Genomic DNA, 144,179 nt, shown 5'->3' with positions numbered 1-144,179 from the left:
GGACAGCAACTGAGTCAACCGACACAATCATAAGTGTTTCGCTATAAGTTGCCATGAAAAATCGCTCTCGTTTACAAAATGAATGTACAAAAGTTTTGTGTAGTGAAACATTCTGATCTTACAGCAGTTGAACATAGAGAATAAGTGTTGACTCAGTATATGCATACCACTGAAACTTTCCAACACCGACACTACCCAATGGAAACATAATTAATAGAAAATAGCTGTTTTTATTTAAACAATAGTTGTTACAAAGGACAAAAACAGTAAGGAGTGCATATATTATTCTCAATAGCTCATGGAAGGGAGTACAAGGCAAATCCAGTTATAACCAGATGAGAAACATGTAAAGGACATCTTCATTATGGAATAAAACAAACGCAACTTCATCAAGTCTTTAATAGTAATATCAAAATTTATTTCTGTACACTTCAAAAGCCAAATTTGCTTTCACCTGCAAATACTTCCCCCCCAAAGAACCCCATTCTTGACCGTTGGTTTTCTTCTTGGTCCCCATATCTGTAACAATAATTTGTCCAGCAATCAATTCTAGGGCAATTCATTCATAAACTTTTTATATTGGCGTTCTCTCTTTCTCTCTCTCTGTTGTTAAAGATAAACTTGAGTTCTGGTAATGCGATTGCATTGTGAAAGAAAAGGTGTGGAATGGATCAGAAAAGTTGATCATATAGCATGTAAGTAATGGTGTGTAATGCAAGGTTCTGGAGTCATCAAAATTATCATAAATTTGGCAGAGTCTTGGTAAAGTAACAATCACTTACACAGAAAGATGTATATGGGACAACACACATGGTGTTGGGGCTAGTACTACCCTGATTTCCTCATCTTTCTATGCTCATTACTCAGCCAGTATACATTTTCTTCCAAAATTATTTGGCACATGACATTTATTTGTAATCTTGAACATTCAGTGTAAGTTTCGTTAGATTCTGTGAGAATTCATTTTCTTTTTTTACCAGAACTCAAGTTTATCTTTAAGTTGTGTGCATCATGCAGATTATATCATGTTTTGTGTGGTTTTGAATAAATGAACTTGAACTTGAACTTGACCTTGTTATTAAAATTTGTACTTTTTTTTTGTTCCACACGAGTACAATGTATCTTCATTAAGCTTTCAAGTTCTTCCAGTCCCATTTCCTTTATATACACATAAAACGCAGACCATCAAAAGCTTGTTCAGATATGACACAGGAAACCACCGCCAAAAATTATAAAAACGCTGTTTTTTTGTTTGTTCATGAATTAATGAATGACAACTGCGCGCAACAAAGGTTTCCCAAGTTTTTTTCTGAGCCCTGTGTTACACGATACAGAAATGTGAAGCGATTTACACTTTATTTCATCATTTTTTTAAACGCTGCGGTTTTGCTGCATCATATTCGAACTAGGCTTTATGGAGAGGAAATGACTCAAATTTCAATGATTGCACTCTAACACAAAACATGATGCAACTGTATCGTCATCTTCTTACAGATACCAAAATCGGAAGACACACAAAGAATTGAAGTTCACTGTAAAGAGAGATGACGAAAACTAGAATAGACAAGCGAAACTTGGCAGGATGTACACTGTGTATAAGTTCAGAAACCTGATTGACTGCAATAATCATGATTGCAGTGACATGTACTGTGCTTGTTACTATAAAAGCCATTGATATCCCTTGCTCTATTAAAATAGGCTCTGCAACAATTCCAAATAAGAATGCCATGAAGTTTCAATTATCATACACTGAGGGGCTGAATGTAATTGGCAACATCTGCTAGTGTACATGTACATACTCTACCTGTGTTATATGTAGCAACCACCTGTCTACAAAGACTGCATTCATCGCTTTTCCAATTTCTCAATGAAAAAGGGGTCTATATAGAAAACCAACCTGAATATATAAATAACATTTTTTGGGGGTTCCCTTTAGCAGTTGTAATATAAAATTTGATGGTTTGATATAACATCATAATACCAGGAGGGTACATGTGTAAATGACCAGATGACTAAATGGTTTGATACAATTATAACAAATGTGATATCAAAGTTTTTTACATAAGTAAAGTACAGACAATAGAGAACACCCGTTTAAAAAGACCACCTGCCTGTAAAGACCACATTCTTTTGTTTCCCTTTTAAAACAGTTTCTCAATAAAAAATGTACCAGTACTAATGGAACCTGAACATTGAGACCACCCACCTACGAAGACCATGCTTTATCATCTCCATTGAGCAAACTTCATATACAGGCTCCACTGTTTATATACTCGATCGTCGAACGCCACTTGACATTGAAGATAAATGTACGGCATCTGAAATTCTGGTACATGATACATAGAGGTCCAACTAACAGAAGTCCATCAGATTAAAGCCACACTGTACTACTTGTAGCTACATGCGCCCTCTATATAGCAAAAAATGCCTAAGCGGTGCCTGTTGGTCCCCCATGATCCTCTTTTTCTCGTTAATTGAGAGCTGAGTTAATGAAATAGCCACCTGTCAGTGACCTTGCAGGGAGGTCTAATCTCTCCTGGCCAAACTAGTTCAGATGGGCTTTAAGTTCATATTTTGTTTTACAAGTGTCCATGATATATATAGGTAAGTCATCTCTTCTCAAAGCACATAATCTAGTTCATAGCGAAGGTACTGGTTCTTCTCATCATTGGGTACTCTGGGGAAGCCAGCGACCAGTGAGTCTTGCGCACCGATGTAGAGTGTGTTGTATATCCTCCAGTACGTGTCTCGTACCTTACGCGCTGGATGGAACAGGCCCTGAAAGAAAGAAAGAAGAGATGGGATGTTGTAACATCATGCAATGTTTCTTTATTACCTTGCATTTTCAAAATGTACAAAATACACCCCCCAAACAAAATTGTGACCAAAGGTGCACTTGAATTTGGTTAGAATAAAACAATTTCAATTACATCTGTTGAAAAGAAACATACATACTCCCCCGTTACATAGAAGCAGAATGCTACAGTGAAAACACTCTTGTCCCTCGGATAGGACATTAAATGGAGACTTTCGTGTAGAGAAGAATCACAACCATTGCATGTTAAGAACCCACTGCACTACTTGTACAATAAAACAATTTTTTCATCAACCTTCAACAATGTTACCAAGTCACTTTAAAGCCCGTCTGCACTAGTTTGGACAGGGGGATTATACCTCCCTGCAAGGTCACTGATTGATATATAGAGCGTGCAAGTAGCTATAATTAGTGCAGTGGGGCCTTAATAATAAGATTGCAGTTAAATCCTGTCTCACCTGTAATGCATACTGCAGCATCTTGATGGACCCGACCCCAACCCTGAGGCCTTCGATGGCCTCCATGACGGCCTGGATGACGTGAGGCGACGTCTCAAAGATGTTCGGCCAGACGAAGTTAAGGAGATGTATGAGGGCATCCTCACACCCGAAGCCAAAGACTCCGAGTGACATGTGCTTGATGGCTGCACAGGCCGTCTGTCGATGGACAAGATCCCTGTAATAAAAGACAATTGAAAATTGAATAATGTCCTGGGGGCGAGAACATATGACATTTTGCAAATCATTAGAGAACTTTTTTTAATTTTATTTTTTTAGAGAATATTGCATAGTTGAGAAGCCAAATGATTTAAGACATCACCAATAGACCGGTTTACTAACAAATTCACAATGTTTAAAAGAAAGTTGCCCAAGGCTTGCCTGACATAGCAATATGTAATGTATGCAGACTGGATTCCAAGTGGTGTTGTTTATTCTTTTAATAACAGGTTCATGGAATACCTCGTCACTAGGTCCCTAGGAAAGAAACATCAATACATTTGAATATGATAGTAAACTGGTCAATTAGCTGAAAGAGAGAAAACTGCCAAGTCAAAGTCAAAGTCATACCAATATCAAATCATCCACCTAAAGTAAATCAAAGAAGTTAAGAATCCCTCAAAGAATGCTGGATAGTCATAACATATTGCACTAAAGTCAACAGATGACAGGATTTACATAATTTCTCAAAAGAGATTCTAGAATGTGATAAATTTACAGTGACTTTAATATATACTAATATAGATCAAAACACCTTTGAGACTTTGGTAACTTGAATTTGGTCTTTCTAATGGAAAGGGATTTGCTTAATAGATGTGCATATCTGTAAAAACCCTTGCTAACTTACCTATCCATGAGTGCATCTTCAAGCAGCGGCGTGACAGCATAGATATAATCCTTGCCCATCTCACCGATATACTCAAAGAGGAAAGACAGTGACTTGAGTACACCATTCTGTACATTGAGCTCCGGCACCCTGTACTCGTTCATGAGTGCTGGGAGGACAGTGAACGGTGAGCAGGTCTCGGCTACGATGGCGATAGCTACGGTGGTACAGACACGGTTCTGACGCTCCTGGACCTTGAGGTTGTTGAGCAGGGTGGCCAACACATCATGAGGTCTGGAAAGGATGAGAATAAGATATGGTGATGATATTTAAAGCTGATCTTGATAATTGATTGGTGTAATAATAGGAATTACTCATTACGATGAGCTAAAAGTATTTGAGGGATTGCTAATACACTTACCGTGAATTCTTCATTTAGAGACTACACCAAGATTCCAAGCCTCCCATTTTTTCCTCTCTTTTTTTTTGGGGGGGGGGGGGGTGAGGAGGTATTCAAGAGCACCACTGCAGACCTGCCAACCTCTGGAGTTAAAAAACTGTATTCTTTAGTCCCAAAAGTTGTATTTTACAGACAAAAGTTGTACGAAAATCGTACTGTCGTATTTGCTTCTAAAAATCGTACTAAATACAACTAAATCGTACTGGTTGGCAGGTCTGCCACTGTTCTGACAAAGAGCTTAAAAGCTAGGTCTGAACATTTTATATAAATACAGTTATTTGCAAGAAATCTGAAGATATCCATGGACTGTAGTACTAATTTCATTCAAACACATTCACACAAAAAAGTTTGTAATACTGCTGATGATCACTGAACTTGCCTTGCGTTTTAAATGATCAAAATGTTACAGAGGCATCTTTTTCATATCTCTTTTTAAACACATTTCAGCAATAGAACTTTGAACAAAATTACATGTGCCACTTACCACATCCAAAAGGATGTTCCCTCTACACAAATTGTAAGTTTTCTCTCTCTCATCAGAATGAATTTGTCCTTGTTGCCAAAAATCATTACAAAGAAAAACACTTGACCTACCCAATGGCCTTGGCGATGTATCCAAAGGTATTGACTGTAGCTCTCCGGATGGACTTCTTATGAGCTTTGAGAAGATCTAGCAGCTCAAAACATATCCTCATCCACTCTCTGGCCGACACATACTCAGCTCCACGGTCTGCGATACGTCCTACAAGGTCTATGCAGTTCTCTTGTACCTTCTCATGCCTGGAAATAAGGGAAGACAGAAAGGAAGAAAGGGGGAGAAGCTATATTAGGTCATGGAGATTCGGCAACAGCATTGCAGGAGATATCAATATTTCTTGAAAGTGGTAAAATCAGCAAATTTAGAGCCAAAGACTTTAAGATGGCAATGTCCACTTGTAAAAGATAGTAATGAGGTACATGTACAATTAGTCAACATGAGGCCAATTGAATGACTGAGACTGAGATCCCCTCTGGAGACTTTGAATGACTGAGACTGAGATCCCCTCTAGAGACTTACAGCATGTATACGAGTGTCAAAAGAAGCTTGACAACTTGCAACTTCCATTTTTTTATATTTTTGTTGTTATTAAATATGAAACATCTTCCATAAATCTTCCTACTTAAAACAGTTTCCACATTCAGGATACTATAATAAAAGCATCTCTGATAGGTACTCTTTATGTCTCGTTTCCCTCTCTCTTCTCTGTTTACTTCTATCAAACGTAAAACTCCCACCAAAAGAACTGTTCATTTGTGTAATTGCCAATTTCTGTAAAGACTAGTCACGACTACAAGTAATTTAATAAAGGAGAAGCCACTCAAGGCACTTACCTATTCTTGAGGATTGGTGTAAGACGAGGCAGAAGATCTTTGATGGGAGGGGTCATCTTGTGCATACCGATGACATTGACAATGCCCTTCAGAGCTCCCAGGATGCTACCCAGAACCTCAGGGTATTCTTCTCCCAGGTATTCATACAGTACCACACCCAAATGACCCATCAGCTTCTCCTGTTAACCAAAAAATAGAAATCAAAGAATTTTGAAGGTGTGACATTGATAATGGCTTTGAGAATGTGACATTGACGATTCCCTTGAGAACTTCTAAGATGCTTCCTAATAATAATAATAATAATAATACATTACATTTATAATGCGCTTCATACAATGTTTCCAGGTTCTTATACAGCACTACACCCAAATGACCCATCAGTTTCTCCCGAAAAACAAAATGAACAACATCAGAGGAATTTGTAAGTGTGGCAGTCCCCTTGAGAGTATGACATTGACAATGCCCTTGAAATCTCTGAAGAGGCTACCCTATGGCAACCTACTGTCACTGAGAATATAAAACATAGGCACAATAAGCCTACTCTACGAAATTGCGTTACAAAGAAATCTTTGTAGCGACTATGAATGCATAATCAGCCAGGAAGGGGGGGGGAGGAATGTTTGTTGTCGGTGGGGTCTTATCTCTCAGAAAATATTATCATAAAGGTGAGTAATCTAACTCAAGGGAACTCAAAGAGAGTGAAGTCTTCTAGAATCACATAAAAAATTGAAGAAAACCTATTGGCACGTTCTCAAAACTATTACAGAGTGAATGGTTGCTGACCAACATCTCTAACATGTCAACCCCAAATATATATACTAAGGCCTGATAAAATGAGAGAACAGCTCTTTCCTCTTGACATGTTCTCAAAACTATAGCAATGTAAATGGTTGATATACAAATTTATCACTTTATTGATTGTTTGTTTATTTTAGCTGACAGTAAGTAAGCATTCAGAGGACCAACAGCTTTAAGTCCTCTACAAGGGACTTGGTAATGAGGACCAATGCCTTACTAGCGAATCGACTAGCGTTCGAACTCTGGACCGCCTGGTTATGAGACCACTGCTCTACCACTGAGCTATCGCGTCTCCTGCTCTTCAACCAAATAAAGATCTACTCAGACCTGATCGAAAAATAAGAAAGAAAGCTTACCTCTTGACAAGTTCTCATGACGATAGCGATCCTTGAGATGAGGTCAGCAGCCTGCTGTCTGACCTTGGCTGCCTTGTTATTGAGACGCCACAGGATAGTACCACAGATCTGAGGCAGGTAGGCCTTCACTCGCTTGCCAAGGGCATTTACGATGGTACCAAAGCCATTCAGCATTACAGAATCCTGATAATGGGAGGAAATACATTACTAGTTAGTGCATGAACCTGATATGTCAGAGGTATATAATAATGCTTTGTTATTGAGATGCCATAGGATAGTACCGCAGGTATGAGGCAGGTAAATCTAAATCTAAAATCATTTATTTTTTTAACTCTATTTGCTACAAAGCATAACATTATGAGCTAAACTAAACATTGAAACAGTGCTAGATAGGTATGCATATTTGATCAATCCTTTCAAATTACTTGCCCTAATCTGGGGGGGGGGGGTTCACAAAGTTTGAACTTATCTCTAAGATGGACTTAACAATTATGGAAAGTCGTAAAACGTTGATTCAAATCATTCATATTTTCTATTATCAAGGAGATGTGGAATTTATGAAAAGTCTAAAATACTTGAATTTTTGCTTTTGAATATATTTTATTTTAAGGCTAAAAATGGCTCTCCACAATTTTTAGGTCCAACTAAGAGATAAGTTTGACTTGGATCTTTGTGAAACACCCCCCCCCCCCCCCCCCCCCCCCTGGTCCTAAACCCTATTCACCTCTGTGGTTTGTTCTTGGAAGGCATACAGGATACCGTCAATGAGCTGCTCCTCCAGCCTGGAATCGATGTCCGATGCACCCAGGTTATCCATCACCTTCTCAATGGTCTCCATCACCATCTTCCTGTACTGTTCCGCTTCATCCTTGAGGTCGTCGACCACCCTGACGATGATCTCGGATGCTCCGACCTTGTTGGCGATCTCGACTGTGGTGTCCACAAGCTATGAGAAGATAAACATAGATGTAAACTTCATCAAGATAACAAATACTATAAAAAAAATCCTCCAGCAACACCTTCAGTGGCAGTGGAATAACTATAACAATGCTGTGAGTCCTACATTATAAAGACGGCTAAATGTAGACAGGAAGAGTTGTGTATCTGAGCAGGTGGTAAATCAAAGATGTCGTAAAACTTAGAGAACTAGTGTCATCCTATACACAGACCAATTAAACTTAAGTCACTTAGTCCTAGGTAATGCAGTCATAAACAGGATGAAAATACATCATTTAGTCATTTAGTTCACTTTAACCAAAAAACATGGAAAAGGCAGCAATTTGTAAAATAGCCTATAAAACAAACTGCTATTCCATCATATATAATTTAATATCAGAGCCTTACAATACAGCTTCCATCATGTGATTATGTGGAAAACAAGAAAATCAAAGTTGAAAAGAATTAACAATTTAAAGAATAAGTAAGGACTTACCTGTCTGTAGTTGCGCCTATCGAGGGCCATTCTGTGCTGCCAGAAATGCTTGAAGAAAGACGGCAGGACTTCATCTCTGATGTAATCCTCCTCTACACCATCAGTTGCACAACACTGCTTCACAACCTACACAGGAATAGCAATATGTTACAACGATAATTAAGTCTCATAGAATTGGGCAATATCAATAACACTGGCAAAAGTCCATGAGAGTATCAACCTCGTGCAAGTCCAGTTTGACAGAAATCATCAACATCGATGCACCATAAAATTTAAAATATTTGCCCTTTTTATCTCTTTGAAACAAATCTTTGCATAAGTAATATCCCCATTTAAAATTCATCTAAGTCAAAGAGAGTTTCCAGTTGAAATGTTGTATGTGTGTTAAATGATCACTTATTCACTGTAAAATAACTTTGTTGAATATTAAGTTATCACATTCATCCCAATGAGGTACATGTTTACAAATATCTCTTTATGGTTGTACAGCACATTGCTTCATGATCAGCTTCTTATACTAACCATATTCCAAATTTCCACTCTGCACCCATCACTATACCTAACCCTAACCCTGAATCCTCAACTCCCAACCTAACCTGAAACCCATTCAAAAACGTCATGCGGACACTGTGTCTTAGACAAGATAAAAACCAGGGCGAATATACGATCTGCCCAAGACAATTATAAATCATTATTATTGCATGAAACTGAAGAATGTACACTAGAACAACTGAACTGAAACTTGGTTTACCTTCAAGACAATCTTCTTCATTTCTTCATCAGGAGACTGGAACTCACGGATGAGGATCAACATCACTTCCTTGGTGTAGTAGTTAGCATACTCAGGGTCCATCAACGGGATCAAGTAGCCAATGGCTTTTAGGAAAGCGGCAAGACCCTGGAGAAGAGGTTGGCATTTGAAATGAGTTAATAATTCAAGTGATAACTTAAACAAGGCTGAAGATTACACGTCTTTTGAAAATACATTTCATCAAATTCAAATTCAGTGCAAATCAACATCACTTCCTTGGTATAGTACACACAGTTAGCATACTCAGGGTCCATCAGCAAGACCCTGGAGAAGAGGTTGGGATTAAAATCAATTAATGATGCAAAGAACGTACTAGATAAATATACATATATTTCACAATAACTCTTCATTGCATTCTATGCCACGAGAGAGTCACAACATATTTAGTCCACCCCTTTCTGGCTGACAGACCTTTCAAAATGACCCAGCCTTTGGGGTTAAAGTCTTGCCAAATTTTGGTTGGTACTCCTTCATTGGGTCTCTAGACTTTGATAGTTGTCAAGGAAGGATAACATTTAAACGTAATGCCTTTCACACCATGTTAGCAGAGGTATATAATTCTTGTTCCCATTCAGCCTCCCAAACAATCCCACTAGAGGTTTGTTCTCATATGTCACAGTTGAGGTCGTTTACCACCTAATGTGTGAACAAGAATAAAGTTTTGAAAATAATATCGCTAGTAATATTTGTTTGTCTCGCAATGTATGGTCAACAAGGGATCTAAAAGATCATGATGTTTCGTGAGCCGCTGCAACATGCACAAGATGTCGTGATCTTTTAGATCCCTTGTTGACCATACATTGCGAGACAAACGAATATTACTAGCGATATTATTTTCGATACTATATCCGCAATGAGTAATACATTTAGCATTACGACTAAAGTTGCTGTTGCTCACCTTTCCTCTGTGTTGCCTGATACCCTTCCAGAGAGGCTTGAGGACACTGTCAAAGGACTCGATACCGTAGGGTGTAGCTGCCTCAGCCAAGGCTGCCAGGGCCAGGGCAGTGATAGTACGCACCTTCTGCTGCTCATCAACCAAACCTAGATAAGAATGGAAGAGAGTAAGATGAATTAAAACCCCACTGTCCTACTTGTAGCTACTTGCTCCCTCTATAGAGAAAAATTCCCCAATCGGTGCCTGTTGGTCCCCCATGATCCTCTTTTTCTTATGTTAATTGAGAGCTGAGTTGATGAGATAGCCACCCATCATTGACCACGCTTTGTGGTCTAATCCCTCCCGGCCAAACTAGTAAATAACATTTGCTTTACATACTGCTATCTACACCATTAAAGAAGGTGCAGCTTTCAAACTGATCTTCTTTTTAATCCATGAGTGTAGAGGAATGTGAATTCCTAAATTAAACCTCTACATTTCGAATAAAATCCATCATAGTTCTGTTCATAATTTGGTAATTAAGATGATATATACATGGAAAGTTTAACATACATGTAAGACTGAAAACTCACCATGCTCGATGATTTCCACCAAGTTCCTCAGATGAGGCAAGATAGCACATCCCATCAGGATAGCGATCTGCTGGACGATCTTAATACCGGTATGACGAGCCTGCCAGGACTTCTTGCTGCGGCACACAGCCTTGAGGAAAGGCAGCAGGGAGGGAATACCCAGAGCAGATGCGACGACGGCGAAGGCACGGGCCGTGGTGTTACGGACGTACTCGTCCAGGTTGTCAATGTCGGGACGCATGGTAGAGATCATGGTGGCCAGACCAGCGGCCTTGGCCAGGTTGGAGATGATCTCACGACCTTCAACGCGGGCGTAGTAGTCCTCGTCGATCAGCAGGGGCTCAATCACAACAAGGATCTGCAAGGTATAAGAATATTCTCTTAATTAACTGCCCTGCATCGTAATAATAATAATGTAATGCACTTATATTGCGCCATCTATCTCGTAAAACTATTCAGAGGTGGATTAAGAAAGTTAGAAAGAAGTACAACAAAATTTATAATTACATTCACATATTGTAACCTTTCGAAAACAGCACTGTCTTCAGGTTAGGCTTCAAAGAATCTTAACTTTTTAAGGAACGTATATATGAAGGATGATAATGTACCAGGGCTTAAATTAATGCAAGGCCACCAAGGCCATGGCCTTAGATGCCCCTTTGATTGGCCTCAATGCCCCTTTGATTGGCCTCAATGCCCCTCTCATTGGCCTTGGAGATTTTTTGTGCCCTTTCTAATTCTTCCTATTTGTGCTGTAATATAGGAATGTGCCCTACAGAAAAGTGGTCATGCCCTAAAAATATTGAAATTTAAGGCCTGATGTACATTATGTCGAATACTCTGATGAAAACCTTTCTTTGCACTTGGGGTTTCAGCCCTGCCTGCTCCTTCCGGTGGGAGATTACAATCTAGTTCAAGCTTCTGTTTTATGTTGTAAGGACTGAATGTAGCTTTGTATAAACTAAAAGGACACTAGTATCAAATTTGAAAACATCGTGCACCATGACAATTCTTTAAATTGGCAAGAAAACCAACAAATCATATTAGAATATAAGTCTCTTGATATCTTTCTCTAAAAAGAATGCCACTATATTGCATTCTTAATCATCTTGCATTACATCATAATTAAAGAACCTTACCTTGTGAACATAGGGCCTGACGAGGTCATCCAGCTTGTAGAGGATACGATCAATGACCTTCACCAACAGATGGCGCTCTTGGTCCTCCAGGGTCGGTGACATGAGGAGAGGTAGGATCTGGTTGAAGAGAGGTCCGGCGCCAAAGTCCCTGGCCTTGTCTGTGATCTGTCTAAGGGCAGCCTTCCTCATGGGTGGGGTGCCGTTCTTGATCTTAAGGAGGAGCTTCATGATGCGTCTTTCCTTGGCTTCTTCAGGGCTAAGGGTGCTCTCATCAACATCATTCTGTGAAAGACAGACAGATTGAAATTACAATACACCATTCATCAGAAGTATGGAACTACAAAGCTCAAGAGAGGAACCAATTGATCATAATGGCACATAGAAAGGAACTACAGATATCTTCACATCATTACGTATATTTTTTTTAAACCTTATATTAGAAAGGAGTATGTAAAAAGAATTAGAAATAGATGCAAGTGCTTTTCACAAAAGTTTTCAACTTTCCAACTGTCTCTTTTCTTGCATAGGGTGTAGCTCCCCTACAAACAGGAACTTCATGTAAGGTCCTGATGTTGCTCTACTACTGTTTTCTAACATTCATCTAAGAACAAGGACATTTTACATTCTACATACAGCAATGACTTCTGCCAATCCTTCTGATTAGGCAGGAATGAAACCAAAATCTATTACCTCAAAGTACAAGTAGATGCTAAATCAACAGAACATGTTCACAAGTTCAGTCAATACTCACCAGTAGCTTGCCAAAGTACTGCGTATCATCTGGTTTGAGGACGGGTAGGTTACCGGGTGGTTGGGCCAACCCTGCATCCACAAGACCTCCGTCCTGCTGCATGCTGAACCCGCTCAGGCCACCCATGGGGGTGGGCGTCGCCGTCAGCTTACGGGCGGGAGTGCGGATGGGTACGTAACCAGCGGGCGGGGTCAATACCTGTGCAGAGAGGGGTGAGAAGAAGGACACTGTTTTGAAAAGCAAGGGGTTCAATGAGATGCTCTTCACTTGTTTTGAATTTGTGTCTGAATCAATTAACCAACCATTACACATAACAATGTGTAATATGAGATATTCATAAGGCGTAATCTTTTAATAATTACAGCACTGACTGTAATTACATGGACCAGTGTATGTTTAGAATGATGACATGTTTTACAAGGATAAAATATTTGGTAACAGCAGATTCTGGCACACGTTTGAATGTGTGTGCTTTCCTTTTCTAAACATATTAGAACAATCTAATACAATACAATTAACCGGGCATGGTGGCTGAGTCGTTAGAGCGCCCGCCTCATGAACGGGAGGTCGTGGGTTCGAACCCCGGCCAAGTCATACCAAAGACTTGTAATAATTGGACCTTCTGCCTTCTAGCTAGGCGCTCAGCATATTAGATTGGAGAAGGGTAGTAATAACATATTATGTTATGCAGGGCCCGCTGGAAGAACAGTTTCATAACTGAAGTGGCTACCCTGGGTAAATAAAAGTTATTATTATTATTATTATTACACAACATTTTCTCTAGTACATTTCACTTGGTCACTATGGCAGATTCTGGTGCATGTTTGAATGTAAGAACTGTCCTTTCCTTAACAATAAATATCTTCAATACACAATATTTTCGCTAGTACATTTCACTATGTCATTCAATGTATAATCATGATTAGAAGGGACAGAAACACTTTAGCTCCAATGTTCCATAGAACATCAGTCAAAGGGACTAGTGGCCTTCATTACAACATTATACCACTGGCAGAAGAGGAAATATCACTGAAAATGCTTCTGCAAATTTCAACTTACTTTGTATCCTTCAGGGAAGAGCGTATCAAGTTCATCGTCAGAGAGAGGTCGGTTCCTCTCGTCAATCTCCTTCTCCCAACGCCAAGCTTGCAACTGCTCGGGAGTCATGATGCGGAGAGCTACACAACAAACATAAAGAGACATATGACTATTACTAAAAATGACTGATTACAACGATAATGGCCTTCAGTTTTAAAGGGATCCGGTAACTTTGTCTCAGATTCTGAAATAAAATTCTGGATTTAGCTCATGATGCAATGATAATTATAAACCTTTAGGTCAGTCAGGAACCCCATGACTTTCACAAGCCGATCGCCTCTCTGATTATCAAGATATTTATGATTGGAATTACACATTTTGAAAACCGTTCGCCTGACGGTTTTCATAACAATACAGTCTATTGGGGAAAACGAGTATGGTAAAACCGGTCACTCAAAGATTTTTTACTTTTTTGAGGCACTTCTTGATCATTTTGAAGCGCAATTTTTTTAGGGCTTCAATATTACACCATATCACAGACACTGATAACACGTATGGCCGTGTATCTCATATTTAACATTGTTAAACGATCCCTTTAAGCAGAAGGAAATACAAGTTTAACTGAAATGACATTATGTAACAATGAAAATAGAAATATGCATTTAAGTTAAGAGACTTAAATATGTATTACCACACATTGATCATGTTTATCATGAATATCATTATATTTTAGTTAAGACAATGGCACCGTCTTATAAAAAGTTGCGAACGCCAATCAATCGCAAGTTTACAGTCTCCTATCTCCTTTGTACATAGTTGCGATTGACATTGATCACCAATAAATCGCAACTGTTTATAAAACGGGCCAAAGTACTGTCAAACCTGCTTTAGTGACCACCTGTCTACAAAGGCCACATTTGTTGTTTCCATGGAAACTGGTTTATCATTGAAACATGTACTAAAGGCACCCGTCTACAAAGGCCACTTTTTGTGTTTCCCTTGGTGGTCGCTATGGACAGGTTTGACTATATTAGGTTGTTAAATTTTGGAGAGAGATTTGTGTATTTTGTTATGTATAGTGCATTGAGTAAGTTATTAGATAAGTGCATTTTATAAGTATTTATTATTATTATTTTATTATTACTATTTTTATTAACTGACCTGACGGTGTTGGTGTGTTCATGATGGCTGCCTTGGAGCCTACAGGGGTGATCCCATTCTGCATCATAGGGGTAGCCGACGGTGTCCCGCTACCGGCCGGGGTCTCGTCCCATCGTGAGCGGCGCTTGCTGGCTGGGGTGGGTGTCTCAGACGGGGCACCCTCACCTCCACGGTCTGTACGTGGTGTCTCGGCCCAGCCACTACCATGGCCAGGGGTTTCTACAGAGCAAAATGGAAAGCATCGAGTGAATTTCTACAACTAAATATGAATGTGAACGTTTTGCGTTTTTGATGTAAATATGTTCATGTATAATGAAGGCCCCATGGAAGACCACTATTATTATTGGTGAATGGGCTACCCTGACAAAAGATTAGAAATAAATAAATAAATAAATAAAATATCTATCACTTAAATCCCTTTTGATACGACATGTAACTCTTGAAAAAGTGAATCTTGATGTGTTCTGCATTACATTATAAATGTATCCTAGTAAAGCATTATTTAGCAGTGTTCAGGGTCTAAAAAAATATTCTGCTCTAATTTGCCGCTTTCAGTCCTTTAAAAATACTGATTTACTTCACCTGACCTATGTTGATGGGCTTTCGATAAATAGTTATGATCATTTATTTCTGTTTTCCATCAAAGTTAAACATAGTCGGTTATCAATCATATCTACAAGAAAAATGTATGAAGAACTCGAACAATATCAATCCCTTTAAAACAAAATTCATCACTCTTCACGAGTCCCTCCCTAAAAAAACAAAACTAAGGAACTCACCTCTTTCTGTCCTTGGAGTTTCATCCCATCTGTTTCTCCTTGCACTGGGTGTGGCCCTACCGGGGGTTGCATGACCGGGCGTGACATGGCCCGGTGTAGCATGCCCCGGAGTGACGTGACCGGGAGTGACATGGCCGGGTGTGGCCTCCCAAATACGGGTGCTGGCAGAGGGCGTGGCACCAGGTGTGGCGGCTCCAGGTGTAGCGGCTCCTGGAGTTTCCCCTCCCTTGTGTCTACCGGGGGTCTCGTCCCAACGACTGATGGATGGAGTCATAGACTGTAGATAGAGTAATACATGGAGCAATTTAATTGAACATATTCAGTAGAGAAATCTACATACAATCAAACCTGCTCTAGTGACCAACTGTACCTAAAGACAGAGATGCCAACCTTCTTCAACAAAAAAAAGTATTCTTACGAGCAAAAAACAGTATTTTGGGACAAAAAACAGTATTTTTGAAAACATCTCTCACCGTAACATATCGCCCAACCCAGCAGCTTAAAAAAACCGGCAGTACCACGTATACGTACCTGGATCGGAGCGCGACGTGCATACATTACACATGGATTATTCGCAATGTGCGCAGTTTGGGGCCCGTATCACCATCCTGATTGCATCGTTTGAAGACGTAGGTGTATATAACACTTACGACACAAAGCCCATGATCAGAAATTAAGAAAAACGTCACCAAAAAAAAAAAAAAAAAACTTAACAAAACATACAAAAAACGTACTGCCGTATTCATAGCGAAAAAATGGAACAAATACAGCAAAAACGAAACAGTTGGCATCTCTGTAAAGACTACCTTTCTTGTCTCCCTTGGGTGGTCTTAAGAGACAGGTTTCACTGTATAACTCAATCACAAAGAGGATACTGTCCATTTATGATAGTTCTAGAAATTCCAATTATTACCAGTTACATCGAACAAGGGTATGGTTCAACTTGGTATAACGTTCCACTGTTCCTTCTTATTATAACAATTAGATTGAACAAGGTAATGGTTCACCTTCATTTATCTTTCGTGTGGTCTTTCCATGAATACTTTTTGTTATACTTATTTCACAGAACTTTCAGGATAACGGTATTCAACTAACTCATACGATAGTTGGTAGAGCAGTGATCTCGTAATACGGTGACCCCAGGTTCGAAACCTTGATGCCCTAGTACTCTTTGGTAAGGCATTAATCCTCATTACCAGGTCCCTCGTAGAGGACCTAAATCCGTCAGTCCTCTGGTTGCTTACTAACAAGCATTTATGCTTTCTTAGCAGTCAGTAAAAATAACCACCACTAAAACATTCAGTCATAGAAGTTATATCCAATTCCCTCATCATTTTCACAGCTCTTATGATTAAAGGAACCCTACATTAAGGACTTACCTCAGCTTGGTCCCATGTACTAGCTTTCTTCCTTGGTGCAATGCCTGGTGTGGTGCTAGGAGTCTCTGCACCCTCACCACCTCCCCTTGCCATGTCCCATCTGCTTCTCTTAGCTATAAACAGCAAATCAAACAAAACCACATTGTTAGTAAAGATCACGGTTCTATTGAGATCTCGATACACACAAGCTCTTTGTTTGTTGTCTTTGTATGCAAGACAATAAAGTACGGTCATCATCACAACAACAACAACAACAAAAATATAACATTACCAGTTCACGTCATATGCTAAGTAACATTTTTACTCATTTTTCTAGTCTTGCATACCGTATACATGTATGCCAACAGATTTAAGATACATTTCTAGCTCTAACAGCAAAGCATATGCAGGTACATTGCTGGAGAAACATTACATTACCACGTAAGGTACATTTCCCTCAGTAATAAAATAACCACAAAAATGTCAATCCACACGTCAAATGAAAGAGACAACTGACTTTAATTCATCTACAAAAGCCTGTTGAACTATAATATCATGCCATTCATGTTTGGTTTTCATAACGTAATAAGAAAAAACAGAACTATTGATGTTTGTTTTTGTATGTTTTTGTATCTTTTTGGAAAGTGCATTCACATTCCATGGTACATGTTTGTTTTCAGAGGAATTTTATATAATTATGATGGAATTTAGAATATCCTTGAATTCTGTATTGAAATGTAAACTGTATATATTGTCTCTGGCTAAATGTAATCATTAGCCATTACCGGTACATGTTACAGTCAAACATGCTTTAGTGGCCACCTGTATAGAAAGACCACCTGTCTACAAAGACCACATTTTATGTTTCCCTTGAATATAGTTTCTTATTGAAACATGTACTAAAGAAACCTGTACATAAAGACCACCTGCCTATACAGACATCTTTTCTTGTCTCCCTTGGGTGGTTTTTATAGACAGGTTTCACTGAACTACATCGATAAGTGTTAAAACAAACAATTGTAAGGAGGGTTTTGATCTGACCTGGTTTAGGTTTCTCGACTTCTTTGTGGATGAAGAGTTCACCTGCCTTGCTTTTCTCCTGTATCTGATGTTTGTAAGCAGCCTGTGGTCAAAGAGAAGGAAAATAACAGGTAGTACACCCACACGAAGTACATGTCATCATAGGTCACCGAAGGCAATTAACCATTAACCCTTACTGTACTGGGGGGGGGGGGGGCGCCTGGGAGGCCCCCCCCCTCGACATTTTCGGAGATCGCGCCGCAACCGCTCTAAATTTCGAATTGTCGTTTCATGACTTTTTTCCCTCAAGTCTTACGCACATTTTGATACCATTTTCGTCGAAATCGGATATACCTGTAAGGTGTTACATAACAATTAGTATGCGCATGTCATCAAAAAAGTGCTATAATTGCATATATTCATGTACAAGCAGAAATGTGAAGATATGAATTAATATCAATTTGCTTTCTCAAAGTAACTAGATGTATTTCAGAACAAAATAATACATTAGAAATAAAACAATAGATATAATAAGAAAAAAAAACAATGAAATACATAAGAAAATAAATAGTTGAAAATCGCATCAAATTTGCATAAATTATCATTATTAATTACATCAAATAACTATTTTGTGTTAGAAAAGAAGTTTCATATGAATAATGAGTTTCAACATTACAAAAGTGGAGTCTGACAATTTTTGTAATGATTCTAGTTCCCTGTATATTTCCAGATTTTAAATTAATGAATGCGTAATTTGCATATTCATAATTTATGCAAATTAACCTATGCATTTTCAAATATCATAAAAATAATGAAACCTCATGAATTTGAGATGAAGGAAACATTTATTCAATACATTTTCAAGATTCTTCACAAGTCTACGGACAATATGTAGAGTTTTCTGTAAAATGCATAAAATTAGCATTTTGCATAATTAATTAGGCTATAATGACAAAAATTTGCATATTAGGAAAAAACTAATTATACCATCTTGTTCCTTACGTAAATATCTACAAACATGCAAATTTTCGCGTTCATCGGACATTCGACGGCCGAGATCATAGGGGGGGCCCCCCCCCCCCCCCCCCCCAGTCAGAGAGTGCTCGAAATAGCCCAGTACAGTAAGGGTTAAAGGATTACATTAAAGGAAATCAGACCAAAGCTATAAAGAACAGACATCCCTGGTAGGGACATTATATCATGCGATATGCGCTATGCAAGAACTGAATATTATTATTTATCCCTATGTTCAGTAGGGCATTCCCAATTGCCAATCTATATATCTCCCACCCCCCCCCCCCCAAAAAAAGCAGAATAATGTCATCAAAAGGACTCACCTAAAGCTAGGATAGTGGACCATTTTAAAAAAAATATATATGTTTACGGCAGTGTTGTTTGGATTTGGTATGGCATTGGTGAAATTTTTTCATAGCAATGTCAATTTTTTTTCATATTTTTTTTACCAACACTACTCCCATATTTTTTTTTTCTTTTCAATGTTTTATTTATTCCATATTCCATAGCCTCTAGAAGAGTATGATTTATCTTGGCCATTGTTCTGAAGTGATCTCTTTTTTGCGATCTTTCATGAAGTCTTCATACAACTCACCTCTTCTTTGCTCATCATCTGCTGTTTTCTGATCTCGGCGTAGGTGGCGAGGCTCGGGTCTGGTGTCTTGCCGCCTGTAGTGAGTACATGGAAATGGTCATCATGGAAACAAGGAAATGGATAGAGAGGGGTCAGAGAGGAGGAGGAGGAGGAGGAGGAGAAAAGATGTAAAACAAGCCAAGCGAGAAGGGAAACAAAGAGAAGAAACAGAAAACATCTTGTTAGGAAAAGGGGACTACTAATAGGTCAGGCAACTTGTATGTATACATGTAATTGATGGGACGAAATGATGAGTCAGCAAAGATTTTTTGACGTTGGGAATTCTCACTTCTGCAACTTCATGGCCAAAGCAGAGTCACATAGCTTAGAGAATGTGAAAGTTATGGCTCAAAGTTGCAATGATTACTTCACCCATGCATCAAATACAAAATCTTTGCTAACTCTGCATATCTATCACAACATAAAGATGCTGTATTTTCTAAGAGTTCAACCACAGCTCAAGTGCATCTAAGATCCACAATGGAACATTTCTCTAACATCACTCTCTGTTTGATTCGAGAATAAATGAATAATGTGAATTGAAAATTGATGATTCACGCCATATCATGGATTTTGCCAAGAAGGCTATTGATTTTGTTAGAAGAACACATTCAGGGTGTGTCCTTTATCACATGCTGGATTGTGCATCCTTTCTCGTCTTCGAAATAATTATAGTTTTCAATTAATACAAATTTCCAGTGGGTTCCATCAAAACCTATCTCTGGCTACCAGTACTTATTCAAAGGGTAAAGACACCCAATAAAATCTAATAAGCAATTTCTCTTCTTCCAGCGTGTGGATAATAGAGGGTTTCAACAGCTCCTAAAATACCACGTATAGAGCGAGCACAGCGGTGATGTGGGAGAGGGCAGCAGGCAATTCTTGGAGTAACAACCCACTAATCCCTTTGATTTCATAGTTCCTTTACATCACCCTGCATAACTCACACTATACACAGACAGGGAGAACCTGTCCTTTGAAACCACTTCTATATCTAGGAAAATGTCCTTTTCCTCAGAAATTAAACTTTCCAGGTTTATTCTGTCTGCTCAAGATTGAATTTTGCAATCCTTTTCAAGCTCCTGCACTTCAGCTGTGGTTGGTACATGTATATTATTGAAAGTGATATCAGATAAAAACAAGGAGGAACAGACATAGGACATGGGTAGGTTGCTAAGTAGCTCTCTGCTGTGATGAAAGATAACTAGCGCTGATACAAACATTGTGTATGATGATGTTTACAGTGATACAATTACAGTCATATGTCACATGAAAATCATCTTTTGGTTAACAGCTTAATAAGGAAGATGTTATAATCATTTTGTTTCCAGGTCAATGTAGGTGATTTATACAGATATGTTTGCATTCATAGAGGTATGTGATATTTTCTGTATCTTTTATTCCAAAACCTGTGAAGTTTTGTACGTACTATGACATTTTTGTTGTTACTTGCAAAGAATTTGACATGTACTGTAGCTCATACATGTATGAAACGTTACAACTACCCAACAACCATCTATGTCCCACATCTGTTCCAATAGCAATTCCAAAACTAGCATTCACATTCAAACAATATCTTGTATACCAAATACCCTTCCAGAGACTCTTTCTTGATATGCACCTACATAGATGAAACCATTTCTCATCTTAGGTGCACAATACCAAGAAATACTCGCACGATGGTCTCTGGTGTTAACCTATATACGTACTCTGGCGTCAGGCCTCGTGCTCTTTCACCCTCCGATGGCTTCGCAACGGCGATGACAGGCTAAATGAAATCAATCTTTTGTAAGTCATTAGTACACACGGTAGCTTAGCTACGTCTTATCCACTACGTATACATACACCGAGCCTATCGATCATAAACATAGCTACAATTGCCACAGGCTTGTCGAGTCTCTAACCGTAACACAAGTTCAGATAATTTTTAATAAATACAGGGTATCTTTAGGAGACTACTACTCATAATTCACAAATTCTATCATTTCATTTGAATGTAGTAAAACAAGTTTCTAAAAAGACAGTACAAGTGCACTTGCTGCTTTTCATTGGTGGACACGGTGGATGTATTCAGAGAATTAATAATGTAAATTAAAGTCAATAGTAGAGTTACAAGTTTATCATCACAGTCGTAAAGCAGACTTGCCCCCATTTAAAGTTGCTGACAAACATGACACTTATAACATCTGCAATTATACAAATTCCTACAAAACTGGGTACGCATTCATCCTTCTTTCGTTACAATGATTCGACTTTTAAAATTTGAATCCTGCTAAGTTTCTAAAAGCCAGCGTGCTCATAACCATGTCCGCAGACTCTTTATTTTTTACACTGTACCCCTGGTATATTCATCGGATGACAGAAATGAGATGTGCTGTTTGGGAGAAAGGTGAGAGAGCAATATTAGTATGCGGTATCACAACCATAATCATGTGATACACACATAAACATAATGCGTGTCACGGGGGAATTCCCTTTCGGAAGTCTAACTGAGGATTTCTTCTTCTTGACCAGTGAAGAATAAGCTTCCTTAACTTTGCATTACACATTTTGATGCCAACTTTCAAAACAATGGATCCATATTCATAGACATGGGTACATAGATTTCAATTATAGAGTGGATAGTACAGTATACAAATTGTGGTTTCTCTTTGACAACAGACTTGATTTTCTACTGGATGTGTACGTAATCAGAGAAGGACTTAGTTCAATTTACCCTCGATGCAACCCCACAAGACAAAAATGTTATTCGCATAATTTCAATGAAAACAAGTGCAATCTACTCTTTCGATTGACATTGATTTGAAACATGTTTTTATGGCTTCTTTATGTTTCATCGGTGACCTGGGATAACTCATCTGATAATTCAAGTCTTGAGAAGGAAGCTATACAATTTTCAGGGTTAAATGTTCACACCCGTCCTCTCCTTTCAAAGAAGGACAAAACAAGAAGCTTATCCTTGAACATGCAACGTTTTTTCTCAGAGTCTAATACACCAGGGTAGCGTTTCATGAAACCGTCATAAGTACCAGTTCACCGACATACCATTGAAACGTGTGTTAAACTTAATACACGCATTTCAATGGAATGTAGGTGAACTTGTACTTTTGACGATTTCGTGAAACGCTGCCCAGATATTCAGCATCAAGCGTGCTCAAAAGTAAACTGCACCTATTTACAACCAAATAAAATAATCAGACATCACTTACATTAATTAACCCATCTTCAAAATGCTCTTAATGATAAAACAAAGAAACAAAAGCACATATCAAAGAAACATCGGTTCTTGTAATGTAGAATAAAAATTGAATACATAAGAATAGACTGGATGAAATGAGGAGAAGTGAAACCTACCATCTGCAAATGGATCATTCCTCTCTGGAGACATCTTCTGCCTGAGTCGGAGTCTTCTGTATTCATCCTCTCTATCCATGATACGAGGTATGCGATGCTCGGCCATAGGGTCATAGTCCTGTAAACAATCAAATTGAAACATTGTATGTAAATTACTTAAAGGGATTGGGTAACTTTGTCTCAGATTTTGAAACAAAATCCTGGATTTAGCTCATGCTGCATTTCATAATTATAATTCTTTAGAGCATACATGAATCCCATGACATTTACAAGCCGATCGCCTGTCTGATCATCATGATTGGAAATCAAAATCAAATTTTGTGTTTTCCTAACGGTTTTCATAACACTACAGTCTATTGTGGAAAACGAGTATGGTCATACCGGTCACTCAAAGGTTTTTACTTTTTTGAGGTACTTCTTGATCATTTTGAAGCACAATTCCTTTAGGGCTTCAATATTACAAAGACACTGATAACACGTAGGGCCATGTATCTCAAATTTAACATTGTTAAACGATGCCTTTAAATCTTTAAAACAAAATTGAATTGCATACTATTGTTGTGTTGTGGGATCGGATTATACAGTTTTACTTCGTTGCCAGCATTCAATATAGATTACACAGATACTCTAGGTATAAATACATATGAAGGTATAACATTTATTGAAGAACCACGTGAAGACATGATTATCAACAATGACGTCGAGAGCAAGTCTAACTATGGTTGACTTTGCTCATGCAGTTTTAAATATCAAACCTCTGTTCTACTCTGAAACCCCTTTTCTCTCCTCTAATTTAGGAACTTCACTCATATAATGTCGTTCTAGGGGCGTATGAGATGATGAGATCATGAATTGACTGTTCAGAACAGTACCTCAAGCTTGGGAATATTAAGGGAGTTAATCTTTGCTTACCTTTCCAGCTTTCTGTGCTTCCGCAAACAACGATGAGGGTGCTGTGTAGGAATTCTTCTGCATGAGGCTACTTGAGCTGTAGTCATCTTCATCCTGTAATTAAAGAAAACAATTTTGCAAATCAATATTTCAGAGTTTCAAGCCCACAGTATAAGCTTTAATTCTTCATATGAGACCAGACAAGTTAAGAATCTGCAACCTTCTACTAGATTAGACATATAAATTTACTGAACAAAAAAGATTCAATAATAATAATTCTCCACTACTTTAAAATTTGACAGATGGAGTTCATAAATAATAACATTTAATGATAATCAACAAAAAATTTAAGGAGATTTTGACAATTTTTAAGAGTGGAAATGACATCAATACCTAAATGTACAACTAACAATGTAAATGCATACTTTCAACCTTCAAAATGCTTTGGTCTGTTTAACCCCCCCCCCCCCCCCCCCCCTCCACAATGAACCTCCAGGGTTGCTGAAGCCCATATGTCACATAATGTGGCATTTTGTACCAATAATTTATAAGTTCCTGCCTTCCAGTCTGCCTACCTCATCTGCTTCATTTGTGGGAATTGAGTAGACGTAGCCATCATATTTGCCATGTGCCTTGCCGCCATCATAGATCTCATTGTCAAATTGACCCGTCTCTCCAAACCCTATCCTCTCTCCATTCTCGTTCTCTTTACCAGGCCCTTCATCCTTGGCTTGGTCGCGAAGTGATGTGGTGCGGGTCTGCAACTCCTCAATCTGCCGCTGGAAATCTGACAAGAAAAGAGAAGTGGAACGACATTTAACTCAACTATCCCTTTAACAACAAAAAATTGTCACTCTGTACATTCCTCTGTAATAATAATAATAATAATCCGTTTTTTTATATAGCGCTCAATACACCGATCGAACGATGTGCCTAAGCACTTTACAGATATATTATTAACCCGGTCATCGGATTCAGGCTTACCCGCACACAATGTGTGCACATTTTCCACTCCCTGGGGAGCATTCCAGCCAGTCGCCATTTTACAGGCGCACACTTGCTCGTCCAACCACATGAACGTTCGCATCCTACCGGATACCCATTTAACATCTGGGTGGAGAGTAGCAAGTGCAGGTAAATATCTTGCCAAAGAATATTAGTGCCGTGTCGGGATTCGAACCCTCGACCTTCGCATCTACAGTCAAGCGCCTTAAACCACTCGACCACGACACTCCCACATTTGATGAGTGGTGACACCGTCTTTTTGACCTCATACTGGTCTAATTATCTTGGTTTTTTTTGTACAGTTACATTTGTAGACATTGACAATAGGCAGAAATTCATAACAAATTATTCTCATGACATTCCTGCCTAGATCTACAGGCTACAGCTAGATTCATCTTTGACAGGTCATATTTGAAAAAATCCCTATCTTGACTCATTCTTAATCGAAATTCAGTTTCAGAAGTCTTTCGCTAAGTTCGCCTAATTCTCTGCCCGGATATGGTTGATTTTCTGAGACAAAAATCACAACCCCCAGCTGCTTGCTCGAAGTACTGTATCGTGGTGGAACCACATTTAGTACTCGCATGACCTTACTTCACACAGCGCAGTACCACATCTCAAAAAAATTCAATAAGCTTTCAAAAATTTGATACCACCTTTGGAAAGAGTAACTAGGAATTAGGTAGTGGCAAGATTGACTTTGGAACTGGGTGTGAACTTATGGACAAAATATCAGCAAATTCAACAAAAACAATGGAGTTAAAAACAAGGGTCTGGAAATAATTCATCTTCAAGAGCAGGTACATGGACCTAAACATTTTCATAAAAATTGTGAGTAAAAAGAGATTTAGACCTAGGGTAGGGTCTTTCTCTAAATGCCAGATCATAACGCGCTGTAGATGATAAGAAAGTAATTTAAAAAAAAAGTAAGTTCTAACTTTGTGCATGACTCCATGAGAGCTACTAAACAGCTGATTTATTTTTTTCAAAAAAGCAAATGGCAGCGAAGCTCAAATACAAACGCAAAGCACAATATTGAATTTTGAGATCACAATATCTCTGCAATTCTTTGTCGATTGATTTTTTACTTTCACTTCAGTTTCAGCTGTTCAGTAAAAATTTGGCTTTTCGTTTTGTAGTCTGTACTAAAAGACCTTTAATTGTTAAATAAAGTAAGAGACTAAGAATGAGGATAAATGAGCAACATAAAATCCATGAGTAATGTCACTAATGACTGAATAATTAACAGCCCATCGGCCATCGACAGCAAGCTATCCCACGAATGACATTCTCAGCTCATCGCAATTCTTTTAATTAATGTGCACCAACTTAGGACACCGATCATCATACACTCTCACTGATACTTGCTACACTACAGAAGACATTACCAACACTAAAATTTTATAGGCAATTCATCAATTTCTCTCACTGAGCTTTTCAAGTGATTCAATTCAATTCATTCTCCACTCTTCACAAAATTCACGCAAATTTCAGTGCACCGACCGTGCACACAGCATGCACAATTAACCACGTACAAAGTCTATGGGCTTGTGCTGCAAACCACCATCAACACACATCAACAACGCAATCATCGACCTCTTGTTTCGGCCCAATGTCATTGTGTATCAACTCTCTCAATAAAACCATGGAAAACAATCAGATATATAAGCTAATACTTTCACTCCTCTTATATAAGACGCCAAATGCCTGATAAAGACTGTAAATTCTTTCCAAAATGATTTTTGAAATCTTACCTTCTCGAGTAGCAAATTCTGCGGCCGCCATGTTGAAAAGAAATGTACGTACGTAACGCGCGCGCGCAGGACGTGCGCGCTTGCCTAACCTCTGTGTTGCTCGCAGCTAGCTAGCTAGCTCCGCACGCGAGATCACAAAACAAAACAAAATCGTTTTACAGATGCCGATGGAAGTTAAAGTTCAAGTTCAAGTTCAAGTTCAATTTATTCAAAACCACCTAAAACGATGATAAAATCTTTTACATAAAAAAGAGACTGGTAATAGTACATTAATCAACATGATTTATATTAACTTGATTACATCATGAAATGAATGTTTTTAAGACCCCTTTAAAAGCTAGATAAGCTTGTGTAAATCAGTCAAAAAAGTAAGACCAAAAAATTCGAAGTAAGAAATCATTTGGGTGCCACTCAGGCTTGGTGTGTGCAGCACCTAGTGGCAAAAATTGTCTTGGGTAGCGACCCGAAATAAATACCCTAATTCATTCACCCACATAATTATTACCCTAATTAAGGCTCAAGATCCACCCCCAGAATGTAGGTCCATTACCCCCCCCCCCCCCCCCCCCCCCCAAGGGAAAACATTTTAGTGCTCCGAAGACAACCTTGTCTGGTCACTGGTAATTAATGATTGTTTAGGGTCGTCCCATTACACCAACATCCCACGAGACCACAAAACAAATAAATCACATAGCCGTCCTTATTCCTCAAATGGGCCACAATGAAACATCTGGAACATCAACGCGGAATTTTTGAAAGTAACCGAAGGTTGCAATTTCGTTTTTAAAACCTTTGCCTGCCTATGGGGTGAATAAGGCCGTGCTAAAAACCGCTGCATGATATGAAACTTAATAATATAATAATAACGTTTTATTTACCCAGGGTAGCCACTAATTCAGTTATGAAACTGCTCTTCCAGTGGGCCCTGCATAACATAAGGAGCAATTTGAGTAAAGCAACGAGAATTAGAAACTTTTTTTCTTCTTCAAAACTCTTTTAAACCGCTTTTTATTTCCTAAAGTGGAGCGGGCCGTAAAATACAAGAACATAATTGATGGAGCATAATAATGCAGTTAGGCTTTTTAAGCCGTCAAAGGCCTGTACTAGGACCTATGAGGATCACAATTTTCTTCTGTCTTTTCCCTTCTATTTATCTACTTTTTTTCTCAAGAAGAGGGGGGGGTGTTGATTTTAAAAAAGTGGTGCTCCATTACCCCCCCCCCCTCCCCCGTTGAGCAAACAAAAATTAAAACAATAGTGTTCACTACCCGCTATCTGAGCTATGCTGTGACTGCCAAGAGATGAGTTGCTAACCCTCTACCGAAACAGGTGAAGATGATCAATGGCAATGGATACGTTCAATTCTGACAATTATTATTCTATTGTGATCTATTTTTTGGAAAAAGCTGACAGAGATCGGTGTATGATATTCGTCATAATTGCCCCTAGGCCTACAGCTCACGTTCAATGCTGCTCCATTCCATAAATTATCAAATTGTGAAAATTGCCACTATAATATATTTTGCTAAGTCTATATAGTGTACTCGCACCGATTTGATATTATGCCCCCCCCCCCCCTATTCAGTTCTATTCTCCACTTTGATTCAAATTATATTCAATCCAATTCAATTCAAACTTTATTGATTAAAATCCAAACAAAAAGGATCATTCTCAATTTTGTTTAAAACAATGGATATCCAATTTCAAAATTGTAACATAGATACATGAGTGTAAAAGTAAAGATGACAATAAAGCCGTCGGTCCTCTTGTTGTTTACTAACAAGCATTTATGCTTTCTTAGGAGTCAGGTAAACTAACCACCACTAAAACAAGACAAAACAGGAGTGACAAAAATTAACGTATTACTGTATGTCTCTTCTGGAATAGTAATGCAGGGATGAAAATATACTATATATTACTCGTATTTTGTGTTCCTTTTTCTTTTCATATAAAAATAAAACAAATACAACATGATAATAATAATTATAATAATAATAATAATATTAATAATAATAATAATCTTTTAAAGTCCACTCCAAATTTTATTAAATTAAACCGAAAATGGAAAAAGTAAGACAATAATAACGTTTCATGATTACCAACCCCAATGATCTTTGAAAGTTCACGCCTCGGTAGATAAGTTTCTTTATCTCACTGATTTATGTACAAGTTACTGCTGGAGAATCGGCCTCCTGTGCGTTTGCCCACTGAAAGGTGCCCCGAAGTTAAAGAACAAGAAAAAAAATCACGCTTGCTCCTCACTGGAACGTGCTCCATTCCATCAACCAAAACGCCCTCTACGTTTCAGTGATCAATGCTAAAGGAGCAAGAGTGAAACACAAATTTAAAAAAAAAAATTGGTTTTCACTTCGGAGAAAGGGAAAATCTACCCTGATAATAAGTTGAAGCAGAAAATGCTCAAACTTTCACTGACCTGGGGATGTTTCAGAAGACTTGTCATCAGCGACAAAAGTATGACAGTTTATTTTTGTTATAAGCTACTGAAATAATAATAATAATCCTTGCTTCTGAAGTTGGTCATCATCAGATTTGTCACTGACTTTTGTCAGTTGTCATTGAAAAAAAGCTTTGTGAAACACCGTGCTGTTCTTCTTATTTTTCTGCTTCTTGAGGGTAAACTTCCTCTTTTAATGAAATTTTGACATTAAATTACAATATCCAAGATAGTATTATATACATTTGGAACATGACAACAAAACAAACCATACAATACAGGGGCGGATCTACGGGGGGGGGGGGGTTAGGGGGTTTAAACCCCCCCCCCCCCCCCCCCCCCTCTTGGGCTGCCAAGTGAAAATGTGATGTGCATAGAAAAACGCCATTGTGTCCCGACTTTTTATGGTCTCCATCGTGTTAGTAGATGCTAGGAAAACACAAAACAAAAATCGCCTCGCCGCATGGGTCAAACCCCCCCCCCCCCCCTTACTGCAAAAAGCTAGATCCGCCCCTGCATTACATCCAGCAAAGGTTTTTGTCATCACAGTTTTGTAAGTAGGGGAGAGTATGGCTAGTCTGCCCTGGGGCAAGTCCGCCCACCACGTGATTGAAACTTTCGCTGATGATGTAGTGACAAACTACAGCCATACCGCACAACATTTCAGAATGGTACGAAATTTCTTTACTAATTTCGAACCTTTCTGAAAGAGGATAAACGAGTTAACATTGGTTGTGCATTTTGCCTAGAACGAGATAAACGACGATAACAGCCCCGTGAGGCTATTTCGCCCATTTTTGACGGGTCATGTTCACCCGGGGGCGGACTTTCCCCACATCGAGGGGCGAACTCACCCCATTCAATGTGGTTATTCCTAAAAATAATTAGATTTTATTGAAAGTGAAAATATAGGCCCTAATAACCTGGCAACTTCAGTAAAGCTATTTATTTTGACATTACTTTTGTTTTTCCCTTTTCAGAATGGTACGAAATTTCGTTCCTTTCTAAAAAAAGGAAAAACAAGTCAACATTGTTTTTTTTATAAATATAATGCTTCCTGGGAGAAACTATTATTAAGTCAACATTGGTTGTACATTTCGCTTATATACAGTGCGTCCCAGAAAAAACGAAACAGAGAACTATCGATGTTTTATTATAACTTAATCACAATCAAAGCTTAGATCCTCCTCTTTCATGTGATGAATATTTCACGCATGAGGGATTAAAAGCAATTTGAAGAGAGGAAACCAAAAAGTCATTTGGCGGGCGTTATCTGAATTTCAAGGAGAAAATCAAATTTCTATAGAAAGTTCAATTTCTGCCCGGCCCCCCCACTCAGAGGTCGGAATGACCGCATGCGTGTTGCCAAAATGTCCGGTAAAGGGGTACTTTTCGTGCGACAAAGTCCGGCCCGAGAATTGTAAAAAAAGGGTGTATTTGACTTTTCACCCGGAGATTTCTTTAAAAAGGGGGTGTTTTTCTTTTTTTCTCTCATCTCTTTGGACTCCTGAGAAATTATTCCGAATTTAGGGGGGTACATTGAGCATTTTTCCTGATTTAGGGGGGTCTCCAAGGCAGGAAAAGCCCGCGAAAAGCCTGCGAAAGGGGGGTTCGGAAATGTTGGCAGTCCTCAGATAGGGGGTGCTTTCAAAAAGAGGGTACGAGCATATGCGTACCCTAAATAACACTGAGTGGGGGGGGGGCCGGGAATTTCTGCCCTTTCATAATTATGACACCTCAATCGGGAAAAATGAGCCAGGAATAACAAAGTTCTGTTTGTTTAAAAAAAATGCTTGCATTTTCCATAATTTGATCAAACGAGTTCCTTTTCACTAGCTGCCTGCCGTAGCATCAAACAGAGTTGACAAAAGACTTAACTCTGTTTCGTTGAAGATCAGCCATGCATCAGGTCTTTCGTCTTCTTTGTGCATTTCTAGAAATGTAATTTTCCCTTTAAAATTCAGATACCACCCGCCAAATGACTTTTTGGTTTCCTCTCTTCAAATTGCTGTTAATCACTCATGTGTGAAATATGCATCATATGAGTTACATCAAATGAAAGAGGAGGATCTAAGCTTTCCAAATATATATCATTTATTAATTATAATTGTAATTAAGTTATGATAAAACATTGATGATTCTCGGTTTCGTTTTTTTCTGGGACGCACTGTAGAACAAGATAATCGACGAAAACAGCCCTATGGGGCTAGTTCGCCCGTTTTTGACGGGTTCACCCCGGGGCGGACTTGCCCCGCACGAGGCGTGAACCCCATTTAATGTGGTTATGCTCTTACCTGGCAACTTCAGTGAAGTTTAGTGATGTCTATCCAACTTATGACTTATCATATATTTATTTATTTTCGCATAATATTTGTCTTTCCTTTTTCAGAATGGTACGAAATTACTGAAGAAAGTGCACATTAGACTAGACGTAATGAGACAGGCCGTATACTATGTTTCAACTGACGACGGACTGCCTTCTCAATTAACGACAAAACTATACATGCTTTTGGAAAGCGCTCATGAGAAATAAAAGTATTTCGGCTTTCTTTTTGTGAATAACGATTTGGTCGCATCTCTATACAGGCCCTTATACGAGCATTGTCATGATTAATGTTACTGTGAGGTGAATGATTTTTTTTTTTTTAAATACTACAACATAAAAGTAATAAAAGGCTTCTCGAAACCTGCTCTTGTTCAGTGCTGGAATTAAAAAAGCATATAGGGCCATCCTCTGGTATATACGTTTTTTCTTCTTCTTCAGATTAAGGAAAATTATTAATATGGTAAATACCATACTGTTTTTAAGCGTGAAATGTTGTCAATAGCGTTTTATTTGCAAGAAACCATTAGACACTGATAAATTCATTTGAGATTAAAGACTGTTTTCAGAGTCAAATTTTGTTTAGTGACAAGATGCTCGAGACTTATGAAGTATCAATTATTTTGTTTGTTATTCTTAATTGAATTGTTCATAATAATAGCTAGTTCTTATATAGCGTTTTTCTGGACCGAAGGCCCTATCAAAGCGCTTTACAGATAATTAACCCGGTCATTATATTCAGGCTTATACCCGCACACAATGTATGCACATTCTCCACTCCCTGGGGTGCATTCCAGGCAGGCGTCATTTTTTACAAGCGCACACTTGCTAATCTAAGCACATCAGCTTTCGCATCCTACCGGGTACCCATTTAACACCTGGGTGGAGAGTAGCAAAATGTAGATCAATGTCTTGCCAAAGGACATTAGTGCCGCGGTGGGACTTGAACCGCGGAAATTGTGATCCACAGTCCGGTGACATATCCACTCGTCCACGACACCTCTACTCAGGGGCGTCGCCAAAGGGGGGGTGTGTGTGGGGGGGGGGGGTGCGACACCCCCCACCTGTCAGGATATTGTCGGTAAAATTGCGCTGCCGTCGGGAAAAAGAGAAAAGGGGGAGGGAAAAAAGAGAGGGAAAAAAAGAGAGGGAAAAAAAGAGAGGGGAAGGGAAAGAAAAGAAAAAAAGAAAAGGGAAAGAAAAGAAAGAAAGGAAAAGAAAGGAAAGAAAGGAAAAGAAAGGAAAGAAAGAGAAGAAAGAAAGAGAAAAAAGAAAAAGAGGGGGAGAGGAAAGAAAGGAAAAGAAAGAAAAGAAAGAAAAGGAAAAAAAAAAAAGAGTGAAAGGGAAACAAAAGAAACGGGGGATGAAAGAGAGGAGAGAGAGGGGAGGTAAGAGTCTGAGAGAGGAGGAGTGGGAGTAAAAGAGAAAAGGGGGTTGTTGGGTGGAGTCGTCTCGTCGAGGGAGCAAGAAAGACACAGGTAAATAATTATGTTGCTGTGTCGGGTCAGCTGTGTCGGTATTCTTGCTCGATCCTCATCAATGCATAAGTTTGAAGTCGGTGAGATGTATATTGTCGGTCGGCCGACAAGTTTTTTTCCCTACGAACTGCGACTTCTTATCCGCTGTGACGACTTCGAGAGTGACTACAACTACAATACTTGTATTTTCTCGAAGTTTCACTTTCCTATAATATCAGCTAAAGAAATCAGAGGTTTAAAATTTTCGGGGAAACTAAATTCAAACAAGGTTAAAGCGTCAACAACGGTACGACGAATCTTTTTCCTTTCTTTATATTGTGAGGAAACTTCATTTAGACGAATCGAGAACGGTACAACGAATCGTCTTCTTTCTCTAATAATTTAAGGAAACGTCAAAGCTTCCGCGCTTCGCGCGAAAGTGGGAAACTGAATTCAGACAAATAGGGCTTACTAAAAGTCGAAAACGTTACAACGAATCGTGTTCTTTCTCTAATAATTTAAGGAAACGTCAAAGCTCTCGCGCTTCGCGCGAGAGGGGGAAACTGAATTCAGATGAATAGGGCTTAATAATAATAACATTCGAAAACGGTATGAGGAATCGTCTTCCTTTCATTATATTGTGATGAAACCCCGGAAGGGGAAAACTTCATTTAGACAAGTCGAGAACAGTACGACGAATCGTCTTCTTTCTCTAATAATTTAAGGAAACGTCAAAGCTTCCGCGCTTCGCGCGAGAGGGGGAAACTGAATTCAGACAAAATTAATAGGGCTTATTTAGAGTCGAAAACGGTACAACGAATCGTGTTCTTTCTCTAATAATTTAAGGAAACGTCAGAGCTTCCGCGCTTTGCGCGAGAGGGGGAAACTGAATTCAGACAAAATTAATGGGGTTTATTAAAAGTCGAAAACTGTACAACGAATCGTGTTCTTTCTCTAATGATATGAGGAAACGTAAAAGCTTGGGGGAAACTGAATTCAGATGAGTAGGGCTTATTAAGAGTCGAAAACGGTACGACGAATCATCTTCTTTCTCTAATAATTTAATGAAACGTCAAAACTTCCGCGCTTCGCGCGGGAGGGGGAAGCTTCATTCAGATTAGGATTAAGAGTCGAGAACAATACACCGAATCGTCTGCTTTTTCTCATAATTTAATGAAACGTCAAAGCTTCCGCGCTTTGCGCGGGGGGGAATACTGAATTCAGAAAAGGATAAACAGTCGAGAATGGTACAGCAAATCGTCTTCTTTTTTTATAATAATTTAATGAAACGTCAAAGCTTTCGCGCTTCGCGCGGGAGGGGGGGGGGGGGGGGAAACTTCTTTCAGCCTAGGATTACCAGTCGAAAACGGTACAATTAATCGTCTTCTTTTCCTAATAATTTAAGGAAACGTCTAAGCTTCCGCGCTTCGCGCGGGAGGCTCATCACCCACACCCCTTATGAGCGCGCTTTTAAGTGATTCTCTTGCTCACTACCGCCCCTCCCTAAAATAAGATCCTAGCTCCGCGCCTGCATTAAAATATATAGCTATGATGCTGACTAAATTTAAGAAATAATTCGTATATTAATGTCGTCGAGGAAAATGACCATTTTGCGCATATGCAAGTACTATAGATAGTCCATAGGAAAAACAATTTAGCCTTCGGCCCCAGGTTTATAGGGTTGACTTTGTAGATATTGGAAATTTAATTTTGTCGGTAATTGGTGGCTACTTTTGTCGGTAATCGTTGGCCTCTACACCCCCCCCCCCCCCCCCACTGAAAAAGGTCTAGCGATGCCCCTGCCTCTACTATTATTGTTCTATGAATCCCAGAGTATGCTAATCACAAGGATTAATAATTGAATTTACTTTTACACCTAAAGATTTGAAGAAAATAATAAGAATGGATGACCTAAAAAAGATGACCTTACCCCCCCAAAAAAAAAAATTATGTCCTCGTACCCCCCCCCCCCCCGTTATTCAGCGGCTGGCCGAGTCGTGGCGAAATTTTGGGACCAAAAAAATATATATGTCCTCTTTCACCTCCCCCCCCCCCCCCCCCCCCCCCCCCCCGCTTATTCAGCGGCTGGCTGAGTCGTTGCGAAATTTTTGGCCCGATTTCAAAATGTCAAAACCCCCCTTGAAAAAATCCTGCGTACGCCACTGAGTGGCACTTCTTCATCATGTTTTGAACGGAACCTATTGTTTACAAGCTTTGCTTTTTATTAGGTTTCGTTATATTTCACTATCAAATAAATACATTCCTCTTCTTTTAAAAGCTATTAAATAAATCGATCAATAACTAAAAATGTAATATAATATGTATCTAATTTCCTCATTTTGCGTGATTATGATTTACAAAGTATTGTTTTATTGTAATGTTTTTATCACATGAAATTTGGAAGCAATAAACTGAAAATGAAACTTTAACTTGTTTCCCATTAGAAAGAAAAATCCCCCCTTCATGTTAACCAATTGCAATTTGTACTAAAAGTCGTAATAATGAAATTCCGGGGTTTTTTTCTCTCTCTTAATTCCTGGAATCACAAAAAGGTTATTTCCGTTCCCAACATTACAAATCACGCAATGTGAGTTTACAAATTTTGTTGGTGATAAATCACTGAAATAAATGCCAAGAAGATTATGATATCATGTTATATAGGCGTGATCTTACAATGTGAGATATTTTAATATAGGCCTATAGTATGGAATTGTTATAGTTACTTTTTATGTTATTCAACTTCAAAAGTAGCAATGTTTAAGCGCATTTCATTCAAATTGTTTGTATTAATTGTGTTGGTGAGTACTACTTTTTTTTTTTTTTTTTTTTTTTTTGTTCCCGAAAATTTGAAAATCGCGCCGGCCGAAAAGTCAGGTGGGGGGGGGGGGGGGGGGGGGGGGGGGGGGGGGGGTGAGTACATTTTTTTATTTTGGTCCTCGAAAATTTAAACCCCCCAAAAAGGTAAAAATCACGTGTTTTTACATGATTTTTTTTCTCAAGGGGGGTGGGCCGGGCCTCCCGGGCGCCCTCCCTGGATCCGCCACTGACCTATACCCTGCCAAACGGACGAACCAGCCCCAGGGTGGGGGCACGGTTTCGCCCTTTTGTCGTAATCGACTTTTAATAGGATTCGTTTTTGTGAAAACTGTGTGGCTGACCCTGAGTGAGAATGGGATATAATTCATATATACCTTGAAGCATGAAAAAGCATGGTCTCTCTGCTTATAAATTGACGGCTCTAGAAAAAAGAGATTAAAAAAAATAGGGCGAACGGCTCCCCGCTACCTGCACTAGGCCTACGGATTATTAAGAAGGAGACCGGGGAGGGACACGTTTTTATTATATTGGCGGGAAAGAATTTTTTCATTTGGATTAAGGGCACTGTCATAGGAGATACACTTAAGGTTTAATCGGGGGTGGGGGAATGTGGCACGTACCGTTTTAACGGAATTATTCATTATAATTTGTCAGTTGCAATCCCGGGTTGCAATGAGTAAAAATATGCGACTCGATGTGGCAGTGCATGTGGAATTATAACGGGGCTCAGAGTGGGAAAGGGAGGCATGAAATTAGAGCTTGACTTTGAACCACTTTGTATACTATTACAACACCAGTAGAACTAGAAAAAAGAAGTCAATAGTATAGGCTGCTTACCAGGGGCGGATCCAGTCGGCGGCAGGGGATGGGGCCCAATTCGTGAGAAAATATTTAGCGGCGAAACAGCTCCCCTCCCCTCCCCCCCCCCCCCCTGGATCCGCCACTGCAAGTGTTGAAGTTGAACCTCCTTTATTCCAGAAACCAGAAACCCAGCCGCGCCCCATTATCGGGCCCCGCCCACGAAATCGTGCTTCCGCCGCTCCCACTCGCTCTATCATATACGTACGTTTATTATGCACACGCACTCTATATATACAGCACAGCGCTTGAAAATACAGCTTCAAATCTACGTCCGTACGTCCGCAAGACTTGCTCTCTATTAAAGCTTTTGTTACAGTTAACGTTTCGACCAGAACAAAGGTAAGCAATGGGGTCTTACTTAAATTTTCAAGAAGGTTAAGGCAAAAATTATGAGGGTCAGAGCTCCTCAGAGACAGAAACGTAGTGTGAGAAACGTAGTGTGACAAACGTGAACGAAATGCAGTAGGACCTATGGTAACTTCTTCTTCTATAACTTTAAGTACAGGCCACCGTCGGGTGTATTCTCGTACTGATTGTAGGTGCTGTGCAGGTGTATTATATATACATTTAGTGCCTCAGTAAAAGGTCTACAATGAGCTATGTGCAGTTAAATAAGACATCCGTAGCTTAACGGAGCTGGATCTTGAGTACCTCTCTCTTATAAAAGCTTAGCAGAGAGGTACAGGTGACGGCGGCCTGCGGTAGTGAGTTCCAGAGTCTGGTGGCATCTGGAAAGAAGCTCCTTTGAAGAACTTGTGTACCGACGAAGGGGTGCGGACAGGCGCCCGTGCGTGAAGTTAGCGATAATAGGGACATTTAGATTTGCACGTCGACAGCTTTGACTGCAATGTGTGACATCATTTTAAGGCACTGCACATGCGTTACGTCGTCTCAGTCGGCGATCGAGAATGCGTCAACCTTCATTTTCCTAAATCTAGTACGGTACTAGTATATACCGTGTGCGCATAAAATATACAATTCCTTAGGTAGACAAAGTAGTGCTGTAGTCAAACGTTTAACCGTCCGGTATCCGACCGCCCATGGCGGATTCCGTTTCCAATTGGACGGTTTCGTTTTCCCGTTTTTTTTTTTTTTTTTTTTTTTTTTTTAATAATTTTTTTTTTTTTTTTAATTTTTTTTTTTTTTTTTTTTTTTTTTTTTTTTTAAAAGTTTCGATTTATACCCCTCCACCTGCCACTATGCCTGGCAATGTCTCCCAGCTCAGTAATCGGTGTGATGACTTACCACTTGGAAACTAGAACAACACTCCAATTTGTCTGTCATCTTGGTTTGAAAGTAATCTTTGTAATAGATCTCAATATATATTCATCCAAGTTTAACACATGGTGTACCACAATCTTCTACCCTAGGTCCTCTACTGTTTTTAATTTACTTTAATGATCTTACACATTATTCTAAAACGACATTGTTACTATTATTTGTGACTAGTTCACAAGCACAAATCGGCGCCTTCAGTTAAATCATCTTCCTGCTTTTTCACACGGCCAAAAAAAAAAAAAAAAAAAAAAAAAAACGATTTTTTTTTTTTTTTTTTTTTTTTTTTTTTTTTTTTTTTTTTTTTTTTTTTTTTTTTTTTTTTTTTTTTTTTTTTTTTTTTTAAATAAATCGTTTAACCGAAAACCGTCCGGTTTTGACAGGCGGTTAAACGGAATTGGAGATATCCGTGATGTTACAGCACTAAGACAAAGGAACATCCCTTTCCTGCTATTATGTAAAAATGTGTAGAGCAGGTGTCACATGCATATTCACCTGTAGCTGTTCTGCACATTTTTACATATTAGTGAAGGGATGTTCTTTTGTCTACCACAGCAATTGTTGAGGGTAGAATGAGGAATTGTATATTTTGTCCTCTTTCTTTGTCCGTCATGTTCATAGTGTTACTTCCTGCATGGTTGTATATCGTCAAGTGCAATCTAAAAGATTTCTAATTGTAGTCAACATGGGCAGTTGAGTACGTCGACACGCATGATCAGTCCGCGTTCGTCGTGTTCTCGTCCACTCAATCTAAATGTCCCTACTGATCATCATTGTCATAATGTGAATTTCTTTCAGAAATTTATTGAGGATCTGAGATTACAGTCGCTAACTTCACGCACAAGTTAATTACGGGTAAAAACTAAAATATGGATAAGAAACTACGGATAAGAAACTACTCTAGCATCGATCTATGCAGTGTTTCACCGTGTTCACTCATTGTTTTGATCTTGTCTTCTTTATCTTGAATACATAAACGCCTTAAACTTAAACTTTGAAGTGGCTATCATGCAATATGCAGATCGAAGTGTCAAAAAGCAGATAAGGCCAACGCACACTACGTTATACCTATACAAAGTATTATCCTTCTAGTTCTAGGTCTACGATTCGATTTTCAAATCAAATCAAATTTTATGTATTGTAAATAATAAATGTAAATTTTTAAGGATGGAAATCTAAAGTTAACAGACAGTGTCTTCCTGATTTAGGTACTAAATAATCATAAGAATACTAACAACAGGAATTTTAACAAACAGTATTACTGTTGAGACAAAAATCATGAAGCAGATTTCTAGAGGAATTTTTCTTTATCTAAGACTTAAGAAAAGGGTGCGCACTCAAACTTAATGTTAGATTTCATATGAAGACTCAGAATAGAAAGGCATGAGTTATTCCTTACTAGGCATTGTGGCGTGCGCCTGTAATCCAGCTAACATTGGAAGTTACAAGATGATTCAGCCGAGGATCCAGGTTCAAACCTGAGTCGCGTCTTTCGTCCCCAGACGTAAATAATCATATCTGATCGATACACGTCTGCAAAAACCCAATACACACACATACACACACTGGTCCTTTTTAATTCTAGAACATACTAGATTCTATATCTCTTTTTATTTGATTGATCCTTTATTACTACGAAATATATCTGTTTTGTTTTCAGATCTCCATCATACAGTAATGGCTTACCCTGGCTACGGTGCTCAACCTCAGCAAGGCTATCCGGGCGCGCCAGGTTATGGTCAACCAGGAGGTCAGGTAGGTGTTATTGGTGATGAGGATGATGATGATGATAATAAATTTAATAATATTAAGAACAATGATAATAATAATAATAGACTAATATATTAATAGTTAATAATACTACTCCCAATACTACTTGTACTAGTACTAGCTGTACTACTACTACTACTACTACTACTACTACTACTACTACTACTACTACTAATGATAATAAGCATGGTAGTAATAATAACATTGATCATGGTAACTATGTGATAGAAATAATATAATGTTAAGAAGAAGAAGATGAAAAGGAAGAGGAAGAAAAAGAAGATAATGTACAATGAAGCCTCATAGAAGCAGCTACTCAGACTCCAAGTCCAAGATGAAAAATTGTAATTTGCTTTTCACCTCGATAATTTTGTTCTGGCGATAATTTATCATAAGTTTAAACATCTTTCTCCTTCCAGGACCCGTTATATGGCTATTTTGCAAGTGTAGCTGGACAGGTAGGTCACTTCTTTTTTTTACATCCTCCATCTTAATTCAGGTATAGATAAAGAATTTATAAAGCAAATCATTCACAAGTGCGTGTACTTGTATCTTACATTGAAAAAGGAAGGATTCATAAATACACAAAAGATTTGGGTAGAGATACAATTTAAAAAAAAAAATGAAAATCTAGTTATTTTGCTCTGTCTCTCTTTCCCTCTTACCCTCTGTCTAAGAGCTCTCTCTCTCTGTCTCTCTCTGTCTCTCTCTGTCTCTCTCTCTGTCTCTCTCTCTCTCTCTGTCTCTCTGTCTCTCTCTCTCTCTCTCTCTCTGTCTCTCTCTCTGTCTCTCTGTTTCTCTTTCTCTCTCTCTCTCTCTCTCTCTCTCTCTCTCTATCCCCCCTCTCTCTATCTATCTCCCCCTCTCTCTCTCTCTTTCTCATGGGGGGGGGGGGGATTATTATCATATTGAGGTAAAATGTTATGAAATATTACATTTTTTTAATTGCTTAAAGCTTATCTGCCATAGTTTACAGGAGGGATTAGACTGCCCTGCAAGGTCACTGGACATTATCTCATCAACTCAGCTTTCAGTTAACATAAGAAAAAAAGGACCATGGGGGACCAATGGTCATCGATTAGGCATTGTTTGTTATATAGAGGGCGCAAGTAGCTACAAGTAGTGCAGTGGGCCTTTAATATATCATCTTCCTGAAATAAAGTTCATTAGAAAAGAAAAAAAATGTGTGTTCATTTTCATAAAATGCAATATACCCATGTAGCCTGGGCCATTTTACTCAGTCCTAGATCCTCACAGATACACATGTAACAGATCATGTATGACTGTCCCGGCCCCCCCACTCAGTGTTATTTAGGGTACGCATATGCTCGTACCCTTTTTTGAAAGCACCCCCTATCTGAGGACTGCCAACATTTCCGAACCCCCCTTTCGCGGGCTTTTCGCGTGCTTTTCCTGCCTTGGAGACCCCCCTAAATCAGGAAAAATGCTCAATGTACCCCCCTAAATTCGGAATAATTTCTCAGGAGTCCAAAGAAATGAGAGAAAAAAAGAAAACACCCCCTTTTTAAAGAAATCTCCGGGTGAAAAGTCAAATACACCCCTTTTTTTTACAATTCTCGGGCCGGACTTTGTCGCACGAAAAGTACCCCTTTACCGGACATTTTGGCAACACGCATGCGGTCATTCCGACCTCTGAGTGGGGGGGCCGGGATGACTGTATGTAGAATATAGACATGAGGCAATAAAACTGGGCTTGACACTGCCAGTGACGTTTTCTATTTGATCTGCCTGTAATGGGTAAACAATCACAGTCATTGTTTGTATAATGAATACAATCAGATATTTTAATTCTATCTAGTGGAAAAATACTGAAAAACTGAATCTGCATGTAGGTCTCTTGTAAGTTGTAAGTATTATGACGTCAGCCCCATTTTGTTGCTTGGTAATCTTAGATTCATTCTCATTTTTGTGACACACTGTTATCTCTAATTAAGTAAACACTCTGTAACAGAAAAAGCATATATTTTCCAAAGAGGAAATGGCACAAGAAGTAAATGATATGCACTATACATGTAAGTATGACATGGGCGGAGTGGGCAAATATTTGCAACTACATGTATTTTGTCATCAGATTGTTTTTCAGCATTACATTTTTTGTGGCCCCTATTCAAGAAATAGTGTTATTTTATTGCACAATCAAACATGTAAAACTTGTTAAAGAGGAAATCATCTAATCTTGAACTAAAAATCAAATGATGTTTTTATTTGGTTCTGTTGTAACTGTTGTCCAGGTGAATAATTATATACCGGTACATTACTTTAATTATTAACCTCAGAATTTGTCAGAAAGATTAGAATTCAATTATTCAAGTCATTTGATAAGCATGCCCAATCTATACAAAAATAGCACAACCCTAAAAAAAAAAAGCCATATTGTGCATTCTAGGATTATAATCATTTTTTCCGAACTGCAGAAGTAATCAGTGACATTACATCTTTCTTACATCATGTATAGATGTTATCCTAAAATGTTTAGTTTTTACCAAAATTTAGCACTTGATTTAAAGCACGCAATGAATTAACGTTAATGTATTATTTGAAAGAGCATTTATAAGTACTTCACGGCAAAGAAAATCATACATGTGCATGTATTCATACATAACTATTTGACTGAATAAACATTTCTTGGGATTTTTTTCTTTCTTGCACACAGTGAATATGCTACTGAAACTGAACAACATTGTTTCATTAAAAATGGAAAATGATTAAATGCATAACCTCAGAAAGATTTGGAATCAAGTCAGTTTAAAAAGGAAAAAAATGTGTCAAATTTGAGTATTCTATGTTTATATCTATTTATTCCAAACAGCAGAAGTAATCAATGGCATTAAATTTCTCTTGTAACACGTTTCGATGTTATCCAAAAGTGATTAATTTTAAAGCAGGCAATGATTAGTGCCATTAATATAATATTTGAAAGAGCTGTTATCATTACCTCGGAGCAAACAAGCGTACAATTATACAATACTTTGACTAAATAAACCTTAGTTTTGTGGTTTTGTTGTCGTAGGCACACTGAATATGTTGCTGAAACTGAACCGAGGACGCGGTTAGGCATCACCTGTGTTTCACAGATCAATAATTTGACGAAATATTAGTAACAGGATCTACATGCCATTTACATAATGAAAGAGAAACTAGGAGCCAATTCTCTCTCTCTTGTACAGCTCGTTCAGATATGACACGGCAAAACCGCAGCAGGTTTTTTTAATGATGGAATAAAGTTTAATAGGCTTCCCATTTCTGTATCCACTCCCGCCACCCATCCTCTCCAAGCGCTATATTTCTCCTTAGAACTATAAGCTAAGAAAGATAACCAACAGTATTTTTCAAGACTACACCAAGTCTTTTTCAGGACTACACACCCTCTAGAAAGATTAGGAAGATGAAGAAACAATTGAAAAAAAATTTAAAAATAAAGTTTTGATGACGTCACACTTCACCACTCTATTGCTGTTGTATGAGTGAAATTTTATTGAAAGGCGACCTAGGGCTATCATGCAACTTCACCAAAATACAGATTTGCAAAAATGTAAAAGCAAATACAGTAGGCCTACCGGTACCTTTCTTCTCCAAAGCTAATACCTGTTACCGTTTTGCTTTGCTTTACTTTGACAGGATCAACAGATAGATCCGAAGGAGCTCCAGCGATGCCTGACCTCAAGTGGGATAGCGGGAAACTACCAGCGTAAGATTTACCTTTGGTCTTCTTTTTAGATTAGTACTGTATCATTTGGTTGCCGTCTTAAGTACATTCCAGACTAGCTTCCATAGAATAATCCTTATGTTTAAAAAACCAATGTTTAAAAAAGTGAGTTTTATCCTCACATAGTATTTTCTGATTTGCTTGTATACATGTACAATACATTAGTTATACACAATTACAACCATACTCTTTGTAAAGTAAAGAACTGTCTTGGTCTATACTTTATGCACATGGCACTTACAAACGATTGTTTATTGCTATGCTATTTGTTTGTTTTATCTAGCCAAAAAGTATTTCTAACAGTGTTTTTTTCCCCCTTCTTTCTTGCTTTTTAAAAATTTCCTTTTCAGCCTTCAGCCTTGAGACCTGCACCTTAATGATCAACATGCTTGATGTATCCTTTTAAAACCATGTGATTAGTTCTGGGAAGGCCTCAAAACATGTCATCAGATTTCCTGGAAATTAGGTGATAAATAGAGTCAAACCTGCTTTTAATAGTGACCACCCTCCAAAATGTTTCCCTCCAAAATGGTTTCTCATTGAAACCTGTACTAAAAAAAGGAATCTGTACAATTGTACATAAAGACCACTTGTCTTGTATCCCTTGGGTGGTCTTTATAGACAGGGTTCACTGTATCAAAATTAATTGCAAAACTCCTTTTAGTTTTTTTATCCTCTCTCTTTCTCTCTCTCTCTCTCTCTCCCTCTCATTTAATGGAGTATAAAACAGAGTTTCTGGGAGAGTGTTTCTTTAACTGGCTCGTCCTACATGTAGGTTTGTTCAAATTGAGGTTCATTCCTTGACCCGGGAATCTGGACCCTGTTTCATGAAACTTGATATCAATAGCAAGTTGAAAGCTACTGTTATAAGCTCCTGAAATCATGACATCTGATTGGCTGAGAGCAAACTTGATATCAATAGCAAGTTGAAAGCTACTGTTATAAGCTCCTGAAATCATGGCATCTGATTGGCTGAGAGCAAACTTGATATCAATAGCAAGTTGAAAGCTACTGTTATAAGCTCCTGAAATCATGGCATCTGATTGGCTGAGAGGAAATTTGTCATAGAAATTTAGCAGTTGTTACAGATAACAAGTTTTATGAAACAGGCCCCAGCTCACAGTGTGGATGGCCTCCAGATGTAACATAGAAATATCATGTTTCATATTTCCTTGACTTCCATCGCCCTCCATTCAGCGAGATCATTCAGGACAGATGGGTTTCACAGAGTTCAAAGAACTTTGGGGCGTTCTCAACCAATGGAAAACGACCTTCATGACCTATGACCGAGATAGGTCGGGTCAAATCGAGCCTCATGAACTGACAGCAGCACTTGCTGCATTTGGTAAGATTGAATGTCTATGTTCATTTATTCATATCTTTTCAACTTTAACCCCCCCCCCCATCTCTCTCTATCTCCCCCTCTCTCTCCTTGATCTTTCATTTGCTCCTTTCATTGTTTCTGCCCTCTCTTTCTCTGTCTTCCTCTTCAGTTTATCTGTTCCCCTCTTCAGTTTATCTGTCCCCCCCCCCTCTCTCTTTTTCTCTCTCTCCCCTCTCTTTTTCTCTCTCTCCTCCTCTCTCTTTTTTCTCTCCTCTCAGACCCCCCCCCTTCGTTTCAGTATCCAATCGCAAAATCTGGGGCAGCTAAAGGGCGCGACCAGAACATTGGTTATCGGCGTAACAGTTCGGTCGGTCAGCGTCACATCCCAATGCCAAAACCTTAAAGGTACTATGTCCCTTTTGCAGCCAACCTCAAATTCTGTAGAACTTTGCAGGAATTTTGAATATGTCATGTATGTCCTATCTGTGAAATTTAAATGTTAGCAGTGTCCTCATATTCAAATTATACAAGGAAACCTGTTACTTGCTAGACTTCACTGTCAGACACTATTGAGTGACTGACTGGCTTTTTTTCTTCTTTGGTAATAACATACATGAAAAGAGTTGTAAAGGGTACATGAGCATTTGTCTACATCAATAACCCACTTCTTGTGATGGCCAAGATTAAACTGATTGAATCTTTGCGCAGCATAAAACGTATGACCATTCGGTACAATTGTCTGAAAATCAAGACTATTACTTTTGGGCTCTATAGCCCTAAAGTCGATTTGACAACTAATAGTCATTTTCCCACTTGAAGACATTTTCAAGCCCATCTTTTCTAGGGAAGTTCTAAATTAGTATTATCTTTTAAATGCAGTTGGAATTTAACTTTGTCATTTTTTTGGCCTGCAAATGGGACATAGTACCTTTAAGGCAATAGTGTACATCATGTACAGTTTATATAGGATTATATCATGTTACTGCATACATTGAACTATTCAAACTCCTTCACAAATGTAAGGGTTAGCTCACATGTAAAGCATATGCAGGTATGCTACTTATATTACTCTTTTCTTTCACTCTATCCTCTCAATTTCTTGCCCCCCCCCTTTTCTCATTGAAGCGAATCAATCTGTAAAGGTAATGAAACCATTATAAATGACAGTAGTTAATGTCATGGGACTGTTCTGATATCACCAATGATTTATGGAAATGATTTTTTGTTTTGTTTTTTGTTTTGTTAGTCAACCAAGAAATTGTTAATCAAACAGTTCAGTTACATTCTCCAAATATTTTAATTGGAACCTGTATCCTGTATCCTGTTCCAAATTATTTAATTACCAATAAATGTACATGTATGCAATTAGACCATATATAGTGTAAGTAAAGAATCTGTAATCATTTGTAGCGATAATTTAATATTACAAAAAATAAAAAATCAAATCAAATTTCAAAGACTACTGTACGCAATTCTATGACTGTAATTTTTGTAAATTATACTTTTCCAATTGATATTGAGCAAATTTGCTAACAGTGTATTACTAAGTCTGATCATTAGACTCACTTACTGTACGAGCTTGAATTATTGTGTTATTATGCTTTTCATGATACTGCAGGTTATAGGTTATCACCCAACGCCATCAATGCCCTGGTAAGAAGATATGGAGTGAACGGTCGGATTCAGTTTGATGCATTCGTTGGATGTGCAGTGCGTCTACGTGCCTTGACAGGTACGTTGACAGTTAAAAAGAAAACTCCATTATACATCTTTAAAGCCCATCTGTATTAGTTTACATGAGGGATTAGACCACCCTGCAAGGTCACTGGACAGGTGGTTATCTCATCAGATCAGCTCTCAATTAAGGGGGACTAATGGTTACCTATTTATGCATTGTTTTCTATATAGAGTACCGAAGCTGTGACGTCATAAAAATCTATTTTTAGAATTTCTCAATTTTTTTTATTCATTTTCCTAAAGAGCATCAAAAAGAATGTCCATATGTCGAAAACCAATTGAATATGTTAAGTATTGGCTGAGATATGACCATCTGAATGAATATATTTCCTATAGGAACTCAGTGTTATATGCTCTGGCTCCTAATGGTTAGGAGCATCAACTCATCTCATTCTTTTGCTCTCCCTTTTCTCTTGTTGCAATAGATTTCTTCAGGAGAAAAGACACACAGCAGAATGGAAACGCTATGATGCAGTATGATGAGGTAAAAGGCTACTTGTATATCCCCACGTTCACCTTAACATGACAAGAGACAATCTTAAATATTTCCTGACCAGCCATTTTCATCTCATGCACAGCTTAAAAAATGTACAGTTTTGATGGGAAGTCAATATATTATACGCATTATTATCTATGGTGCGACAAAGCTGCTTTTTAAGTTGATGAATTGGCCACTATAAAAAATAACACAATAGAGACATCCAAGTTAGTGTTCTAGCTTTTCTCATTGCCAGCATATATATCTTGACTCTTGAGGCTCTGTACTTTAAAGGGAAAGTCCACCCCAAAAATAAGTTTGTTTTGATAGAGGCAGAATAATAAGAAAATCAGGTGAGTGAAAGTTTGAGCAAATTCTGAATGAAAATAAGAAAGTTATGAATTATTGAAGTTGTGATCAATCAAATACAAATTGGCAACTCTGTGACTTATCATACGAGCTCTCCTTCATTTGCTTTGTGCATAATATTCCATAAAATCATGTTTTCTTCGTTATTGATGACGGAATATATATTTGTTCCTTGCAGGGGGAGTATAGAAACATATTTGCAATTATTATATTTAGGGTGCATGTATGGTTGAAATTTTTCTTGAGGGAAAATGAAAATTTTAGATTTTTTTAGTACTGAGCAAATGGAAGTTGAGCTCGCATGATACGTCATAGAGTTGCCAATTTGTGTTTGATTGATCACAACTTCAAAAATCCTAACTTCCTTATTTTTAATCGGAATTTGCTCAAACTTTCACTGACTTGTTTCTCTCATTTTTCTACTCCTATTAAAACTAACTTAATTTCAGGGTGGACTTTCCCTTTAAGTCATTCACTTTATAATTGGGTATTTTTATTTTCTTTCTTCTTTATGCTGTTGTGCTTTTACCCATTTCATTTGCAAAATGTTGATTCTTTGAAACACATGTAAAAGTAAATTCTAACTGGGATAAATATGTTGCATGTATTCTTGGGGCCCTGGACTTCAAGTAATTCATTTTATAAATGGGTAATTTTGTTTTTTTCTTTTTCCTTCATATTGCTGTGCTTTTACTTCTTTCATTTCTGATTTTTTTCTGCTTTAATAAACTCAGAGGGGTATTAACTTCTATCCTTTAAACTGTAGCAGTGTAGTGTCTCTGTTTTGTGATGTTTTATCAATTTTATTTTTTAAAATCAAGAATGCTCTTAATTACAAACTGTACATGAGCAGAAAGCCCAAAAGTCTCTGAAAAAGTTGAGCCTATTTCTGTTGCAGTCGCGTTACATTGGTCATGAGTAAGAAGTCTCAAATTGGCAACGCAGAGTGAAATTTGTAATCACTATTTTCCTGTACAAATTTGGTTTAAAGGTACTATGTCCCATTTGCAGGCCAAAAAATGAAAAGGTTAAATTCAAACGGCATTTGAAAGATAATACTAATTTAGAACTTCCCTAAAAAAGTGGGGCTTGAAAATGTCTTCAAGTGGGAAAATAACGACTATTAGTTGTCAAATCGACTTAGGAGCTATAGAGCCAATAAGTAATAGTCTTGATTTTCAGACTATTGTACCGAATGGTCAAACGTTTGATGCTGCGCAAAGATTCAATCAGTTTAATTTTGGCCATCACAAGAAGTGGGTTATTGATGTAGACAAATGGTCATGTACCCTTTACAGCTCATTATATGTATGTTATTACCAAAGAAGAAAAAAAAAGCCAGTCAGTCACTCAATAGTGTCTGACAGTGAAGTCTAGCAAGTAAACAGGTTCCTTGCATTATTTGAATATTTGGACACTGCTAACGTTTAAATTTCACAGATAGGACATGCCTGACATATTCATAATTCCTGCAAAGTTCTACAGAATTTGGTTGGCTGCAAAAGGGACATAGTCGGTGGTATTCTCATAAGTTAAGCCAGGACTAAGTCCAGACTAAACAAGAATTTTAGTTCACACTTCTATGGAATGCTAGGTTTCATCTTCCTCCTTCAATATTCATGACAAAGATGATCTACCAAAGACTTTGTTGAAATTCAGTTCATACTCATATTATCTTTATTTCCCATTTCATTGCAAAATTATTTTTTTTGACATTTTTCATTGAAGGATTAAAATAATCTGTACAGGGTAAATTAGTTTGCAACAGGCACTCCATAAAAGTGTGAACTAACTATTAAAGTACGCGCTAACTTAGTACGCGCTACCGGAATACCACCCAGTATCTTTAACTATGAAAGAGTGGAAAAGACCAATAATTGTTGCCCATTTGAGGTGGAAATCCTGGTTTATCTAGACCTTTAGAGGAAACTCAACCCAGGTGATGTAAATGGGTACCTGGAAGGTATTAATTCCTTGAAATGCTGGAGCGCTGTAATGGCAGCTAGGCTAAAGCCGGGGTAATAATAAATGCGCCTCTGAAATTTCCAGATAGACTGCGCTATAGAAATGCCTATTATTATTATTATTAACTGTGAACTGCTTTGGGTCAATGTGGAGTTAATGCTCGTCTGATTTCTGGCCGACGATTTGTCACTGAGTATTCAGAATAATCAATTGCTTATTGTGCTTCCTCATTCCATAAACAGTTCATTACGATGACTATGTCTGTGTGATGTTACAAGGCAAAGAAAAGAAAAGGTATTGAAACAGTTTTTGTTTTAATCAATGGGACGTCCACATTAAAATCAGGTTGTTATTGTTATAAATTAGAAGAAAAATACACAGATAAATAGGCTTGTGAAAGTGAAAGACAATCTGAGTGATATAGGATAAGGAAGTTTGGAATTTCAGAAGTTTTTTTTTTAATTTTTAGAAAGAGAAAGAGATAAACAGGTCAATGAACATGTGACAACAATTTGATGGGAGTCACAAATAAGGGAGTTAGAATTTTAAAGTTCTGATTGATCAATATTGGCTACAACAAATATACTATTTTCCTTGCTAGCATTGCTCCATTTGCTTTTACTTAAATCTTTCAAAGCATGCCTCTTGGTTGTGGATGAAGGGATTTTTTTAAAACATCAAATGGACTTATTCAATTACACTTTGCCTGGGTACATGAATAATGAATGCTAATTATTGTAAAGAAAATATGATTTGATGGTTTTTCTTGATCATAACTCATTGAAAGCTGCTTAAAAGGGAATCATAGAGTTGCCAATTTGCCAATTTATAATTGATTGATTAGGAGTTTCAAAATTCATAATCTTTCTATACAGGTACTTCATTTTATTTTCTCCTATCCTACAGTGTTTGTATACTTGAATATGAGCTGGTGATTTTATCCTTTTACAATGCACTTTTCATGTGGTCATATTTGGCATGATATATTTTTCAAACTTTAAGCAGAACAACAACAAAATGCTTGCTTGATGTTCAGATTGATTTTACCCAATATTCCAGAATGCCAATGCTCCTAATTATCCCCACACATACATGAGTATAAAGCGCATTGACTCAGAACATAAAGCTGTTGAGAAATTGGGGGAAAGTCCCCTGATATTCATTCCTTTCCTTTGTCTAGAAACAGGAAGTCATAACAAAATAATTGTTTATATTTCATCTTTCAATTACTTGTATGTTTATAGTGCTATAGATAGGTTATACAAATAATTATCTATTATATTGTGTCTATTTTGGTGCTAAAGAATGCATCCTGTTCTCTTATCAAGACAAACAATTTTGACTCGCTGTGATTGAAAATTTGTTTTGCACAATCCTATTTGTAGAGCCTGTTTTGTTTGCAAATTTATTGGCACTATAAGGTTTAAATGAAAATAATGTTACTCTTCTGTTTGAATTCATTCATTCACACATTCAGGGCAGTGTCTCATGAAACCGTCATAAGTACTAATTCACCCACATCCCAGGTATTAAAGGGGTGTAGCATGACGAGACTACACGTCTTTCCTGTGGCCTGACTCTGGGCTAATCGGGTATATTATGACTACGGATGACGCGACCGCAGTATTCACGTGCGTGCAACATACGCGAAACCAAAGCGTGAGGAAAACTTCAGTCTGTTTCACGAAAGTAGCGCGTGCTGACCGTTATAATCAAGTCCATTCGTTTACGTGCAGTTGTTCAAAAGAGGTCGTAAATGGCGTTAACCAGTATTTGCCATGCTACACCCCCTCTAAGAAATGTGTGTAGTAACATTAACATGCATTTCAATGGGATTTTGATAAACTTGTACTTATGATGGTTTCATGAAAGGATGCCTAGGTGTTTGAAAAAACATTTCCTTTTCTTTTCTTCTTCTTCTCTCTCTTCTCCACACATCATTTTCCTCCCTTCTCCCACTCTTTTCTTCTTCTTTTCCCCCATAGCATGTTATATGTAAGACCCCTCAAAGGAAAATATATTTCATTGTTTGTTTTTTGTTTGTTTCCCCACAGTTCATCACCAGCACCATGTCTATGTAACCAGTCTGCAAAACATCAGTTGATCCCAGGAAAGAGAAGGAACAGACAGACGAGCGAATAAAGACCAATTTCTTGGCCTCGTATTTGAGATAAAGTTGACTTTGACCAAGGTGCATGTACTATGCATGTAGCTGGTTGAGGCATAGACAGAATATTTACACAGAAATTCCACATGGGACAAACCATGGACCTACATGGACAAACCTACACAATTTTATTCCAATGTTTATTTTATCCACACTAAATATTTCCCTTGTCCATCACAAAGCCGTATCAAACAAAAGCAGATATCCAGCACCAAAAAAATTAAAACAAATATCTGTTACTGCCCATGTGGAATTTACCTCTTGTTGACAACTGGTCTAGTTAGTTAAGTTAACATTTATTGTATAAATCATATATGTTTGTGTGTAGTGCGAGGCTTTTAATCTATAATAGCTTACCTGTTTGTATATATATGGGAATATTGTTTATGTGTTGTTGGTGTGTAGTACTGATCACTGATTTTAACATTAAAACTGTAGTTTAACCTTTACTTTTCAGGCCTTAGTTCAATAATGATAATAATAATAAAAGACATAGTCACATAGCTCTTAACACTATGTTTCTAAGCGCTTTACATTGTAATCATGATAATCCCAGTCATTGGATTCAATTGCTAATCTGCACGTGATAGTGCACACGCTCCGCTCCCTGGGGAGTATTCCAGCCAGGCGCCATTTCACAAGCGCACACTTGCCAATACAACCACATCCGCATCCTACCTGGTAACTATTTAACACCGGGTGGAGAGTGGCAAATGTATGTACATGTCTTGCCAAAGGACATTCAAGTTCAAGCTTAAACATTTACGAAAGAGCACCAGTTACCCCAAATTATTACGTTTTTTTACGTTTCCGGTTTCATTTTGATATACAACATTGAAAATATCAGCTTCGCATATTTGTCTCCAGAGATATATTGCATGATTAAAAACACAGTATTAAAACACATAAAAGTTATTTGTTAGTTAAACTGTTTTACACACCTGTTTGATTTCTGAGTCAACTTCATCATGCAGGTCTTGATATAACATCATTTCCCCTCGTATTCTTTAATCTTAAATCAATGGAATGTGTCAGATTGTGTAGGGATGGTGATTTTTATGCATGTTAATTAAATACAGATTTATTTTTCTATGGATGGGGGGAGGGGGGGGGGGGGATGAATTAAACAAACATATAATTCACATGTGTTCTACTACACCCACCTAGAGCGCGTGCTCGTTTCTTTTCTTCTCTCTCTCTCTCTCTCTCTCTCTCTCTTTTCAATACTTTATAGCTTAGAATCATACTTTTGAAAGATTTGTATTTTAAATATTATAGCAGCGTACATGTACTTTCCACCATACTCTAGTCAAAATCAAACATCTGAACTCATATTCAGGTTACTTCTGAGCCTTTTATTTCAGTAAGCTAACTTTAAGGCAAAAAACTTAATAGCTTTGTGACATCACACAGTCATTCCAAAATATTGTGCAATTAACGTGTCACATTAAATGTGCTCTGATATAATTGTGCCTATGAAAATGATATGCCTGCCAATCAAAATAATTGTCTTAAGTCTGCTATAGAGCCGTCTTAAATTTAGGTTAAAGTACTTACATGTAGCCAAAAGCTTCAACTGAATACCAATGTTGGCTAAGTAGTTTACCTTAACTAAAAACTAAATAAAATACTCGTACTTCTGGCATAATTACTGAGCTGAAGAGCGTCCCAAGTTCTTTGAAATCCCGTGAACCCAAAGGAAATCTTATAGACATTTAAAATAGTTGTTATGGTTGATAGTCTTCTGGTGTTGAGTATACATTTAGTAAACAATGTAGTCCTTGAATTTGAAGAAAAAAATTGTTCAACATCTTGATGTCTTTCAAACCAATTTACATAACCTCACGCAAGCAAGCAACTTAAGATTTGTATTTAACGTTTGTAATATTCAGAAAAGTTGGTGAAGTGTATTACATCAATCTATATAAATCTCTGAATAATATTCATGTAAAAGGGTTCAACTAGTGTGCAACAAGAGGAATTGCCTATTTTTTTTATTCTCAGTGCATTTTGTTATAAGTATGAAAAAAAATGTCTGAATTCATTAGAAATGTAACCTTTTATGACATACATTGCACCTGTTGTAGTATGTTCAAGTGAATTATCTTGATGTTCCTAATGCTCTTTCGTTTCTAACAAAAAGGTAAATGATATTTCGATATTTTCAAAACGGGTTCCATGTCTAGGTAGAGATATACATTTTATTATTTTAATAGATTGTTATCTCTTTTTTTTTCCCCACTTTAAAATGTTCTGCATTTAAGAGTACAATGCCATATGTACATTTTTAATTCTTTATTAATTCATCAAATAATGTCTCTGTAAACTGCATTTCCATTGTTGTGGTCATGGAGAAACAAATGTCTTGATGTGAATGAGATGTATCTGATTAGTGATCATGAATGATCGGTAATTCATCAAGCATCATCCTTTGACAATATTCTTTTGTACTCTTTGGTTATAGGAGATACTTATTAAGACCTTTGCTGAATATCCTTTCCCTGTATTTCTGTTTCTTGATCTTATGGATGATGTAGAGAATGTGGTTTAATATACATAAATGTCACAAATGTACTCACCTTTTATATGTTTTATTTTCGGGTCATTTGAAGTGATCATCTTTTTCTATATCCATGAATAAAGAATTATTGACTTATAACATACAGTACTGGTAATCACTTTAATGTGACAGGCAGAAAACGTGCTTGAAGGGAGATAATTTTAAGTTACATGGTTTGGATGGGATGTAGAGAGAGAGAGAAAGAGGGAAGTGGGGGAGGGAGGAAGATAGAGAGAGAGAGAGAAGGAACAAAAAGTTGAAGAGAGATGAGAAGAGGAAGTGGGGGAGAATGAAAGAAGGAGCACAACGAACAAAGGGATAACAAGACGGATAGAGAGAAAGAGAGAGAAGAAGAAAATGGTCGGGCAGAATAGTAATGAATGAGGAGAGAAAAAGAAAGAAAGACAGAAGCCATATTGTGTACATGGGTTTTGATCAGCATCAGCATGTTCATCCTTATCTTGATCATCATCATAATCGTCATCATGTCTACCCGTTGGTTTGCTTGGGAGAATGGGTCTTCTTGGCCGGGAACAGGGGCCGTTTCGGTTAGTCGGTGGTTTCACCGACTAATATCATTTTCACCGACTATTTTCCAGGCCTCTGATTGATCAAAATTAGTCAACGGCGGACAAAATTGATTGAACGCCACCTTCCCCCCCCCCCCCCCCCCGATGTCTCACTACTCAATTTGTAGCCAGAGATAATAAGACCATCCGCTCTTTTCTGTATGATTTTCCTTCTTGTTTTTTCTTTTGTTTTCCATCTTTCTATTGGTTGGGCTATCTTTCTTTTCCCTCCACTAATCGCCAACTCGCTATATTGCTCTGCATCCTATTTATGATTGTTTTCACCTTCTCCCCTTTTTTTCCAAACTAACCCGAGCCCGAATTCTCTAGTATCTTCTCTCTCGAGTAAGCTCTCTCGCTTTTACTGACACCCAGGCACGTAGCCACGAGGGGGGGGGGGGGGGGGGGGGGGGGGGGCAAGGGGGGGGGGGGGTGCACGTGCCCCCTCTAAATTTCCAAGATCGGTTGAACTTTTTTAGACCCCTTTTTTACCTCGATCGATTACAATATGTGCCCCCCCCCAAAAAAAAACAAAAAAAAACAAAAAACAAAAACAAAAACAAAACAAAACAAAACAAAAACAAAAACATCAAACTCTGGCTACGGCCTGCTGACACCACCACCTGCACACAGTTTTAGAGTTTTGTCATAAAGTTACATACAACTTGTATTAAGTTACAATAAAATGAAAGAGACGATGTTTCATTCCTTTGGTATTTAATTATTTAAAATCTAAACGAGATGTTTTCAATCGGCCAAGGGGTTGCATCGTCTTCTCAAAAGATCCATCATGCTCCACAATGTTGTCATGGCTGAAAAGGAGAGAGAGAGAGAGAGAGAGAGAGAGAGAGAGACATACAGACAGATAGACAGAGAGAGAGACAGACAGACACAGAGACAGAGAGAGAGAGAGAGAGAGAGAGAGATAGAGACAGAGAGAGACAGAGAGAAAGACAGATGGGCATAACAGGAATAATAAAAACAGGATCATGCAGAAAAGAATATGGCATGCCTTTGAGTATTTAACACATGAAAGCATAATATATTGTCAAGGTAATATGTCAAAAAGTATAATAACTCAAACACTTTTATGCCGGCCACAATTTTTCTAAGTTTAGTGATAATTTGCTAGTGAACTCAATTTGTTTAGAAACACATTAAATTTTCATTGGAATAATTAGAGTATATCCTTTTTCTTAAATCCTATCCATTTTGTAGTGTAAAGACTTTATTTCAAAGATGGGTTTGAAGCCAAAGCCAAGGTTTACAAGTTTTTCTTGTAAAGAAATGTGTATGGTTGCTGATTGACTTTAGTAATACGTTATAATGTAACGTATTACTAAAGTCAATAACTTATATGAAACAAAAAATGGTCTTCTGAATAATAAGATCAATTTTGAAGACAGATGCAAAATTACATACCTGTATTTTCTAGAAAATTGCATCCCAAAATCCCATGGAGATAATTCTGTTGTCATAATGTACAGTCAAATTCATGATCATGTCCTGCAGGTTGCCATAATAATTTTATACCATTTTCTTCTTCATAGTGCCTTCCTCAAGTAAGACAAGAAATGTGTTTCATCTTATTATAGTTAGATCCAGTTTATATCACAAAATGTTTTGTCAGGAATTTTGATTGTTGATACCGATGAGATTCGATGTGCTAATCATCTTCACCCATTGTTTCGTAGACTTTGGAGCTGATTATCTTGCACTTATCGACAATTGGTATGCACTCCTTCAGAATGGTGGCTACGAGTTTCTTCATGGTGGCCGGGACTGTCCCCGGTTCATCACCAGGCAGCGTGTTGACCGTGACCAGGTAGAACTCCTTCTGGCTGGTTGCATCAACGGTGATACGGTTGGAGAATATCTGAAGGGCTTCACAGATTTGTTTCTTGACCAGGGCAGCGTTGACGTCGTCGCATTTCGAACTGAGCTTGACACGGAGGCATTCGGGCTCATCCGGCGTAACGGACTTGACCGCGATTACCCGTGTTTTATTTGATGCTGCACAACCCATTTTGTAATTGCTTCAAGTAGCAGATAACTTGATTATCTCATGAAAGAATAGCCTTTTAACTGTTTAAATTCAATTAAAATAGCTTTACACGTCAAATTTGTATTTCAGATCCTTTACTTTTGAACAGGTGGGCGTGGATATCACCGGTTGTTATGCCTGCGCGTAGCCTTTGTTTTAGTGGTAGAAAGTTTACCACGCACGCGCAGTAGCACTCAAGTCTAAGCGCGCAATCATGACGTCATAAAGCAGCTTATATACGTCTACGTCTACACACAGAATGTAAGTTTACAGAGATCCGATAGTCAATTCCATCCGACCACCACTATCACCACCCCTCCTCCTATTCTCCTCCTTCCTTCTAAACATGCTCCCTGGAGAGGGTGGTATATACTGCAATTAATAATAATAATAGTAATAATAATAATAATAATAGTCCACTACAAATTTTATTAAACCGAAACGGAAATTCTTTTTGCCCAATAGGCCATTTTCGTAATGTAACCAAATTTAATGCATAAGTCTTTGTGAAGTGCCTCAATACAAATTATTTCATTCACCTGATAAGAATAATAGTATTTCAATAGACAGAATCTGAACTGCATACATTAGTTGTTGCCAGGTTGGACAAACATTATGGCTTGACCTACCTAGCAACACTTAATATATTTAGCTGCATTCTAACTATTGAAATACTATTATTCTTATCAGGTGAATGAAATAATTTGTATTGAGGCACTTCACAAAGACTTATGCATTAAATTTGGTTACATTACGAAACTGGCCTATTGATCGTGAGCCCGGCAGCCACTGAGCAGCGCCAGATCGACGTTGCTCTATCCCCTTATTGTTGAGCGCCAAACAAGGTAGCAACAACTCCCATCTTTTAAAGTCTTTTGGTATGACGCGGCCGGGATTCGAACCCACGACCTCCCGGTTGTGAGGCGGACGCTCTACTGACTGAGCCAACACTCCGGTAATGCAGATGTGTTTGCTTTTTGTTATAGGTCCAATACTTGGATGCTCTTATAGCTAATTTTGGATTGGAGAGGCACCCCATCTTGCTCTTCCTCTCAATTTTCCTTTATTTCTAATGCGTCCTTCATCCCTTTTCTCTCTTCCTTACTTCGTATGTCATACGATTCTCTAACTGAATTTGTATATCAGATTCCCTTTCCCGTCTAATTTTCTCCTTCTTTTCTTCTTTTACGGGTCTTTCTTCTTTCCTGACCTTCCTCTTTCCTGCCCTATTGTGGAGGGGCTGTCATACCCCCTCCGGACCCATAATTTGTTTTCACCCATTTCTAATAGTCTTTCTCTTTAATCTAAAAAATGACAGTATTTCTGATGTAAACCAAAAAAAAGATATAAAGATAAGAAGAAATGAAATTATATTCAATGATTCTTTTGAACATGTTGAATTGTTGTTCAAAAGGTTAATAACTAACTTCTAGCATATAGAGCACTGCACATACTCTTATACATCACCTTTGTTGGGGCAACAGAAATTGAAAAAAAATAGTTTTATGTTCATTACTTGAGCCCGGTAGAACTAATTCCTGTATGGAAATAGTGTCGGGAAAACTTTAGTTTTATTTCAAATTAGGCCCTTTCAGGAAAAGATATGGCATAAATGATATAAGTTCAGAAGTCGGCTATACTAGAAAATGAACAAGAAGGGAATTAAGAGATGGGTAGAAACTAAAAAGAAGAAGAAGGGAAAACAAAATTGATTTGTTTTCAAAACAAAAATGTGCCCTACATGGCTAGGCCTAGCACAAATCTTTTAATCAACAAAGAGACATTTGAGGTGACAATGTTATGAAACATTCAATGCAGTTAGAGGTGAGAGATGAGAGAGGTATACGTGTTAAAAAGTTGTATTGGTCGCAAAGTTTCCCATTTGCGATCGGTACAATTCTTTGGTTACCTTCTTTGATTATTTCTGTATTGTTTTCCTAACTGAGCTTCTAGATATATGTTTGTCTCATTTTTAAAACTTTCAGTGCGTTCATGATGCCAACTAATATGGTGGGGCCCACGATTTTGGAGGAGGTATATTAACTACCCCCCCCCCCCCCTGTCAAAACAGCATAACAGACATTTTGAAGTTGATGAGATATAAGGCAAAACGTGTTCTTTTAAAAGCCTTTAGAGACTTTGTGACTGCATAAATTATGGATCATGGTTCAACTTGTCTGAATACAACATTTGGCATCTCTTACAAGATTCAATTATTTTTTTGAAAAATCTCACATTTTACGCTCAAGTCAAAATGCATGTTATGCTGTTTTGTAGTGGTGTTACAGTAACTGCTTTAACAATGAATGGACAAACTTTGACAGAAAGGAATTAATGCAAGACACTGTTAATTTAATCGGAGTTTTGATATTTATTATGTACATGTTGAATTAAAGTCTTCAAATAACATGGATGTAGGTGTTTGCCTAAAACTATGTCAATTTTGAACGATATTTAAACAAATTTGACGATTTTATATGAAATTGACAAAATCCAACCCGTATTATTCATTCATATTCATATATTGTCAATTTCAACAACAAAAAAATCACCACTTTATGTGGTTTTATATTTGGGTCTAACCTCGATTAGCATTGTGTTATTTTGTTGGCCCTTTCGTCAATTATTTCCATTCTGATTGGTTACTAGTGTCTCCTTCCACACTCAAGTGCATCCTGCTTCAGTGCACGGTGCTTTGTGATGTAATGCTCTTTTGTCATGGATTTATAAGAAGCCGGTTCGTTCGTTCGTGTCTCCTTAGATCAAGATTAAGTAATCTTGATCTTCGGAGTAGTTGCTACAACCTGCCGTGTCAGACACGTTGCCCCGGGGTGCGAGATAGGACTCTTGTAGCGTGCCCCCATTTAAAACAATTATACAGTTACAGTTAACAATACATTTAATTAATAGTATGAAACTATTAAAATTACTCTCATGTTACGGGAAAAATTATTGCATATACATATATTATGAATCAATTGATTTGGTTGATCCATGCAGTTCGATGGCACAAACACGGCACTACTGGACAGAGATCCTAATAATTACAGAGCTTGGTCTTGTTGCTCTGTTCGCCAGCAAGAAGAAGCCGGTAAGAAGAACATGCTGTTGTGCCATTTAGACATGCTAATTATAATTATGAATACTGACACTTTAACATTCAAAAAATGGTTTAACAAATGTGTAATATGAAGTATTGAGTACCAAAGCCCCCAAAATGCATTTTGAAAAAATCGTATATTATGCAGTTTTGTTATGGAGGAGGGGGGGGGGGGGGGCACTAGGTGCATTATCCTGAGCAGGTCTATACTAGGAGTTTATTTCTAGCAAAGCCGAGAGAAAGTCAGAAGACTCGGCACCGCACTCTAATTTCTCCACTTCGATAGATAATGATAAATTATTATCATTAATATTATTATTATTATCATTTTAATTATTACTATCAGCATCATTATCATTATTATTATTATCTTACTAATACAAATATTATTGCTATATGATTACTTATTTTTATTACTAGACCCTATCATCATTATTGTATTAAAGATCGATTATCGCCGGCTTAGTAGATTTACCACAAATAGTTGCGGTGTACGCCTCCCCTCCCCCCCCCCCCGCATTGCGTATGCAATTTGTCCCCCCCCCCCCCCACCCCCCCCCCCCCCCCACCACCGTTTCAGGCAGTCGACCCAAGGAACTAGCAAAATGTTTACACGTCATGCACGAGCGAATCGCCTCGCTTGTACGACGCTTCCCTTCAACTGTGATTGGTCGAAGTTGTTTTCATGACGTCACCGTGGGAAATTTCAATATTCCGACACTGGCGATGTTCAAAGAAAGCTTCTAAGAATTTCATATTTCGCCCTTTTTGCGGAATATTCAGTCTTATAAATTGTGAGTATACTTTTTAATGTAGTTTTATTTTCATAATATGGTGAATTTGTGTAGCTCTACTTTATAGGAAGATTTTTATGACAATAATATTGTGTGCGTTTTCATTCTACGTAGGCCCACACATGCCATATTGTGTTTGTTATCATTCGACTCTTAACACATTCACTCATCATCATCATGCAAATTGCACGTGGAGTCTGGCGTGTCGTCAGTGTTACTAGTTACTGCTGAATTAAGTATGGCCTGATCATTAATTCATACGTATATTCAGGTTAATTCAAGACATTAAGTTTTTTTAATCTGTCTTGACTTTTCATTTCGAACAAGATCTTGAAAGTTGAAAAAGAAGTGTCTGTCAGTGTCAACAGTCAAGTCGAACACAGTAACTGAGTCGGATTCAGACTCCAAGTCCAAACTGTGACACTCACACTGCACTGATTGCATTCGCAGTCAACTGCCGATTTTTGAAGTGAAACTGAACGTCGTAGATTGGGGCATCATAAACAAACTAGACCCTACTTTTTTATTTTAATTTTGTAAGGCTAAAATTTAAAAAGTAAAAGTCCTCAGATTTAGCATTTTTAGGTGTATGAAGGGGTGACCAAAGTTCGCGGACATTTTAGAACATATTACAAAATGTGATATTCGATCTATGATTTCTCACATTCTACACAACTTTATTTATTTCAATTATTACCAAATGGACGGCAAAGTTTTTTACTACAAATTGGTTCAACTAGAAAAATTTACCGTCGAAGGATTTCGGAGATATCGCGATCTAAAAATTTGATGTCCGATCGTGCGTGCGCGCTGCATCTAAAAAAGTCATAAAAACAATGAGACCTAACTTCACGCACGGTGGTTTACAGTTGATTTATCAAAAAATGCGTTCCATCAAAAATAAGGTAATATCATAATTTGCAAGGCAAGATATCGTACAATCAGTTAGTACCACTCTTTACTTACAATTTTGAGGATTTCTGATCTCAAAATGAAGATTTCCAGACCCTTATCGGTAAGTTGATAATTTTTCGGAACGGACGCAAATAACTGCAAAATTTGCCGATCTTTTGTCAATATTTTCACAATTTCGCACCCAATTCTAAAGAAAATTTCGTTTCTGGGTGACTTTATGACCCTCTTTCCATTGGTGATATCAGATTTTCGAAATCTTACCGATTTTTTGAGAAAGCGAACTTTGGTCACGCGCGAACTTTGGTTACCCCGCCATAGATTCTATTTCTAGATCTATTCTAGGCTTTCTACATGTAACTTAGTCTAGCACCATTTCTTTTGAAGTTTTGTTTATTTTGGTTCTATGGCCATACAGTATTATAAACTTTATAGACTAAGTTTAGATCTATAGGGTCTAGTTGTGGATTTAGACTAGCAAATAGCAATGTTGTGAGAATCCATCAAATATATTTTCTCTTTTATTTTAATGTTTAAAAGAAATTTGAATATTAAAGAATTAGAAATTGCAAAAGAAATGTTGACCAGTTGCATTGCCTTTTTTGCTCACATGCAATTGCAAAACTCCACTCGCGTAAGAGAGGCTTGTTAATTCATTTATCTTCACAGCAAATTATACGGTCAATTTGTAAGATTTTTAAAGACTACTGTCTAGAATCTACCCCATGTCTTGATTCTTGTTTTATCTTCTGTGTTTTAGACTTACATGTAGATCTAATTGTTTTCTCTATTCACAGAACAATGCCAACGTCAGGAGAGAGTGGAATTGTTCCTTCATCAACTTACAACCTGAGGTGAGTGACACTCATTGAAATGTGGTGATTTCTATTCTCAGTCACAAAATAGATTAATTAATTAGTTCTGAAAAGTACAGAAAAGAAGAAGAAAAAAGAAAGAAAAAAAGTCAGATACCATGAAGTTACATGTAAAAATGCCCATGTAGAAAAAGGTGGTTTCTCCTGATCAGTACATTGTAGGCCTTATGCATTAAATCAACAAACATGACAACAAAGTCAAACTTTGGCTCAAGATTTGACCTTAACAAGTGTCAATACTTTCCATGAATTGATGTACACTGTATAACTGTTTGTCCATTATCGTATGGGTGCATTGGATGAAAGAAATACATGAGGATGAGATCACTCGTGCAGTTTACATGTAGTACAGTTAAATGAGTTAATGAGATTTTACGCAATATCGCAATAAAAATATAGGGCTCCCTCCTGCCTATAATGTGATGTACACTGTTCATGTACATGTACATGTACTGTATATGAGTATTGATTTAATATAATCTGTAGATGTAGACTACATTGAAGAAATCTGCAGAAGACTTATCTAAGTTAGACTTATCCAATCCAATCCAAAAGATATTTGATATAGCGCCTTTTCCTTGTGGTTTCAAAGCGCTGCGCACACGAGTAGGCTGGTAATAAAGTATCACTATCAAATTGTTTTCCCATTCACTAGGAGAAAGGCCCTTCCAAAGACTTCATCAAGACCTACTACTTCATCTAGACCTACTACAAGGAGCTCCAATAAGGAGAACGTCAGTTTAACAAAGGCACCAGTATCAACAAGATCTACAAGACTTACAAAGAAGACAGAGCAGAGGTAAGTGAAGGATATAGACTGTATTGCAGAGGGCAGACAGTGTCTTACAAAACTGCCATAAGTCTATCAAAGTTTATGGAATCACATTGAAATGCCTTTTATTTTAATGATGGATGGAATCTACCTTGAACATTATTTGTTGTTATAATGTGCAAACGGCTGGTAAGAGAGGTTTAAATTTATTATTTAAGAAGTATTAATTTGCATGAAACCCTTTTAAATCTTGGCCTGTCATACTGAGAATGAAATGCATTCAATATAAATTGAGCAATCGACAGAAGTGTTTCTAAAAGTAAGACAAAGTTATTATGAATCCTAAGATGGAGGGTTATGAGTTATGAGACTTGCGATAAGATTACAAGACCTTGGTGTAGACAATATATGCTGAAAGCAGTGTACACTAAAAATGCACCACCGCAGATTTAGTGGTAACTGGATCTTAAAGCCCCAAGGCACTAGTTTGGCAAGGAGGGATTAGACCACCCTGCATGGTCATTGACAGGTGGTTATCTCATGAAATCAGCGCTCAATTAACATAAGAAAAGGAGGATCGTGGGGCACCAACAGGCACTGCTTAGGCATTGTTTTCTGTATAGAGGGAGCAAGTAGCTACAAGTAGTACAGTGGGGCTTTAAGAAGTGATAATATGCCTGAAATATGAATATATTTAAAATCTTTTAAAATCTTGGCTTGCCACACTGAGATTGAAATGCATTCAAGATAAATTGAGAAATTGACAGAGGTGGTTCTCAAAGTTATTATGAATCCTAAGATGGAGGGTTAGGTTATGAGACGTGCAATATTAGATTACAAGACCTTGCTGTAGACAATGTATGCTGAAAGCAGTGGACACTAAAAATGCACCACCGCAGATTTAGCGGTAACTGGATCTTAAAGCCCCACTGCACTAGTTTGGTCAGGAGGGATTAGACCCCCCTGCATGGTCACTGACAGGTGGTTATCTCATCAAATAAGCTCTCAATTAACATAAGAAAAAGAGGATCATTGGGGACCAATGGTCACCGACTAGGCATTGTTTGCTATAAAGGAGGGCGCAAGTAGCTGTAAGTAGTGCAGTAGGGCTTTAACTGGAGTTTATTGGCCTTTTGTTCCGCAGCAAAATCCCAGTGCCCAACAGCAGGATCCCTGTCCCGAGGACCACCCGATCAACAGCCTCCAAGACAACAGCAGCCGCCTCTACTCCAACACGCAGGAAGGTCCCAGACTTTGAGAAGCTTCACAAATCATGGAATAAAAAGCTTCAGCAAGGGAAAGCGGTCGCCAAAAAGCCTTGTACACAGGTAAATGGTTATGCTTAAATTGAGCTCCATAAACTGACTTGTTACCTCTTGATTGTGCAATTATTATTATGCTATTAACGCTCAGTTTGCTTTGCTGAGTTCAGAGAGATTGAATGGCCTCAAGTTGAATACCGGTAGTACAAAAACAGAAATTCTGCATGTAGTTTTCGATCTCATATGCCTTTGCCACCTCTTAAAATTGATGGCACTCAGGAGTTGTTGTACCCATCAAGAAAGCTAGGAATATCTGAGTTCTATTTGATGATCATGTCACAATGCTCAGTTATGTAAGTTTTAAATGCAGCTCTGCATCATTTGCATGGCATAATATTAGCAAAATTCAACCATTTATTGACAAAGCTTCAACTGAAAAGTTAGTGCATGCATTTTTCATGGGTCACCTAGACTATTACAATAGTCTGTTGGACAGAGTATAGTACCAGATACCCAACTTTAGAAACCTCAGGTTATCCAGAACTCTGCCGCAATCGTTGTGACATACAAATGATGGTATTACATGTACATACACTAGTTTACCGAGGTCATTCAATTTTAACACTATGCTCAATTATTTGATGTTTGATGACAAAATGTTGTATATTAACAAAAAGAGGTCACTAACGTCACTTGTTATATTATGAAATTTTTGTGTACTGGAAATTAAGTAAATTATTAACCGGGTAATACAGCAGACATTTCATATGCCTTCAAGGGGAATTTAGCAGATGATATGATTTAAATAATAGTAATAATAATAATTGGATTTATAAAGTGCCTTTTCCAAAGGTTACAAGGCGCTGTCTCTTAGACTATCAACAATTTAAGAGGAGTTGTACAGGTAAGTTTTCAGTTGTTTTTTGAAGAAATTTAGTGAAGTACTGTTTCTTAAGAACAAGGGGAGGGAGTTTGATCCAGAGACGTGGGGCTAAGGACTGAAATGATTTGAAACCACTGAAACATAATGAACTGATCAGTAATTTACCAATATAAATGATTTATAACACATCCAACTCTCCTTTTTTTCTTCATGAACTTGCTGTAGACTGAGGCTTTTGATTTGACAAGGCCAGGCACCCATTTCAAGAGTGCCTACTACGATGGCACAAAGAAAGACGTCAAAAGCCGCAGACAGACGGGGTTCGGGGGCTTCAGGGGCGAGGAGGAGGAGGAGTTTGAGGTAGACAATGGCGCCCTCAACGACATCCTCATCGGTCAAGGGCTGGAGGAGAAAGAGATCAAGCAGGACAGCAGAGTGTCTTCAAGAGCAACTCTTGCTGGGACAGGTCAGTAGTTCAATATTTCTCTGTGTTTATGTTCAAATTTGGTTACCTTAACTCTCAAGGCTTTCAAATACCTGGGCCCCGTTTCACAAAGCTTTTTTTCAATGACAAAAGACACAAATCAGTGACAAATATAACCAAACAGAAGCAAGGATTTCAGAAGCTTATAACAAAAAACTGTCATTTGTCACTGATGACAAGCTTTGTGAAACACCCCCCCCCCCCAGATTTCTCTGGCTTGATGCCAGGACAACACAGCCAGGACAATTGACCCTTAATATTTTTACCACCAGTGACCTGAGACAACTACCCCACCAGGATAGTTGAACCTGCACATTGAGATATATGGGGGTTATTTCAAGGATGTTCTTAAAACAAAAGGGAGTCATGCCCAATCTTTTTATCGTGTTGACTTTTTCAGGTCACTGTTTACATCTTGTTTCCATTTCAGCTTTAAGGGGGGGGGGGGAGAAACCTTGAATGTAGGGGTCATTCTAAAATATGGAAGGTTGTTTGCCCTCTGAGCTTTGCTATTGAGTCAAACCCAGTCTTTATCTTGATATGTAATTATATAAATCTGTCGACAGGTGTTTCGTCAGTGGTTGCCTCACGTCTGGGTGGAAGGAGGCAGACTCTAGGACAGCTGTCATCAACAGGAGCAGGGCGGGTCAACAACTTCTCAAATGTCTCCGCGGTCAGAGAAATCGACAAAGGAGGGAAGCATCATGGGAAAAAATCTCTCCTGCAAGAACAAAATGGTAAATAAATTTTAATGCTTTGGTCCAAAAGGGTGAAATAAGTGTCTGAGAGTTAATTATGTAAGCTTCTCTAAATTGATGTATTTAACTACAAGTGAATGTGTGCATTAGATTACTTTCACTATTAAGTGGATGGGTTGACATACTGTACTTGTATATCTTTGCAAAACACAGGCATATTTAGAGGTAGCCATATTAAAATTTGTATCAATCAGATTTGGGGATCTTACTATCTGCAGTCATTTAAATTTGAGTGTTTTTTCCAGAGATTTTGGTTCTGACTATTATTCTTACTCCCAATATTTTTTTTTTTGTGGATATAAAAGTCACATGTCTTGTAGGTAAAGTCTACCTGATATTTAGTTGGTTTTGATAAAGCAGAAAATGTACATATAGATGAATGGAGAAATCAAAGTTTACTATGATATGACGTTATAAGTATTAGGAAATAGGATGAGCGATGACTCAGTTGTAGAGCAGTATGGTCTCGTAACCAAGAGGTCCCAAGTCAATGCGCACATGCACTTTGGTAAGGCATTAATCCTTATTACGAAGTCCCTCAGAGAGGACTTAAAACCATCTTGCTGCTTACGTACAAGCATTCATGCATGCTTTCTTAGCAGTCGGTTAAACAAACATCATTATTATCAATATTTATTGCTATACATATATTTGTTGTGATATCCAGACGCAGGGATAACTTTTGAAGAGAGTACCGATGCCCTTGCCAGCATCTTGAACAACACCGGACTGCACTCGTTTGATAAGCAACACGACATCATGGGAGGGCGCCAGACCATTTCAGGAATGTCCGCTAAACAGAGACAGTCTGGTAGATTTAACGTGGTAAGCCTTCGCGCCTTCTAACACTCTAAGTATAGTCTAAGCAGATAAATGCAATTAACAGTAAGCTAATCAAAATCTTGGTTTGATTTTATGTCTTGCCATTTCCTCACTTAGGCATAAAGATACTACATGTACAGTACCTATTTATTGAATTCTCAGTCCAAAATGTGAAGGGAATCAAAATAACATGAATTGATACATCATACCTCCTGTAGTTGATATATGAATGGATGATATTGTGTACCGGTATGATCTTTCGCGGTTATTTATACTGTGTTAATTTACCACAAGTAAACCTTTACCTTACTGAACACCGATCGCTTTTTACAAAGCTTTGAAGAGATGTGTCTTTCCACATGGAGTCAAATTAATACCTGATAATTTTTTTAAAGTTCATCAAATTTTATAACCATGGGAGAATGTTAGATAGTATAGTTATATAGAGGTGTTGTGGTCTAGTGGATAAGTCATCCGACAGCAGATCACTGGCCAGAATGCTCTCCAGGGAGTGGAGAATGTGCATACATTGTGTACGGGTAAGCCTGAATCCGATGACCATTGTATATACTGCGCCTAGAATCAAAGTATTAGGCGCGTTATAAATGTGATGTATTATTATAGTTAACATCATGTTTGAAAACATTTTTAATTTTAATTTTAAGACAACTGGAAGGACATCCATCTATTACCAGAAACCCAAGAACCACGATGTCAGCAAGGTCTACAGTGAGTTTGCCAAGAGGACCTTGTCTCGCTTCACAATGGATGGGAACCAAGCGAACTTCAAGACTGCATTCATCGATAGTCTCCTGCCCGATAACAGAGGATCCTTATATATCAGTGAGTACATGTATCTTTTTAATTTGGCATGTAATTAATTGTTCCGTCACTTTTGTATGTTCTATCCTACTTCTGTTCCATTGTTTTATAATACAGATGCTTTCATATGATCTCTTCTCTTTCTTTTTTTTTTTGGGGGGGGGGGGGAGGGTTAGTTTAACAAGTTCGCATTGAGCATTCAGTTTCAAGTAAATTTGGCACCTTGTAAATCTTATATATTATCATTGTCAGTAGTAATATAAGGGGCATTTTTAGGAATGTGTGTGAGAGATTCAAGTCATTGAAAATAGACAAGTTGATGATTTAAAGTTGTAAATCCCAGAGATACCAACCAGTACGATAATAAGAGTGAAATACTGTTTTTCATCTTTCAAGTAAAATACAAATACAAAAATACAAAAAACTCTTGCAACCCCAACAAAAACTTTGCTTTACTATTTTCTCATTGAATGTTAATGAAAGAGCAAACATTTTACTTGACCATTCTTACCAGTAAAACATTTTTCTGAAATTTTACTGGCCCGGGGCTAACGGGCCATTGGTAGTGTCGAGTTTCGTGAAAATCATATTTTTCTCTCAAAAAGCGAGACATAGGTGCCGCTTTTCCGGTGACGGCGGCGGTGGCGTCAACATCAAAAACTTAACCCAAGGTTAAGTTTTTGAATTTTTGATATAATTTTGAAAGTATAAGTTCTTAGTCAATGAAACTTGGACTATAGGGTTATCAAGTGTCATTACAGGTCAACAGACTTGGACTATGTTGTGGTATCATCATCGTTAAGTTTTTGAAATTTTTGATATAATTTTGAAAGTATAAGTTCTTAGTCAATGAAACTTAGATTATAGGGTTATCAAGTATCCCCAATCATGTGAGTAGAATTTCAGGTCACTAAGTTAAGGTCAAAGGTCATTTAAGGTAAACAAACTAAGACTATGTTGTGGCATCAACATCAAGATTTTGAATTTTTAGCATATTTTCAAAATTGTTTGTTCAAATTCCATGAAACTTGTACCCAAGGGTTATCAAGTATCACAAATCATATGACACAGATTCCAGGTCACAAGGTCAAAGGTAATTTTAGGTCAGCAGACTTGAATTATGTTTTCACAACTTAATATGAGAATTAATAAATAATTTTTTTTTAAATTAATTTGTTCATATATCATTCAAGTTATCGATCCTGGTACAATTAATAGTAAATATTCTTCTGATGATTCTTGGTCAATATTCACTTCAAAATGCTGATTATATCCAGAGGATTTCGTTTTTGGGGTCTACTAATGGGCCACCCTGCCTATAAATAATGTTCCAACCTCAATTTTTCATCATATCGAATTGCATAATGCAGGCGAGACCGCCGAGAGCGTTTCCCTTGTTTCAAGATATTCGTTCTGTTTTTTTTGTGTGTATCAAGAGGTTGGCATCTCTGCATTTCATGTTTTGTATAGATCTTACATCATGTACATGCAATACAAGTGTTCAAATTGCTACTTGGCCCAACATTATCATTTGGGATTATTCAAAATATCAGTGTTTATTTGGGTAAAGAAATTGGATTAATTTCCTTGCAGGGACAGTTCTTCTAGAGTTTACATTGTTACCGGGTGAATACTTGAATGGCGACACACTTCCCAAGAGGACACAAGCTTTCAAATGTGTTTCGAACACAATTGTATCATGTCGCATAATTTTCTATCACGCATTTCTGAATGAAATTCCATACGTTCATTTTATTGAAATTGATGATTTTGCTCATCTTCTGCGAATCCCCAACAGAACCAAGCATCCCCGCTACCGAGAAACCAGCTGGCATATACCACGCGACATCAGACACAAAATCCACATCATCAAAGACCCTAAAGGCAATGACACCGGCCAGAGTACCCCGTCCAACATCAGACACAAACACTGTATCATCGAAGACCTTGAGGGCAGTCACACCGGCCAGAGTACTGGTCACTGACAAGACAAAGAGTGCTGCTAAAGTAGCAAGAACACCGGGAACTGTAAGTGGTCATCTGACATTTGTTCTGACAACGTAATCTGTAGGATTTATTGTCAAACAGAAAGGGGGTTAGGGTTAGAATAGGGCTTTAGGTTGGACTAACTGTTGTGTACAGTGCTTGATGAGTTGTTTAACATAAAAATTTGGCTAGTAACCAAGTGTAATGCATAAGTCTTTGTGAAGTATCTTGATGCAAATTGTTTCATTCGCCTGTTACAAATAATTGTATGTCAATATTTCGAATGTGATTGTGAGTTCTAGTGAGTTCAGTGTGTTCTAAAATAGCCTCCAAATCATCTCTCATAAAGATGAAATCATTGAAATAATAACAAGAAAACAAGAAGAAATAAAACTAAAATTGTATAGGCTGATTGAGCGCTTTCCTATGCTTTGCTTTCTAGGCTGCCAGAATTCCTAATCCTAGGTTCAATGAAGCTCTCAACAAACAGGAACAGTCATGCTCACCTTCACTGACACCAGCAAGACGTATCCCTACAACACCGGGGGTAAGTCAAGTAATTACTTATCAAGGAATGTGTTCACTACAAGGGTTTTAGAGAAAGAGAGGGGGCGAGGGAGAGAGGGAGGGAGGGAGGGAGAGAAAGAGCTCTCAACAAACAGGAGCAGTCATGCTCACCTTCACTGACACCAGCAAGACGTATCCCTACAACACCTGGGGTAAGCCAAGTACTCACTGATCAAGAAATGTATTCACTACTAGGGTGAGAGAGAGGGAGGGAGGGAGGGAGGGAGGGGAAGGGAAAGAGAGAGGGAGAAGGAGGGATGGAGGGAAAGAGACAGACAGACAGAGAGAGACACAGAGAGATGGGGAGGGTAGAGAGAGTCAAACGTAGACAGAGACAGAGATAAAGAGAACATACCAAGCTAGAGAGGTGTAACGGTAGTAAAACCCAAACACTATTGTAACACAAAATTATAAATGACAGAACTTCAGTGTTATACTTAATTCATTATATGGGTTGAAAGTTTTGTGAGTGTAGACATCATGTGCAATTCATGGCAGTTTCAGGCACACAATTGATTTTGGTATTACATTAGCAATTAGACTGAAAGAGACAATAGGATGCAGATGGAGACATCATCATCAACAACCAATTTTATAGTCTTGAGACTTCAGTTTTCCTTTCCACTTGCAACTTTATCTCTTTGATTATATGTTCCAGATTTCCAAACTGTCAAAATCTTATGTTTTAATTTATATATTTTTGTTGTTTTAGGGTCAGAGCCAGAAGAATGTTCGCTGGGCTGATGTTCTTTCCTCGCCTCCAGATGGGGAGGGAGCAGATCACATGAGCTCTAAGGTATGTTTATGAGAATCACGACACATCAACACACATATTTACACATATGGGAACACATATATGACTTGATGGGCTGTCAAGCATTATCCCTTATCAGTTTATGCTTGTTTCTTAATGCTTCTACATTTTCTACCAAGTTCCTTTTGCAGGATTATAGAATTGATCATTAGATTAGATCATTATAAGTTTTGTATGATTTTGTGAACATTATATTTCCTGTCTTTTTACATCAGGAGTGGCGACTGGTCTAAAATTTATTCCATCTTAACTGATTCGGTATCAATTGCCACTCCTTACATAAAAGACGGTAACCACCGATCGGAAGACATTCAATTGATTATTTCTCAGAACTCACAATTATCTGTATAATCAATGGCTTGGAGAGAAATTCAAATGGAAGAAATGACAAAAAGATACTCAATTTCTCATTCTTTGAATGACCTACAGGACGTGGTAGCAGTTCTAAACTTTGGTGATGATGGTGAAGATGCAGTCTCTCCTGAGACAAAAACGAGACTCCATGAGATGGAGAAGCTAGAAGCAGAGACGGTGGCCAACAGGCAAAAACTAAATGTAAGACAACAACAACCTCTTGTACATGATGACAGGGCTGTCAGTTTTCAGGCTTAAAAACTGTTTGTCTGTTTAATTTTTCCCTGCATAGATGGTTGAACATTGAATGATTTTGTTTCCCTCTTACAAAACACATGTGTAAATGTTCATACTTTCATTTTCTTCTTTTGTGTGCCTGTCAGTGAACATTCATACAATTGAATGGTCTACAAGCTTCTTCTCTTTTCAAGTAAATATGCACAAACTTTGTTCCTTTTATTTTTGAAATGGAATTGAAAAGTATATCTTAGCTGCAGGCCCATTTGGTCCCCCCATTGGACTCATAATGTGACCAGCTATCAACAATTAGTAGGAGACCAGCCTGTAGGTCCCGTGACCAATCTCGGGGAACAAAGGTTTGAAAGTGTTTTTGTAAACATTACTACAAAGCAAAAATGTCAGTGCAATTTGGCTTCTTTTTTTTGTGGGTGGGGGGGGGGGGGGGGGAGTGGTATATATTGTGCAACTTTTAATATCAGCCACTTCAGGTATCATCACTAGATAATTTAGTAGGAGACCAGCCTGTAGGTCCCGTGACCAATCTCGGGGAACAAAGGTTTGAAAGTGTTTTTGTGTTCCCTGATGAATACCGAACAATTTTGACTTGGGCTGCCCCCTTGAAAATCCCAGGCATTTTCGTGAGGGGTCAACAAAGGTCATACAGGGTAGAAATTCAAATATATTCCAATCGTGTTGATATGCATATCAAACTACTCGTCTGGTCATGAGGATTCAAAAAATGTATAGTTTGCTATACCTCCGACCCTAAATCCGGGCGCTATGGTCAAAAACGTTGAAAGGTCAACACACTTTTGACTGGTGATCAAATTCAGCAACACGGTTAACCTTATCAAATTTTATATCAAATTACTCGTCTGGTCATAAGGATTACAAAAATGTATAGTTTGTTATACCTCTGACCTTAAATGAGGTCGCTATGGTAAAAAAGGTCAATGCACTTTAGACTGGTGGTCAAATTCACCAACACAGTTAACATTGTCCGATTCTAATGATTTTAGTGTCTAATAATATGTTTTCTGACATAACAAATTCAACTAAGCAACTTTTAAAACCAAAAGTGGTTACTATAACCTTGAAATTTCCCTCAAACCCATGGATAAGAAGTTATATATGTTTGTCACCGAAACAGCAGCCATTTTGAATGTACATGGTCAAGGTAAGCACTTTTACTTTTGAAAGTTGTATAGTTGAATTTGCCGTGTCAGAAAACATATTATAAGACACTAAAATTATTTGAATCGGACAATGTTAACTGTGTTGGTGAATTTGACCACCAGTCTAAAGTGCATTGACCTTTTTTACCATAACGCCCTCATTTAAGGTCGGAGGTATAACAAACTATACATTTTTTGGAATCCTCATGACCAGACGAGTAATTTGATATGAAATTTGATAAGGTTCACTGTGTTGGTGAATTTGACCACCAGTCAAAAGTGTGTTGACCCTTTCAATGTTTTTGACCATAGCGCCCTCATTTAAGGTCGGAGGTATAGCAAACTATACATGTTTTTAATCCCCATGACCAGACGAGTAATTTGATATGCATATCGACACGATTGGAGTATATTTGAATTTCTACCCTGTATGACCTTTGTTGACCCCTCACGAAAATGCCCGGGATTGTTTGGTATTCATCAGGGAACACAAAAACACTTTCAAACCTTTGTTCCCCGAGATTGGTCACGGGACCTACAGGCTGGTCTCCTACTAAATTATCTAGTGATGATACCTGAAGTGGCTGATATTAAAAGTTGCACAATATATACCACTCCCCCCCCCCCCCCACAAAAAAAAGAAGCCAAATTGCACTGACATTTTTGCTTTGTAGTAATGTTTGCAAAAAAGCACTAAAATGAACTTCCCTCTTAATGTCTAAAGTATTAAACCTCCATGTGCCTTTTGTTTCAATTTGGCAATTTCAGGAAATGGAAGAGATAGAAAAGCAATTGGAGCTGGAAATAGCTCGTCTACACGGGGTAGGAGACGTAGAAGAAGTTGAATCCTCTGAACAGCCCTTCAGTCATCCTGCCTCAACCCTGCCCCACTCAATGACTAACCTGCAAATAGCGGATCCTCCTGCATCAAACATGCTGGACCATGTCCCAACCAAGCAACCTGCGGATTATATGGATCCAGTTAGGATGAGCAATGTGGACAATATGGAGGCCCTCGCTGCACCTGCACCTGCACCTGCGATGACAGCACATGGGTATGGCAGCATGCCCAACAGAGAGCTTCAGCAGCAGCATGTCCCAAGGGAAGCGCAGCATCCGCAGCAGCAGAGGTTCCAGACAGGACAAAACCATATGCAGGCATCAGACTTTGAGAGAGCATTCAGTCACCAACAAGGAGACAGAGCTCTACCAATGGAGATTGATTCATTGAATGATTATTCTGCTAGAGGCATTGATACGATGAGAAAGGATCCAAGTTCATCGTACATGCCATATGTCAGTCAGGGTTTTTCAAGTGTCGCTGACAATCTAAGTACAGCTCACCCAGAAATGAGAAGTACTGATGTTGGTGATTTTGCTATGGGTGATGTTCATCGTATGACTGACGGTTCCCAGCGGCTTCGATCTCCATCAGGACCAGAGCTGATGGTTTCAGACAGCACAGAAGCCTTCCAGGGTGTCTTCCCTGCATTCCTGCAGAAGTCTTGCCAGTCGTCCAGTCAGTCGTCCAGTCAGTCGTCCAGTCAGTCGTCCAGGCGTCCTGAAGTTCACAATTTCCCTAGTGCCATTGTTGGCCAGGAAACTGCCCAGGGCCATTCAATGATGCATGCATCTTCAGCAGTGAAACCGCATATACAGGACTCTTTTCATAGTCAGAGAGTAGACTTGGGTCATAATGGTCAGCAACACTTTGGATTTCGGCAGGACCATAAGAACATGCCTTTCTCTTATGCTCCAAGTCATGACAGTATCAGAACAATTGTTACAACCGATCCATATGGTAGAGGGACTGATCCTCCGTCTTCTGTGCTCCAAGCTCCTGCAGCAATTACAAAACCCCATATACTCCACGACACCCAGCAAGCTTTTAATGTTCCAACCAAACCCATACCACCCATGGACAATCCAAGGTTGGCTATTCACACACCCCAAGCTGTAAGAAGTGCACAGGGAGGAACGTCCTTCCTTAAACCCACTCCAGATTTGCGATCAATGTCAACACCCCTTCACCATTCATCAGTGATGCCCACTCCCATTCAAATGCCTTTGGCCATGAGGAACTCTTCTTTAGCGTTGTCCTTGGGTAGAGAACATCTGCAGTGGCCTTCGCCTGTTGTCGCACCCAATGCCCCAAGCTTCCAATCGTACGGTCAGAATACTGGCTCCTTAACTGCCCCAAGCTTCCAATCGTACGGTCAGAATGCTGGCCCCTTAGCTGCCCCAAGCTTCCAATCGTACGGTCAGAATGCTGGCCACTCAACTGCCCCAAGTACATTGAACACTGCCAGGTCACAACAGAGCCATAACCAGCCTACAAACTCTTTTGGCCATCCGTCAGCGGCAACACCTGCGTCTTCATTGATTCATCCCGTCATCGGCCCTCTTCAAAGCCGCCCAGATCATCCTGCTGGTTCTATGTCTACAGCTTTTCAGTACAGCCGACCCCACACTGCTTCAGTGTCGTCTGAAGGAACCAGGACTATTCCCAGCCAGGGTCAGAGTTTAGGGATCGTAAGATCACTGTCTTTGAGTGACAGCCTCATGGGTGGCCGTCATCGTGCTCAGGTACAGCCAGTGAACCGACAAATGGAGAGTGAGAGAGGTGAGAGTTCTACTTCATCACAATCTCTGATATTAAAAACTATATAAGTCTTATGAATAGTCAGCGACAGTGTTTACAAATAGACTTTAATTCACAGACATTCAACATCCAATAATTTGCGAGTTATCTCAATTTATAAACTATTTAAAAAACTCTTGATTTTTGATTGTAAAACCACAGGTTTTTGTATTCCCATACATACATATCTGTGCTCAATACTTTTTCTTGGTTTGTAAGTTTAGGCAAGATTCTGTCAATTTAGTCAAGTTTCAGACACAATTGTTCGTATTTACTGCATTTACTGTATTAACTGCTAGACAGTTTCTTTAACAGTGTACTTGCCTGGCCAAGAGTCAACATCATAAACTATTTTCCATTTCTCATGATGAACTTTAAAGTTAGTAGTGGGCTCTCATGATGAATTTGACACCATTCGGGTGTTGACCCAATAATAGGTGTTGTCAATCACCAGGATTAAGCCTTCAGTTTTATGACCAACCGGCCAAGTGTAATGCTCTACACTTTCTACCCATTCCCCCTATAGTATAGTCATAATCTAACATTTCCCTCATCCGTAGACTCTCCGAGGCTCTATGGTGTATTTTTGATTGGACCATCGCTTTATGCAAAACTTAATGGTATTTTTAACCATGTCCATTGTCAGCAAATGATAACCTTCTGCACATGGGAATGTGTGAGTGTGTGTGTAATTGGGATTTTACAGACCTGTATCAATCAGATATGATTATTTACGTCTGGGGACCGACCTTTAACGTCACCATCTGAAAGACGGATGACCATCTCCCTTTATATCAATTTTGCAGAAACGAGTGGGCAGCTGTTTCACCAAGTACTGCTAGACGAGGAATGCGCCCTCTATGCCTGTAGACTGAAAGGGAGATACACACCCCAATCTCTAGAACCTCGTCCTATCAATCCTATAGCTAAGGTCCTTCTACACGGTGATGATATGGTAAGTCTTAGGGAAGGTTGTACCAGTAGGAAGATACACACCCCAATCTCTAGAACCTCGTCCTATCAATCCTATAGCTGAGGTCCTTCTACACGGTGATGATATGGTAGGTCTTAGGGCAGGTTGTACCGGTAGGGAGATACACACCCCAATCTCTAGAACCTCGTCCTATCAATCCTATAGCTAAGGTCCTTCTACACGGTGATGATATGGTAAGTCTTAGGGAAGGTTGTACCAGTAGGAAGATACACACCCCAATCTCTAGAACCTCGTCCTATCAATCCTATAGCTAAGGTCCTTCTACACGGTGATGATATGGTAGGTCTTAGGGCAGGTTGTACCGGTAGGGAGATACACACCCCAATCTCTAGAACCTCGTCCTATCAATCCTATAGCTAAGGTCCTTCTACACGGTGATGATATGGTAAGTCTTATGGAAGGTTGTACCAGTAGGAAGATACACACCCCAATCTCTAGAACCTCGTCCTATCAATCCTATAGCTAAGGTCCTTCTACACGGTGATGATATGGTAAGTCTTATGGAAGGTTGTACCGGTAGGGAGATACACACCCCAATCTCTAGAACCTCGTCCTATCAATCCTATAGCTAAGGTCCTTCTACACGGTGATGATATGGTAAGTCTTATGGAAGGTTGTACCAGTAGGAAGATACACACCCCAATCTCTAGAACCTCGTCCTATCAATCTTATAGCTAAGGTCCTTCTGCATGGTGATGATATTGTAAGTCTTGGGGCAGGTTGTACCGGTAGGGAGATACACACCCCAATCTCTAGAACCTCGTCCTATCAATCCTATAGCTAAGGTCCTTCTGCATGGTGATGATATGGTAAGTCTTAGGGCAGGTTGTACCGGTAGGGAGATACACACCCCAATCTCTAGAACCTCGTCCCATCAATCCTATAGCTAAGGTCCTTCTGCATGGTGATGATATGGTAAGTCTTAGGGAAGTTTGTACCGGTAGGGAGATACACACCCCAATCTCTAGAACCTCGTCCCATCAATCCTATAGCTAAGGTCCTTCTACACGGTGATGATATGGTATGTCTTAGGGAAGGTTATATACATGTAGTTAGAGGGAATCTCTAGATCGGGTAATGGAATTTTAATGGATTGAGTAACTTTGTCTCAGATTCTGAAACAAAATCCTGGATAATTATAAGCCTTTAGGTCAGTCAGGAACCCCATGACTTTTACAAGCCGATTGCCTGTCTGATTATCAAGATATTTATGATTGGAAATTGAAATCAAATTTGCGTTTTCCTAGCAGTTTTCTGCAAGTGGATTGTAACATGTTTTTTTTTATCGTGATCCTTTCTCGTCTTGTCTTTACAGCATTTTGTACCCATCAGAGACATTGAGTTTGTGGCAGTTTCATCTCCAACCGGATCAGCCTTCTCTAACTACTACATGACGACATGATTACAGGAACCACCATCAGACACACTCACAAGGCACAACCCAGGGAAAAAAAGCTAATACACTCTTTCACGGTTACAAGAGTGTGCATGCTCTGACATTAAATTACGAGTAAACAAAGTTCTTTAATCGTTTTAAAATGGCGCCCATGTAAATACGATGTGAGTTCACAGCGCAAGCAGTGACGCAACAATACATGCAAATCTTGATGACGCACTGTATATGCGCAAATTAAAATGTCTTAACCATGAAAGGGTGTATTACCTTTTGGTAACTGAGCAAAGAGTAGTAAATGTAGGATGTACAAAATGTCCAGAGTGCAACATTTGTTAGAAATCATTATGTTTTGGCATGAAAATATGGGTAGAACCAAATTATTAGGATGTAGAGTTATTAAACACCACTACTACCCTGTTTAGGATATGAATGGCAACTATCATTCATGTTCACTGATGTCGCCAATAATGATGCTTTTTGTGTTCAGGGACCCGTTTCACCAAGCCTCTTTTCAATGTCAAATGACAAAAATCAGTGACAAATCTGCTGATAACCAATCAGAAGCAAGGATTTCACTAGCTTATAACAAAAACTGTCATTTGTCACTGATGACAAGTTTTGTGAAATGGGGCCCAGGACTTTTCTGTTAATAGAGAGTTTGACTTTTCCTTTTTTTTTTTTTTGCAGTACACTGTAATTGAATCATGAAGATGGTAGGGGCCTTTATTGACTACTCTTCATGTTTTCATATGCCCTAATTTCTATGCATCTTCATACAACAATGATCGCCCTTTAAAGGTACTGTGTCCCTTTTGCAGCCAACCTCAAATGCTGTAGAACTTTGCAGGAATTATGAATATGTCATGTATGTCCTATCTGTGAAATTTAAACGTTAACAGTGTCCTCATATTCAAATTATGCAAGGAAATCCGTTTACTTGCTAGACTTCACTGTCACTGTCACTTCACTGTCAGACACTATTGAGTGACTGGATGGCTTTTTTTCTTCTTTGGTAATAACATACATTAAAAGAGTTGTAAAGGGTACATGAGCATTTGTCTACATCAATAACCCACTTCTTGTGATGGCCAAGATTAAACTGATTGAATCTTTGCGCAGCATAAAACGTATGACCATTCGGTACAATTGTCTGAAAATCAAGACTATTACTTTTGGGCTCTATAGCCCTAAAGTCGATTTGACAACTTATAGTCGTTATTTTCCCACTTGAAGACATTTTTCAAGCCCCACCTTTTTAGGGAAGTTCTAAATTAGTATTATCTTTCAAATACAGTTGGAATTTAATGTTTTCATTTTTTTGGCCTGCAAATGGGACATAGTAACTTTAATTTGCCTGGGGCTTGTCCAACACAGCAACATTTAATATACAGAGCCTACCTTTACAACGCCTTGGAAATTGGTGATTGCTGCGTTTGGGGTCTAAGAGTGTAGGGCATTGTCAAAAAGCTGAATGCACTAGTAAAAATAATATGCTGTTTATGGCTAGATCATTGTTTTTCAAGCCACAAATATAGCACTGTACAAGAAAAATTGTGTTTTGCCTAAATCACTTGTACTATTTAACAGTATACAAAATATACATGTATTCAAAGCTTTTTTATTATTTCATTATTACCATGTATTTGTAAAATAGTTTGTAAAATAATCTGTAAAATGTAAAACACTATGTACAAGTAATAGAATGTATAGTGTATATTGTATCATATGTAGCAGAATAAATTGTGTAAATACATGTACAGTGTATTATATTGTACCATATGAAGAAGCATAAATTGTGTAAATACATGTACTCAACATGTAAAAATCTAGATGTATAGATGCATTACACATACAATATGTTATATCTGCTTAGTGAGCATAGATTGTAGATACTGCTTGCGATATGTTGTAAAGGTCACTTTTAAAGAAAATAAATTATGAGTGAAAAAGTGATATTAAACTTGAATAAAACAAAAGGTAGTGGATATCACAAACAATTGAAATGTATTTTCTTTCTTGTGTGTAATGTACTTTTCTGTCTCCTTTGTAATCTTTATCTATACCCTCTCTCTCTCTCTCACACACACACACACGCACACACTCTTCTCTCTCTGACATGCATAGTTTTTCTTTCCTCTATCAACTTTATAACATTCTTCTTTTCATTAAGTTTCCCTTTTCAATACTCGTAAATATATTTCTCTCCTTTGTCTTTCTGTCTTCCCCCTCACTCATCTCTGTTAGCTCATGTCTGCCCCCCTCTCTCTCTCTCTCTCTCTCTGTCTCTTTCTCTCCCCCTCTCTCTCTTTCTCTTTTCTCTCTCTCTCTCTCTCTCTCTCTCACTCTCTCTTTCTCAGTCTGTTTGGCTGTCTCTCTTTCTCTCCCTCTCTGTCTCTCTGTCTATTTCTCAGTCTGTCTGTTTGTCTCTCTCTCTTTCTCTTTATCTCTGTCTCTCACTCTCTACTTCTGTCTTTCCTTCTTCGTTTCTGTCTCTCTTTCTCTACCTCCCTCACAAGTTGTAACTCTCTTTCCCCCTTATCATTTATGCATACATTTTATATCATTTTTCCCTCTTTGCCTTGACATCATTACGATTCTTAGTACACAGTCAAACAGTGCAGAAAGGACAAACTTCGTTTTTCTTTTTAATCAAAGAAGGGTATTATAATTTACAAAAGATTGCACTCGAAAGCTCCTGGTATTTAAAAATGCTACTCAAACATTCCATTCTGAATGGTGACAAAGTCAAACCAAATTCATCTACATTTCATCTTAGAAACAAGATTGCACACAAGCAAACAAATATATGAATATCAAATAAGTTGCACAATATTTAAAGCTGCAGAAAAATGACTGATGAGTTTGAAGATATTACCGATTAACAATATAACAAAACATTTCAACAGTAATTTTTTAACACACTGTAAACTAAATTAATATAAATGCAAACGTCAACATTTCACTGCATTATTATTATGTTACAAACAACATATACTTTTACTAGTTTTAGTTTTTACTCTTTTAAGAGTCGCAATCCTTGCATAATTTGAGCAAGGCCTCAGAAGCATTTCGTAGGATTTTACTAAACACAATTTGGGCCTTAAGTGATGCCCATCTCTCTCAACATGTCAATTTGAAATATGAAACAACTTTGTGAAATTTAATGTAGAAACTTGATCACTGTCTTAATTACCTTATGTGCTTCATTTTTTCTAGCAACATTTATAATATCTTTGCATGATGAATTTGAAGGAAACAGATTTCGGACGTTGTCTGCAATCTAAAAGACGACTAGAAACATACTTTTACTCCTATGACATACATCATAACCATTGCCAAGATTGTAGGATTGGGGGTAAGGAGCACTATTTTTGGGCCCAATTTGTGAGAAAATATTTAGCGCCGAATCAGCCAGCACATGAATAAGCGGGGAGGGGGGGGGGGGGGGGGGGGGGCGGTAAGAATTATTTTTTGAATATTTTTGTTGGGCTCAACGGGGCGGGGGGAGTGTTGATTGAACACTCCTTTTTTTCCTCAACATCCACCGCCCCTCCCCCCCCCCCCCCCCTTGAGCAAAACAAAAATTGCCAGGGGGGCGGGGCATAGATAAAACAAAGATAAAGGGTATCTTTGAAATTCTAAAACACCCCCTTTTGCCAAGGGAGGGGGGGGGGGAGTGGAGGTGTTTGAACACCTAGGACACCCCCAGTTTGCCAAGGGGGGGGGGTGTTTGAACAACCGAAACACCCCCCCCCCCCACCTCTCGATACGCCAATGACGGTACGTGCCCCGTGGGGGTACGGTGCTAATCCCATATGTTGGGTCCGGTGTTGTCAACAGTTTGTGGTGGTTGAGGCTAGCCGGAATAACCAGTTTCTGAAAGGAAGGGCAATGAGATGAAAAGAAGGATACTAAGTTGGATTAAGGAATTTTCAGACACCCGAAAATGATAGAGAAAAAACAAGTGCTTGTTTCGAAATTTTACTGTATTCATAAACGACATGTACAATTCTTCAAAAGAAAATACATGTATAAGACGACTCCCATTTCCCTTTATGAAGTGGAAAGCCAAATAGTTTTCATCTATTGCAAATAAGATGTTTTATACAACACCTACGTGGATCCTTGTCATTTGATTGGACGATTGTTGGTCACATGATATTCAATAGATGGTATATTGCACGGTCGTGCATTTTTGGTTATATGCGCCGTGCATTTTTGGTTATATGCAGACTGCGTACCTCTCTGCTGCATGTGCGCGTATCCCTGCGTGTATCTGACGCGAAGGCAATCTGCATGTAATCGAGAAGGCTTGACTCGAACTTTAATTTATCTTTATAAGGAGTAAAGCATAATTTGCTGATTAACGTTCTATTAGGTCTTCTTCGATGTTGTATAAAACAAATAATGAATGTTTTTCATTCGTTTAATAGTGCAAATATTTTCATTCGTTGAAAGATTAACGTTAATTCTATTCAACTCGGCTGACGCCTCGTTGAATAGAATGTTAATCTTTCAACTCATGAACATAATCGCACTATTGAACTCATAACCATTCATTATTTGTATAATAATATAGTATTAATGACTGCTTTGAGAGAAATAGTTGTTTTATTACGCTCAAGGGAAGGTTAGAATTGTGCTATTCCCCGAGGCTTGCCAAGGGGAATAGCCCAATTGTAACCTTCCCGAGAGCGTATGAAAACAACTATTTCTCGAATATTAAAGCAGTCATTAATACTTTTATATGCCGAAAAAAAATAGACTAAAAAATAAAAAATAAAAAATAATTTACATTTTTGTCGAAGACGGGATTCGAACCCTTGCGTACAACAAGAGGTGTATCGGAAACCAACGCTTAGACCACTCGGCTATCGCGCGACCTTAACATGCTTGGCAGTTTTTTCCCATATATACATTAAAATGGATTGAAAACTGCTCCGCGTGAGGGATGCTTCGCAAAAGCTCCATGAAACGGACCCTTCTTTTACTTTTGCAATGCATATTGGCACGAACTTAGATCAAGATCTATCGGCAGATGTTGTTTTTTTTGTTTTTGAGAGTTAATTTTCGTCTTCATGTCAACAATGCAAGATAAAATTGTCGGTAAGATCGATCGAGATTCAATTGTATTGAAATTGCCGACCAATTTTTCGCACACGTATGGTATCCTCCATCGCTCAAACCATTTTTTAACATGTAAACCTATGGGGTAACCATGGAGACTGACCTATTTTTTTAATAACCATGGTTATTAAAAATATTGAAATGTTTTATGCATGGTTACCGGGAATTTTACAGGAACAGTTGAAGTTTATGAATGCAATTCGACCAATCAGATGGCTGGATTTCTTAAGTGAGGTATATAATACGTCATAATAGGCCTAATTATGAATAATACAATTGTACAGTTTCCATTTACCCCCTTTGAACATGAATGTAGGAGGGGAGTTTTTACCATCTTTGATTTTGTAGAATTGGGACGAAAAACCGGCTTTTTTAAAAAAGAATTTGGGGAAGGAGTAGACATGCCCACATTTTACCATTAATTGTAAAAAAGTGGTTAGTACGTAAGATAAAATCGGCGTTATGTCATATCGTACCGTACGGCCCGCAAACGTTATGTTTAAAATTGATGTGTTCAGAAATTGGGGGTGAGGAGGGGGGGGGGGGGGGGGGGGGGGGGGAGGGGGTGGTGGTTTCTAAACAATATCCAATTATGGCCTTTATTTTGTCTATGCCTTTACCTGCATGAGGGTGTATTGAACGCAGAAGCAGTTGCCTATGTCTGTAGTAACCCCCGCTAGCTAAGGCACACATGAATAAGGACATGAAGATGGCGAACCTATTGTTGGAAGATATTAGAATATGAATATCATAAAAATGATAGGTCTAGTAATAATAATGATTATCACGATAATTATGATGATGTTAAAAAATAATAGCAATGGTGATGAAATTATTAGCAACAACAAAAACAATGTTATCAGCAGCAACAATGCTACTTCTACTGCTGCTGCCAGTAATACTACTACTACATGCTAAAGATGATGAGGATAATGATCTCGATGATGATGATGATGATGATAATGATGATAATACAGATAATAATAATAATGATAATAACAATAATGATAGTGATAATAATAATATAATAATAACAACAATAGAAATAATAATGATTCAACCAATTAATCAATTATAACCTTTATATCATTTCTGTATACAGACTACTCATTAATTGATTTGTCATTGATGGTAGAATATTGGGGTTTATGCGCGTACAATATGGTATAAGTATATAATGTTTATACTCACCAGAACCACCATAGAGTCTTTAGGCAACTATAATGGGTGACAATAATGGTAGAGAGAGAGAGAGAGAGAGATAGAGAGAAAGATGGAGAGAGAGAGAGAGAGAGAGAGAGAGAGATATGAAGATGGAAGAGAGAGAGAGATAGAGAGAGAAGCATATGTGATTTTACAATATTCAATGATCGTCGTTGCGGTTGAAATCGAGTCTAAAGTGACGAAATTGTAAATAATAAACTCTTTATATTGTATAGCTCCCTTTCAAGACTGATATTACTTTAGCTTTAAAACAATGTTTCTTGAATTAAATCGACCGATTTGATATTCCCGTTTAGAAATTATAATCATATCAGAACTGCATATTCTGAGATTATTTTTCATGGTCGCAGCTACCATGGAATGGAAAATATTTGAAATATAAATTTTGATTATTCAATTTCCCGAAAGCAGAAGTGTTTTAGGGTCTAGTGCTTATAACACATCCACAGGGGTATCCAAATATATCAACATTTTAAAGAATAATTACTATCCATCCAATTTTAGAAATTTCCAAAAAAACGTTGCATTACCTTTAATCCATCAAATAAAGGGACTGACTGGAAAATGACGCCAATTTTGCGTACATAATCAACATGTAGAACTACGAAATGTAAATACATCTTACAATTTGTACGATAATAAAGCATAATACTCTGAAATCATCAGATAAAAGGTACTCAAACTTATTACTTAAAATAATTGCATGCACTCGGGGGGGGGGGGCCCGTTTCATAAAACTTGTTATCTATAACAACTGCTAAATTTCTATAACAAATTTGCTCTCAGCCAATCACATGCCATGATTTCAGTAGCTTATAACGATTCCATGACATTTGCTCCGGCGACAATTGCTCCGCTGTAAATTTCATACACTAATCGAATGGCTAACTTCAACCCTGGATTCAACACTATACCCTACCCTAAACCTAACCCTAAACCTAACATAAAACCCTATTGAAACCCTAACCCTAACCCTACATCTTAGACGAAATAAAGCCCGGAGCAATTGTCGCAGGAGCAAATGTCGTGTCACCGCTTATAACAGTAGCTTGTTACTTGTTATTGATATCAAGTTTTATGAAACAGGGCCCAGCGCCTATATGAGGCTATAGTTCAGTAACTAATACCAGACGGCCAAGTTGATTAAATCGATTGATAAGTGTATGATGGTCATTCATATGAATACCAGCGAACCAATTAAGATGAATGTTATAGGTCACGTGACTCACTCGAAGCCATATTCGGAAATGGAGCATGTTTCGGCGTCTACGCTCTGGAAAAGAAAAAAGTTGCCAATATCAGAAATAATATAAAACATCATCAACCATGTTGCAAAAGGTTTGTATGATAGTTGGTATTAATAATGGCAATTGCTGATAATAACTTAATGAAACATGAAGGTCGAAAAATCAAGTTAACATGGTTGTCTGAAAATATTGCTACTTTGCAAATTTCATTTATTATACCTATCTGAGAAAAGTTTTAAAGTACAAAAATCTAAGGCTCAAAAGCTTAATGATACAAATAATTTAAAGCAATTGATAAATAGTGAGGCAATGACGTCACACACTGATAACCAAATTGGAAATTTGTGTAGTGATCTTTAAAGTTTTTCATACTTTAAAAAAATCATAACTTCCTTATATTAAGTTAGCCGATTTTACTCTAATTTTGGAAAGGGAGGGGGAGGGGTAAAGGTCTTATCGCATATCAATAGATAAGCAGACCTTACCGTGGATAAACAAATATAAAGAAGTAGACAATAATTCTGAGTTATTTTTATAAAGAATTGACTACCCCTACCCTCAAATATATTAGAATAATTGATTAAAAAGGGAGGATGAAGTAGAAATAATCATAATTACCTGTATATCTATCAGAATTCCAAGGAGTGAGATTATTACGACTTTCCACATTTTGCTTCTGTTTGCATGAAATTAGATGTAACTTGCGACCAGTTGTTCACAATGTAACTGTTTTGTTCTATATTCTGCTGGCAACGTAACATGGACTTCACACTTACGTTCTAATGAACACACCTTGCAATTTGATATCAAACACAACGAATGATCATTTCGTTGTCGCCGCTTACCTTATCAACAAATCAGAACAATTCTCCTTATTTGATATAATGATTATGAAATACAATAATGCAATATTGACAAATGCTTAGCAACATGATATCCAGATGGTAAACGAAAAACATAAACGAAGGGAAAATCCCACCCCTCTCCCTCTCTCCCCTTTCATAATATATACCCCCTAGATGGGAGAGAGAGAGAGAGAGAGAGAGAGAGGGGATGGAGAGAGAGAGAGAGAGAGAGAGAAATGGAGAGAGAGAGCGAGAGAAATGGGGGAGAGATAGAGATATGGAGAGAGAAAAGAGAGAGAGAGAGATAGAGAGAGATGGAGAGAGAAACGAGAGAGACAGAGTGAGAAAGAGAAAGACAGAGACAGAAAGAGAGCGGGAGGGAGAGGGGCGGGGATACAGGAAGGTGCCGAAAAGAAAGTTGGAATATTGAAGAACGGCAATATTGACAAATGCTTAGAAACATGATATTATCCAGATGGTAACGAAAACAATAAAAGAAGGGAAAATCCCACCCCTCTCCCTCTCTCCCCCTTTCAGCTTATATACCCCCAGTGCTCTATCTTCCTCCTCGTCGTCACACCCCTCTCCTCCTCTCCCCTCCCATCTTGCGCGTGTGTGTATGTGCGTTGATGCGTAAAGTAGTCTTTTAGGGTGCGTTCAATCGAATTTTCGAAGCTCCGTTACAAAAAACAAGGTCATTGCGGTTAGCGTTCAAGCGATTTTTCATCAACACTGATTCTAGCTCATTTCGAGCCCAGCCACTGCGCATCACCCTCGCAGTTTGACCCAGGAAGTATAAGTCAACTTCGGCGCGCGCTTTTTGGAATTGTTTACGGCCGACTGTCGACTGCTGTTTTGAGCATAGATCGCAATAATAAAACAAAGAATAAGAAGGTGATGGAAGGAAGAAACAAAAAATAATATAAGGAAAGACAAAAAGAGAAAGTGATAGAGTTATTAAACAAAGAATAACGTAAGAGAAGGTGATATAAGGAAGAAACAAAGAATGACATAAGGAAAGGCAGAAAGAGAAAGTGATAGAATGCTTAAAACAAAGAATTACATAAGAAAAGGTGATAGAAGTAAAAAACAAAGAATAACATAAGAATAGAAGGAAGAAACAAAGAATAACAAAAGAGAAAGTGATAGAATAATTATAAAAACAAAGAATAACATAATGAAAGACAAAAAGAGAATGTGATGCAAGGAAGAAACAAAGAATAACATAAGGAAAGACAGAAAGAGAAAGTGATAGAATGATTGAAACAAAGAATAACATAAGAGAAAGTGATAGAATTATAAAAACAAAGAATAACATAAGAGAAGGTGATAGAAGGAAAAACAAAGAATAACATAAGAATAAAAGGAAGAAACAAAGAAAAACATAAGGAAAGACAGAAAGAGAAAGTGATAGAATGATTAAAACAAAGAACCACATAAGAGAATGTGAGTGAAGGGAAAAAACAAAGATTAACATAAGAATAGAAGGAAAAAACAAAGAATAACAAAAGAGAAAGTGATAGAATTATAAAAACAAAGAATAACATAAGAGAAGGTGATAGAAGGAAAAACAAAGAATAACATAAGGAAAGACAGAAAGAGAAAGTGATAGAATGATTAAAAACAAAGAAGAACATTAGAGAATATAAGTGAAGGGAAAAAACAAAGATTAACATAAGAATAGAAAGAAGAAACAGAGAATAACAGAAGAGAAAGTGATAGAATTATAAAAACAAAGAATTACATAAGAAAAGCTGATAGAAGGAAAAGAACAAAGATTAACATAAGAATAGAAGGAAGAAACAAAGAATAACAAAAGAGAAAGTGATAGAATTATAAAAATAAAGAATAACATAAGAGAAGGTGAGAGAAGGAAAAAAACAAGGAATAACATAAGAATAGAAAGAAGAAACAAAGAATAACATAAGGAAAGACAGAAAGAGAAAAAGAGGAAAACAAGGTATAACATAACGGAACAGGCCACGATAAAGAGCATGGTATAGTAAACGCAAATTGCATGAAAAGCAGGCGCGCGGTTTTTGTCCAAACTGGAACAGGCTCCGTCATACAATCATGATTGAAAACTCCGTCCGTTCAATCGAATTTTAGTGACCGTGATTCTGCAGAATCATGATACAAAACGCATCTTTTTCAGCGTTTCATGTTTGTGTTTTCAAACACGTTTATTTTTACGACCGACGAAAAAATCGCTTGAACGCATTGCGTTTTAAACTAAACGTCTTTAGAAACCGTGATTCTAGGGTGAAAAAGTGTCGATTAAACGCATTAGCTAGCGTGGTAGTGCCTAGATGGACGAGCTCAAAACAAACTTTTTAATAAGCGAGTTCGTAATTGCATACTGCGCATGCGCCAAAATCGTCATTAGACCTCATTAGACAAATGAATTGTTATCATTACTATTAAGAAGTGGTATATTTTGTGAGTTTTCATAATCACAATCACAATCTAGGTTTTTAGGATATATTGAATTATGGTCAGCACTCGACTACGTTACTTCATTTTGTATACTCGATGAATTTCATCAATAATTTGAGACTTTATGTATGTATTTCTACATTGCAGATAATCCAAACCTTAAAAGGGAATTTAATTGCAAGACTGCCCCAGTGCGTTCACTATCCAACCCCCTCCCCCTCCCCACCCCATTCCGTCGCAATTATAGAAGGGGGGCTTGAGAGCTAAACTCCCCCAAATGTATATGTCTATACGTACATTTGTTTCTTCTTCTTCTAGAATGTCCCCTGCCCCCTCTCAAATTCGATTGCATAATAATTATTAATTGATAGTTTATTAGCTATCTATCATTTATATACTGTTATCTTTCTTTTCCGATTCTATGCAAATACATCTTTTTATGATGAAGGATACCAACCACAATTTGATTATTCCTTAATTCCTCCTCCTTCGTAATTTCATCGAGATCTATCAGTGCTTGTTGATGCGTGTCTCTCCTTTTCTCCGGTCTTTCGTGTTTTTTTTAAAACAATCAAAAGAACAGGTTCCAGGTTCGTGGACTATACTCCGCATGTTAGTAATGCTAGGAAAACGTCACTTACGGGGGTTCAAAATAGCAAAAGAAATGCTCCGTATCTTCATTGGGTCAAACCCCCTCCCTTGGCAAAAAGCTAGAGCCGCCCCTGGGATCAATATACCCAAAACAGTGAGACCACACTTATTTGTTCCCTCCGAGACATCAAGCAGCACCAGAGGCGGATCTAGGACTTGGTAAAGGGGGGGGGGGGGGTGGGGGTGTCGGGTCTAATCACTGTAACATTCTGACAAGCCCAAATAAAAAGTTAGTCATCATAATTTTAGGATGATACACAAAATATATATCTGACAAGCATCAATAAAAGAAAAGTTCGGGACAAAGTATAAACAGAAAAGGGGTGTGACCCTCTCCCATCCCATCCCCTCCACACACAGCCCGGTTGTACCTACCTATGAAATAGAATGAATGCTATGAATAAAAATTATCTTGGTGTGATTAAAGTTTGTGCCTAGAATAAATCGAACAGTTATAATGAGTTTTGGGAATAGCTTATATCTCCCTCGGTCCACCTACTGCCATCGTCTTTAATTAAAAGGTTAATGGAACAGGTTCCTATTAGTAATGTAGCCCATGGGGGTAAGGGGTAGGGATGGCGATGGGTGACGAGAGGAGAAAGGGTTCCCCATACCAAACTAAACGCCTTCTTTATCCTAAAAACAAAAGATTCGGTTGCTCCTTCAAGATTTGTTTTATGTGACAGTTATCATTTTTTCTACCATACTCATTAAAATGGAAATTAGTTATTAATCATTTGCGTTGGAAGATGTGGGCATTGGTCATATCTGGATTTTTTTTCTTCCGCAGATGAGTTTTCTTCTGATTTTTTTGTTTTCTTATGATACTTGTAAATGATGTACTCTGTATTATCGTGCATTCATTGTAATTTTTATTTAAAAAACCGTGAAATAAGCCTAGTATTATTTTTGACCTCATCGTTTAGCATTGCACCTGTCAGCAGATATTGATCACAGCGCAATGCAAATAAAAGAAGAGAATAACGAGCACTAGGAGGCATATACCCCAGACAGTCATCTGGTGTGACACCGAGTGACATAGATGTAAACAGGGTATAGATGAAAGGGTGAGAGGTAATGTAAACCATTAAAATCGGGGGAAATCCCACCCCTGTCCCTCTCTCTCCCCGACCCTTTCATCTCAGAGGCGTCGTGACGATGAGAAGAGCAAGATAGAGCACTAGGGGGTATATAAGATGAAAGCGTGTGAAAGGTAATGTAAACCATTAAAATTCATTTAAGGGAAAATCCCGCCCCTCTCCCTCTCTCCTCTGTCCTTTCATCTCAAAGGGGTTGTGACGACGAGAGAGAGGAAGATTCGTAAGGACCGCTATTCATAATCAAAGAAGAGGGTCCGTATTGACAAGAGGGTCGCTATTCATGATACAAATCGGGGTCCTTATTTATGAGGGTCCCTATTCATAATACTAAAAAAGGGTCGCTATTCATAGTACGAGAAGAGGGTTACTATATTTATAAAACGACGAGAGGGTCGCTATTCATAATAAGGGATTAGGGTCGCTATTCATTAGGGTCATTATTCATAATCGAAGAAGAGGGTCGTTATTCATAATAAGAGCAGAGGGTCGCTATTCATAATACGAAATGAGGGTGGCCATTCATAATTTAAGATTCAAGATTCAAGATTATTTTATCGGTATATGCATGCAAACATTACATAGAAATTTTGCTTCCAATGGCTCTTTTTAGAGTGAAAATACAAATGATAGAAAATACAATATAACATTTAACAATAGAAAACTATGTACATAAATATGGATAATTATTTATAGTGTGCATTGTGCCCCTCAATTTCCTATTGCCTACATTTAACATGCGTCATAAATTAAAATGTCTCATAAAATAATATAGTATTTCTCGTCAGCTCCCCCCCCCCCCATCCGCTAGCTCCCGATCCACAGATGGTTTTGGATTTTGCAGAAAATAACAGAAATAAATACATTTACATTCATATGTCATAATTATAAATGCGAGATATAATTATGGTAACACTTCTACAGTAAAATGAACTCTTAACGATTGAAGAAATCAAGTTAACAATTTACTGGCACAATCGTTTGAATAACATGCGTCATAAATTAAAATGTCTCATAATATGATATTTCATTAAAATGTCTCCTAATATAATATTTCCCGTCAGCTCCCCCCCCCCCCCATCCGCTAGATCCCGATCCACAGATGGTTTTGGATTTTGCAGAAAATAACAGGAATAAATACATTTACATTCATATTTCATAATTATAAATGCGAGATATAATTACGGTAACACTTCTACAGTAAAATGAACTCTTAACGATTGAAGAAATCAAGTTAACAATTTACCGGCACAATCGTATGAATAACATGCGTCATTAATTGAAATGTCTCATAATATGATATTTCATTTCCCGTCAGCTCCCCCCCCCCCCCCCATCCGCTAGCTCCCGATCCACAGTCTCCAGCTATCCGCTTAAAATTGCACTTCAATAGCAGCTATTGAAGTGCACTTAAACGGACAGCTATCAAAATCAACAATTTCAAATCCAGTAGGAAATATATGATTATAATAGGAGAAGAGGTCGCTATTCATAACACGATAAGAGGGTCGCTATTCATAAGACGAGAAGAGGGTCGCAACTTGTCGCTGGGGATATTTCATAATTCAAAATTCAAATTCAAATTCAAATTGTATTGATTAAAATTCTCTTTTTTTATAACATTGGATAACAAATTTTAAAAATATAGTGTAACATAAATAGGCTAATTGAGTGTGAGAGTAGAGATGACAATAACCAGGAATGACATCAATTTACCTACTTCTGCAGCATGTCTCTTCTGGAATATAATACAGGGATAAGAATACATTATTTCACTGGTAATCCTTTTTACAATTCTTTTTTCTTTCTTTCTCTTTTTTCTATTCAAATACAAAAAACAAAAAACAAAAAAGATATACGACATGACAGTATGACAACTTTTTATAGATATATGTCGGGTTCATCTCGATCTCGAAGGAGAGGTTGGTAATCATAGATCCATCCTGGGCCCATTATTATTTCTTATTTATATCAATGATATTTGTAATGTATCTAAAACTTTAAATCATACCTTATTTGCAGATGATACGAGTGTTTTCTTGTCTCATCGTGAAATCAACACTCTTGAACAGAAACTAAATTCGGAACTACCAAAGTTGACCTTATGGTTTATAAGTAATGTGCTCTCTCTCTCTCAATGTTCTTAAAACAAATTATATTCATTTTAGAGGTAGAAAATCTAATGACAACCTTGCTCTTAATATTAAACTAGATGATATTTCTTTAGAGAGAAAGACATGTACGAAATTCCTTGGTATCTATATCAATGAAAAACTTGACTGGAGCGACCATGTAAAACACATTGTTACACCAATCTCCAGAAATATTGGCGTACCGTATAGAATAAAATGTTTTGTTTCTGATAGAATATTACTTATGCTATATAATAGTCTAATTTTACCACACATCTCTTATTGTAATATTTTGTGGGCATCATCCAAGTGTGTGACTAATAATATTCTTCTGTTACAAAAGAAAGCTGTACGCATAATGTACCCGAGCTGGTTATCGTGACCATACTACCCCACTATTTGTTAAACTGAAATGCTTAAAGATTGATGATATAAACTTCCTCCAAATTGCCATATTTATGTTCCGTTTTAATATCAAATTATTACCTACGTCATTATCTTCAATGTTCCAACCCAATAACATGGTTCATTCGTATTCAACAAGGCAGTCATCGAATTTACATGTGGTCAATCCTCACACTACATTAGCTCAAAAATCAATCAGACACAGAGGTCCAGATGTATGGAATTCTTTACCTAATGATATTCGAAATATAAAATCAACAAACTCTTTTAAAAGAGCACTCAAATGTATTATCATTTCACAGATGTAAGATATTACTTACATTATAATCTATTTATCAGTTCTAATTAAATCTAACATAATTTTGTTACTAGGCTTAACGAAATTCTTTTTTTTCTTTCTTTTTTTAAAACTTTGTAAATAGTGTAAATAGTTCACTACAAAACTTTAGGAATTTTATTTGTCATATATTATATATTTGAAAGGTGTTGTAACGATTCAAGCTCTATTTGCTTATGTTTCATCACCTTTGTGTGTTCATTCTTCAAACTGTATATAAGTTGCAACTTGATTTTGATAAAACAATGTTATATTCTTTTTCACGTGAAGTTAATTCAAATGTATTGTAAAATTGAAAATGATTTGTCATCTTATATTAATGTTTAATGTGATGTTAACTTCAATGAATTGTGAAATTGTGAACATGCATAAATAAATAAATAAATAAATAGATTTATAGATTTATGATTACCATCCTCTCCTTCGAGATGATCCCGACAATAAGACCCTATTCCAAACTCACGGGAGACAGTGAGCATGGGATGACAATATATAATGCTTTTTACAATAAGAAAATAATTACCGTTGGTAAAGGTGATGGGACAAACTATCACTTCCGAGGCGATCTGGATGTAGCTATCTTTCCGAAGCGAATAGCGTATACATTCAGATCGCCAAGAAAGTGATAGTTTGCCATCGCCTGGAACCAAAAGGTGATTATTTGCTTTATATTCCACATCGGAAACATTTCACTTCTTCTGTCATTTTAGAGCAACAAATCATCAATTAACAGCTGCTAGCAAACGATGTACGATACGTATAGTGCATGCATTACTACGTTGTACGTATACGTATACGCAACGTTTATAAGAAAGTGCGTTGCACTGTGTAGATAGTAGGCCCTACTTCTATCTTCAGTGAAAGTGCATTGCACTGTGTAGATAGTTTATCTACACAGTGCAACGAACTTTTCTTCTCCCATCAATGACGGGCGAACTATCTTTCATCACGTGATTACTTTTTGACCAATAGTAGCGCAAGATAATTTGTATGTTGAATATAATACTAAATTCCATCATGAATAATAATATGTTGTTTAAAAAAAAATAATCCTGTTCTCAATGTGTATGTACACTCAAAACTTAAAGAGCTATAGCGATCCTCTAGAATACCGACCCTCTGCTCCTATTATGAATAGCTACCCTCATTTCGTATTATGATACTGAAGGAGGCAGGGCAATTAAGAAGCTTGTTTTGAGCTCGTCCATCCAGGCACTTCCACGCCAGAACACGTGCAACGAACAGTGCAACGAACTTTTCTTCTCCCATCAATGATGGGCGAACTATCTTTCATCACGTGATTTACTTTTTGACCAATAGTAGCACAAGATACTTTGTATGTTGAATATAATACTAAATTCCATCATGAATAATAATATGTTGTTTTTTTTAATTAAAAAAATAATAATCCTGTTCTCAATGTGTATGTACACTCAAAACTTAAAGTGCTATAGCGATCCTCTAGAATACCGACCCTCTTGCTCCTATTATGAATAGCTACCCTCATTTCGTATTATGATACTGAAGGAGGCAGGGCAATTAAAAAGCTTGTTTTGAGCTCGTCCATCCAGGCACTTACACGCCAGAACATGTGTGAAAAGAGTATAGCATCTACACGCGCGCAAGATGAAAGGGGGTGAGAGGGAGAGGGTGTGATGATGAGAGAGGGAGATAGAGCACTAGGGGGTATATAAGATGAAAGGGGGAGAGAGGGAGACGGGTGGGATTTCCCCTTCGTTTATGTTTTCCGTTTACCATCTGGATATCATGTTGCTAAGCATTTGTCAACATTGCACCATTGTATTTCATAATCATTATATCAAATAAGGAGAATTGTACTGACTTGCTTATAAGGTAAGCGGCGACAACGAAATGTTCATACGTTGTGTTTGATATAAAATTGCAAGTTGTGTTTTTCAGAAAGTGAGTGTGGAGTCCATGTTACGTTGCCAGCAGCATATATGAGAAACAGATACATTGTGAACAACCGATCGCAAGCTATATCTAAAATTTCATGCAAACAGAAGCAAAATGTGGAAAGCCGTAATAATCTCACTCCTTGGAATTCTGATAGCTATTCAGGTAATTATTATTATTTCTAATTCATCCTCCTTTTTTAATGAATTATTCTAATACCTTCTGAGGGTAGGGGTAGGCAGTTCTTTCTAACAATAACTCAGAATTATTTTCTACTTCTTTATATTTGTTTACCCACGGTAAGGTCTGCTTAATTATTGCTATGCGAATATATTGTCGGTTGCCCACAAAAAGAAAACCTTTAACCCCCCCCCTTACACAATTTGAGTAAAATTGGCTAACCTATAAGGAAGTTATGATTTATGAAGTATGAAAAACTATGGAACTTAGAAGATCACTACACAAATTGCCAATTTGTTTATCAGTTTGTGACGTCATCGCCTCACTAGTTATCAATTGCTTTATATATTTTTATCCCATTAATCTTATCCCCCAAAGCTTGATTCCCCCATGTATGCCTTTGCCCAGGTTATATGATTTGTATCATATTGCGTGCATAACATTTCACGAAATCTTTTATGAACTTTAAAGAATTGATACCATTTTCTGAATATTGTATATTCATAATCATTAATTTTCATATAAGGAGTTTATCAAATTTTGTTCATTTTTCAAATGAAAAAAAATTACTCCATATTAGTGCATCCACACAAAAACATATAAACTCGGATGCTGGTGTGAGGAAATAAGATTTTTAGGGAAAAAATTGGAAATTTATATTATCAATATAAAGAAAACAATTAGTGGATATTGAGGCAATGATGCCACAGACTCATAAGTGAGTTGCCAATTTGTCTTGTGTTTTTCAAAGTTTTTCCATAAAAAAGAAAGAAAAGTTTTTCATGTCATTAAAAATTCATATCATTCTTATTAGTTATCCGATTTTGTTCAAACCTTTTTTGATTGGTTTGTCTCATTTTTCAGCTCCTATTAAAAGTAATTTTATTGGATTGGACTTGCCCTTTAAGGTCCCTTTCAGCGTCATGGGCAGAAAGTAAAAAGGGGAAAGAAGATGCACATTCAACGTAGGTTACCCACCTCTTGTTCAGCGTGTAACGCGGGGGGGGGGGGGGGGGGGAGGTACTCACATATTAAGACATACGGGATGTGCCGCTCTAATTGTCCGCTTTTTCACGAAATATCCCCAAAAGTGGCTCCCATTTTTAACTAAAATATTACTAAACATGTGTCCGTTATTCTAAAATTTCCGAAATTAAAAAAATGTGAAAAATGTGCCTTTATTTCGAGACAATTCCCTCCAAATAGTGCCTTTTCTGCCAAAATGACCCTTAAAAATGGGTGGGGGTTTCGAGGCTTGAGCAGTACACCACCGTTTAAACCATATCTGAGTACCCCCCCCCCCCTCCCCGGATAAAGAGGGGGCAGTTCTGGAACAGAAATGTTTTTCAACTGTTATTGATCTACGATAAAAGCATATTTGTCTCGTATTTGACTTTTTGCTCCGTACATGGAAAGGAGCAAGAGGATGAAGGAGAATGGTAGAGGGGCTGGGTCGTAAGATACAATTCAAAAGTGAGTATATAGAGAGGGGATATGAAAGAAGTAAGAACGGGAGAGAAAGGATAGAGAAGCGGAGAGCGATCAGGTGGACGAAAAGGAAATGGGGCAATAAAGAGAGAGAGAGAGAGAGAGAGACAGAGAGAGACAGAGAGAGAGAAAAAAAAAACAGGTGGTAAAAGTAAGAAAGAACGACGTCATAAGAAAACGAATGGAGGAAGAGAACAAGAGAGGAAGAGAGACAGAAAGATGAGATTTTGTTTAATGAGGGCCACCAGAAACCTTGTTTTTTTTAGATTGTGAAATATACTTACCTATAACTGAAATCAATTAAGCTTTTGGACCCATCGATTTTTGTACTTCTAAATTATTCTCAGAGAAGGATCATAAAAGAAATATGCAAAGTAACTATATTTTCAGACGAGCATGTAATCTTGATTTTCGATCTTCATGTTTGACTAAGTTGCTATCTGTAATTGCCATTATTAATACCAATTATCATACAAACTTTTTGCAACATGGTCGATGATATTTTGTATTTTTTCTGATATTGTCAACTTTTTTCTTCTTCTTTTCCAGAGCGTAGACGCTATAACATGCCGATCCAGCTATGGGTCCTCTTACAGGTGAGTCACGTGACCTATATCAATCATCTTAATTGGTTCGCTGGTGGTCATTATGATTGACAATCATACTTTTATCGAGTTTGTACAGTGACCGGTATGCAAACAACTTCTATCCACCCATCTCTCTCTCTCTCTCTCGCTCGCTCTCTCTTTTTCCATCCCCCATCTCTCTCACTATCTCTCTTCCCCTCTCTCTCGTTCTATCCACCCATCTCTCTTATATATATATATATATATATATATATATATATATATATATATATATATATATCTCTCTCTCTCTCGTTCCATCCCCCAATCTCACTAACTTTCTCTCCCATTATTGTCACCCATTCTAGTTGCTCAAGTGGTCGGTACTGCTGTGGAACATCTAGCTGTTGCACTTACACCGACGAGTCGGATGGCCTCCTCAGTCTATGGTATTTATGGTGAGTATAAACAATACCAGTTTTACGTGCATAAACCAAAATATTCTAGAGTTTATTGCCAAATCAATTAATGACAGAAAATTATATAATGGTTATGATTGACTGATTGGTTGAAGAATTATTATTATTATCATTGTTTTTATTATTGTTAATATTATTATTATCATTTTTATTTTTATTGTTAGTATTATTATCAATATTATCATCATTATCATCGACATCATTATCCTCATCATCTTCTGTAGTAGTAGTAGTAGTAGTAGTAGTAGTAGTAGTAGTAGTAGTAGTAGAGTAGTAGTAGTAGTAGCATTGTTGATGCTGATAATGTTTTTTTTTGTTCTTAATAATGTCATCATCATTATCATGATCATCATTATCATTACTATCGTTATTATGATATTCATATTCTATGATTTTCCACCAATAGGGTCGGCATCGTCATATTATTCGTCATAATTTCCGGAGCTAGCGGGGCTTACTACAGACATAGGAAACGCATGCTCTTGCTTCGAACACACCCTGCCCCTACGGTGCAAGCTAGCGCTGTACAACAGACTATGGCGGTATCTGCTACAGGTAAAGGCAGAGACAAAATAAATGCAATGATTGGATTTTGTTTGGAAACCACCCCTCCCCCTTACCGCCCCCCCCCCCAAAAAAAAAAAAAAAAAAAAAAAAAATTATGAACACAACAACTTAAAACTTTACTTTTGCGGGCCGTATGATACGAAATGACACAATGCATCTTACCACTTTGTTACAATCAAATGGTAAAATGTGGGCATGGCTACGCCTAGCTTCCCCGTATTCTTTCCAATTCTTCTAAAGAAAAGATGGTATAAAACTGCCCTCCGACATTTATGTTTTTTGTTTTATGAAATGGAAACAAAGTTCTGTACACTTGTATTATTCATAATTAGGCCTATCATGTCGTATTGTAGCATATTATTTAGATGAAAACTTAACATTTCTAAAGGCTTTTCCACTTCTTCCCGAGAAATTGGAATAGTCTTGTACATGTATTTTCTTTTGAAGAATAATACATAACCTTTATGATTACAGTAAAATTTCGAACAAGCACTAATTTTCCTTGTATTATTTTCGGGTGTCTGAAAATTGCTTAATGCTTTGTATCCTTCTTTTCATCTCTCTTGCCCTACCTTTCAGCATCATCTGGTAATCCCGGTCATCCACCACCACCACCAGCCTACAACCAGGGCATTGACAACACCAAACCCAACATGGGGGTAGCTCCGAACCCCGCGGGGCCGAGTGTAGACCCTCCCGTCTAAAACCCCAACCCTAACCCCAACCCCAACCCCAACCCCAGCCAAGTGGTAACGGTTCAGGGCAACTGATATCATGTTAAACGCCCTCCCTCTTCTTTCCGTCCTTTCAAATGTTCAGTGCTTTCGGAATGTTATGCTATGTCTTTCATACCTCCACTGAAATCAACTTTAATATGTATTCTATTACGGCCATTTCTTGATTTGTATATGGAGTTATTGCGTTATAATCCAGAGTTATATTTTGATTTTTTTTTCCTTCAAATTAATTTGTCAATTTTGTGTGTTAATGTGCAAATCGCTACACGATCTAGAATTTTACCTGAAAGTTAGTTTCTTTTTCATTTTTATTTTCTTTGTTTTTATGAATTTTTGTAATGCTGCTTCATAGCGTGCAAAGAGAATACTGTAGTCAGGGAAATTTACCCTTACCTAATTTTTTGTCTGCAAATTTCGATTGGTTTCAGTTTTGTCTTTACATGTATATTGCAAAATAAGACCAAATACTCATGTCTTTCTCTGTTTTTATCATTCTTGAAACGGGCTCATGGATTGTTATACTAGTACTAGGAATTCCGGGCCCCTTCTAATAAAGAGTTGTGATTGACCCTAATCAATAGCAAGTTTGCAGTCCGCTATCTCTCATCTACATACTTAGTTGCAATTGATGTGAATCGCAAATAAGTTGCGATTAATATCAACTCTTTATAACACGGAGCCCTAGATTACTCTTCAAGTCAATTGATATGTCACGATTTTTTTTTTTTTTTTTGGGGGGGGGGGGTCAAATACAAGTGTGACGAGAACTCGTCTCTGGAATTCTTCTATTTTCTTGTAAACTTGGTTCATGTATATTACTGCAACGGCTGAAGACCATGCATGGTACAATCTTGGCAATGGTATGTATGTCATAGGAGTGAAAGTGCGTTTCTAGTCATCTTTTAGATTACAGACAACTTCCAGAATACGTTTCTTTAAAACTCATCATCAAATATATTATAAATGTTGATAAAACAAAGGAGCAAATACGGTAATTCAGTGATCAATTTTTTACATTGATTTTTACCAAGTTGTTTAATCTTTCAAATTGAAATGTTGAAAGAGATGGGCATCACTTTAGGCCCAAATTGTGTTTAGTAAAATCCTACGAAATGCTTCTTAGGTCTTGCTCAAATTATGCAAGGTTTACAACTCTTACTAGAAAAACCTGTTGTTGTTTGTAACATAATGCAGTAAAAAATTTGACGTTTGCGTTTATATAAATTTAGTTTTCGGTGTGTTCCAAGATTACTGTTGAAAAATTATTTTGTTATATTGTTAGTCGGTAATATCCTCCTACTCATTTTTCTGCAGAATTGTCATATGGTAGCATAACAATTGTACAACTCATTTGATATTCATTAATATTTTAGCTTATGTGAATTTTTGTTTCTAAGATGAATTGTATATAGATGAAATCATATACGGTAGCTTTAACATTGTACAACTCATTTGATATTCATATATTTGTTTGCTTGGGTGAATTCTTGTTTCTAAGATGAATTTTATAAAGATGAATTTGGTTTGACTTTATCACTATTCAGAATGGAATGTTTAAGTAGCATTTTTATATACCAGGAGCTTTCGAGTGCTATCTTTTGTATTTAATTATATCCTTCTTTGAATAAAAGTATAAACGAAATTTGTCCTTTTTCTGCACTGTTTGGCTTTGTTCTTAAAATATAAAATAAGATATAAAATGTATACATAGGCTACATGATAAGGGGAAAGAGAGCTACAACTGGTGAGGGAGGTAGAGAAAGAGAGGCAGAAACAAAAAGGAAAGAAATAGGTAGAGAGTGAGAGACAGAGATAGAGAAAAAGAGAGAGACAAACAGATATACAGACTGAGAGAGAGAGAGAGAGAGAGAGAGAGAGAGAGAGAGAGAGAGAGAGAGAGAGAGAGAGGCAGACATGGGCTTACATAGATGAGCGAGAGGGAAGACAGAAAGACAAAGAAGAGATTATTTACGAGTAATGAACATGAAAAGGGAAACTTAAAGAAAAGAAGAATGTTACAAAGTTGATTGAGGAAAGATAATTGCAGAAAAAGCAGAGGAAAATGGGTGGCGTGTATATGCATGAGAGAGAAAGAGAGAGAGAGAGAGAGAGAGAGAGAGAGCACTAGGGGGTATATAAGATAAAAGGGGGAGATAGGTAATGGAATCATCAAAGAAGGGGGAATCCCACCCTCTCCCTTTCTCCCCGACCCTTTCATCTCAGGGGGATTGTGACGATGAAAGAGGAAGATAAAGCACCTAGGTGGTATATAAGATGAAAGGGGGAGAGAGGTATTAAAATGGAATCATCAAAGAAGGGGAAATCCCTACCCCTCTCCCTCTCTCCCCCTTTCAACTCGGAGGGGGTGTGGCGACGAGAGAGGAAGATAGAGCACTAGGGGGTATATAATATTCAAGATTAAATATTCAAGATAATTTATTATCACGTGACTTTGGGAGAGGGGCTGGCTGTCGTTCTTGGACTGCAGCAGCCACAGCGTAAAAACAGCTGATCGAAGAAGGTTTTTGCATAGGAAGACCGCGCATGCGCATTACCAACTAAAACACGCCAAAACATCCCCTGTCGCCGGCTGGACCCGCCCCTGGTTAAAGGAAAATGTAACTGGAGCGATTATTGACGGTAGGCTTCACTAAAGCATTCGATGTTATTGATATTTTTTTAATGTTTAGAAAAATTGAACTTTGGTCCGTCGTTTCGAAAGTGGGTCGAGGTCGTTGTACGAACATATTGGCCCGAATTCACAAAGGAGGTTTGTTGGCAAACCTAGGTTTATGTGCGTCATATGGCGCGTTTCGACGCTTTTCAAACCAAGGTTTGTTTGACGCATATAAACCTAGGTGTTGTATCTCTGATCACATGTGTGCTCTGGTGGCCTAATTTGGACAAACACATTGAATCACTGGCAAGGAATTGTCACACTTGTCTCAGTATGAGGAGTCAACCCACGGAAATGGCCTTCAAGAGTTTGGGAGCGAGTTCATGCAGATTTTGCAGAGCTAGATGGCCAACATTTCTTTTTACTAGTTAATGTTTACTCCGAATGGATGGAAGTCTATCCAATGAGAACTACAAAAACTAGTGCTATGATTGATGTACTACGGCACATATTTGCTACCCACGGACTTGCTGAACACTTTGTATCAGATAATGGACCGCAATTCATTTCTGCACAGCTCGCCGAGTTCTTCAAGAAGAATGGGGTGGATCACATTCGAGTTCCACCTTATCATCCTTCTTCTACCGGAGCTGCTGAACGTTGCGTTCAAACCTTGAAGCAGAATCTGAAGGCATACACGGAGAGTAGTTTGACTACTCAACACTAGGTCTGTCGACAAACCTCCTTTGTGAATTCGGGCCATTAAGTTCATTGTAAATGGATGGAAATCAGAAACGTTTCCAGTCAAGAGAGGGAGACGTAAAGGATGTCCCCTCTCAACATTATTGTTTATTTTGGCAGCTGAATTTATGGATAATAGAGTTAGGAAAATAATATCATTCAGAAATTAAATTATGAGTGAGATAGTGATATTAAACTTGAATAATAAAGAAAATTTATATAACGAAATAATGAAATATTTTTTCTTTCTCGTAAGTGGAATACTCTTCTGCCTCATTTGTTATCTATATCTACACCCTCATCTCTCTCTGGCTTTCTCTTTCTCTGTCACTGTCTCTCACTCTCTACCTCTGCGTTTCCTTCTTTGTTTCTGTCTCTCTTTCTATACCTCCCTCACCAGTTGTAGCCCTTTTCCCCCTTATCATTTATGCATACATTTTAAATCACTTTTTCCTCTTTGCCTTGACATCATTACGATTCTTAGGACACAGCCAGACAATGCATACAAGACAAACTTCGTTTTCTCTTTTAATCAAAGAAGGACATTATTAAATACAAAAGATTGTAGTCGAAAGCTCCTGGTATTAAAAAATGCTACTTAAACATTCCATTCTGAATAGTGACAAAGTCAAACTAAATTTATCTACAATTCATTTAGAAACAGGAATGCACACGAGCATAAAAATATATGGATATCAAATGAGTTGTACAATTTTTAAAGCTACCATATGACAATTATGCAGACATATTATGAGTAGGAGGAACAAAACTGAGCATAACGCATACTTCGTAGGTTAGGGTATTTTTTGTGTATATGTGTGTGTGTATGTGTGTGTCTAGGAGGGGGTTGACCCTCCAATAAAATATGAATTTAAATTCTAATGATAAACATAATTATAATGATAATAATATGCAGAAGGGTAATATATTTCTAATTTTTGTTATTTTTTTCTCACTTTAATGTTGTGATAATTTGCATAGTTTTGATTTAATGGTTTAAAATAATCATTTTATCCATCTTAATTCTCAAAATAATAAATTGTTATCACTTAAAATTTAAGGAGAAAAACAACGACTAGACCGAAGACTACTCCTATCCGTGTCTCCTTGCGGAGACTACGGTTAGCAGCTAAACGGAGTGCGTTCATATTGTTCAACACAGCGTCCGTATGCGATATCGATATCAGTTTGGCTGCTAAAAAAAGGCTGCTAGCTTCTGCTTGGCACTAGGGGGTACATAAGATGAAAAGGGGAGAGAGGGAGACGGGTTAGCCTTTTGACAAGGCCTCGTTGACTCTGGCTAAGCGGCTGAGATGAGTCTAGATACCCGGAGTGAACGCGCGACCGAATGACGAATGTCACAGGTCTGGACAATTCGCACTGGCGTTCATTCAGGTTTTCGCGATTAGTCTCTTTTTAGTCGCTCGGCGTCTATCAGGCATGTGGCCTTGTTTAAAGGCTAGAGACGGGTGGGATTTCCCTTCTTTATGGTTTCTATTACCGTCTGGATATCATGTTGCTTAGCATTTGTCAACACTGCACCATTGTATTTCATAATCGTCATATCAGATAAGGAGAATTGTACTGACTTGCTTATCAGGTAAGCGGCGACAACGAAATGTTCATACGTTGTGTTTGATATCAAATTGCAAGTTGTGTTCTTCGGGACGTAAATGTGGAGTCCATGTAACCATGAACCTAATACAAATTGTAACGTTGCCAGCAACACATAGGAATAACAGTTAAATTGTGAACAACTGGTAGCAAGTTATATCTAAAATTTCATGCAAACAGAAGCAAAATGTGGAAAGTCGTAATAATCTCACTCCTTGGAATTCTGATAGCTATACAGGTAATTATAATTATTTTTAATTCATCCTCTTTTTTAATCAATTATTCTAATATTATTTGAGGGTAGGGGTAGTCAATTCTTTATAACAATATCTCAGAATTATTTTCTTCTTCTTTATATTTGTTTATCCACGGTAAGGTCTGCTTAACACTTATGTTATGACAGTTTTTAAAGTATGAAAAACTATGGAACTTAAAAGGTCACTACACAAATTACCAATTTGGTTATCAGTTTGTGACGTCTGTTATGTACTCTTACTTAAGGTACACAGATGAATACTCAAGACAGATAATAGCATACGTTTGATACTCGTGGTATAAGATTCCAAAGCAAGTATATTGCGCAAGGCACATGCGCAGCTTTACAATTGTGGGTCATCGTATGACGTCATCAATATATAACATCTCTCCCCCTTAGTTTTAAAGCCCCTTCTTAAAATTATAAGACAGTGATTGTAAGAACAAATATCGTAGGTATGAAATGATAGGTAATCCAAACTATGATTACCTCGAATACTAGCATTAAGCCATATGTCATGAACAGTTTGCAAATCCACTTTTTTAACAAGTTGAGTATACTTTTTTGTTGTACATTAACTTTATATCAAATGATTTCTATAGACTTGAAATTGACAAAATGAGTAAAGGCATCGATTCCTTTTATTGACTATTATTACAAATATGAAACAAGTGAGATATGGTTTATTAATTAGAATTAAAACATGATTAACAGTTTGCATCAGTCAAAATTTAATCAATTCCATAGTAATTTGGTTTTCTTCGCTCTCGTCTAGGGTAATCCTTTCTACCGGCATCGCGATTGACGTCGCGATTTTCGTCGAAGTCGTCTTCGCGGATGTCTGCTTGATCTTCGTGAATATCTTCGCGATCATTATTATCGTTATCAGAATTGATAACATCATCTTCATCGAGTGTAGGGACAACACCTTCGTTCGCGTAGTCTTGTTTCCGCGCGGTCGATGATGAGGAAACTCGACTTCGGAGTTGACATTGCTTCGGAGCTGACATTGACCACATGTGATACTGGACCGGTACGGTCGGTTATTTTACCGGGTAACCATTGGTTGCCTCGAGCATAATTTCTCACAAGGACGTCGTCGCCTACATTGAATTCACGAAGGGCGTGAGTAGTGTGAGCGATCTTTTGGGCGAACTGCTTTTTCTCTACGGTTGCGTTCACATCTGGCAGAACTGACGTAATGTGAATACGCAGTTTGCGATTCATTAGCAACTCTGCCGGTGATTGCTTTGTAGTAGCTTGCGGTGTTGTACGGTAACTTAACAGGAACCGCGATACCCTAGTGTGAACGGGACCACTCATTTTTCGGAGGGCTCCTTTCACGTTTGTTGGCTCTGGTGCCTTGGTGATTGCTTCCACCCTGTCCTCCATCGGATGTAGACCCTTCGCAGTATATGTATGGCCGAGGTAATCAACCTCGTCCTTGAGAGACGCACATTTATCCTTCTTCAAGCGTAACCCTGCTTCGCGAAGAACGTCCAATACCCGCTTCAGGTTCTTTAGATGTTCTTCCGTTGACTCTCCTGTGATGAGCAGGTCATCTAAGTAAACTGCCACGCCTGGAATGCCAGCCAGCAACGATTCCATAGTCCGCTGGAACACTGAGGGCGCTGTCGATACGCCAAATGGCAGTCGCTTGTAGCGGAAAAGTCCTCTGTGGGTATTGATGGTCACCAACTCCCTCGATTTCTCCGACAGGACCAATTGGTGATATGCGTGTGAGAGGTCCAGTTTTGAGAATTGCTTTCCGTTTGCGAGCCTCGCAAACAGTTCCTCTACTCGAGGTATAGGATAGGTGTCGGAACGAGCGGCTGAATTTATGGTTGTTTTGTAGTCGCCACAAACCCTGATTGATCCGTCTCCTTTTACTCCAGGAACTAGTGGAGCCGCCCAGTTCGATGTTCAAATATTGAACTGGTTCTATGATGTCATTCGCTAGCAGGCGATCCAGTTCCTCATCCAGCCTCTTTCGCAGTGCGAACGGCACTGGTCGGGCCTTTAGGAATCTCGGCGAAGCTCCTTCGTCGATATCCAGGTCAACTTCCACACCTTTCAACTTCCCGAGTTCTGGTGCGAACATATGGCACGCCACAGCCGTCATAATTGGTCGAGTTTACAAAAAAGCAGTCGACTTTACAAAAAAGCAATCGAGTTTCCAAAAAAGCAGTCGAGAAAAAAAAAAAGCAGTCGAGAAAAAAAAAAGCAGTCGAGAAAAAAAAAAAAAGCAGTCGAGAAAAAAAAAAAGCAGTCGAGAATAAAAAACTAGAAATTTAATTCGTCATGGGGACGAATTAGGTGGTCTGTCTTCAAGTCTTCTGATAGATTATAATATTTACTATATTGAGAAAGGGAGAAGTTATATAGACATGTAAACAATGATGATCATCATGATGATCATGATGATGATGATCTTGATAGTAATGGGGATGACGATGACACACATTTAAACATACGGGACTAGATCTAGGCCTACATTTACTAAAGTTGGACCCCGGCCCACTCTCATTACGTTGTATTATCAGCTTTATTCGTCATAAAAATGAATAAACACAAACTTTGGTTTCTTACCGTACAAATGATACTGGAGTGAAAGAAAATCACTGCAGAATAGCGGATTATGTACAAGATTAAGATGTTGCTTCGATAAGAATCCCGTTGTTTGCAACGGGACAGCTGATCACGGCGAAGGTAAAAATGTACTAGAATTATGTCCCGGCATGCTTTGCGATGAAACAACCGTGTAGGCTCGACGGCTTTTTTTATTTTTTATTCTCGACTGCTTTTTTGGAAACTCGATTGCTTTTTTTGTTAACTCGATTGCTTTTTTGTAAAGTCGATTGCTTTTTTGTAAAGTCGACTGCTTTTTTGTAAACTCGACCAATTATGACGGCTGTGGCGTGCCATACTTCTCACTCCAGTGTGAGAGCCACGTTTCTTCGTTTATTATGGTAACCGCTGAGCCAGTATTAACTTCCTTTCCTTTCACAGAAAGTTTCGTCATGTACGGCGGAGGTTTTGCTTTATTCACGGAATGTTGAAACAACCCGTATGTTTCGCTTTCCTCCTCCTCTTCCTCCTCTGCTATTTGATAGGTGCGGGACTTGTTGGAACTGGCCTGTTCCCGCTGCTGATAAGTGACTTTTCTTTGGTCCTTTTTCTTTCCCCTGGCTTTGCAAACCGCTACGTAGTGACCCTTTTTGCCGCAATGGAAACAGTCTCCATCTATCGCCGGACAGTCCGCGCCTTGTTTGTGGGGTCCTTCACCGCATCGACCACACCTAGAATGTTTCTCTGAAAACTGGCGTTGCGTTGGCATACGACGGCCACCAGCAAAAGCGATTTTGTTTACCATGTCGCTTCTCTGATTTTGTTCTCGTAGATCCGCCTTATTTTTTATCTGCCAACTCCATTGCCAAGGCGATGTCTTTTGCCCTCTCGAATGTTAATGTCGGCTCTGCCAATAATCGTCTCTGTATACGATCATCCGCCACCCCGCACACAATTCTATCTCTCAACATTTCATCCAAAATGGTGTCAAACTTACATTCGATTGCTACTCGTCGCAGCTCTGCAATATAAGTCGAAATTGATTCCTCCGGCTTTCTAGCACGACTGTTGAACTTGATCACCGATCAACAATCACCGAGGGCTTTGGATCCCGATGGTCAGTCATTAATTTAACAAGTTCTTGGAAGTCAACTTCCCCCGGGTTTCTTGGTGCTGTCAAACTTGACATCAACTTGTAGGTTGAAGCTCCACATACACTTAGTAAGATGGATCTCTTTCGTCCCCCATCCACGATGCTGTTGGCGTCGAAGTAGTGCCCCATACGTTCAATGTACTGGGGCCAACTCCCTTCGTCCTCCCGAAATTCACCAATTGTTCCGAAAGTAGCCATTCCTGGGTATCAAAGCTTTACCAAAAAGTAGAATAAAACACAAAGTTTATCCTCGTCGCCAAAATAGTTGTTATGTACTCTTACTTAAAGGGATCCGGTAACTTTGTCTCAGATTCTGAACAAAATTCTGGATTTAGCTCATGATGCAATGATAATTATAAACCTTTAGGTCAGTCAGGAACCCCAAGACTTTTACAAGCCGATCGCCTGTCTGATTATCAAGATATTTATGATTGGAATTACAAATTTTGAAAACCGTTCGCCTGACGGTTTTCATAACACTACGGTCTATTGGGGAAAACGAGTATGGTAAAACCGGTCACTCAAAGGTTTTTACTTTTTTTGAGGCACTTCTTGATCATTTTGAAGCGCAATTTTTTCAGGGCTTCAATATTACACCATATCACAGACACTGATAACACGTAGGGCCGTGTATCTCAGATTTAACATTGTTAAACGATCCCTTTAAGGTACACAGATGAATACTCAAGACAGATAATAGCACACGTTTGATACTCGTGGTATAAGATTCCAAAGCAAGTTTATTGCGCAAGGCGCATGCGCAGCTTTACAATAATGTGGGTCATCATATGACGTCATCAATATATAACAACGTCATTGCCTCACTATTTATCAATTGCTTTATATTATTTTATCCCATTAATTTTATCCCCCAAAACTAGATTTCCCCTTGCATGCCTTGGCCCAGGTAATATGATCTGTATCATAGTGCGTGCATGACATTTTGAAGAATTGATACTATTTTCTGAATATTATATATTTATGATCGTTAATTTTTTATATAAATAGTTTATCAAAATTCACAGTTTTCATGAATAAACTGAAACATATTACTGTATATGAGTGCATCCACACATAAACATATTACTATCGATTTAACTCGGATGCTGGTGTGAAGAAATAAGATTTAAGAGGCGGAAAATGGAAATTTAAATCATCAATATATAGAAAACAATTAGTAGATAGTGAGGCAATGACGTCACAGACTCATGAGTGAGCTGCCAATTTGTCTTGTGATTTTCAAAGTGATTTTCAATTAAAAGTTCATAACTTTCTTATTAGTTATCCGATTTTGCTCAAACCCTTTTTTATTGGTTTGTCTCATTTTCCTGCATCTATTGAAAGTAAGTTCTTTTTTGTAATGGACATGCGGGGAGGGAGGGGGTACTCACATACTAAGACATACGGGGGATATGCCGCTCTTTTTATTCCCCCTTTTCACACAAGAATCCCTGAAAATGGCTCTCATTTTTAACTAAAATATCACTAAACCTGTGTCTGTTTTTCCAAAATTTCCAAATCATGCAAACATCCCAAAATTGTGGAAAATGGGCCTTTATTTAGAGAAAAAAATCCCCCAAATGGTACTCTTTTCCCGCCAAATGACCCTTAAAATGGGTAGTGGTTAATAGAAAAAGTAGAGGAAAATGGATGGCGTGTATATGCATGAGAGAGAGAGAGAAACAGGTGGTAAAAGTAGGAAAAAAACGACGTCAAAAGAAAACGAATGGAGGAAGAGAACAAGAGAGGAAGAGAGACAGAAAGATGAGATTTTGTTTAATGAGGGACACCGGAAATCTTGTTTATTTTAGATTGTGAAATAAACTTACCCATCAGTTGAATGTTGAAACTTTAAGGTGATATTGGAAATCAATTAAGCTCCTGGACATCTCGATTTTTGTACTTCTAAATTATTCTTAGAGGAGTATCATAAAAGAAATATGCAAAGTAAGTATATTTTCAGACAAGCATGTAATCTTGATTTTCGATCTTCATGTTTGACTAAGTTGCTATCTGTAATTGCCATTATTAATACCAATTATCATACAAACTTTTTGCAACATGGTTGATGATATTTTGTATTTTTCTGATATTGTCAACTTTTTTCTTCTTCTTTTCCAGAGCGTAGACACATCATGCACCTATACCAGTTATGGCGTTAACTATTATTACAGGTGAGTCACGTGACCTTTACCAATCATCTAATTTGTTCGCTAGTAATCATGATTGACAATCATACACTTATCGAGTTTGTGCAATGACCGGTATGCAAACAACTTCTATCCACACATCTCTCTCTTTCTTTCTTTCTTCTCTCTCTCTCTCTCTCTCTCTCTCTCTCTCTTCTCTCTCTCTTCTCTCTCTCTCTTCTCTCTCTCTCTCTCTCTTCTCTCTCTCTCTCTCTCTCTCTCTCTCTCTCTCTCTCTCTCTCTCTCTCTCTCTATCTTTATATCTCTCTCTTTCTCTCTCTCGCTCTCTCTATTCCTATCCGCCCATCTCTCTCACTTTCTCTTCCATTATTGTCACCCATTCTAGTTGCTCAAGTAGTGAGTACTGCTGTTACACATCTGGCTGTTGCACCCCGCCGGTAAACTTCTACAGTCTATGGTATTTCTGGTGAGTATAAACATTCTTACTTATACCAGCTTGTACGTGCATGAACCCAAATATTCTAGAGTTTATAGTCAAATCAATTAATTAATGACAGAAAATGATATGAAGGTTATGATTGACTGATTGGTTGAAGAATTATTATTATTATCATTGTTTTTTGTTATTATTAATATTATTATTATTATTTTTATTATTATTATTATTGTTATTATCATCATCATCATTATTGTTATTGTTAGTACTGTTATTGATATTTTTCTTATCATTATTATTATTCTCATTATTACTAGTAATATCATCATTATTAGTAGTATTATCATCATTATCATCATCATCATCATCATCGACATCATTATCCTCATCATCTTCTGAAGTAGTAGTAGTAGTAGTAGTAGTAGTAGTAGTAGCATTGTTGCTGCTGATAATGTTGTTTTTTGTTCTTAATAATGTCATCACCATTGCTATGATTTTGTAACATCATCATCATTATCATTACTTTCATTATCATTACTATCATTATTACAATATTCATATTCTATGATTTTCCACCAATAGGTTGGGCATCGTCATATTCTTCGTCATATTTTCCGGACTTAGCGGGGCTTACTACAGACATAGCAAACGCATGCTCTTGCTTCGAACGCACCCTACCCCCATGGTGCAAGCTAGCGCTGTACAACAGACTATGGCGGTATCTGCTACAGGTAAAGGCAGAGACAAAATAAATGCAATGATTGGATTTTGTTTGGAAACCACCCCTCCCCCTTACGCCCCCCCCCCCCCCAAAAAAAAAAAAAAAAATTATGAACACAACAACTTAAAACTTTACTTTTGCGGGCCGTATGATACGAAATGACACAATGCATCTTACCACTTCGTTACAATCAAATGGTAAAATGTGGGCATGGCTACACCTAGCTTCCCCGTATTCTTTAAAATGAATTAGGGCCAGTTTTTCGTCCCAATTCTTCTAAATAAAAGATGGTATAAAACTGCCCTCCGACATTTATGTTTTTTTTTTCGTTTGAATGGAAACAAAGTTCTGTACACTTGTATTATTCATAATTAGGCCTATCATGACGTATTGTAGCATATTATTTAGATGAAAACTTAACATTTCTAAAGGCTTTTCCACTTCTTCCAGAGAAATTGGAATAGTCTTGTACATGTATTTTCTTTTGAAGAATAATACATAACCTTTATGATTACAGTAAAATTTCGAACAAGCACTAATTTTCCTTGTATTATTTTCGGGTGTCTGAAAATTGCTTAATGCTTTGTATCCTTCTTTTCATCTCTCTTGCCCTACCTTTCAGCATCATCTGGTAATCCCGGTCATCCACCACCACCACCAGCCTACAACCAGGGCATTGACAACACCAAACCTAACATGGGGGTAGCTCCGAACCCCTCGGGGCCCAGTGTAGACCCTCCCGTCTAAAACCCCAACCCTAACCCCAACCCCAATCCCGACACCAACCCCAACCCCAACCCTAACCCCAACCCCAACCCCAACCCCGACACCAACCCCCAACCCCAACCCCAACCAAGGGGTAGCGGTTCAGGTCAACTGATATCATGTTAAACGCCCCCCCCCCCTCTTCCTTCCGTCCATTCAAATTGTCAGTGCTTTCGGAATGTTATGCTATATGTCTTTCATACCTCCACTGAAATCAACCTTAATATGTATTACATTACGGCCATTTCTTGATTTGTATATGGAGCTATTGCGTTATAATCCAGAGTTATATTTTGTTTTTGTTTTCAAATTAATTTTTAAATTTTGTGTTTAAATGTGCAAATCGCTATACGATCTAGAATTATACCTGAAAGTTAGTTTCTTTTTCATTTTTATTTTCTTTGTTTTTATGAATTTTTGTAATGCTGCTTCATAGCGTGCAAAGAGAATACTGTAGTCAGGGAAAGTTACCCTTACTTAATTTTTGTCTGCAAATTTCGATTGGTTTCAGTTTTGTCTTTACATGTATATTGCAAAATAAGACCAAATACTCATGTCTTTCTCTGTTTTATAATTCTTGAAACGGGCTCATGGATTGTGATACTATAGTAGTAGGAATCCTGGGTCCGTCTTATAAAGAGTTGCGATTGATCCTAATCAATAGCAACTTTGCAGTCCGCTATCTCTCATCTACATACTTAGTTGCAATTGGTATATGAATCGCAAATAAGTTGCGATTAATATCAACTCTTTATATGAAAGACGGAGCCTTACTCGTCATATCAATATCATTTTTTTATTATTTTTTTTTTTTTTGGGGGGGGGGGGGGGGGTCAAATACGAATGTGATGAGAACTCGTCTCTGGAATTCTTCTATTTTCTTGTAAACTTGGTTCATGTATATTACTACAAGGGCTGAAGACCATGCATCGTACAATTTAAGCAATGATAATGATGTATGTCATAGGATTAAAAATGCCTTTCTAGTCATCTATTGGATTACAGACAACTTCCAGTATACGTTTCTTTAAAACTCATCATCAAATGTATATATCATAAATGTTGCGAAAACAAAGAAGCACATACGGTAATTCAGTGATCTATTTTTTACATTAATTTTCATCAAGTTGTTTAATATTTCAAATTGACATGTTGAAAGAGATGGGCATCACTTTAGTAAAATCCTACGAAATGCTTCTGAGGTCTTGCTCAAATTATGCAAGGATTGCGACTCTTACTAGTAAAACTATATGTTGTTTGTAACATAATAATAATACAATTTTTGACGTTTGCATTTGAATAAATTTAGTGTACAGTGTGTTCCAAAATTACTGTTGAAAAATTATTTTGTTATATTGTAAGTCGGTAATATCCTCCTACTCATTTTGCTGCAGAATTGTCATACGGTAGCTTTAACATTGTACAACTCATTTGATATTCGTATATTTGTTTGCTTGTGTGAATTCTTGTTTCTAAGATGAATTGTAAATTAATTTGGATTGACTTTGTCATTATTCAGAATGGGATGTTTAAGTAGCATTTTTATATACCAGGAGCTGTCGAGTGCAATCTTTTGTATTTAATAATATCCTTCTTTGACTAAAAGTAAAAACGAAATTTGTCTTTTTTCTGCACTGATCGGCTTTGTTCTTAAAATATGAAATAAGATATAAAATGTATACATATGCTACACGATAAGGAGAAAGAGAGCTACAACTGGTGAGGGAGGTAGAGAAAGAGAGACAGAAACAAAGAAGGAAAGACATATGTAGAGAGTGAGAGACAGAGATAGAGAAAGAGAGGGAGAGAGAGAGAGAGAGAGAGAGAAACAGACAGACAGAGAAAGAGAGAAAGAGAGAGAGAGAGAGAGAGAGAGAGAGAGAGAGCGCGAGGCAGACATAGTCTGACATAGATAAGCGGGGGAAGACAGAAAGACAAAGGAGAGAAATATGGAGAGTATGAACATGAAAAAGGAAACTTAAAGAAAAGAAGAATGTTACAAAGATGATTGAGGAAAGATAATTACAGAAAAAAGCAGAGAAAAATGGGTGGCGTGTATATGCATGAGAGAGAAAGAGAGAGAGAGAGAGAGAGAGAGAGAGAGAGAGAGAGGGGGAGGGAGAGAGAGCACTAGGGGCATATAAGATAAAAGGGGGAGATAGGTAATGGAATCATCAAAGAAGGGGGAATCCCACCCTCTCCCTTTCTCCCCGACCCTTTCATCTCAGAGGGATTGTGACGATGAGAGAGGAAGATTTAGCACCTAGGTGGTATATAATATGAAAGGGGGAGAGAGGTATTAAAATGGAATCATCAAAGAAGGGGAAATCCCTACCCCTCTCCCTCTCTCCCCCTTTCATCTCGGAGGGGGTGTGGCGACGAGAGAGGAAGATAGAGCACTAGGGGGTATATGATATTCAAGATTAAATATTCAAGATAATTTATTATCACTTGACTTTGGGAGAGGGGCTGGCTGTCGTTCTTGGACTGCAGCAGGCACAGCGTAAAAACGGCTGATCGAAGAAGGATTTTGCATAGGAAGACCGCGCATGCGCATTACCAACTAAAACACGCCAACACATCCCTGGACACGCCCCTGGTTGAAGGAAAATGTAACTGGAGCGATTATTGATGGTAGACTTCACTAAAGCATTCGATGTTATTGATATGTTTTTTGTTTTTTTTAATGTTTAGAAAAATTGAACTTTGGTCCGTCGTTTCGAAAGTGGGTCGAGGTCGTTGTACGAACATATTGGCCCGAATTCACAAAGGAGGTTTGTTGACAAACCTAGGTTTATGTGCGTCATATGGCGCGTTTCGACGCTTTTCAAACCAAGGTTTGTATGACGCACATAAATCTAGGTCTGTCGACAAACCTCCTTTGTGAATTCGGGCCAATATGTTCAGTCATTGTAAATGGATGGATATCAGAAACGTTCCCAGTCAAGAGAGGGAGACGTCAAGGATGTCCCCTCTCAACATCATTGTTTTATTTTGGCAGCTGAATTTATGGCTGAGAGAGTTAGGAAAATATATCATTCAGGAATTAAATAATACGTGAGAAAGTGATATCAAACTTAAATAAAAAAAGAAAATTCATATGACGAAAAAATGGAATGTATTTTCTTTTTCGTGTGTGGAATACTTTTCTGTCTCATTTGTTATCTATATCTAAACCCGCATCTCTCTCTCTCTCTCTTTCTCTATCTCTGTATGTCACTCTCTACCTCTGTATTTCCTTCTTTGTTTATGTCTCTCTTTCTCTACCTCCCTCACCAGTTATAGCTCTCTTTCCCCTCATCATTTATGCATACATTTGTTTTCATTTCCCCCTCTTTGCCTTGACATCATTACGATTCTAAGTACACAGCCCAAAATGCATAAAGGACAAACTTCGTTTTTCTTTTTCATCAAAGTAGGATATTATTATTTACAAAAGATTGCACTCGAAAGCTCCTGGTATATAAAAATGATACTCAAACATTCCATTCTGAATAGTGACAAAGTCAAACCAAATTCATCTACAATTCATTTAGAAACAGGAATGCACACGAGCATAAAAATATATGGATATCAAATGAGTTGTACAATTTTTAAAGCTACCATATGACAACTATGCAGACATATTATGAGTAGGAGGATATTACCGAATAATAGTATAACAAAATAATTTTTCAACAGTAATCTTGGAACACACTTGCACTGTAAACTAAATGTATATAAACGCAAATGTCAACATTTCACTGCATTATGTTACAAAACAACATAAGTAAGAGTCGTAAACCTAGCATATTTTGAGCAAGGCCTCAGAAGCATTTCGTAGGATTTTACTAAACACAATTTTGGTCTAAAGTGATGCCCATCTCTTTCAACATGTCAATGTGAAATATTAAACAACTTGGTGAAAATTAATGTAAAAACTTGATCACTGTCTGAATGACCTTATGTGCTTCTTTTTTCGCAACATTTACAATATCATTGCATGATGAATTTTAAGGAAACGGATTTTGGAAGTTGTCTGTAATCTTAAAGATGACTAGAAACGCAATTTTACTCCTATGACATATATCATTACTATTGCCAAGATTGTACCATGCATGGTCTTCAGCCGTTGCAGTAATATAAACCAAGTTTACAAGAAAATAGAAAATTATTAAAGGCAACTTTTTATCATACACGTATTTGATCCCCCTCTCTTAATAGTGTTTCATCAATTGATATGATGCATAATCCAGGATTCCGTCTCATAAAGTTGATATTAATCGCAACTTATTTGCGATTCACAGCGGACTGCAAACTTGCTACTGATTAGGATCAATCGCAACTCTTTATAAGACGGGCCCAGGATTCCTACAATCCATGAACCCGTTTCAAGAATAATAAAAATAGAGAAAGACCTCAATGTTTTGCAATATATAGACAAAATCAAAATCAATCCGAATTTGCCGAAACAAAAATTGAGTGATTCCCCTGAATCTTCCCTGACTACACTTCTCTTTGCACTCCATGTAGCAGCATGTAGGCCTAATAGATTTGTTTTGCACTGTATTCATCAAAATATAAAGCAAACCAAATAAAAAAAAAAGTAACTCACTTTCAGGTACATGTATTAATTCTAACTCGTATAGCGATTAGTATATTTACACATAATTATTATTGAAACTTGAGAAAATATAATGCTTGATTATGACGCAATAACTCCATATATACAACTTAAGACTGAAATCAATAAGGTTAAATTCTAATTGAGGTATAAAAGACAAAGCATACTGTTCGAAAGCACTAAAACGTGAATGGAAGAAGGGAAGATGTTCGAAAAGATAAAGGCAAAGAGGGAAGAGTGAAAAGGGCCGTTAAGTTTGCAGCGTCGCAGATAATGCCTGTTGTAAGACAGTGACATTTTACAAAAGATAAATATGAAATGAAAGGTGGAAAATTGCGTAAGATTCATGTTTTGTCTCTCTGTAGTGTCAGGAATGGAATTTGATGGAGACGAAGCTAAATGTTTGTCCCTCCATGTTGAATTTTTTAAAACGTTAACGCATTGTTTTGTATGTTCTTATTGTCATTCATCGAATTGTGGAAAGAATAAATTGAATTAGATCGAATTGTTGCAGACATGTTTGTAATTATCATGGCTCCTTGTTCCCGGCTCCGTTCTCCGAGCAGAGAAGCTGGAGATTACTGCAGCATTAACTATCTATTACATTTCATTGGCGTACGGTATGAGATGATGAAGCGGATTCAATCAAATGATTGGTTGAGAGCGTAAACGTGATTAGGCATTAATTTTACCTAACACGTAATTTGACTAATGACCGGTCATTAGTAACATCGTGTTGTAAAAGACAATTTTATAAAACAAATAAAACACCATCTTAAAAAGCAAATAATACACATCGTTTTGTTCGGGCATTAGTAAAATTACCTACACTCGGTTCCTTCAAAACAGTCCAAACAACTTCGGCTATCACCTCGGGCGTGTTAGACTGTTCCAAAGGTACCTTGTATGGGTATTTCTTTCTACTAATGCCCTCAATGCTGTGAAATATTTGGATATTATCATGGTTATTAACGCAATCGAATTGACGTCCCGCGTGCAACAGGCTTACCCTTAAGGGTATCAGGAAAATCATGGACGCGATATCAGTAGTGAACCGCTCCCCCTTGTGGGTTGTTGTAGTTGACGGGAGGGGCTGCATTGTGCCCCATGGGGTACGGTGCTGCCCCCATGTTGGGTCCGGTGTTGGGTCCGGTGTTGGCTATCACCTGGTTATAGGTTGGTGGTGGTTGTGGATAGCCTGGTGGTGGTTGTGCATAGCCGGGTGGTGGTTGCGGATAGCCGGAATAACCGGACGATGCTGAAAGGAAGAACAAGGAGATGACAAGAATGATATAAAAATGGATTAAGCAATTTCAGACACCCGAAAATAATACAAGGAAAATTAGTGCTTGTTTGAAAATTTACTGTGTACAATTCTTCAAAAGAAGATACATGTACATGTAAACGACTATTCCCATTTCCCTTTAAGGAGTGAAAAGCCTATAGAAATAATCGGTTTACTTTTGCAGAAGATGTTATAATATGTCACGAATGGCCGAATTATTTATAATACAATTGTACAGTTGTTTCCATTCACCCTAGCTCCCCTCTCCTCAACAACAAAAATCATGAATGTACGAGAGGGTTTTATACCATCTATGAATTTGTAGAATGGGGACGAAATACCTTAAGTCATTTTAAAGAATACAGGGATAGAGTAGGCATGCCCACATTTTGACCATTAATTGTTAACAAGTGGTAAGTAGTAAGATAAAGTCGGCATTGTGTCATGTCGTATCATACGGCCCGCACAAATTGTGTTTACAATATTTGTGTTCAGAATTTCGCGGGTGGGGGTGGGGGGGGGGGGGGGGGAGGAGAGGGGTTTCTAATGCATTTATTTTGTCTATGCCCTTACCTGTAGTAGATACCATCATGGTCTGACCGCTAGGTTGCACCGTGGGGGCAGGGTGCGTTCGAATCATGATCGTGCGTTGCCTTTTTCTGTAGTAAGCTCCGCTAGCTCCGGAACATAAGGTGAAGAAGAGGATGATGCAGAACCTGTTATAGGTGGAAGTTATTATAATATGATTATCATAATAATAATGGTACTTTGATCATGATGTTTAAAGATAGTAGCAATGGTGATGTAATTATTAACAACAACAACAACAACATTATCAGCATCAAAAGTGCTACTACTACCACTTGTAAAGATGATGAGGATTTGATGTCAATGATGATGATAAAGATGATGAGACTAATGATAATAATGATAATGATTATAATAATTATAATAATAATATAATAATAATAATTATTCAACCAATCAATCAATTTTACCTTGTTTTTAATATCAATTTCTGTTCACCGAGTTCCCATTATTTTAGTTTGATAATAACGCTAGAACACTTGGGTTTATGCACGTAGAAGCTGGTAGAAGTAATAATGTATATTCTCACCAGAAATACCATAGACTGTAGACGCTCCCCGACGAGGAACTGCGATAGCAACAGCTAGATGTTCCACAGCAGTACTGACTACTTAGGCACCTAGAATGGGTGACAATAATGGGAGAGAGAGAGAGTGAGAGAGATTGGAGGATAGAACGAGAGAGAGAGAGAGAGAGAGAGAGAGAGTGAGAAAGAAAGAAATGGACAGAGAGAGAAAGACAGACAGACAAAAAGAAAGAGAGAGAGAGAGAGAGAGAGAGAGAGAGAGAGAAAGGGTGGCAGGGGATACAGGATGGTGCCGAACAGAAAGTGAAAAGACCACAAACAAGCCAAATATATCAACATATAGAAATGACGATTTCTTGAATTAAAAAAAAAGTAAGAAAGGGGATCGGTTTTCAAATTCATCAAAAAAAGGGACTCACAGACTAGAAAATGCCGCAAATTTTGCGTATATAATCGTCACGTAGAACGACGAAATGTAAATGGATGATCTTACGATTTGTATGATGGAAAAACACATATTCTGAAATCATCGGAAAAAAGGTACTCAAAATTATGACTTAGATTATCTCCTGCTGCTATATATGAGCCTGTATGTCAGCTTTTTTTAAAAATTATTGTTTCGTTACCGTCAGTAACTAATGACTGTGTTCGTTATGCTAGCAATATCAGACGGCCAAGTTGAGCGAATGCATTGTTTACATAGCGGTCACTGCACAAACTCGATAAGTGCATGGTTGTCAATCATATGATTATCAGCGAACCAATTAAGATGATTGGTATAGGTCACGTGACTCACCTGTAATAGGTCGTATAGCCATATCCGTAATTATAATAGGAACATGATATGGCGTCTACGCTCTGGAAAAGAAGAAGGAAAAAAGTTGACAATATCAGAAATATTATAAAACATCATCAATCACGTTGCAGAAAATGTGTATGATAATTGGTGTTGATAATGGCAATTGCAGATAGCCGCCTAGTCAAACATGTTAATAAAACAAAATCAAGATTACATGCTTGTCTGAAAATTATAGTTTCTTTACGTATTTTTATGATTATACTCCTCGAAATTTTGAAGTACAATAATCAATAGGCCCAAAGATACAATCGATTTCCTATATGACCTTATTTTTTCAACAACAAACCTATAAGTGAGTATATTTCATAATCTAAATATTCAAGGTTGCCGGTGTCCCTCTATATTGAAATCTCATCTTTCTGTCTCTGTCTCGTCCTCTTCCTCTCCTTTTCTCTTCCAACATTCGTTTTCTTTTGACGTCGTTCTTTCTTTCTTTTATCAACTGTTCTCTCTTTCTCTCTCTCTCTCTCTCTCTCTCTCTCCCTTTCCCTCTCCCTATCGCCCCATTTCCCCTTCTCTAACCTTTCTCTCCCGTTCTTACTTCTTTCATACCCCCCCCCCTCTTTCTCTCTCTCTCTCTCTCTCTACTCACTTTTTGGATTGTACCTTACAACCCAGCCCCTATACCATTCACCCTCGCCCTCTTGCTCCTTTTCATGTACGGAGCAAAAAGTCAACATGCGAGACAAATATGCTTTTATCGTAGATCAATACAGCTTCAGTGTGAGTTGAAAACCATGTCGGATCCAAAACTGTCCCCTCTTAATCGTAACACACTGAGAATGAAATGGTTAACCGTGAGCGTACATCTTCCCCCCTTTTCTTTCATTTGGCCCATTTTTCTTTACGGTATGCACATGACGCTTAAAGTGACCTTAATTGTGCGTTATTTTCACACCCCGTTAAATCTATCGATTTTTCATGTACAAGGAGTTGGTGGGGGAAAAACATCCGCTGTTGTACACATAACTACTGCCATGATCGTGACTCTATAGGAATATGCACGATATAAACATGTGCATTAACAAATAATCTCCATGCATGTTTACTACTGCATTTTTTCGACTAGTAAATCAAAATGTGGGATGCAAAAGAAAGGATGGTGTGTGTGTGTGCGGGGGGGGATAATGGTCTTCTTGTGGGCATATGACGATATTTTCGCATAGCAATAATTAAGCAGACCTTACCATGGGTAAACATTTATAAAGAAGTAGACAATAAATTCTGAGTTATTGTTAGAAAAAACTGTTTACCCCTACCCTCAAAATATATTAGAATCATTTATTAAAAAGGAGGATGAATTAGAAGTAATCATAATTACCTGTACATCTATCAGAATTCCAAGGAGTGAGATTATTATAGCTGTCCACATTTTGCTTCTGTTTGCAGTTTAAGAAATTAGATATAAATGACGATCATTTGTTCACAATGTACTTGTTGCTCGTATGCTGCTGGCAATGTAACACGGAAGGCTTCACATTCACGGTCTAAAGAACACTCATAAATAACGGTATGAATACACAACTTGCACTTTGATATCAAACACAACGTGTACAGCGCGATGTATGTACAAGTCGTTGTCGACGCTTAACCAAACAACAAAACACTACAACTCTCCTTGTTTAATGCGACGAGTATGAAATACATTGGTGCAATATTGCTTATAAACATGATATCCGGATGGTACATGTAATAGAAACCATCAAAGAAGGCAAAATCACCCCAATAAAACCAGTACAGAGCGTTCGCAATCGGAGTTGTTTAATCCACACAGAGTGTTGAGCTGTGTCTGTTACGCGGCGCCATATTAGATTCCATTGTAATAGGTATGAGCGTCATGTCGTCTAGGTAACGCCAAACCAATCTTTCACAGAATATATTACTCCAGTGCACATCCTCAATCATCTCTTTGTGTATACATCCTCTCTCTCTCTCTCTCTCTCTCTCTCTCTCTCTCTCTCCCCCTGTGTGTGTGTGTGTGTCTCTCTCTCTTTCTCTCCCTCCCCCCTCTCTCTCTCTCTTATCTCACCCTCTCTATCTATCACTCTATATTTCTCTTCCTTTCTTTGACTCTCTCCTTCCAAATCGATGACGCTCCGGACCTTTCATATCTCCTTCTCTATCTATGTCTGTCCGTTTCTGTCTCTCCTCTCTGTATCTCCCCTCTTCTTTTCTCCTACTCTCCGTCCCGCCGTATCTCTCTCTATAATATCTTTCAGTATTTGCCTTTCCTTGCTCTCCCCTTCTCTCTCTCTCCCTTTCTCTCTCTCTCTTTCTCTTTATTTTTTTCTTCATTCTTTACCTCTCTATCTGTCTTTCTTTTCTTTTGTCCATCATTCTCCATCTTCCACTTTCTCCCTCTCTCCCTCTCTCTCCCTCTCTCACCCTTCCATCTGATATATAGTCCCTTATGCTCTATATTCTCTTTTTATATTTGTACTGAGTCAATTCTCTTTGTTGGACACACGCTTTGGTTTTGACAGTATTATCTGCTAACAGTGACAATGATAAACTCGTAATGATGTTACACCTATTGGGTTTATTTTACACTTTTTCAAATTTGTACTGCGTAAATTTTCGTTGTTGGACACACGCTTTGGTTTTGGCAGCATTATCTGCTGACAGAGGCAATGATAAACTCGTAATGATGTCAAACGTATTGGGCTTATTTCACTTTTTTTTTTAAATAACAAAGAAAATAAAATTAGTAGAAAACTTAAATGCCAAAATATCATGATCGCTTATCATTGATTGAATAAGGAATGTGCCTCTCGTGTATGTCTCTCTTTTCTGAGTGCGTTTCGTAAACCCACCTGCGGAAAAATTCAGATCTGACCAATAACCACATATTTGAATACAAATGATTTATTACAGGTTACATGTTAATAGTATGGTAGAAAAAAATCACTGTCACATAAAAAAGAAATCTTGAAGGAGCAATCGAATCTTGTTTCTGTATTTCTAGGATAAAGAAGACGTTTAGTTTGAGGATCCCTTCTCATCTCCCTTCACCCTTCACCACCCCTACCCCCGTGGGCTAAATAACTAATAGGAATCTGTTCCATTAACCTTTTCATTAAAAACGGTGGCAGGAGGCGGACCGAGGGAGAAATAAGCAATTCCCAAAACTCATTATAACTGTCCGATTTATTCTAGGCACAGCCTTTAATTACACCAAGATAAGATTTCGTCGCCCGAGTTCTCTAAATCTGACTTGATTCATATCATTCATTTTAATTCATAAATAGTTCCAAGGGGGACCGTGTGGGGGAAAGGGGGGGGGGGTCACATGCCCTATTTTTGGCGCTTTGTCACGCCCTTTTCTTTTATTGTTGCTTGTCAGATATATATTTTCATCAATCCCAAACTTATGATGACTAACTTTCTATGTATGCTTGTCAGAATGGGAATTAGACCCCCCCCCCCCCTTTACCAAGTTCTGGATCTGCTCGTGATAGAAGTTGTCTCGGAGGGAACAAGTCAGTGTGGTCTCACTGTTTTGGTATGTATAGCCATTGAACCTATTCTTTTGATTATTCATTGATTAAATAGTTTTCCTTGAATAAAATTTCCATGCTAGTCATGCTGGCGTTGGCACGGATTAGGAAGGGGAGCGGGGGGGGGGTGTACTTGTGCTCAATAACACGGCAAGGAAAAAATAAAGTTAAATATCAATACAAATAAGTAAGCTGATTAAAAGGGGAGGGGGCATTGAACAAAACCTACGGCCCCTTGCAACACCTAACCAATGTCTTTGTTGATATTGTTCATTTGTAGTTCATCTATCCAGTGAGCCTGACCGACCGACCGACCCCCACCCCCCACGATCCACGATGTCAGTGACCCCTTCAATGTCTGGACGTACGCTACGCCACTGAGTTACGAAGAGAACGGAGTCTCGAGAGTATTAAAATGAAAACAAGAAATAAATGAATTGTACAATTAAAAACCATATATTTCGACGAGGTTGCGAAGCCCGCCCCCCCCCCCCACTCCGAGAACGGACGGACCCCATGCGTGTTGCCAAAATGTCCTTTTCGTGACAAAAGAAAAAGGTCGACCCGTATTGACTTTACACACCGGACTTTTGCTGAAAGGGGGGGGGGGGGGGGGTGCTGAAAAAGGCTCGTATACAAAAGAAAAAGGTCGAGCCGTATTGACTTTACACACCGGACTTTTGCTGAAAGGGGGGGGGGGGGGGTCGGTTGGAACACGCATATGCGTACCCTAAATAACACTGAGTGGGGGGGGGGGCCGGGTTGCGAAGGAGGAAGAATTGTGGAATAATCAAATCGTAGTTGATATCCCTAAGCGTAACAGAACAGCCTTGCAATTAAATTTCCTTGTAACTTTCGGATTATCTACACTGCTCTACAGTGTAAAAGTACATACAAAACGTCTCAAATTATTGTTGAAATTAATCGAGTTTTCAAATGGTTTATTACTAAACCAGATACAGACCGTGTATACAGGCAGTCGTGCATGACCCCCCTCCCCCAAGCATAAACATTGCAAGTAGTATGCATATTTTATTGGCCTTAAAAAGGGGAGGGGCGTACCCCAGCTCATTCTCCTAAGCTCAAAACACTGTAAAAAATTTGTTTTGGTTGCTGTTAATTCATATAATTGCCACCATCTTCATGTGAGATGTGAGTTGGTCTAGCAGTAAGGTCAGCTTTCTGTCTTCGCATACAAACTGAGTCAGTGTACCCCGCTTCGAGATGGTGACATTAATGGTCGGTCCCCAGACGTAAATTATAATATCTGATTAATACACATCTGTGCAAAACCAAAATTACACACGGCATAATCACCCATTTTCAAAATTGGATAAAAACATCTGCGGGCAGAGCAAAACAGATTTAGCAAATGACAAACATTTCATTCCACTTATAAACACAAAAATGTCAACAAGGAAATCGGATTAAAGACATTTAGCGATGCTTTACACTTTAATTGGCATGCATTTAAAAGGATTTGCTTTGAAATAGAATCATTCTGAAGGGCATCGTTTGTGACAAATCTCTTGTATTCTTCTTTAAGTTAAATGCCTCCTTCACTGTATTGTAATTAGGTTTTCCGGGGAAGAAGGGAATAAAATGTTTGTTTGAATGGAATTGAATAATTGCAGGTATATTTATGCCTAGTAAGGACACCTTGTTTTGATCAGTTTATCCCCGGGGCATGTGGAGAAGATTGATGTTTATCGGAAATTACACTTACGAATAAATGGCGACCTTGGTGTCAAAGAAGGCACATAAGATCAGGGGAGTGTTTCACAAAGAGAAAGATCGACTTTAAGTTGGACTTACATATGGCAGGCCGTTCATGTCACCGTTTGCCCTCACCATTACGATCTTAGATAAAAAAAATTCTTCAATAATGATTTATCAAAATATATAAGTTCTGTAGTTTTGTGACCATGATTTGTACGTTCCTTGATAAACCAATGTCATGAATGGTTAAAGGAACTATTGGCATGAATGGCATGCCATCGTTAATTCCTACTTAAAGTCGATCTTAGGCTTTGTGAAACACCCCCCAGTTCTATATAGGAGGTGATCATGGCTGCATACTTACGAGACCCACAGCTCACAAGTAGCTTTCGACCCCAGGAATTTAAACCACGAGCGTATAGAAAGTTTTTCAACTGAGGATAATTAGTGAGTAAAATCCCAACTTTTCTATCTCAAAACCCATGCTGAAACTACTTGTTTGTTACTTCAGTCTCATCTATACATTGTGAAAAGCGAAATCGAATTCAACAAGCAGCCTTTCATGAGGATCACAGCTCTTTGATATGCACTGGAGCTTATCACGATGACCCTGGATCTATATTGTGTCTGTCTTCAACAATCTTAATTGCTTATTCACTGAGTTATATTCTTCTACATGATCACTATGACTACTGAAAGCTCTTATATTGTAACCAGGAGAATGGCAAAAGATAAGGCTTCTCTACTCAGTTCAGTCACTTCGAGTGTTTACTAGATCGCCAGCCCACCAGACTAACCTTTTCTCTTTAAATCTCCCTTTTCTCCTTCTGTTTTGTAGGTCGAGTGAGTCATTCTTTCTTTTCTTTAGTATTTTTCATATACATTTTATTTGCTTTGTCGGTCTCGTGGGCTGTTGGTAGCATGCACCTAATTATTTTCTATAAGTACCTTCTTATTAATTTCTTATTTTTGTCGTTCCCGTACATGGGCTGACAGGCCTTTTGTTCAGACTGGTGGCATGTCTTTTCGACCGGGATTACTCCGTGCCCATTCCCATTACTTATGGTTATTCTCAATTTTGCATCGTTTTATAATTATTCTTTCTGCAGAATGTTTTTGTTGTAAGCGCTTGTCGCTTAAATATAGAAAAACATGGCTACACCAAAGAAAGGGTTAGGCCCTTTTAGTAGATTTTGTCAGGCTAAACCATTTTCGTAATGCATCAATTAATACATAAATCATTGACAAGTGCGATGTTACAAATGCTTTTATTCGCCTGTTACAAATAATTGTATTGTAACGGTGCGAATTTCATATTTCAATTTCAAGGTAGGATAAACATTATTGCTTATTCCACCCAACAACACGAATTGTATGCAATTATTCGTAACAGGTGAATTAAATAATTTGTAACGAGTCGTTTGACGTAGATTTATGCATTACATTTGATTTCATTACGAAAATAGTCTATTGGAAGCACTTTCAATACGCGACCTTGCCGAAAATCTTTGTCCTCGCATGCCTGACTTGAATTATAAATAGAACTGTCTAGACTTCACGGTGGGCTCCCAACGCATCCAGATTCAAAGAACTGAAGTACTAAACATACTTAACAACGGAAAACAAATGTGACAAGGAAGAGTTACAGCCTAGATCAGGCTCTTTGACTGTTTATATAACTGTTATGACTTGTTTCGTATATCACACTTTGCGGGTCAAGTATAGCATAATCATTGCGCCAACCAACCATGGCAACAGAACGATTGTCTGTATTGATGTCAAACAACTGTGTCTGTTGATATATCAGTCATATTCATGCACGATGTTGTTTCATTGTGATGCAGTGAGAAGGCGTACCCACCCACTCACTCATCTAGGAACTCAACATCATGAAGTGAAAGTACTTTGATGCGCCATGGATCAAGCACTCTGCTCATGAACAGGTAAGTCATTAGGTTTTCCCCGATACCCGAGACACGGACCAGTTTGCTATTATATATTCACATACTCTTAAACCATATGTTGCTCTCGACGACTGATGTGCTTGTCAAAGGTCTTTTCACATAGCATCAACCAAGGTATGATGTATGTACGATGGATTCCATACGTACAAAGGCTATCATCCGAAATACCTGAGTCACAGATCAGTTTGCTTCTCCATATTCACATACCCTTGAAATACATGTTGCTCTCGACGACTGCTGTGCTTGTCAAAGGACTTCTGACATAGCATCAACCAAGGTATGTAAGGGTGATTTTATACGTAGAAAAGATATCGTAGGTATAACAGGTGACTCTAATAACTTGTTACAATTGGAACCTTGAAAGAAACATTCATACTAAGTTATATTATCAGAAATGAGGTCTATATTGAAGCCCCTATCGACAGTGATCATCGTTTCTATTTTAGTTAAAGCAAAGTGGAACATCTGTCCTGTTCGGTTATTACACTCCCATGAATTTTGCCTGATATTCATTTAGGTCTGATGAAACTGAGCTATTCCTCATTTCATAATCAAGACCTGAAACATATGTAGCGCCAGCTGTCGACCTAAAGCGTCACAACCTGGACATCACACGTTTAGATCACCGAACTGAAGGCTTTTTTTTTTTTTTTTAGGTCAGTGCTCTAGTCATACTCCTTGATTCAATAACTCATATCACCTGATGAAGTAATGATGATAAACATAATAATATGATGATAATGATGATGATTATGGTAACGATATTGACCTACTGACACCACTTTTTCATAGGATAACACGACCAGAGAGCTTGTCAGTTTTCTGACATGGCAACAACACGATACATTCAGGAAGCCTAGCTCTTGGAAATGTAAGAAATTGGAGAGGAAAAATGTAATAGGGCGATTCAGTGCAATTAGAAAGGCATCCATTTATTTTATCCAAAAAAAATAGAAACCTCTTGATAAGACCATTGATAATTGGCTCTTTCCTGTGTTACTAAACTTGGACTTTATTAGATTTCAATGACAGGCCCCTGTAAGTATCACAATGACCAGTAGTCTTGGAAATATTTGTGAAATGATTTGTTTAGGGACCATCTCTTAATTTACTTTAGTTATTCTTACTGCTAGCGACAATTTTGCAAATTAAATCAATTGTTTTTCCTTCACTTTACGTCATTGCTAAAACCTTACGCTGAACAATTCCAGACTTTCTTGAATGAATGATTAGAGACTGACCAGAAGGAGACGAGTATTAGCATTTTGAACTTGAACTCAGCATAAGTTAAATTACATTAGATGAATGAGTGGAATATACCGTCAACGCCCCTGGATATCGAATAGTGAATGAAGGAGAATGCATTTAAGAATGACCAAACCTTAAAAGTAGGCCAATTATCGCGAAATTATAAGATTTGAAATTCTTCCCTAAGATCTAGAATGGCGCTTATATAAAACAAAATATTGCAGGTTTAGGGCCAAAGGCTGTAAACTATACGTTGCCCATATAATGGAGGCAGCGCTGTAAAATCAGACTTATTTAATAATCACGTGATATAGCTTTCGGCGCCATCGGGCAAGCATTTGGGAACATTAGTGACATCATTTGAAGGATTTACAGGGAGAAGAAGTGATAAAGTCTGAAGAGGCAGACGCGTAGAAATAGAGCGACTAGCAGAGAGGAAGAGAACATTATGTTTTTAGGAAGATGTAACGAGCATGTAAAGTGAGAGGGAGGGAGAGAGAGAGAGAGAGAGAGAGAGAGAGAGAGAGAGTGGGGGAGGGAGGGAGGAAGGACCCGGGGGGGGGAGGAGGGAGGGAGGGAGGGAGGGAGGGAGAAATTCTTAGACAGATTGGGATAAAAGAAAGTGAGATGGCGGAAAAGAGATAGAGACAGAGAAAGAGAGAGGAAGAAAGGAATAAAGGGAGAAACAAACTTAGAAAGATTGATATAAAAGAAAAAGAGAACAGAGAGAGCGAGAGAAAGAGAAAGAGAGAGAGAGAGAGAGAGAGAGATAGATAAAGAGGGAGAAATATAGAAAGGTGAGGGAGAGATAGAGAGAGAGATCATGTCAAATAATTGCACTGACCGGAATCATAGAAAGGCCATCATGAATATAAAAATGATACCGAAGGAGAGGAAGGAGAGAAAATTGAATGTAAATTGTCCACTGGTTGTTTTTCTTTGGGGGCATTAGAGGGTTTGTAACAGAGAAGCAGATGACGCAGGGGATCTTCGAATATCAATGATAAAAGTACTAATGAGATTTTCCTCTTTCGAAGTCCAGCTGTCGATCCATCACTTCGTATTTACCCCTCTCCCCAGTGGGCATAGCGTGTGTCCAGTTGGAGAGGGTCACTGGATTCTGTTACGATCCTGCGCTTGTTGTTGTTTTTATTTCCGTATGATAAAATCTTACAAATATATTCTTACAAAGTAATCATACAGAGAAAAGAATAAAATACGGCTGGTAGCCCATTTTCAGCTGCAACTATATTGTTGCTGCTGGTCTTCCATGGGGACAGTTTAAACAATTTACAAAATATACATACTATTAGAAATGAACATGATAACAGTTTACGAAGTGTCAGTCGAACATGCACGCTCTCCAGTCCCTTTGGATCATTCCAGCCTTATTCCATATTGAGACAGTGTAAGGTTTTGCATCAGGTTTTGCATCAGACATCATCCTAAACACCTATATGATTTAATAATTTTGTGATGTAATCTTAATATTGTGTTATTATCTTTATATGTTAATGTAAATGTTTTTATACTTGGTAAAATCAACCAATCAATAAATTATTCAATATTTACGGAATAACCGGATTCTTGATAATAAAAAAATGTAAGTGTAACCATTTCTGCTACAAAAAGCTCTTCAATTAATGGGGAAACCATTTTCGTTTCACTGCAGAGAAATGATTTTAAATCTTGTAGTCCACGAATGAATGGACCTCTCTCCATGCTGCTATACAGTGCGACCCATCACTTTAAACAAACAGAAATTGTAATTCTTTGCTCATTTTTTCCTGATTGAGGTGTCATATGAAAGGGCAGAAACTGAACTTTCTATAAATGTGAATTTTTCTTCGAAATTCAGATACCGCCCGCCAAATGATTTCCTTCCTTCAAATTGCTTTTAATCTCTCATGCGTAATATGCATCATACGAGTTGCATCAAATGAAAGAAGAGGATCTAAGCTTTACAAATATGTGTCATTTATTAATTATAATTGTGATTAAGTTATGATAAAGCATCGATAATTCTTGGTTTCGTTTTTGTCTGGGTCTCGTATAGCTTCCCATCAGACGGCGACCTGTACCTCAAATTTGTCATCTCCTGGAATCTAGTACGATCTACATGCTCCAAATACGTCGAGATAGTTAACAAAACACGAAGACATAGATTTCATCATCAAATATTTTGTATTTGTCCATATGCTTTAGAGATACATATACAGGGTACGTAAGCATTCTGCTATTTATTCGACTGGTAGGCGTGCCAAAATGGCGACTTGAACGCACCGGAGCGTCACCGGGGGACTGTTGGGTGGCGACAAATTCGCACCGATCGATATCTTCCATTACTTTGTAGTTCGGTTGGACGTAAGCAAATCCTTTTTTTGTAAGAGCTTCTCTTGCCTCAACTACAAAGCCCATGATTGTCGTGTATCTTTTTATTATTATTATATATATTTTTAAACGAAACCTCTATGTGAATTATTGAAGAAGTGGAATGTTTTTGGTCGGGCGACGTCCCTACGGTGCAGATTATTTTAGCTAATATGAACATGAATTTACGTCAAACCTATCGTATCACTCAATTTTTGGACTGACCCAGATTTTGTGAGGGCTATGAACTAGATACAATCGTGAGATGTACGAACATTTAAAATGTGACCGGTAGCTAATGGGGAACATTAGCTTAGACTGGCTCAAAAGCTCTTTAATCATTTTTAACTTTTTATTGTAATCAATTTCAATTTTGATCTGCACATTATTGATACGCATACAACTGTAAATATCGCAACTTTAAGTTTTAGATAGTGACTCCTAGCACGCCTGCAGTAAAACTGTATCCAAAGTCATATTCATGTTCTTGAATATCCAGTATGATAATATCAAGAAATATCATATAAAGAGATAGATAGAGAGAGAGAGAGAGAGAGAGAGAGAGAGAGAGAGAGAGAGACCTAATTATTCATACTCACCAAAATGGATCAACTAAACATGACACAATTTTCCCAGAAGAAACATCCTCAGGTGCTGATATATGATCGCGTCGCTATGAGCGAAAACTAATGGCGTAGCCCCAAAGGGGCATGAGGCCCTTTCCCCCTATCAAATAAAAAAAAATAGAAACGCAAAGTGAAACAAAGAATATGGTTGGAGAGAAAGTAAGAAGAAGAGGAAGATAACATGACCAGGGGATGAACACCCCCCCCCCCCCGCGGTCCCAATTTCCTCACATTTATTTTGCAAGAGCCCCCCTCCCCAATTACTCGACAAACGCTGCCTCCACTGATAGAGATAGATAGATGCAGTGGCGGATCCAGGGGGGGGGGGATCTCACAACCCCCCCCCCCCCCTGAGCGAAATATTGGCCGGCACTATTTTCAAATTTCAGCCCACTAAATTTCAAATTGATTTCAAATTTGGGCCGCCCCCCCCCCAAGAAATCCTGGACCCGCGCCTGGATAGATGAAATAGCAAGGTGTCACGCTTGAAGCTGGCATTAAAAGTCATTATTTGCTTGAGGGCACATGTATATAATTATACAGCTCATGATCATACGGGTAATTGAACTGGAATATGATATAGCACCTCGTCGGCTACAAATCTTCATTACATGGATATATGAAGAAAGAAGAGACTATTTACGTTGTAAAATATTATCTGATGATTTTTGATGATCTGTAGGTGGGCAGAATTAAAAATGAAATCGAAGTCTCACTTCATGTTCAGGGTAACAGACTTGTAAAAAGAAATGTAATCACACACAGACGACTAAACGTAGAGTTAGACGTGTAGGGTCTGCCTTTTACAAACATTTAAAGGAAGTACAAACTACTCTCAAATACGAGAGCAAAAACGCAAGTTTAGGGGCATAAATCCTGTCTTAAATTATGTATGATAGAGAATTTTGAAGTTTGAAGTTTGAAGTTTGAAGTATTATTAATTCCACATTTTACATAAAAAACAGTTTATATTCTTTTTGTATTTTTTTGTACAAGCGTATATTATATAAGAGTAGATTTTACACAAGAACAAAATATAAAACCAATTAAAGATTTCAAATCAAGTATATTGTACGGAAAATAAGTACGAAAATTTCGAAATATGTAGCTATAACAGGCAGCTTAGGGTACGAGACCGACAGCCCATAGGACTGAAAGCCTACCGAGACCGTTATACTATAAGACCGAAATGACGGTTTTGTGGACCTCCTGATAACATTCAAGTTAGTCTGCAAGCACAGATTCTCATTCGACATTTGAAAACGAATCCCTTGAGTCTTGAACAGAGTCTAGATCCATAAAAGTAGGCCAACATTTTGTGAGTTTGCAGTTTTCAAATTCACTTAATGCACAGCTTTGGGAAATTTTGATTTTTTGTTGTTGTTGATTTTTTTTTTTTTTTTTTTTTTTTTTTGGGGGGGGGGTGGTGCACCTGTGGATGTACTATAAGCACTATAAAATTTAGCCTCTAAAACACTTCTGCTTTCGAGAAATCGAATAATAAAAAAATTATTTACCGGTGCTCCCGGTAAATTTCAAATATTTCAAATAGCGTCTAAGACCTTTCCATGGTAGCTGCGACCTTAGAAATCTCAAAATATGCATTTCTGATATGATTATAATTTCTAAACGGGAATAGCAAATATGTCGATTGTAGTCAAGAAACATTAGTTGGTTTAAAGCTAAAGTAATATCATTCTTGAGAGAGAGCTATATAACATAAAGAGTTGATTAGCTACAATGTCATCACGTTATATACTCCATTTCAACCGCGACAACGATCATTGAATATTGTAAAATCGCATATGTTTCCAATATGTTAATTTGAACCAAATTCATGACCACATACCAAAACTGTGCATTACCTTTAAAACAGGATGATCTTGACAATGTTTGATACCCCCGTAAAAATATAGGCATTGTAGATGACGACAATAGATGTTCAGCCAAAATCAATCAACAGTCATCATCCCACGCAGGCATGTTGTTTATAGACAAAGAGAAGAAAATGGAAGTCTCTCCGCCTTATTAATTTGGTGGTCAATTAATTCGAAACAGATGTTTGCATGTTTGTTCCGCTCAGAAGGGTGTTTGTTTTGTTACACTGGTTTTGTCTTCCAACAAATTGGAAATACTGAAAATCGTTTTCCCCTTCTTGTTTCCATTAATTTTGGTGAAGTTTGGTTAGGCACAGGTGTTTGAGTTAAGTCGGTCGCACATCTCCTCGCCGAATAAACATGTTGAGTAACTCCTACGCACAAAATTCTAGAAAAGTGTATTTTTTCTTCTTTTATAAAGTCTACATTGAGGTTAATGAAACTAATCTAAGATGCTTTTTTCGTGTCTGCCTCACTAACCCACATTTACTTGTAACCTGGGAAAAGACAAAGGCAGAGGGACAATGAGCAAGAGAGAGGGATATAGGGAGAGAGGGAGAGAGATAGAGAGAGCAAGAGAGAGAGAGAGAGAGAGAGAGAGAGAGAGAGAGAGAGAGAGAGAGTGATATAGATAGAGAGAGAGAGAGATAGAGAGAGAGAGAGAGAGAGAGAGAGAGAGAGAGAGGGGGGGGGGGGGGGGGGGAGGGGTGGAAGGGGGGCATTCATCTTTCATGTCTGTACCTTTCCTATTGCACTTTTGTATATATTTATCATGCATTTGCGCCTTCAGCATTTGATTGTCAAGTGGATTTGGCGCCTTACAAATCCCATGTATTATCATTATTATTATCAATTCAATTGTCAATTACAAATATTTCTATATACCGTCTTGTTTTTCCTACTGTTAATAAATGATAAGTTATACAACTCAACTGAGCCTGGAGTGGACAAGAAAAGGACTCACACAATAGAATTTATTTTTTTCTTTCTTAACAAAAATCTGTTTCTGTGTTTTAACTTTTTTTCTTTTCTTATTCTCTCATTGTTCGCATTAACGTGCTCACGTGAGATAAATTTCCCATCATGTCATTCCGACTCCATTTTGTCTCTCCCTGTAGCCCTAATTTTGATAATCATCTATGATAACCTCAATTCTTATTGTGCTTTGGAAAGCTAATCATTCGTATAGCCGCTCGTTTATTTTCTTCATTTAAGAATACTTCCGTTCTTTAAATACTTCTTTATTTTTCAGAGGAAAATTAAAGCACAAACATGTGTGTTGATAATCAGCGTGAGGGGCAAACATATATCATGTTTATAATGAACTAAATGATAAATATAGAAAGAAATTCGTGTCAAATAAGTCATAAACATTTCAATTTCAAAATATTTTATTTTCATGGAAAGAGGGACTTGGGTATAGTGGTTACCTTTTATAGCCTATTTCTAGAACTACACGGTTAAATGCGAAACCTCGAGCATTTGATAACGACACGTATTCTGGTCGAACAAGCAATCCTAAAACAATTCATTGGTTTGTTAAACAGAGCATATCTTATTTACCTGGACGTTTAATAGTCCAGCCATCATCGTGCATTCAATTGGGATCATTTTTCGTTATACTACACTTGTACTTTCCCTCGTTATATTGTCAACAGCTTTTGTATGCTCAGTACAAAGTCCATCTAAAAAGGTTTTGTAGCGTATTTATAGCTATAGTTTTAGTAATTTTCGGATATCATCAACTAAATCGTGCTGTTCTGTGAATTAACTGATTCAGCGGAGATTGTATTAATGTTAGTTGGAGATCTTCATGAAACTATCACATGAACAAGTTTGAGAATTGCATCCATCGCTTTAACGTAGACCAGAATGAATTCGATGTGATGAACTTCAACTGGTTTTGTATTCAACTCCGGTAAGTCTGATTTGCTTTGAGATATTCTCACCTACGTTAATTATTTGAATAATATAGTTAAAATAGATAAATTAAGAGGTCTATGGATTGAACTGTTTGCATATCCTAACATAGATTCTGAGCAAAATTATGTGACAGATATGCCAAGCATTTTTTGTAAAGTCACAGTACGATATTTTCAGCAGAATTGCCGACAAGGCCTTAAAATGATTAGAAAAAAAATAATGTTGATTAACGCACTGTAAATGAGCGGAGTTTGATTTCTTCCAATGCTCATCCTGCAAAAATGAAAGAATTGGTAGTTGCCATAATAATGTGATGTATAGCATTTGTCAATATTAACTGCAAATAGCACATGATTTGCGTTATGATTCATACGGTCTTTGCATTGTTCTTCACACACCAACAGATGTGCTATTTATAAATTTGCCTATATTGGCATACAAGCCCAAAGCGAGAAGTATAGTGGGGTTATATTCTTTGACGGGGAAAATGTGCAGGAATGATATCGAAAAAGATGACAATGTTGATGACGTTAATGATGATGATGATGATGATAATGATGATAATGAAGATGATGACCATAGTAACGATGACGATGTTGATGATGATGATGATGATGTGATAATGTTGATATTGATGATGATGATGATGATGATGGCGATAATGATGATGATGATGACGATGATGATGATGTTGAAGATGATATAATAATGATAATAATAGTATTAATAATAATAATAATAATAATAATAATTGTAATGAAAAAAATAAGACTTTACACTAATATCTTCTTTTCCAAACTGTGGTAAAGCTTAAGATATAAATTCAGAAAAAGAATATCATAAAAAGTAAGGAAAAAACCCTCGAAAATGTAAGAAGAAAAATGAATAAAAATACTGCTCATCAACCTGAGGTGACAGCAGAGTACTTATCATCACCTTTCATTTTCTAGACCTGCTTTTATTATGCTCTTAAGACTAATTCGAATTTAATGGAAATTGTTATTGCTGGTACCTTTTAAGATGACACCTTGTCTGCCGCAGAGCCAGAGGGCAAACATTCGTACATGTACCTTTGCTTAGACTTTGTTTTGACATTAATCTGAGGTTCCGAGAGCGCAATGATAGTATTGTTTGTGAATAAACAAACGGACATCAGGGGGTGTTTCATAAAAGATCCTAAGTCGAACTTAATTCTAAGTTGGACTTAAACATTATGGATAGCCTTAAAATAAAATATATTCAAAAGCAAAAAATCAAGTATTTGAGACTTTTATAAAGTCCACATCGAGAACATGAACTCTCCTTTATAGTAGAAAATATGAAAGATTTGAATTTGAAATAAATTTATAAAAATATTTTCAAAGATGCTAGCGGCTTTCCATACCAGTTAAGTTCAACTTAAAGATAAGTTCAACTTAGGACCTTTTTCGAAACACCCCCAGGTATTCTGTGTAGAAAAGAAGAAACAAAAACTGTAGCATAAGAATGGAAGGTAAAACTTCCAAAGACAAATAAATTCAACATATAAGTTTGGTAAACCACGCAAAAAAACACACAAAAAAGCTTCTTGGCTCACCTGTCTCTGGTGTGATAGTGAATACCCTTGTCTGCTAAGACCTTTTTTGTGAACGCGTGTAACTGATAGAACAAATTCAATCATAATTTCGTCTATTCTTGTTTTTTGACTATAGAAAACACATTACTGATAGGAAACAGACTATCGATGTCTATAAAATATCATTCGAGTGCCTTGGAAGATCGTCTGTCATGTAGAAGTAGAACACACAGGACTGTGGGAAATTGGAAAGTAACTTGCATACAATAGGACATGGATATCTTTTGGATTAACATGGGTCGTATATTTGTGGAAATGCCATTGTTCTTACTCTACTTTTACAAGAGATTTTTTGGCACAACTAGAATATCATCCTGCCCAATTTCACATCAGACTCTGCAGCTCCATAATAGGGATTTTTAGATTTGCACGTCGACATAGTGGACTGCTACGTGTGACGTCTTTTTAAGGCACCGTGACTTCCTTTTAAGTATGTGTGTGTGTGCGTATTGTGTTTTTACAGACGTATGTCAATCAGATATGATTATATACGTCTGGGAACCGACCTTTAAACGTCACGTGACGTGACTCAGTTTCGATCCTGCGTCCTCGGCTGAATCAGGTTGTAACTTCCACTGTTAGCTGGATTACAGGCGCACGCCACAACGCCTACACGTAGCAGTCCACTATGTCGACGTGCAAATCTACTCGAAACATTCGATTGCAATAATTGTGTGGTGTAAATTCAAAGGAATCCAGCGGAAACCACTGTCGTGTGGCATATATTCGAAGAAAATTAAGATAAACACAATAAATACTGTTATTGCTATTTAAGAAATATTGGTAATGTTAACGACATAGAAAGTACCTGCTGGTTTAAATTAAAAGAAATCCAGCCGATAACAATGTTGTGTGGGATATATTCCTCGAATATTTAGACAATTAAAAAGACTTTTATTGCTATCTATTAATGGTAAAGACCAAAAAGGTACCTGCTGGTGGTGATATTCACATGAGAAGAATGTGTGAACTGAAAGGTGTCGTAGTCTAATGGATACGTCACCGGACTGTGGATCATACGGTTCGAGGTTCAAGGCGCGCTTTGGCGCTAATTTCATTTGGCAAGACATTAATCTGCATTTGCCATTCTCTACCCAGGGAGGTGTTTCACAAAGATCATAAGTCGAACTTAACTCTAAGTTGGACTTACAATTTATGGAAAGCCATTCGTAGTCTTAGAATGAAATATATTCAAAAGCAAATACTCAAGTATTTTAGACTTTTCATAAATTCAACATCAAGATCATGAAATCTCCTTGACAATAGAAAATATGAATGATTTGAATCAACATTTCTATGCCTTTTAAAATAACTTTTACAAAATATTTTCAAAGATGCTAACGGCTTTCCATAATAAGCCCAACTTAGAGATAACTTCAACTTATGATCTTTGTGAAACACTCCCCTGGTGTTAATTGTGTAAATGGTAGGGTGCGAACGTTAACATGGTTGATTATGGTTGAACTTGCGGAGAATATGCACTATCATGTGCAGGTTAGCAGTTGAATCCAATGACTGGGGTAATAATAATCACAATTTAAAGCGCTTAGAGACGGACTATTAAATGCTATGAACATGTGAGTTTTAGTATCATTATAAATGAATGCTATTTTGAAACTGAAACTAATATTTTAGAGTTGCTCCTTAATTTTTTTTTTTTTTTTTTTTTTGGGGGGGGGGGGGGACTACTACGACGGAGGGCAATTAAAATGGAAAACTTCCCCCTATTAAAAATAACCTATTCGAGGCAACAACACACAACGACAACAAAAGCAACGATAACAACAAAAGGACCACCAACAAGAACACACACAACACGTTTTCCATTAGAACATACCTAACCTACGTATTGACTTGGCGGATAGTAATAAAGTTGTTTTGAAGAAGTTGTCTTGCATGATAGTTGTTCCACAGGTTTCGTTGTCGGAAAGGCGGTGAAAAATGTGATTGCTGAGCCCCTTGAAGAAATGATGAGGTTTCCCCGGGTAATTAAGGCCGCTCTTTAATATGTATTGTCTGGGGAAGTTGTTTAGTAGGAGCAGACACCCTGAGAGGTATTTATCACAGTGGGGTGCATAGTATTTCCAGGTATAATCTGGGGTTATCCTAATATTATCTATAAACGATATATCCATCTTTGCACACTCGTTATTAGGAGTTGTCTTCGAGATGGTTGTACGAAACGTGAACTGTACAGGGGTAATTATTGTCTAAAGGGCGTTGTGTACCCTGCCGTAGGATATTTATCGAAAGCAAGCGGGGGGGGGGGGGGGTGAAGTGATGTTCAGAGGAGTTTTACTGGAGTCCATGAAAACATAATACCTGAAATTAATATCCTGAAAATTATATAGTTATATCGTTTCAGTAACGTGACTTGGAATTACTTGCCGCAATTTAATTTACTGGAACAATAGTGCTGCATGCCGAAAACCCGCTGGCGTCAATTTGTGGTTTATCCAACTCAAATTTTTCGGGAACACATAATTATTGTTGTGGCTATTGAAGCGTGGTATTGAATATATCTCAACTTTTATTTTCAAGCCATCAAATTGTAATTCAATTTTACCCGCAGGCATCCACTCACAGTAAATCTGCCTTCTTCGTCAATTGCACTGTTTTAATAATTACAATAAGAAAGGACTTTTGCCCCTTTTTTGTTTTGGGTATGCAGGTCGATTGTTTGTCCTGCTTCAGATAGGGCCCCTCTCCCGCCCCCATCCCGGTCCCCTCTCCCGTCCCCCACCCCGGTCCCCTCCTACCCAGAACACACTCTATTGGTTCACGGTCTCTCTGGCACAGTTTTTCAAAGTTTTGATGCACATGCAAGGTCCAATATGGAGAGTTTTAGTAAATATTAAACAGCTAATGTCAGCAGCAACAACAACGACACCAACAGTGAAATCCCCGTGCAGATCCATAATTCTACAAGGCTTCGTGAAAGTAAATATTTCAATGTTCTGTTATGTACTTCCAGGTATACCACTGAAATTCAAAATGGGGGGGGGGGGCGTGGGAGTAATGGGACACAGCCGGTTTTGCCCCATAAATCCGCCACCGACGAAAACACTAAACAACACTAAATTACTCTGGCAAGCGCTTTCATGAGGCCAGAATACAATCTGAATCTCAATTAGATATATGAGTATATCGAAAGACTTTGGACTATAAATTGTAATGAATCTGATTGTGGCAGTGACCATTAATATTCAATGCATTTACACCAAATATATTACCCTGACCGATATTGTGGTCTACGTTTCATATTAGCTCGACTTTAAAACGTCACCTCTCGACCACTCTCCATTTATTGGAAATTAACCGAAGTGTGACAGATTCGATCATGAGTAAAGCCAATTGTATGCTAACAGCCAGAAGAACATTAACTCATATCTTCTTTTTACATACATGTAGATCTAATGCTAGTTTGGCCCTCGACATGTGACATGAAGATATTAAACGAATACGAATATAGAAATGATGCTATATTGGTTCTTCCATATACTTATAGATCTCCTAGAAATGTCTTTTACAAGGCTCAGAGAGAAATATAGTGGGACTACCATATTTTAAATCCTCATACTAGCAAGAAAGAGGACATGAGCTAATTAAAGAAATAATGAACATGACCCCATGATGTTGAGTTCTGAGACCCGTTTCACAAAGCCTTTTTCAATGACAAATGACAAAAATCAGTCACAAATCTGCTGATAACCAATCAGGAACAAGGATTTCAGAAGCTTATAACAAAAACTGACATTTGTCACTGATGACAAGTGAAGAATAATTTGTGAGCGTTATCATTTTCATTATGCAAGTGTGGAAGAAACATCAGAGAAAATGTTACCTGAAAAGCATGGCTCTTTAAATGGCTCCAGATTCTAAATATGACAAGTAACAGCTTAAACATGAGGCCCGATTTTTATTCCACATGTTTGTGTAGTCCCATATACATCTTTATGTGTACAGATTTTGTTACTTTACCATGACTGGGCCAAATTTATTATTATTTTGATGACTTCAGAACCTTGCAGTACACACAAATACTTAAATGCTAGATTATCAACCTTTTCTGATCGATTCCACAACGTTTCTTCCACAACGCAATCGCATGACCCTTAAAGGTAATACAAAGTTTTGGTATGGGGTCATGAATTTGGTTCAAATTAACATATTGGAAGCATATGCGTTCCTACAATATTCATTGATCGTTGTCCCGATTGAAATCGAGTCTAAAGTTATGAAATTATAAATAATAAACTCTTTATGTTGTATAGCTCCCTCTCAAGGTCAAGATATCAATTTAGCTATGAAACAATGTTTCTTGACTAAAATCGACCGATTAGCTATTCCCGTTTGGAAATTATATATCAAAACTACATATTCTGAGATTTTCATGGTCGAAGCTACCATTGTACTGCAGTAGGCGCTATTTGAAATTTATCAAAATTTACCGGGAGCACCGGTAAATTTTTATATTTAATTTTTCTCGAAAACTGAAGTGTTTTAGGGGTTGATTTTTGTAGTGCTTATAATACATCCACGGGGGCATCCAAATATATCAAAATTGTAAAGATTCACTATCCACCCAATTTTCAAAATTTCCCAAAACTTTGTATTACCTTTAAGTGGAAAGAACCGCTTTTAATGATTTATTTCATGCATTTAAAAAAAAGTATGTTGACAAATAGATAGACGTCAATTATTTCAGTATGTGCTCTTTGATTAATGTGTTAGGTGTACGAATGAACGGAATTTTAGTAGAATCTTTCAATTTTGGTACCTGTCTGGACACCCCTCCCCCCTATCTAAAAAAATATGACATTGGAAGAGGAAATAGAACCGGAAAAACAAACTTAGAACCAAAAGTATTCAGCGACATTTACATTGTAAGTATTTAGGTTATGCATACATTGGTTAACATGGATAGCCATGATGAATAACATCGGTAAAACCAAGCATGGACAAAATAAACCATAAATAGTGGCCAATTTTGTGCGGAGAAAAGGTCTATTGTATTGGGGAGTAAAATACCACAACCATCATCATGTTTCATGATTACTGAAATTATCTGAATCATTGAGAAGGAAAGAGAGGATGCAAAAAAAGAAGAAGGTGGGTAAGTGGGTGGGGACGGGGGGGGGGGGGGGGGGTCACATTCAATATGAAATGGAGTTGCACTGTCATGGTTTGAGAGCTATTTATCTAACAGAAAACAATAGGTAATGCATATAATGATGTTTTGTCTAGTTTCCTGCCTACCACATGTGGAGTTCCTCAAGGATCAATTTTAGGCCCTTTGCTTTTTATGTACAACACCTTTATTATAATTTGTCCTATTTTTTGATGACACAAACATCTGCTGTTCACATCAAAATCTAAACACTTTAGTAAATACACTATCGAAAGAAAGAGAACAACTAAATTTTGAAGTGTCATTATCGATGAAAATCTAAATTGGAGTGAACATAATCCTACTATTTCTAGGAATGTTGGTTTATTATATAAAATAACAAAATTAATCCCATGTTAAACACTTGTTATGCTTTATAATTCATTGAAATTACCGTATATAACATATTGTAATTTCGTATGGCCCACCAGCGCCAAAACCAAAATCAACTCTATTTATTTATTGCAAAAGAAAGCCCTTCGTATATGTACTGGTTCACCATATTTATCTCACACGAGTCCAATATTTTACAAACTGAAAACCCTAACAGTATTCGACATAAATTCGCTACAAAGCTTACTGATCATATTTAAGTATTTAAATAATATGCTCCCTCTTTCATTTCAAAACTTTTACACTATGAATAAAGCTATTCACTCTTACCCTACCCGTAATCCCTCAAATTTTCATCTAGTAAACTCGAAATTACTTATTGCCCATACATGTAGATCGATAATACACCATGGTCTTGACCTAAGGAACTCTCTGTTGCTCCCTCTACTCATTTAAGACCAAAGTTAAAACGATTTTATTATCAGAATACTCAAGGTAGAATTTCTGTGTCAACTCTTCATTCGTTATTATAATGTCACCTCTTCTTTCATTCGAATCACTATCATCATCATTATCATCATCTGCATTGTCAATATCACCGTCATTAAAATTCGTATTTTCAATTACCTATCCATTTCTGCTTAATAAATTTGTTAATCTATTTTATGATTTTTGTCTGGGGCTGTCGTATTATCAAGCAATCTGCTTACAATGACAGTACTTCTTCCGCAAATAATTTTATAATGTTTTATAATGTTTGAGGAAATTTAGTATTAATGACAGTTTATCATTTCATTTTTGAAAATAACAATTTATATATATATATGTAATTGTTTATAAATGATTCATTGTCAGAAAATACTGATTGTACCTTATATTATTATTATTGTTATCGAAAAACTGTGTGTACTTTATACATAAATGCAGAAGAAGAAAAAAATCAAATCAAATCAAATCAAATATTATTGTCCCCTCTGTATACTGCGATATACCGGGCAGATCATATCGCTAATACACCAATAATTGAAATGGAAAACTGATTATGGTGATTATGGATTCAATTCCATTGACCTTTTCACTCAATCAAGTTCGTTTGTCAGGATCATAAAAGCTTTAATCATGTAGCTCATTCTGATAACAATAGTCAGATGACAGAACGCGATTTATCGTATAGAAGATTCGATGCATTCATTATTGCAGTTGGTTTTGGGGTATAACCTGTGGCGTGGCTACGGGG

At 37.7% G+C, this 144,179-nt stretch overlaps 7 protein-coding genes and 1 long non-coding RNA gene across 13 annotated transcripts; 4 read left to right on the top strand and 4 right to left on the bottom strand.

The window, feature by feature from the left end:
- Positions 1 to 2,614: 2,614 nt before the first annotated feature.
- On the bottom strand, positions 2,615 to 26,801 carry LOC590531 (splicing factor 3B subunit 1). Of its 2 annotated transcripts, XM_030990774.1 has the most exons (23): positions 26,735 to 26,801; positions 24,551 to 24,762; positions 23,997 to 24,089; positions 23,085 to 23,202; positions 19,692 to 19,765; positions 18,104 to 18,185; positions 17,084 to 17,196; positions 15,705 to 15,981; positions 14,926 to 15,144; positions 13,786 to 13,904; positions 12,727 to 12,924; positions 11,976 to 12,257; positions 10,837 to 11,194; positions 10,265 to 10,410; positions 9,307 to 9,453; positions 8,556 to 8,681; positions 7,848 to 8,069; positions 7,124 to 7,306; positions 5,970 to 6,148; positions 5,193 to 5,378; positions 4,160 to 4,432; positions 3,274 to 3,490; positions 2,615 to 2,778 (listed from the first exon to the last, which is right to left on the bottom strand). In XM_030990774.1, exons 1-23 carry the CDS (start codon positions 26,763 to 26,765, stop codon positions 2,620 to 2,622), a joined length of 4,014 nt encoding a protein of 1,337 aa, XP_030846634.1. In that variant the 5' UTR covers positions 26,766 to 26,801; the 3' UTR covers positions 2,615 to 2,619. The 2 variants fall into 2 exon arrangements, with proteins under 2 accessions (XP_030846634.1, XP_030846635.1); XM_030990775.1 differs by lacking the exons at positions 23,085 to 23,202; positions 23,997 to 24,089; positions 24,551 to 24,762; positions 26,735 to 26,801 and adding an exon at positions 21,440 to 22,722.
- A 10,052-nt stretch (positions 26,802 to 36,853) lies between these two features.
- On the top strand, positions 36,854 to 54,122 carry LOC578745 (sorcin). Of its 2 annotated transcripts, XM_030990772.1 has the most exons (10): positions 36,854 to 36,986; positions 39,583 to 39,677; positions 40,112 to 40,150; positions 43,332 to 43,401; positions 43,770 to 43,813; positions 44,617 to 44,764; positions 46,362 to 46,475; positions 46,906 to 46,964; positions 49,535 to 49,586; positions 51,347 to 54,122. In XM_030990772.1, the coding sequence occupies exons 2-9, from the start codon at positions 39,600 to 39,602 to the stop codon at positions 49,559 to 49,561; spliced, it is 579 nt and encodes a 192-aa protein (XP_030846632.1). In that variant the 5' UTR covers positions 36,854 to 36,986; positions 39,583 to 39,599; the 3' UTR covers positions 49,562 to 49,586; positions 51,347 to 54,122. The 2 variants fall into 2 exon arrangements, with proteins under 2 accessions (XP_030846632.1, XP_030846633.1); XM_030990773.1 differs by lacking the exon at positions 49,535 to 49,586.
- Positions 54,123 to 60,411: 6,289 nt separating this feature from the next.
- On the top strand, positions 60,412 to 78,428 carry LOC752810. 4 transcript variants are annotated; one of them, XM_030990768.1, is made up of 15 exons: positions 60,412 to 60,526; positions 62,236 to 62,292; positions 62,969 to 63,111; positions 64,226 to 64,413; positions 65,456 to 65,696; positions 66,281 to 66,451; positions 67,140 to 67,297; positions 67,960 to 68,137; positions 69,915 to 70,144; positions 70,545 to 70,649; positions 71,382 to 71,465; positions 71,913 to 72,038; positions 74,021 to 75,875; positions 76,700 to 76,848; positions 78,203 to 78,428. In XM_030990768.1, exons 2-15 carry the CDS (start codon positions 62,240 to 62,242, stop codon positions 78,287 to 78,289), a joined length of 3,768 nt encoding a protein of 1,255 aa, XP_030846628.1. In that variant the 5' UTR covers positions 60,412 to 60,526; positions 62,236 to 62,239; the 3' UTR covers positions 78,290 to 78,428. The 4 variants fall into 4 exon arrangements, with proteins under 4 accessions (XP_030846628.1, XP_030846630.1, XP_030846631.1 ...); XM_030990770.1 differs by having other exon boundaries at positions 62,969 to 63,112; positions 64,230 to 64,413; XM_030990771.1 differs by lacking the exon at positions 78,203 to 78,428 and adding an exon at positions 76,988 to 77,156 and having other exon boundaries at positions 76,700 to 76,775.
- Positions 78,429 to 84,599: 6,171 nt separating this feature from the next.
- Positions 84,600 to 86,730, bottom strand: LOC115925924. The gene is made up of 3 exons (XR_004064860.1): positions 86,500 to 86,730; positions 85,864 to 85,907; positions 84,600 to 84,628 (listed from the first exon to the last, which is right to left on the bottom strand). It is a non-coding gene; the product is annotated as an uncharacterized LOC115925924 (long non-coding RNA).
- Positions 86,731 to 95,651: 8,921 nt separating this feature from the next.
- On the top strand, positions 95,652 to 100,450 carry LOC105443996. Its single transcript, XM_030989968.1, has 5 exons — positions 95,652 to 95,866; positions 97,919 to 97,965; positions 98,304 to 98,393; positions 98,821 to 98,969; positions 99,561 to 100,450. The coding sequence occupies exons 1-5, from the start codon at positions 95,816 to 95,818 to the stop codon at positions 99,683 to 99,685; spliced, it is 462 nt and encodes a 153-aa protein (XP_030845828.1). The 5' UTR covers positions 95,652 to 95,815; the 3' UTR covers positions 99,686 to 100,450.
- Positions 100,451 to 105,852: 5,402 nt separating this feature from the next.
- Positions 105,853 to 107,068, bottom strand: LOC115925863 (uncharacterized protein K02A2.6-like). Its single transcript, XM_030989880.1, has 2 exons — positions 106,813 to 107,068; positions 105,853 to 106,778 (listed from the first exon to the last, which is right to left on the bottom strand). The coding sequence occupies exons 1-2, from the start codon at positions 107,066 to 107,068 to the stop codon at positions 105,853 to 105,855; spliced, it is 1,182 nt and encodes a 393-aa protein (XP_030845740.1).
- A 2,928-nt stretch (positions 107,069 to 109,996) lies between these two features.
- LOC105443994 lies at positions 109,997 to 112,765 on the top strand. Its single transcript, XM_030990767.1, has 4 exons — positions 109,997 to 110,841; positions 111,203 to 111,283; positions 111,836 to 111,984; positions 112,597 to 112,765. Exons 1-4 carry the CDS (start codon positions 110,729 to 110,731, stop codon positions 112,719 to 112,721), a joined length of 468 nt encoding a protein of 155 aa, XP_030846627.1. The 5' UTR covers positions 109,997 to 110,728; the 3' UTR covers positions 112,722 to 112,765.
- Positions 112,766 to 116,473: 3,708 nt separating this feature from the next.
- Positions 116,474 to 122,429, bottom strand: LOC586138 (vesicular, overexpressed in cancer, prosurvival protein 1). Its single transcript, XM_795285.5, has 5 exons — positions 121,922 to 122,429; positions 120,538 to 120,599; positions 119,745 to 119,834; positions 119,201 to 119,343; positions 116,474 to 118,600 (listed from the first exon to the last, which is right to left on the bottom strand). The coding sequence occupies exons 1-5, from the start codon at positions 121,970 to 121,972 to the stop codon at positions 118,386 to 118,388; spliced, it is 561 nt and encodes a 186-aa protein (XP_800378.2). The 5' UTR covers positions 121,973 to 122,429; the 3' UTR covers positions 116,474 to 118,385.
- Positions 122,430 to 144,179: the final 21,750 nt, after the last annotated feature.

Source organism: Strongylocentrotus purpuratus, unplaced genomic scaffold, assembly GCF_000002235.5.
Source record: "Strongylocentrotus purpuratus isolate Spur 01 unplaced genomic scaffold, Spur_5.0 spur5_scaffold_19, whole genome shotgun sequence".
NCBI classification, from domain to species: domain Eukaryota; kingdom Metazoa; phylum Echinodermata; class Echinoidea; order Camarodonta; family Strongylocentrotidae; genus Strongylocentrotus; species Strongylocentrotus purpuratus.
Note: the sequence above shows the minus strand (reverse complement) of the source record. Positions and strands in the feature narration are given on the sequence as shown.

Coding starts and splice junctions, on each gene's coding strand:
- LOC115925863 (XM_030989880.1), bottom strand. CDS start 107,068: ATGACGGCTGTGGCGTGCCATATGTTCGCACCAGAACTCGGGAAGTTG. Junction 106,779..106,812: donor AAGGAGACGGATCAATCAGG/GTTTGTGGCGAC, acceptor CCATAAATTCAG/CCGCTCGTTCCGACACCTAT.
- LOC590531 (XM_030990774.1), bottom strand. CDS start 26,765: ATGGCGGCCGCAGAATTTGCTACTCGAGAAG. Junction 19,766..23,084: donor GAATGATCCATTTGCAGATG/GTAGGTTTCACT, acceptor TACTCACTACAG/GCGGCAAGACACCAGACCCG. Junction 8,682..9,306: donor TGAAGAAGATTGTCTTGAAG/GTAAACCAAGTT, acceptor ATTCCTGTGTAG/GTTGTGAAGCAGTGTTGTGC.
- LOC105443994 (XM_030990767.1), top strand. CDS start 110,729: ATGGTTGATGATATTTTGTATTTTTCTGATATTGTCAACTTTTTTCTT. Junction 111,284..111,835: donor TACAGTCTATGGTATTTCTG/GTGAGTATAAAC, acceptor TTCCACCAATAG/GTTGGGCATCGTCATATTCT. Junction 111,985..112,596: donor TATGGCGGTATCTGCTACAG/GTAAAGGCAGAG, acceptor CCTACCTTTCAG/CATCATCTGGTAATCCCGGT.
- LOC586138 (XM_795285.5), bottom strand. CDS start 121,972: ATGTGGACAGCTATAATAATCTCACTCCTTGGAATTCTGATAGATGTA. Junction 119,344..119,744: donor TACAGTCTATGGTATTTCTG/GTGAGAATATAC, acceptor CACCTATAACAG/GTTCTGCATCATCCTCTTCT. Junction 118,601..119,200: donor CATGATGGTATCTACTACAG/GTAAGGGCATAG, acceptor TCTTCCTTTCAG/CATCGTCCGGTTATTCCGGC.
- LOC105443996 (XM_030989968.1), top strand. CDS start 95,816: ATGTGGAAAGCCGTAATAATCTCACTCCTTGGAATTCTGATAGCTATT. Junction 95,867..97,918: donor GAATTCTGATAGCTATTCAG/GTAATTATTATT, acceptor CTTCTTTTCCAG/AGCGTAGACGCTATAACATG. Junction 98,970..99,560: donor TATGGCGGTATCTGCTACAG/GTAAAGGCAGAG, acceptor CCTACCTTTCAG/CATCATCTGGTAATCCCGGT.
- LOC578745 (XM_030990773.1), top strand. CDS start 39,600: ATGGCTTACCCTGGCTACGGTGCTCAACCTCAGCAAGGCTATCCGGGC. Junction 39,678..40,111: donor ATGGTCAACCAGGAGGTCAG/GTAGGTGTTATT, acceptor TTCTCCTTCCAG/GACCCGTTATATGGCTATTT. Junction 40,151..43,331: donor TTGCAAGTGTAGCTGGACAG/GTAGGTCACTTC, acceptor TTACTTTGACAG/GATCAACAGATAGATCCGAA.
- LOC752810 (XM_030990768.1), top strand. CDS start 62,240: ATGCCAACGTCAGGAGAGAGTGGAATTGTTCCTTCATCAACTTACAAC. Junction 64,414..65,455: donor CCAAAAAGCCTTGTACACAG/GTAAATGGTTAT, acceptor AACTTGCTGTAG/ACTGAGGCTTTTGATTTGAC. Junction 75,876..76,699: donor ACAAATGGAGAGTGAGAGAG/GTGAGAGTTCTA, acceptor TCAATTTTGCAG/AAACGAGTGGGCAGCTGTTT.